The sequence below is a fragment of the Cryptomeria japonica genome, chromosome 2, assembly GCF_030272615.1.
Source record: "Cryptomeria japonica chromosome 2, Sugi_1.0, whole genome shotgun sequence".
Classification (NCBI taxonomy): domain Eukaryota; kingdom Viridiplantae; phylum Streptophyta; class Pinopsida; order Cupressales; family Cupressaceae; genus Cryptomeria; species Cryptomeria japonica.
The window spans coordinates 187,604,873-187,749,051 of NC_081406.1; the positions used below are offsets into that span (position 1 = coordinate 187,604,873).

Sequence of the window (144,179 nt, forward strand, 5' to 3'; positions counted from 1 at the left end):
TATGTGCAGCCTGATTCACATCTATTTTAAAGCCCAAATTGAGGTTTTGAATACGCATGTGCATGTCAATTTTAAACACCAAACTGAAATGTGAAGGCATGCATGTCAATTTTAACCATTGTAATTTTAAGCCCAAACTGAAGTGTTATACATGCATGTCCATTTTAACCATTGTTAATTTTAAGCCCAAACTGAAGTGTTACACATGCATGTCCATTTTAAGCCATTGTTAATTTTAAGCCCAAAAAATGAAATGTGAGAGCATGAGTGTTTATGATCTAATACTAATCCGATCATCTCTGTAAATTCACCACAGGCTGCAAACAGATGATTAGTAACCAAATAAAATCCACAGAAAACATAGAACTCAATTATGACATAAATGAATGTGTGACAATACCTGCGCGATTATGTGACCCTGTATAGGCAATTGCGTAATTTTGTCTAAGTGATTGCATGATTCTGACAAAGCAATTGTGTGATCCTAACAGATCAATTGCATGATGATAACAGGTCGATTGCGTGATCCACAGGCAGACAACACAAAAAAATAAAAAATAAAGCTAATTTTGATTTGAAACCTGCAAAACAAATTGTGATGCTCTAGCAAGGTCTCTCATCATCCATTCGATATTAATCAAATCATATTTCACCCGATATGAGAGAACTAAGCTATTGTATATGTCGATGGCTGGTTGGTCTTCTAGATCTTGGATCTTCTTTTCTGCTTTGAGGATTCGCTGATAGTATATGGCTTGTCTTCTTTGCTCCTTTGTGCTCCTGGCACCTGAAATTCTGAATTTTACCTTACGTGCCATAAAATCTCATAATAAAACATGCAATAAAAATAATTTGTGTCCAGATTTACCCAATTTCATGCAGAATTACACAGAACAGAGAACAGAAAACAAATAAGAACAAAATTAAAAGAACAACAATATCCCTAACGAATGCGTGATAATATGAGAGAGATAGCGTAATCCTATGTAGGCGATTGTGTAATCCTGTAAGGACACTTGCGTGATGGGTTCCGCACGAATGCGTAACCCTGTCTACTTGATTGCGGAACCCTATCTATGCGATTACGTGACGATGAAAACACGATTGCGTAACGATTAGATCTACTTTGAAATCCGTGCAAAACCTACAAAAAAAAAGGAAAAATCCGAACGATTTGCAAAAAATAACATAGAAAACAGAGAAGGTTAATTAGTAGTTGTTCACATCAGGTTCACCAAAATGTGCTATGCTCAAATTCATCATTGCTAAATAAGAAATAAGGAAAATCACGAATCCCTTAACTATCTAAGCAATCCAAACATAAACCAATGAAATAATACAATTAAGAAATAGGAATATAAAATATGTTAATCACAAAACTCCCTATTCCATGATCGCATATGACTTCCATTGTTCTTCTCCTACTTGTGGTATCGTGGCTCTCAAATATCGCACTGGCAACCTACAAATGACACAAAGATTCGAAGTTCGTGATTGTCGAAAATGGAGATTGAATGCTCAATTTATAGATAATTGGAGAGGACTGATTGAAAGGTGGAACAGATTGATCAAAAGGTGGAACTCGAGTGAGCTCACATGTTGATTAATAGTTGAATTGTTGATTCGGAGGTGGAACAAAATAGATTGAATAGATTAATTGAGTCAACTGATTGAGAAAAAGCTAACTGAAAGAAGAAAAAGAATGATTGAAGGAAATAAAGAAGATGAAATAGTTAACTGATTGAAAGCTGATTGAGAGCTTTATTTAGAAAAAGTTAACTAAAAGATGGAAATAGAGATTGGAGAGATAAAGATTTAATTTATTAATTGATTGAATTAATTAATTTAGCATGTGCTTGCACTTTGACGTAGATTTTCAATTTAATCTTTGCATGAGATTTTGATTCAAATATTGAATTTATTTGCCAATAGTAGCATGTTGTGATGGTTAAGTTGTTGCGTTGTTGTTCTTGCCATCAAGGTTCAAATCTCACCAGTTCATAGCTCCAGATTAAAAGCGTTTACCCATTAAAAAAAAAATTAAAAATATTGAATTTATTTTAAATTCAATTTGTTATTTGAATATATTTAGAACTTGACTTTAATTTTCAATTTGGTTTTTGAAATCATGCACATGTATTTGAAATTAGAAGAAATAGAAGAATTGGAAGAATCAGTTAATTAAATAATTTAAAGAAACTATTTAATTATTTAGAAATGAAAGAATTAGTTAATTAAATAATTTAAAGAAACTATTTAATTATTTAGGATTAAATCGGAATTAATTAAATAATAAATATTTAATTAACATTTAGAAAATGGTTAAATGATTAATTGATTAGAGATAGAAATTTGAAAATAGAATTTATTTAAATAATAAAGATTATTTAAATTGGAGGATTAAAATCAGAATTAATTAAATAATAAATATTTAATTAAAATGGTTAAAATGATTAAATGATGAAAGAATAAGAAATAGAATAATTAGTAAGATGATGAGGAAATATGAAATTAGAAGAATAAAAGTAATTAACTTAATTAAAGAATTAAAGAATTATTTAATCAATTAGAGGAATAATTAGTACATGATCAATGAGACATTTTTAGGTGTCTACACTAATCATAGACATTTCAAATTCCTTTTGCATCTCACCAGCAAACTTTTTGCACATGCCATCATTTCCTCCAAAAATTATGTCATCCACATATATAACAACGATTAGGATCTTTTTTGATTGAACTTTAAAATAAATATTATTGTCGACATGTCCCTTTTTAAATCCTTGATTCAACAAGTATTGTCCATCCCTCCATACTAAGCTCTAGGTGCTTGCTTCAACCCATACAACACCTTCTTCAATCTGCAAACAACATCCAGATCATCTGACAACTTAAATCATTCTGGTTGTTCAATGTAAACTTCTTCTTCCAACTCTCCATTCAAAAATGCTAACTTCATGTCCAACTGATAAACTTTGAAATCTTTGCATGCTGCAAAAGTCAAAAACATCCTAATAGATTCCCTTCGGGAACAGGAGCATAAGTCTCTTCAAAGTCAATGCCTTCAACCTGAGTGTAATCTTTGCATACCAATCTAGCTTTGTTTCTTGCAACATGACCATCTTCATCCAGCTTATTCTGGAACACACACTTTGTTCCAATAACATTCTTATCTACTAGTCTAGGGGCTAATTCCCAAGTCTAATTCTTCTCAATATAATTTAACTCTTCCTTCATAGCCTTTATCCAATTATGATCATTAAATGCTTCTTCAACTGTCTTAGGTTCAACTTTAGAAAGTAAACCTAGTAGAACTTGTTTTTCAGCAACTTTACTTCTTGTAATTACACCTATGTTCTTATCTTCTATGATTTGATTTTCAAAGTGATTCTTCTGAACATAACTCAGGGTTTTAGATATAGTTTCTAGAGCAACCTAAATTTATTTCTGCTCATCTTATTCTCTTCTCTTCTCTTCTTCTTTGTCTGCAGACTCATCAGATTCATGTCCTACTTGTATACTTGAGTCCTTATAAATATTTTTATAAACCTTTACATTTGCACTTTCAACAATTTTATTTAGTCACTTGTTATAACATCTAAGAGCCTTGCCATTTGTAGAATATCTTACTAACATGTCTTCATCTGCCCTACTATCAAACTTTCCAATATTTCCTTCATCTCTCCAAATATAGCATTTAATTCCAAAAACTTTGAAATACCTTATTGAGGTAATCCTTCCATGTCATAATTCATATGATGTCTTCCCATACTTCTTTTTGAATAGAACTCTATTAAGGGTATATAGAGCAGTATGTATTGCTTCTCTCTATTACACTTCTGATAGGTTTGCTTCTTTGATCATAGTTCTTGTTGCTTCTTGAATAGTGATATTCATTCTTTCCACTACACTATTATGTTGAGGTGTCCTAGGAGCAGATAAATGTCTTCTAATTCCATATTTCTCACAAAAAGTATCAAATTCATCAAAAACAAATTCTCTTCCTTTGTTTGATCTTAAGCATTTGATTCTTCTATCAACTTCATTTTCAACTCTAGCTTTGAATATCTTAAAATTTTATAATGGCGAGTTGAGTTTTCTCTTAGAAATGTAACCCATCATTCTAGAATAATCGTCAATTAACAGTGTGAAATACATCTCAACTTGTAAACTCCTTGTTCTTGTTGAACCGCATAAGTTTGTGTGAACCAAATCCAATAGTCTGGTAGAAGATTGTTCCTTTCCTTTAAATGTTCCTTTTGTTTGCTTTCCTACTTGACATTATTTGTGAACATTGTTATCTGGTTTAGTTGGCCTCAGTAAAATTCTCACAACTCTTCGAGCCCAAAATATTCCATACATCATCTTTAAAAGCACCATCGGATTCTGACCTTTATTTTTGAACTTTTCTTCCAATGTGTTGAAAATTTTACTTTTCTTTGTGCTTTCGTGCCACTGGATTCGTCAAGCTCCAACAATGGTTCAATTACCATCATCAGAGCTCGATGCTCCACATGTTGAACTACAAGACTTGAATGATTTTGAACAAAAGAATCACAAATAGAACAAAAGTTAAGTTCAAAATTATGTGCTAAATTCCAACAAAGGAGATGGAACTCAAAACTAAGTGCAAAATAAGGTGTTGATATGTGAAACAACATTTGGAACTAAGACAAAAATGATATAATTAGAATAATAAAGGGAATGGACTTATAAAGGACTAAAGTAGATGTCGAGGAATGAGGTTTAAAGTAGAAATCAACCAAGACCATTAAAATTCAAAAGAGGCTTAAGGAAAAAGGACTTAGACTAGTTCAAATGACTTGTCGGATTCCGACATTGGTTCAATAACTGACTCAAAAACCCAACAAGCTTAGAAGGGCAACTTAAATGAATTTTGGTCAACTTATAAATTACATGGTAAGACCCAGATTAAATGGAGTGAGTGAAATTTAGGCAACATGAATCACAGTCAAAGGATTATATTTCAAGCCCTTAACATAATTAACATCATCAATCTTATGATTACCATCAATTGAAATAGTACCTTTACCACAAATAGATGTAATTTCCTCACTTGCAAATTTTATAAAACCACCATCATACTTTTCAAAATCAATTAACTTTTCTTTATTACTTGTCATATGATTTGAATATTCGGAATCAATTATCCATGATTTAGGCTCTACTTCTGCATGCAGTGCAGTCTTCACATTCACTAGTTTTTCATTGTTCTTCACATATTTCGGATTAATGGACCTTTCATCATTCTTCTCCTCTATAGCTGAAAAAATTATTCTTCATTTGAGTCATCACCATCTTCTTCTTGAGACAATAGGTCTCCATTGAACATAAATTCTTCATGGGTTTGTCTTTGACATCTATTCTCTTATTTCTATTATTCTATCTATGATTATCTCTTCCCGTGTTATCATCATCGGGTCTTCTACGGTAAACTTCCCTATAAGTACATGTAGAAGCATAATGAAAAACTCTTCCACAATTGAAACACTTGAAGGGAACCTTACCTTTGTATTTTCCTAATCCTTTCTTCAGTAGTCTCACAAAGTTTCTTATATCTCATCCATGTCATTATTTGCTTCAGGTTCAGCTTTAGTCTTCTTGGTAGCTTTGAATGTTGCTTCTTTCTTCTCTTTCTGCAAATCATCTAGCTTAGCAATCTCAAAGGTAGAGAGTGAGCCATACAACTAATCTAAGGTGTACTTCTTCATATAATGACTTTCTTCAATGGCATACTTCTTAGGTTTGTAGCATTTAGGTAGTGTCAACATCACCTTTCTCACCACTTCAAATTATTCTATATTACCACTAATACCTCTAATTGCACCCACAATCTCATTTACTCGATGTAGATAGCTTTCAATGTTCAAATCATCGTACATTCTTACGTTCTCAAACTAATGCTTCAGATTTGTCAACTTGGCTTGCTTTGTCTTGTGATCACCTTCATTTACACTACTCAACTTCTCCTAGATCTCTTTAGATGACTTCAACCCTGTAACTTTAGCAAATATTGAATCACTTAAACAGCTAATAAAGACAACTTTAGGCTTCGCATTTTTCTTGTGTGCCTTAATCTCATCCAAATTCTAAGGACCATTTTCCCGAGCAATACACCCCTTCTGGATACTCTCTCATATTTTGATCTCCAAATATTCCAAATGACATTTCATTCTTTCCTTCCAATAACAGTAACATGTGTTATCAAACTTCAGTGCTTTGAACTAACTTCCTACGCCATTTTGAATCTTCCTCAAGCAGTTAAGCTTCTTTAAGAGGAACCGGACTCTGATACCAATTGTTAAACACAACACAAGACTGAGAGGGGAGGTTGAATCGGTCTAGACCTCAAATGTCTTTACTTATAATAAATTAACTTCAAACCAAAATCATCTTATTATTGTAATAATGAAACATGAAAGTACAAACCACAAAACACATGAACACTAGATTTATGTGGAAAACCTTGAACAAGAAAAACCCATGGTGAGAATCACACTCATAATATGAATAATTGATTACAAAGTTTAGGCTCAAGTACAAGTAGCTCACTGCCCCTTAAAGGACTTGCAAGACTAAGGCACACAACCTTAGGGAAAGAACACAAGACTTGTAGTACTGATACTTTTGTCTCAAGCAAGATACAAATGTAAGCACTAACTGCCAAAAGGAACATGCCTTCTTCCACAATGTGTAGAGAATCAATGAACTAAAATAAAAAATATCTCTTGGTCGTGAATTTTTCCTTGAACCACTATGTCAAGTGAGCAATATCATTGCAAACACATTTGACTTCAAACATTGTCTCAAATCTCTTCACAACTGTCTTTCACACTTCTATTATACCAAATCTACTTGTGCATCATTCATATCCACTTCACATAAATTCACATACATATCATACACAACTCACACATTTTCACTCCTCTATATACAAGATAATTCATTGAAACCCTAATTAAGGGTCAACTGTGCAAACAGAATAAATAATATTACATAAATTTGGCCACTCAAACCTATAACTGTTACACAGATCTGATACTGAGAGTAAACTAAGAGGGGAGGGATGAATCAGTTTACTATCATAAATCAGAACTTATGTATATCAAAACCAATAAACTGGAGCACAAAGAAACCAACACAATTAAGGATAGAACATGAAAGCACAGTACACACAACACCAATATTTTGACGTAGAAAACCCGGTAAAGGGAAAAACCATGGTGGGAAACCCTACCCACAATTAGATAATACTTCTGCAGCAGTATGTGAAATTACAATGGGGATTGCACATGCAATCAGGCCAACCGCCTAGAGCTCACTTCTCATCACAAAAAGAAGTCTCACTGACTTACAAAACATCGGACTACAATCCGAAAAGAATGAACTGTGAAAGTAGCATCTCCTATTGCTTGATATAGTTCTAGTTAAGCACAGATGTCTACCCTACAATACAAAAACATTCATCGAATGATATATCACTTGTTCACACATAAACCTTTCTCTGATAATGCAGACATAACCATCGATCCCATCGATATCCAAATCACATGAATAAGTCACCTATTAATACAGATCATCAACTTTATTGACAAGGTTGACTAAACCCTAAACCCATAAACCCATAATATCAAAAATTACATTACATGGTATCACCTGACCAATATTATGATTTACATTACATAGCATGTACCTAAATCAAGTAAACAAACAATTCCATCCTCCAGAAATTCCGCTAAGACCAAAATCCAACACGCTTCACCAACTAGTAGAAACCCTTAGTGAAGTAACACAGAAAGTCTAACCAGATCCAAATAGGACCACCATAATAGCACGCCAGCCAATGCAAAGTCACCAAACATTTAGAATATGATCAAGAAGCACCTTCAGCATGATAGAAACCGATTCCATAAGCCGGACCAAAATCATCTGACCAAAATATCAAATATCACTTACCGATAAAGCTAACTAGTACCGGGAAATACCAACTAGGAACATAAGCAATAGTTACCAAAGCACCAAAACATGAACCAATAGAATATGGAAAGAAAATAACCATTCAGAGTAAGCATCCAAAACTGGTTCCAGAGATCTGATCATACCGGATCAGAATCAAAGCCAAAACCAAGATGATCACCAAGACTAACCGGGATAGGTCCAACCGGGATACAATTTTGACATCAATGACAACACTTAACCAAATCCAACATATTTCCAACAATCTCCCCCTTTGGAATTTATGGCCATACTGAATGTGAAAGATATCCAAGTGCCAAGGAATGCCAACAATCTCCCTCAAAGATATGATTGATTTTCACATGAATACAACCTCTCCCCCTTTGACATCAATGACAAAGGATGGATACCAAACCAAAAATATTGAACCAAACAGTTGACTACTCCCCCTGAGTAGTAGCATCATCTCATCAACCCAGATCAAAGAAAATATTTGATAAGCTTACCGGATTGATGCACTCCTGCATCTCTAAGTCTCTTCCGAAGGGTTGTTAACCCCCAGCTGATCTCTAGGATATTCAAAAGTATCTTTAGGAAATGATTTTGTTAGAATATCTTCAATTTGCTCCTCAGTAGGCACATAAACCAATCTGACTTTCTTTGCTTCAATCTTTTCCTTCAAGAAATTGTACCTTATAGAAATGTGTTTTGATTTGGAATGAAATAAAGAATTCTTTGATATATCAATAGCAACAGTATTATCACAGTGAATAACAATAGGCTCATCATAACTTACCCTTATATCTTTTAACATTTGTTTCATCCATTAAATCTCAGTACAGTTAGTAGTAGCAGCTACATATTCTGCTTCAGCAGTAGATAATGAAGTACATGATTGTTTCTTGCTAAGCCATGAAACCAAATTATTCCCAAGAAAGAATGCATCGCCAGTAGTGCTCTTCATGTCATCCACATCTCTTGCCCAATCAAAATTTGTATAGGCACATAATCTGAAGTCATCATTCTTTGGATACCATAACCCAAGGTTTGGTGTACCTTCCAAATACCTAAATATCCTCTTGACAGCAATATCATGAGTTTATTTAGGATCTGACTGAAATATAGAAGCAATACAAACAACATTCATAATGTTAGTTCTATTCTGAGTTAAGTACAACAATCCACCAATCATTGATTTGTATCTACTTGGATTCACTTTAGGGGATTCATCATCCTTTGACAATTTGCAACCAGTTATCATAGGAGTACCGATTGGTTTGGAATTCTCAAGTCCAAATTTCTTAAGTAACTCCTTCACATACTTAGTTTGACAAATGAAAATACCTTTATTAATCTGAGTAATCTACAAGCCTAAGAAAAATTTCATCTCAACAATCATAGACATTTCAAATTCATTCTTCATATCATAAGCAAATTTCATGCATAAACTATCTTCTCCTCCAAAAATGATATCATCCACAAAGACTTCAATGATTAATATGTCATCATGCTCAATTTTGTAATATAGGTTACTATCAGCATTACCTTTGCTAAAACCAAGCTTAGAAAGATATTTGTCTAATCTAGCATACCATGCCCTAGGGGCTTGTTTTAGTCCATATAAAGTTTTCTTAAATCTGCAAACCATGTCCTTATCTTTTGATAAAGAAAATCCATTAGGTTTCTCAATGTAGACTTCCTCCTCAAGATCTCCATTTAGAAATGTGCATTTGACATTCATCTGATATACTTTGTATTTCTTGTGTGCAGCATAGGCAAGAAATAGTCTTACCGCTTCAATTCTTGCAACCGAGGCATAAGTCTCACAATAATCAATTGCTTCTTCCTGTGAATAACCTTTGCAAAATAATCTAGCCTTTTTCCTCACAATTTGACCTTGCTCATTCAATTTATTTCTGAAAAGCCATTTAGTTCCAATAATATTCTTGTCTTTAGGTCTAGGAACTAGTTCCCATGTCTTATTCTTTTCTATCCGATCTAATTCTTATTCCATTGCTTTTATCCAATTTTCATCTTTACTTACTTCAATAAACGATTCCAATTCAATTTGAGAAATCAAACAAACCTCTTCAATAGCTAGCCTTCTCCTAGTCATCACACCTTTGCTTTTATCTCCAATGATCTGATCTTCAGAATAATTTAGTTTCACATGGCTAGGAGTCTTTGAAATTTCTTGATTTACTGACTCTTTTTGTTGTTCCTATGTCACAGTTGAGTCTTCTAATGTTACCGGAGTCATTGGTTCAATTTTCAGAACAACTTCTTGTATTACCAGTTCAGGTTTGATAAATTCATCCTCTGGTTCACAGTCATATGATCTGATCTGATTACTGCCTTGTTCATCCACCTTGACATTTATGTTCTTCATTATCCTATTCAATCTTTTGTTATAACATCTATATGCTTTTCTCTTAGTAGAATAACACAAAAATATTCCTTCATCACTTCTAGGATCAAATTTTCCCAATGCATCATCTCTTTTAATATAATATTTACTTCCAAAAATTCTAAAATATCTAACAGTAGGAGTATGACCAAACCATAATTCATAAGGAGTCTTACCAGTATCACCTTTTATGTGTACTCTATTGAAAGTCTATATAGTCATATTGAAAGCTTCCCTCCAATAAATATCAGGCAATCTAGCTTTTGTCATCATAGTCCTTGCCGCATCCAATATGGTTATGTTTTTCCTTTCCACCAATCCATTCTACTATGGAGTCCTAGGTGCAGAAAGTTGTCTTCTGATTCCATTCTTCTCACAAAAGTTGTTGAATTCACTGGATGTAAACTTACCGCCTTGATCTGATCTCAAACACTTTATCTTCAGTCTTGTCTCAGTCTCAACCATAGCTTTAAAGATCTTGAATTTCTCAAAAGCTTCAAATTTTTCTTTCGTAAATGCTACCCACATCATTCTAGAATAATCATCAATAAGTAACATGAAGTATCTATCACCTTGAAAATTATTGATTTTCCCAGGTTTTATTGGATGTATTTTAATGTATATATTTGATTCAATCTGATACTTGCATTCTTGGAATTCTATGTGTTATCAAATTGAATAACATTATACTATATATATTCCTTTGGAGAGCCATGTCCTTGAACGGACATGTCTCTCCTTTAACTATAATAATTTAATCAATATTATAATGTTTCATCAATCAATTATTAATTTAGAATAATATAATAGATTAATATTGAAAATTAAATTTTATATGATTAATATTAATATAATAATATAAAATAATAATATATTATTATTAATCAACATATAATGTATGTATTCTAAATGATCATTCGACTGAAGCTACAAACATTAACACTCCCTCTTAGCTAGGGAGGATGATCAGACAAAATGTGTAGTGATCTCCCATGTCAACACTTATGGCCCTCACCATAGCTACACAAAACATAATTAACACTCCCTCTTAGCTAGGGAAGATAAAATCAATGCAAATGCATTAAGTCTAGATTAATTATGGAATAGAGAAAATATTATCTCACTATGATATCAAGAAGTATGGTATAAACAATAATATCAAGGCACATGATATTCACCATAACTCAAAAATATCATCTCATGATATTGGGAGTATTTGCATCAACCATATGATGCTCATCACAAGGGAGTATTTGCATCAACCATAGTCTCAAGGTGTGAATTTGCCTTCATCGGCGATTCTATTCACAAGCTCTTGCGTGGATTGTCTCTGTTGGCGATTCTATCCATAAGCTCTTGTGTGGATTGCCTCAGTCGACGATCCTATCCATGAGCTCTTACGTGGATTGCCTCAGTCAGCGATTCTATCCATGAGCTCTCACATGGATTGCCTCAGTCGGTGATTCTATCCACAAGCTCTTATGTGGATTGACTCAGTCAGCAATTCTATCATGAGCTCTCACATGGATTGCCTCAGTCGGTGATTCTATTCACAAGCTCTTAAGTGGATTGCCTCAGTCGGTGATTCTATCCATGAGCTCTCACATGGATTGCCTCAATCGGTGATTCAATCCACAAGCTCTTATGTGGATTGCCTCAGTCGGTGATTCTATCCACGAGCTCTCATGTGGATTGCCTCTGTCGGCGATTCTATCCACAAGCTCAAGTTATTGTAAGATCGTCACCTTCCAATAACCTCAAAAATACAAGTGGAAATCATTTGGAAGTCGTCGCTTCCTTATGATTTACATAGGGCCCATAAGGCATTAAATTATTTCATTAGTATAATAATCAATTGAATCAAGTTTTACCTCATAAGTGTTTCACCTTCAATGGTGAAAATCCCTCTCAATCACTATGATCAAAATTGTCACAAGTTGACTAAACCATTTGCTCCCTCTAAAGCTCAAGTTCTTGTATCAGCCTCTTGTCCTCTTTTGAAACGTCAGACTCCCTCTACATCTGGTCTCAATCATCAATTTGTTTATAAGCATCAATTTATTTATCCCTTTAATTCAATTTTATTGTGCTTTCGTCTTGAAGGTATGTCAAAGAGAGATTACAAATAGCTCATAAACTAAATTATCTCGAACAGAAATACCAATGATAGAAGCATACAAGATTTTACTAGCCAATATTATAGCATAAATTACAAACTCAATAATTCATGTGCCTTAATAAAACATGGAATACTTATCTTAAGTTTAAAACATTTCCTTTCATAAGGTGAGCCCATATAAGAAATATCATGCATGAATCATCTCTCATCATAACTCCCTTTGAATGATGTAGAACATTTTCATAATTTTGATCAACACTTTCATTATGATCTGCCACACACAGTCGTTAATAACTTTTGCAATTTACCAAATTTATCCAATCTCTTCAATGATATGTTATAAAATCTAATTACAAACATTTCCTCCAAGTTATAGCTAGATCCAACGGTTAAAACAAAATTTATGACATTTTTGCCAAAACTGCTAACCCTAGGTAGGGTTTCAAGTGACTTGCACCAAAGTCGTCATATCTTGCACAAAACTGAATCAAATTTGATGAGATAAACATATTTGAAAACTAAAAACACAGATCTTTCCATCCATATATTATAGTCCTCATTTTGAGGCCAACCAAGGGCCGTACAATGGCATATTTCAGACTGAAAATTCTAGAAAAAACTGAATTCTCCAACCCTCTCCAACCTCCAAATTAAACTTCACAGGCCTGAGCTCTGATACCATGTTGATTTTCCCATGTTTTATTGGATGTATTTTAATGTATATATCTGATTCAATCTGATACTTGCATTCTTGGAATTCTATGTGTTCTCAAATTGAATAACATTATACTATATATATTCCTTTGGAGAGGTATGTCCTTGAACAGACATGTCTCTCCTTTAACTATAATAATTTAATCAATATTATAATGTTTCATCAATCAATTATTAATTTAGAATAATATAATAGATTAATATTGAATATTAAATTTTATATGATTAATAATAATATAATAATATAACATAATAATATATTATTATTAATCAACATATATTATATGTATTCTAAATGATCATTCGACTGAAGCTACAAACATTAACAAAAAAATTTAGTCCTTGTCGGTCCACATAGATCAATATGAATAAGATCAATAATTTCATTATATTTATCGTGTATGCTTCTAAAAGAAGTTATGACTTACTTACCCATTTGACATTCTTTACATACCAGATTATGAGGTTTGACAATCTTGGGCAAATCTCTGATAGCCTATATTGAACTGATCTTCACTATGCAATAAAAATTTACATGACACATCCTCTTATGCCATAACCAGATTTCATCAATATGAGAAATCAAGCAAGCTTTCTCACTGGAGTTCAAATGAAAGATGTTTCCATTGGTCTGGGTTCCGGAAGCAATTTCCAATCCAGATCTATTGATGATCTTACATTTCCCATCCTTGAATTGTAAATGAAATCCTCTATCCACCATCTGAACTACACTTAAAAAATTATGCTTTAAGCCTTCAACATAATAAACATTATCAGAATTAGTCTTACCATCCAATGATATTGTTCCCTTGCCTTTGATCCTACAAGCCTTATTGTCTCCAAATCTGACTAATCCACCATCAAATTCTTGTTCTGATAGAAATTTCCTCTTGTCACCAGTCATGTGATGCAAGCATCCACTGTCTATAACCATTCATCTTTTTCTTCAATTTTAGTAGCTAAAGCCTTCTCTTCAATATGAGTTGCTTCAATGACAGGTTCTGGAGAATCATCCTTGATAGCAATAAAAACCCAGTCCTTACCAGAGCTTCCATTGCCGAATCCACTCACCGGTTCATCATCATCATCATCAGTAATACCAGGATCATCATCACCGGCATAATAGCATGATTTATCCTTGTTCCTTCTGAATCTAGGTTTGTTCTGATATTCCAGATTAGGCTTATAACTCTTCACAAATCTTTCATGATTCCTAGAAGCTCTTTCAAGGCATCTAGAAGCAAAATGACCAATTTTATTGCATGAAAAACATTCAAAGGGTACTTTTCCTTCATACTTACTTCCAACTGCTCCTTTAGGAATTTTTCTAGCAATCAGGACTTCCAGCTCTTCAAGTTCTCTTTCTTCTCTTTCAATGTCCTCCATATCTTTAGCATACATCTCTTTCCAATCTATCTTTTGCTTACTAGAGGCAGATGCTTTAAATACAGTTTCAGTTTTAGCAGCACTCTGATCTCCAAGTTCCTCAACTCAAAAGCAGTCAATTTCCCAAGCAATGTATCTCTGGTAATACGGGTACTTGACATTTTCCGGAGTTCATTGATTGCAGTAGCCTTCATCTTAGAAGTCAGACGTAGAACTCTCAAAACCTTTGACACAATCTCATCCTCGCTAACTGATCTACCACAGCATTTGATTCCCATAACAATCTCATTTACTCTATCCATGAAATAAATTATCTTCTCATCTTCTTCCATCTTCAAAGTTTCATACCTTACCCCCAAACCTTCAAGTTTTGCAATTCTCACAGCTTGGTCGCCTTCATAAAGAGTTTCAAGCTTTGTCCAAATCAACTTTGCATTGTCCATCTCTATGACATTCAATAGCTTTTCATCAGATAGGACGCTTAACAATGCTTCTTTTGCTCTAACATCATTTTCATCTTTCTTATGTTCATTAGCAGGTGTCGGTGTTCTAGAATGAGGATCATGAGGTATATACCAGACATCTGTGATGAATCTTCATTCGCTCCTTCCATATTTTGTAATTTTTACCATCAAATTTGGGACTCTCCTTCTGATAGGGATTGAATGTAGAACTAAATGCAGTTGCCATTGGATCTCCTCAAGCAGTTAATCTTCTGCAGAGAGGACCTCGCTTTGATACCAATTGTTAGACAGATTTGATACTGGGAGTAAACTAAGAGGGGGGGTGAATCAGTTTACCATCACAAATCAGAACTTATGCATATATAAACCAATAAACCAGAGCACAAAGAAACCAACACAATGAAGGATAGAACATGAAAGCACAGTACACAACACCAATATTTTGACGTAGAAAACCCAGTAAAGGGAAAAACCACAGTGGGAAACCCTACCCACAATCAGATAATGAGCTCACTTCTCATCACAAAAAGAAGTCTCACTAAGCTACAAAACATCGGACTACAATCCGAAAAGAATGAACTGTGAAAGTAGCATCTCCTAATGCTTGATACAGTTTCGGTTAAGCACAGATGTCTACCCTACAATACAAAAACCTTCACCGAATGATATATCACTTGTTTGCACATAAACCTTCCTCTGATAATGCAGATATAACCATAGACCCCATCAATATCCAAATTACATGAATAAGTCACCTATTAATACAGATCATCAATCTTATTGACAAGGTCGGCTAAACCCATAAACCCATAAACCCATAAACCCATAATAACAAAAATTACATTACACGATATCACCAGACCAATATTATGATTTACATTACATAGCATGGACCTAAATCAAGTAACCAAACAATTCCATCCACCACAAATTTCGCTAAGACCAAAATCCAACACGCTTCACCAACTGGTAGACCTTAGTGAAGTAACACGGAAAGTCTAACTGGATCCAAATAGGACCACCATAACAACACGCCAACCAATGCAAAGTCACCAAACACTCAGAATATGATCAAGAAGCACCTTCAGCATGATAGAAACTGATTCCATAAGTCGGACCAAAATCATCTGATCAAAACATCAAATATCACTTACCGGTAAAGTTAATTGGTACCAGGAAATACCAATCGGGAACATAAGTGATAGTTACCAAAGCACCAAAACATGAACCAACAGAATATGGCAAAAAAATAACCATAAGAGTAAGCATCCAAAACCGATTCCAGAGATCTGATCATACCGGATCAGAATCATAGCCAAAACCAATATGATCACCAAGACTAACCGAGATAGCCTCCAATCGGGATATAGTGTTGACATCAATGACAACACTTAATCAAATCTATTATATTGCCAATAATAACATCCATTGCAATCCTTCAAAAGATAGAGGGGACCCAAACATATCACAACACAACCTTCCAAGTTGATTCTAACTAACCACACACGCTAACACATCCTCCAAGGTCGGCATCAAATGAAACGTGTAGATAAACAATGTAGCATACCAACTATTCGACCCAAAAATAAATCTCCAATGCACAAAACACAATGCGGATCTACACACGTTGTGGTGAGACCCATATGAACATCCAAACTCAACCACCAAATCATATCTAGACCAAAAGGGCATGATCCAGATTGGATACACCACCACAGTCAACCAAAAATCAACCCAGTTGACAGCACACAACTCAAAACATCATAACTTCACTTTCCAATTAGACCATCACTATAAAATTGAACTAGAATGGTGCACAAATCAAATGAACATGTTCTCCAAGTCTCAAAACTAAAAACCTTGTATCAGAGAACCACCAAGCATTCTTTGGACTAGTTCTAACAAACCACCACTATAGAAACAACAACTAACTCTACCATCTGAGCAATAGAGGACCTGCAAACTTGATGGTGCAACATACACAAATCATAAACATTATATCCAAAACTGCACTTCATAATCTTCACATACCGAAGGAATGCAAAGCATTTTTCCACTGGGACATTAAATACTCTTTCTTACATAAATATTATTTCTTACATATTGAAACTTCCACTACACCAATCTTTCGGAAACACCTCAACAATACCATCAGACCACTCAACAACATTGGAACACTATATCCAAACCATCTGCTACATCCACATAGCGCACAATGACATCAATGACAATACAACAACTTAAGTTTCCAACATGTTTGTGATCATTTGTGCATTGGTATATTTCTTTGAGATAGGAGGTTGGATATACAGAGACTTGATTGCAGGTTTAGAGTTGATATGTTGATAGCATCAAATTTTATCTATGTTGTCTTACCTTGGTTTAAGGTATGGTTAGCTTGGATGAATTGCAATTTGTTGTGGTTGCTATTCCAGTTGGTATGAGTAAGTTGGTTACTTAGAGCCTTTGTTATCATTCGAATCTAATGCTTATGTTCATGTAGAGATTGTTGCAATTTTCACTAACAATTGACATGGTTCAGCTTGGTATGTTCCTTTTTTCTTCCATATGTGGCATGTTGGAGGATGTGAAGAGTTTGTTGCTTGATGGTGATTGTCATGGTTGATTTTGCAGGTTTCTTGTTTGAGAATGAGAGCATGGTGAAGATTTATATGGTACATGGATGGTTAAGGGATAGTTTTCCGTTGTTTGTGATTCCTATGGATGTATTTACAATGAATGATGTCAAGTGGGAGAATGTTAGGAATAAAGTGTCATCTACCTTGTAAATCCTATGACATGGTTCCAACATCCTTGGAAAGTATCCTAAGGCACTTAGGATGTATTGGGAAAATAGTTTGTAATATTTAATCCTCACCATTGTTTGTAATACATTCATAAGGGGTGATGAGTTACACTAGCAATGGTAAAAGTGGGTTGTGAACACAAATATTTAATATTGTTTTCCCCACTTATGGATGCTAAGAATAAGATATTTAATGACTTGAGAAAGTAGAAAAAGAGTGACCTGTGGGATTTTCCAAGTGGGAGTATATTAGAGGCAACATGTGTCTCTTGGTTTTCAATCATTTATTACATTTAATGTAATGTTTATCTTGTAAGTACAGATTTCCACGTTGGAGTGAAGGTATTGGAAGCTAGACCAATATATTTTAGAGCTCTGTGGAGACATTCCAAGGCTTGTGGTTGTGATTAATGAAGAGTATTATTTTGGAACCTTTATTGGTGGTTTTGGAGCACTTTTCATTCTATAAATTCAGCCTTTGGGTGTAGATTTCATGTGTAACAAAATAGAGAATATTTGAGTGTATTTTTCTCTACAAGAATGAAGCATGAATGGGAGGAATAGGGAGGTTGTTCACATGTCCATAGATGTTTCTCTAGTGGATGAAAAGATGAGAATGGAAGTGATTGTATTGTAAGCACTTTTATTGTTGTTAATACAAGCTTGTCCTCTCTTCTTGGTGGGTTTTTTTCTCACAAGGGTTTCTCCAGGTAAATCGTGAGTTATATGTGGATGTTATGTTGTTGATTTATGCCTTATTGTTGTTAACTTATGCTGATGAACTAGTCATTATTTATTGTTCTTATAGGTTCGCATAAAAAGTTTATTAAGCATGGTTAACAAACTGATTTTTTCCATCATAAAGAAGAAGGATATAATCATGTGTTTTCCACAATTAAGGAAACATAATTTTAAAATTTGCATATGAGTTTCATATTTTCATGTTCCTACTATCCAAGCCTGTAATCTCATCCTTTGATAGAGAGATTGATCTTTCACAATTTTTGGTATTGAACCTATTTATTTTCCAATAAGAATATACCCTGAGAGATTCAAATCCATTAGACTCATTCATCAACCCAAATTTGTCAAGGGAATTTGATTCTTTTTCAATTAGATCAACTTCATTAGCAGGTTTGTTCCTACTCTTGTTGTGAATATTAAGGCTATATAAAAAATGCTCAATAAAATATAATCAATTGAGTGGGCAATGGAACCAATTGAATCTTTCAAAGATATCAAAAATTTCAAAATATCAAAGGCACATTTTTTGGTAAGCCCAAATTACTCTAGGCCTTTCTAATTATTTTTATTTGCATCCTTTTTATATTATATCTTTTGTCACCCAGAATAATGAAGAGGGATATGAGTAGTTAGTGCCATTTTTTAGTACATGACTACAAGAAGATGAGATAAAATGTTTCACGGTGGAAAACCATGCATATGAATTGGTCAAAGCTATGAATAACTTTGGTTCATATCTTATAGGTGTTAAAATTATAGAATATGTCACACCCTATTGTGAAATTCATATTTGCATAACGAGAATATTTAGGTATAAGATGTCATTGGATAAACAAAATCCAAGAGTAGTATATGGTGTTATTGGCCAACGCTTTGACAAAACACAATATTGTTATTGGCCAAGGCTTGGAAAAGTTGATGGTTGTTTCCAATTTGGAGGTAACAGAGGTAAATGGGTTAAATATATAAGATATTTTTGTTAGGTGAAAGATAAGTGAAAATCTTTGGTATAAGGATAAGATTTTTTATCTTAAAAAAGATGAATTGTCCACCATCAATGCATGAGAATCAAAGGAGAACCCTTAAGCTATGATCATAGAGATGTGTGTTGATCCAAAATGAATTGATGTGGAGAAACTATGAAGGTGTGTTTTTAAAATGTCTAGAAGGTGTGTTGATGCATGTCATGGGAATTTTAAAGCTTGGACTATTACCCATAAGATCCTTAGTGATGGATTTTAATGGGCCATGTTATTTAAGGATGTAGTACAAATGATTCAAAGGTGTGATGCTTGCCAAATATTTTCAAGTAAGAAAAAATCTCTTAGTGTGCTTCCTTGGTACCTCTCATAGTTGAGGAACCTTTTCAATAGTAGGGGATTGAATTCATTAGAGAAATATAGCAATGAACATAATTGAATCCCTATAGCCATAGGCTATTTTACCACGTGGATGAGGAAAACCCAATCCACAAGGAAACATCTAAGGTGGTAGTAAATTTCCTATTCAATAACATAATAACTAGTTTTTTGTAGTAGATACTAAATTTATAGTTGATAATGTTATGTAATTCAAGTTTCAAGATATACAAAACATGTGCTCCAATTTTGGTATAAACTTGGTGCACTCTTCTTGGTACCACCCATAAAGAAGTGGACACTCTTAGTCAAGTAACAAAAAATGATGAAGACTATAAGGAGTTTGGACCAAAATAAGAAGAGGTGGGAAAACAAACTATTGTATGCTTTTGACCTGATACAATCACTTCCAAGCAATCTATTGGAAGAATTCCATTTGAATTATTATATAGGGCACAAGTTAGGATTCCTATCAGAATAGAGTTGCGTCTATATCATTTGTTGTAAGGTATGGATGATTATTAATTTAATGTGGTGTCTCTAAGGATCATGGAATTAACTAAATTAGATGAGCAACAAAGAGCTACCCAAGATAGAAACTTGCAACATAAGTACACAATGAACGATCTGCACCATACAAATACATCACCAAGAGAGTTCCAGGTTGGTGATATGGTTCTTTTATGGAACACAAATTCAAAGGATAAGAGAAAACATGGGAAATTTGACCCTTTGTGGCTGAGATGTATGAGCTTAATGTTACCATCTCAAGGATTTAGGTGGAGAGTTAATGGAGATACATATACATAGTCAACATTTGGAACATAAATTTTTGAGTGATACATCAATGCTCCAATTTTGACTAATGATTTCAATGATATATCTTCCACATTTCACTAGATATTTTTCGGGTAGTCTTGACCCTTGTTGGTCAAGATGGTGTATTATGGCCCTATTTAATCCCATATTTTATTTTGATCATCATGAAATTTTGTGATGTAATACCGTAGCCTTCTTGATTTTTACTATGCCTATTAGAGGCACACATCCCAAAGAGCCATTATTGGGATGTTAAAATTTTGAGGGAGTTGGTTGTTTTACTCTCAATTCCAAGGGCATTCTAAGTATGTAGTTTTATTTTATGTCACAAGCCCTGGCATGGACCTAGAACCTTAGGTTCGAGTTTGATTTCCATGTTCCTCCCTAATGTCTACCCTTCGTTGGTTTTCTTTGGTGCCTATCGAACATCAAGTCCTAATGTGAACCTTGCATTGGGCCTCCATTTCCATTCTACCATTCTCCTCCACCCTTTGTTCCCCACTTGTTCAAGGAGGTTAAGGTAGTGAAAATACTTCCTACACTTATCTTCAGATGACGATTATGCAAAAAAATTCAAAAATTTACAATAGTTATATAAACAAAACAAAAATAAACATAAATACCTTTCATACCATAACATAATGATCTCTCTTTTGATGGACCTAATGACAGCATTGCCTGGACTATGGTTGCTTGCAGGCGGAAGGGGAAGTCTTCTCCCCTGCCCCAAACCACCCCCCCCCCCCCCCCCTCGTTGGGGTTTGGGTGGCTCTCCCCCACCTTGAGTGGGGTCTTTTTTATTCTTCGGTTGGATAGGATTCCTTGCTTGTCTAACTGTGTTTGTTTCTAACAGCCTTTGGGTTGTTGTTCTTTTTTCCAACATCATCTCTCTTGATGTTGATTGTTGTGTGTTGATAGTTATTTACTATGTTAAGGGTCAGTGCCCTAGTTAAAGTTGCTTTACTAATAAAAAAACATAATGATTTATGTGGGAAAAATCCTTTTGAGATTAAAAACCTACACTCTAAAAGTTGCCCAATATATTATTCAAAAGATAGCAAGATTACAATATACTTGCAAAGAAAAATCTGACAGGAGCATAACCGACCAAAAAACTAGAGGCAACTCAACATCTATAAAATTGTCACACATAACCTCAATGTCAAGCACCTAATATATAGGACATATCATACATGAAATTGTCAAATTGTATTTACAAAACCATGAGCTAAAAGCATCCAAAAAGTGGTGCATAACTAATCTCCAATCAAATCTTTCCTATAATGTGTCAAAACGCACACCAACACATATAACTCTTCCTAATAGCTCTTTTTGTGTTTACACATTTTCCAATTTGGGAGACCCAATTTTTGGAGATCATAACTTTTGATTTGGGAGGTTGATTGATGAACTATTTTGAACAATTGGAAATCTCATGAAGTTCTCTATAAACCTATAACCAACTTTACAATTTATGACTACTTTTGGGCCCAAAATAGCTTCTAAGCGCCTCATACTAGACTTTGAAACTTTTAAAAACGAAAATTTTATCTTGAAATCCAAACATGATCTTGGATTGAAACTTGGCAATGATATTCATATGGAAATTCTATAGCTTAGAGGAAATTTTCAGACTCATTTGTGCTCAAATGTAAACTTTATATAGATAGTAAGGTTGTGACATCTTTTTACTAACACTTGTCTCCATTTTCACTTCCTCATTGGCCTTGGGCCTCATCGTGGACTTGAAACCTAAGGTTCCAAATCCAAATTTCCCTCCACATACCACCTTTTTCTCATAAAGACTCCTTAAGTTCATTATCAAACCTCAAGTCTTTGAAAGGAATTGGAACCTAGAACATAAGCTTCAAAGCTCCAAGCTCCTCTTAGAACCCACTTCCCACTTAGCATTGCTTCCATTCCTTGTCAAACTCCAGGCCTTGAAAGAGACTTGGAACCAAGAACCTTAATTTTTGGTTCCCCATTGCCTCCCAACTTTTTACCCTTTCCATGTGCTCATCTTTGAACCTTTTGAATCTCATGCCCCAAAAGGTACTGAGAACTAAGGAACCTTATGATATAGTTCCAAGCTCTCTTTCAATCTCAACCCACAACACATCCATATTCCCTAAACCTCAAACCTTGGACCCTAATAGGAAATTGAACCTTAGGTTCTCACTCCAACTTCATTCCTATCCCTGAATTCCATAACCCCTTTGGCCCAAATCCCTATTTCTTCCTCGCTCTTATGTCCTAACATATATTTCTCCTAGGTCCTAGTTTTGATTTCCTCTTGGGATTGATACTTTCTAATCTCTTCATGGTTCATCTTCTTTCTTTTTTGATATAAATGTCCATTGTTCACTACTAAGTTCCAAGTTCCTTATAGTACCTTAGCCCCGTTGATATAATATATACTTTTTAAGGTTCCTATTTCTAGGTCCCTCTAGAAATTGGGACCCATGTGGCACCTCCTTGGTTTCTATTTCCAATAATAAAGCACATGTTTTTAAATTGGTTTTTGTGCACCAAAACAATGACTTCAGGTTTTCTCCCAACAACTCACCATCAATGCATTTGTTTTCCCAACTACCAAGATTCAATATTCCTACCTTCTTTATATTTGAGATGCCCATTTTAGGCAAGATTCTTCCTCAGATGCAAACCTTGGCACCGCTATAGTACTATGGGTTAGGGTTTTGCCATGATGGGTATTTTGGTGGGTTTTGACTTCATTTCCAATCGGATAGTGCATGGGCACAAGTGGAGGAGAAGAATAACATAAAGATGATAATTCAAAGAGAGATTTGTTCTCGGTGTAGCTATAGGAAGGAAAAGATAACATCAAATCTGTATTGATATTATGGTGAGTTTATTTCTCAATTTCATTTCTCCATTGATGTATGTATTCATGCATAAATATATTTATTTTATGGAATATTTCATCAACACACTTGTTGTGAATATAAATGTTATTTGATGAATATGGCTAGATTCTAATCTTATCACATTCCTTATGATAGATCATTTCATGTTTATATATAAATTTGTGTAGTTCATTGATGGATTACTAAGTATGTAAAACTGATACTATAAATCATTAATGCACTTGAATGATTAGATTAGTCATTTTTCTATATTTCCTCTTGCATTTATTTCCTTGTCAATTGTGATTTTTTTGTCTTAAGATTGGCACCATTTCGATCTGTATTTGTTCTACTCGCACTAAAATTGAAATAAATTAAAAGAAAAAACTTAGTGCAACTCATTTGCCATATCAAAATAGGGTAGGAATTCCTATCAATATTCATCAATAATTTACACCATGGATTGTGTGGCTTGCCTTCCATCTTGCAATCATTGCATTAGTGCTCAAATCAGCTATGTGCAAGTCCATGAGGGAGTTAATTACTCTTGGTCCACTGACAACTTGGCTTCAAGACAATATATTGGGTTTAGTTGTCACCATATTGGTTATCTACTTGTTTATTTAAACCTTTGGGAACACCCTTCAAATTCTAAGTTAAGCTAAAAGAGGAGATAAAACATTCTCATTTTTTTTGCCTTCAACCATCCATATTATATGGATGTGCAGTTTGTACAATCATTGTGACGATACTAGCCTTGATAGTGAAGAATTCGTTCTAGGAGGTGGAGCTATGTTTTGGGACCCAACAAGCTTGATGGAGCCGAAGAAGTTCCCAAAATAGTAACTACTCAACATCATCTATGAGAATGTATAATTTATGAAAAATATAAACACCAAAATCAAAAATTATCTATAACACTATGAATCGCTCAAAAAACTAGCCCATATAAAAAAAATTGTCAAAAATATAAAACTAGTACAATCCAAAATGAAGCCTTTGAAGTTCAGTACTAAAAGAAAATTTCAATGGAGGGGTGCAAGAATAGAGGGGAAAGTGATTATGTCATGTTGATGTCATAAAAGGAATATTCCAAAAAGCCCCAAAATATTCTTTGATGTTGTAATATGTCAATACTACCATCAAAATTCGCTAAAGCAACTCTAAGCTTCCAAAATTGTTGATTTCAAATTTATAATCGGCCCTAAGCTTCCAAAATTGTTGATTTGAAATTTTTAATCGCCCTTTCCATTACAAGAAACCACTTTTGTGAGAAAATCGTGATTTTGAGATTGTAGTGGGCGGTTTTGTACCTAGAAGGGCAAAGAAGAATGGTGGTGGGTCCAAGTACAACCACCTCTATTAGTGGCTAGAGGAGGCAAGGCTTAAAGCCATATGTTTGTCATTATCAATTGTGTTGCAAATCACCACAAGCAATGATGGTGAGGTTGTAGGTAGTTATTCCCAACCACCATTACAATAGTAATACTAAGTAAATACTATGCATGTGTGAGCCTATGTAGTACTACACTAAAAAAGTACTACATAGTATCATTTATGGGGTTGTATAGCTCTTAAACCAAAAAAAAAATACTTCATTGAAAAAATTTATATGAAAATGGTGGTTCTTGAAATATATAAATGTGATAGCATGGCTGAATTTGACCCAAAGTAATCTAAGTCCCTACTAGATCTAGCAAGCACCTCTCTAATGAAACCATTTACAAATTAACCTATAGTGTCCAACTAAGATGCAACAAAGGGAAAATATGACTTCATCGACTTCTCTAAACTTGATATTGAGCCCATATTTGCTATGGGAAGCTCCTAGAATGCACTCATAATTGATAAGTTAGAAAAAGAATCCCCAAAATTAATTTATTTCTCTTAAGTTTTTCTAATTATCCAAATAATTTGATCAAGAGAAGAGAATAGTCAAATTTTCAAGAGAAACCATAATCTCTAATCCTACTTAGGACATCATCACTGCAACACCATGTTAGAACTTTTTATGAAAAAAAAAATCTACCCAAGGCCAAATGTTTGTAAGTGAATCACAAATTGAAATTAATAGAATAATTTTATTATATTCCATATTATGAGACAAGTTATAAAGAGTAACACATACATTTTATTTTCAAACAAGCAACTCACAACAAATTATCAGGTGTATTCCCGGATGTTCATCAGCCAGCAGTGAGAAGGGTAGGCATGAACCTCGTAGTTGATATTCGACCCTACTCTTCCCACCCATATATGGGCCTCATCAAATAATGAATCGAGGAGATGACATTTCCAAGAGTTATGAATTAACTCTCCATCAATAAATGAGTTAACTATATCTAATTGAGACAAATGTTGCCTTGACTAAAAAGAGGTGGAACCTAACTACTATTAATCAAGGATTGATGAGGTAGTGGTGGAACCTAACTTCTTGAATCATAAGATAATTTTAATAATGGTAACCTTGATGAGGTTTAGCTATAGAAGGCCTATTTGTTGACAATTGCAAATGTTTATATCTATAATCTTATTGTTTTACCTATTGTTGGGCATTTTATCATTTTGTTGTCTTAGGGCCTTTTATCATTAAGAAAATAATGAAATTTTACTCTTCTATTGTTGTTATACTTGAATCACATGATAGCTTGAATTTGATGTCTTCTATGAATGTCTCAACTTGAATCTTATTGTATGTCAATATAGACTCTCGTATCCTTGGCTACATGCTTGACCAAATGAAGCAAGCAATTTGTAACATGGAACCTGGATTAGAGTTCTATGATGAGCATATTAGGCTTATTTTGATAGAGATGTATAAAATCAAAATCCCACTTCATATGTTCTGAGTTCTTGTAGGGCAGTTTGTATCTTTGTGATCTCTAGTTGTGGCATTGACTAGTGGGCATTTTGGCCTCATTGATATGGTTTAAGCTTTGAAACTTTAAATCAAAGAGCAACGCTCAAGGGGAGTTATTGGAAGTCAGTCCATGAACTGGACTCATGGACATTGCTTTTATAGCTTGGTGAATCCCAGCTTATAAGTAAGAGATATTTTCCATAGCAAGTCAAATTATGATATTGCTATCAGGATTCAACTGTGCGGTTTTTTAGTCAAACTCATTGACCCATGATTCATGAGTAGTGGTTCACAAGAACCCATCTCTCATGAGAATGGTTGGCACACTTGGCACTCATTGCATCTAGGTGATGCTCACAAGGGTGAAGCATTGGTCCTTCTCGGGAGGTCACCCATCCCAGTATTATTCCAACTTGAGCGTGCTTAACCATGGAGTTTCCTCCAAGGTTAAACCTACTTAGCTTGCAACCCCATTTGCAAAACCTTCAGCAAGTGTTGTGCCTTATGAACCATCCATTATAGAGCCCCTTAAGCTCATCAAGTGATAAGTAGGAGATATTTTCCACAACAAGTCAAATTATGTTATTGCTATTAGGATTTAACTATGTAGTTTTTGAGTCATACTCATTGACCCATGATTCATGAGTAGTGGTTCACAAGAATTCATCTCTCATGAGAATGAATGGTACACTTAGCACTCATTGCATCTAGGTGATGCTCACAGGGGTGAAGCATTGGTCCTAGGATTGTTTCAATTGTGTGAATTCCAAGGATGAATCTAGGTGATGCTCACAGAGGTGAATCCTAGCTTGCTTGATGATCCTAGGGTTGTTTCGATTGTGTGAATTCCTATGTATTTGAAACCCTTGGAGACTTATGGCAGATTATGCAAATTGTGCATGTTGTTGGTTCTTGGGTACATCATTTTTTGGTTGGCAAAAGAGTATGATGTAAGGAAGCAATCTACCGAGCATGGATGACAACTTAATTCTCCATGAAGATCTCCACCCGTGGTCACATTTGGTTGACAAAATATTGCTGTTGATACACATTGCTTGGATGACATAAGTCAAAAACTAACTTTCCATTTAGATTTTGTTCAGGACTGACCCTCGATTTGAAAATCGTTGCTTTGAATGCACCTTTGCTACGAGTTTTTGGTTTGGCTTCAGCAAGCGCATCATGATCTTTGGAGACATGTTGACTTGTTATCTTAAGCTCTCATTTGTTAGAGGTAAACGTTTCTCATTTCTGCACTCGTTGCGCTCAAGAAATTGTATTTAAAAGGCAATGTTGATGCCAAGTGTATATTAAACTGATTTGGCCCAATGAGTTATTTTTTCTTATATCCTTCTGTTATTACGTTGGAACCCAATGTATTACCAACTTTGCCATTGTCGAGATCTTTAAGCATTTGACACATACATAATTAAGATTAATATACTCATTTTGGGATTTTTCGGGTATTGCAATTATTGTATATAAAAATATGAGATTTCTACCCCATTTCATCAAAATGTACATTGACCAACAGTCTTAATTTATAGAAACATTATTTTTTAACTATTGATAGCCTACAATTATATTTTATACTCGCGGGTAGTGTTAATTGAAAATCATGGAATTTTTTACCACCACAATGCCTATATTGGATAGAAAAAAATTTAAGGGAGAAATGAAGACTTGGGAACCCGAGCATACAAGCAAAATTGTAATGTATAAATAAGCAGCAACTTTGTAATTGTTAGATTGTGGAATTGGCTTTACAAAGACCATTGCCATGTCTCCTAATTGGGCACCAAGTAAAATGGAAATTATGAATTTTGACCTGATTGCTTCTTTACGATGAGGTTTGATTTCTTTTTGTTACTATAGTTGCCTAAAGTTGCACAAATGTTGGCGATGTGTGAATTGTTAGATAATATTGATGAGTGAGAATGCAATTGATGATTTCAGTTTACCAGAATATTTTGGTTTTATTTCATTGCAAATAATCTCTAACCTTCTCATACATCACAGCATGAAAATTACTATGAATTAATCACAATCCGTGATACAGTGTACCTTGCAGAAACCATTTACAGGGGTCTTCAGTCTTTAGTCCTCGATGGTTAAATCACTTTTTGGATCTTCTTGTTTGTTTTAATTGATTGCCAGGCCACACTCATTCCTGTATGTATTGACTAGTAAGATTTAAATTTCTCATATATTTTCCCATGGTGGTAAAGAATTTCATGAAAGTATCTCATAACAAATTATTAAACTATGATGCTAGCCATAAGAATGCTAAATGAGATGTAACAATATTAAACAACCAAATTAAGTTCGTTTCCATGCAGGACAATAATAATCTTTCAGAGAGATTTCTCACAGATGTGCATTACAGCGATTCATGTACCACACAGGAATTCCTAAATTAGCATAGAAATCAAAAGTGATTTTTTATACAACTCTGTAATCTGATGACAGCTACACTAGAAGCTTTATACACACTTTCCATCCAACGGTAACTACACTCAAGTAGGCATTGGTAAACATAACAATTCCATTACATCAATCCATTTACATGAAATGGAAATAAGCACTCCAGTGATTCTGGAGACAACTGTGTACATTCAAGAAGATTCAATTGTGGAAACTAATAGGCTCAACAATGATTACAAGAAGATTCAGTCCCAAACATCTGAATCTTCAAAAATAATTGGACCCCGTCAACGAACTTCTGAATCTTTGATTGCCATTAGGCTTGCATGAAAAGCAACCCACAATAGGCCGTGGCTTAAAAAGAAACTCTCTAAATTATTCTCAACAGATTCAAAAATCATAGTCTATATTTGACTCATTAAATGCTTTTGCAGGTCGAACTAGTCTCCCATTGTCATCATATAGTGCCAAATTTTCACATGGCCTTGGAAATATGTTTCCTATTGCTTTTCCCTGAATGTAAGTACACTGAAAAATATTTTTCTTCTTGTAACTCACTCCAACATTCATATCCCTAAATTCTACATTTTTTACAGGTATTTCCTCACGACCATAAATTCTGACAGGTACACGCACCTCCGTACCATGCACACCATGAAAGTATAAGTTCTCAACTGTTGGAAGAGCATTTGGGTCATATTTGTCATCTGGGTGTTCACCATAGTCAGTTTTAATTACAATTCCAACCCGAAGAGTGTCAAATTTTAAATTTCTGTAATATATATCACGCACATAACCCCCTCTTCCTGGGCTAGTTTTAATCCTCACACCACGTCTTGACTGCCACACAAGAATATTTTCAACTGTGACATTTGAGACACCTCCTGACATTTCACTCCCAATAGATACTGCTGCACTGTAATGAAATGATAAAAAATTATGAGTATAAAAATAAATAATAACTTCATGATCCTAGAAACTGCATATAGCTGCAAAATCAGTGAATATGCAGAAGGAAAATAAAAAATTAAGGGAAGAATTCTTTACAGAAATGCAAGACAAGCTATGGCTTTGCATCTCTGCAAGCCATTTTACCTTACCTTACTCTGGATCGGAGTATGAGATTCCGGATAATAATATTTGCAGATGGTCGACCATATGATATTCCATACTGATCCCAACCACTTTTAATTGCTATGCAATCATCACCAACACTTATGTAGCTATTTTCAATGATACAATTCTGACAAGAGTCTAACAGAAATAAAGACTTTAGTACCTTTTCTATCAAAAACAATTAAATGAAAAATAAAAAATGTAGTAGATATAGTTTCCTGCTAATATGCATAATCTCTTTGCCGTTTTATATGAAGAAAATTAAGGTATCAAAAAAAAAATCAGGAAAATGCAGAAATTAAAACAACTCACAATTGTTAGCATATATTGAGTTGTATTTCCTAATTTTGAAACACAAATTTAGTAAGATAAGATTTCCCAATGAAAACATTTAACAAACTATGAACTTCAGAATTAGAAACCTGTTAACTATATAATGTGAGTGAATAATAGAATAGGAAAAGAATCGTAAATTAGTTCCATATGCCTTTAAAAATTAGGATGACATCATATGGAATTGTTCTTTAATCTTTTTTTTTTAATCCCTTGCATTCCTTATCTGTCATTAAAAAACATTTAAAATCAAAATTTCTGTGAAAAAAAATTAATGTTCTAGAGTTGCATCTTCCTTTTAGATTTCATAGAGCTTGGGAAATACTTAACTGCTCAACCTTAGAAACAAATATAAACGCTTACATGATCTTTTGGAATTACAATTAAAATGTCCCAGAGCAGATTGGAATGGAAGATTAGCCTGGTGGCAGAAGAAGAGAAAATGGATATAATATTTACTGGCCTTCGACATGATCCCTACCTTGACTCAATCAATGGACGTGCATATGTTACATACATTCTCAGAATTAGGCAATCAATTATTTTAGACAAAGCAAGATAAGGGTAATAAGTTAAATACCATGATATTTCTCTCAAAGATGTAGTCTATTTGGGTTAAATTTGAAATTGAGAACATCAAACAGAGAGTATATGGGCATTGGTTAAAAATTTGTGTGCAATATACAGAAATATCCAAAGTAAAATTACAGAAATATTCTTGCATGCAAAAGATAGAATTCTAAAGAAGATTGTCTACCTGGATCAATGCCATCTGTGTTTGGAGCATCCAGAGGAGCCAAAATAGTCAAGCCACTAAGGAAAACATTTTTACAGTCATATGGGTGGAGTGTCCAGAATGGAGAATTACGTAGTGTGATATTTGTAATCTCAATGTCACTACTCCACATGAACTGCACAAGTCTTCCTCTTGTATGGTTCATCTGCTTTTGTCGAAACTTAGTCCACCAACTTTGCCCTTGGCCATCAATGGTCCCATTGTAACCTGCATTGATTTAAGGCATCTGTAATTCTCTTTGCTCAATTTGGGGACGATATAAGGCCACAATTCATGGATCAAATATAAAAGAAAAATACAGCATACATTATTACAGTGTACAATAACCAGGATGTCAAAATATAATGCCTTCCTGCTGAAATAAATATCCATTGCAAACCTGCTATGGTGAAAAAGTGAATCAACTCTGGGGGGCAAGTAATCCTGATTTAAAATGCCTGATGATAAATCAAACACAAATTCTCTGAAGTTCATAATGTTAAACACTATCAGATATATCCTATAACCTAGTTAGACATTTAACATATAACATATCAGTGTTCAATTTCAGATGGTTAATGAATTAATGAAGATGCAAAATGATATGTACTTCATTTTCCTATCATCCAAGTTGTTATGTAGACACCATGAACAACTCACAACTTATCATGTTATATGTTAATGATGGTCATCATGTGCTCTGATTATCCAACTTTTATCTCGTATGCTCATCTGCATCAAACATGTGTCCAGGGCCCAGGTATCTGTTGTTGATGATAATCAAACAGGTTGGAGGTAGAGAAACTTGAAGTTTGTATCAAGTGTTCTTACTATAACACACCAATTTAATCTAACCAATGTATCATATATATTTATAGTTATACAAATAATATCATGATGCATATGCTGTATATTAGTGGTTATGGAGTAGCTGACATATCGCACATGTTTCCCCAAGTTAGTTTGGGACACTCTGATATGTGTGTGTGTGAGTACGGCTTTAACCTGTCCTAATCTTATTACCCTAATGCTATTTAATATTTATATAGGTCTCAAGTCATATCATTATCAAGAGATGTTCGGTCATCTCTCATTTTTTATTCACTCTAGCTCTGGTAATTTGCCACCCTTGTGTCTCAAGACAGGTTCTAAGATGAGTACCCTGCTCCCTCAGATTGTCAAGGCGAGTGCCCTTAATCAATTATATCATGACTCATTTTCCTAAGTATATCATCAGAATGCATATTGGCCCTACTGTGGTGGCACATGATGATCATGATATTGTTGATTATTTTGCTTTTAGATTTGGCATAGAGGTGTGACACCACTACCCTCTAGCCTCACTCTGAGGTTATGGCTATTTGAATCTTTACTTAAATGGCATGGTTAACATTTACCAAATTGGGTTAGCTCTACTTATGATTCTATTGTTTTAGTAGTTAGTTTTTTTTTTCAGCTTAGGGTTTTTTGCCCTAATACTTTTCTATCGTGATTAGATGTATGTTTTGAGTCCAACTGACTAGTTTGGCCAATCATTTGCCTGATAAGCTGTTGTTTTGGTTCATGGTACAAAGAGATATATAAGAATAAAGACTGAACTAATAATGCATTTAAAGCGCACATATTTATCATACCAAGTTCTTTACCCCAAAGAAAGACCAATACATCTAGAAACGATACCATTACAAATTACAACATGCTTTGCCATCAATACTTGCTGTTGCCAATATTATTGCCATAACAAAAGCTTCAAAACTCCTGTTTGCTAGGTAATTGCTTATGCTGCAGGGTATTAGGGGTAACTTCTCTAGACGTGCAAGTGATCCTTATTTTGCCAAAAATGTCACAGCACTTTTATTCATCAATGTTTTAGATTGTACACTTGCACCTGCAGTTGGTCCCATTAATTTGGGCTAGAAATCTTGCCGAGTCTTGTGTATTTTCCCTCAATTGCTAGGTTGATAGTTCCTTCAGCTTAGGGTTTCAATGATATAGAGTACCTGTTCTCATCTCCATATGAGTGAATAGTGATTCCCAACTGTCTGCTGAAGTGGCTAGGCCCAGGATTTCTGAACATAGGATCCTGAGAGATAGATTTACTGAACATAATATTAGCAGGGCACTTGGGAATATGCACCTTTAAACAAAAAGCTCTCAATGGCACCAACCCATCAGGAGAGGGAAAACCTAGATCTCTAGGTCAAGCGCCCAAAGGCCCTCTCCAACAAAGGAGGAAGGACAGCTTTTAGTGCTTCTGCCATCATAAAAGAACAACTTGACAAAGTAACAAATTTTCTCAGGGTACAATGAAGGATGGTGGCTGTTGTGAATAAGTTTCCTACAAAGTGACTTATCACTTGTGTCTAGTGACTTAAGGGTGGTGACTGTTGTAATATCACCCACTTTCTGGTTCAATATTTTGTTGTAAGAAGTTTGCAGAGTTATTTTGCAAACAATGAATGTGTACAACAGGAAGAGTCGATGCAGGGGAGCAAGGTTAAGGGGTTAGAAAGTGTTCTCAAGGCCAAAACCTCTGCAACAACCTGTGAGACAGATGTGCTACTTGAAATATGGTTTGAACTTGTGGAGACAAATCCATATTGAATAATGAAGAAAGGCCTTGAATAGTGGAATTTGATTTTGGAAATTTCCCAGTTTTGTCGATGTAAGAGAAAGGCCTGGGGTATACCATTGCAAAAGATATAGCATTCAAAATTGTAACATGGACTAGAGCATCTCTCACCTGAGGTATACTCCACTGAAATATACATTGGGTGATGGGTGTGTGCAGGGTTACCTTCCTCACCTTCAACCGTGAGAGAATTATTTGCATTTATTACCTGTGGTAGAGCCATACTGTAGAATTGAGGATCATGAGATATGACTAAACTTTAGCTTTCTTTCTTCTACACTGATAAACTTTGAGGTGCTTGATTGTTAAAAATAATCAATTACAAATACAAGAAGCCCTATCATGATTCATGTGAGAGCACTCTTCCCCAGATTTCATCAGAAAGGAGGCATGTGATGATTGAAAGAAATATCACACCTGAGCCAATTGTTGCAAAGAAGGGACGTTGTGGAGGTAACCCAGGATATCATAGTTTGAGCTGCATTTGAGCATGGGGGATCCTAAATTCCTTTCAACCATACATGCACCATTAAATTATTCTTTTAAAATTAAAATTCATGAAAATTGTGTATTCTAGCAATTAAATTAGCTTGGGTTGGTTGATTTTAGTGTAGACTTGAATTAACGGTACTGTAAGTCCCTCTATAAAAAGGATGAAACACCATAGACAGTTCCTCAAAAAGGCAAGGTTTGTGATGTTGCAGAGTGGATCAAAAGGATGGGCCAATTCCACCATCTTTACCACTATTGCATCCCAAATGCTGGATCAGAATGGTTAAGCTTTTGTGCAAAGTTGGTGAGGCTTCAATTGTCATAGTTATGATAATGATAAAGGGAGAAAGGACAACTAAATAGGAAACCAGAAAAGAATGTGATGTCGAGAAAAAATTATGAGAGGAATGGGAAGTAAGGCTGGGATAGGGAACTTTGGGATGTTCTGAAATTTGGAAATTGAGTAAAATCTTAAAATAGAATAGCATTGGAGGATGGCAAATGGAAGGGGAAATAAGGTAGTAGGGTAGGAAAATAAATATAAGTAAAAAGCTTATAATTATATAAAGAAATATGGTTGGAGGGTGGGTGAAGGTGTGAAATGCAGTTTGATGAAGATAAATTATAACTTTAAAATTCAAAAATCTGATGCTAGGTGGGTTATGTTAAGAGTTAGCTTTTAAGACAATAAGGTGGTGATAATGAGGGCAATTAAAAAGGATAAGGCCAGGATATCTCAAAGGACAAAAATTCACTACCTAGAAGTGGCATATGCACACAGGACTTATTAAAATGATTTATAACTGATCCTGGCAAGGAATCAGGATATGAAAAGGCAGTGGAATCTTTGTACAAATGACTAGGACAGCATTAATATGGTGTCTGAATCATAGTTACCAAAATTGGCAAAAGACAATAGGCCTATGTTTGTGATTTTTTAATTTCTACAGTTTGACCTAGCCATTGACCAATTTTCACAGTTCTTTGGTAGAAAGTAGCAATTTTCCAAAAAACACAATTTTCCCCAAGAGATCATGATCTTTGTTTTTTCTGGATTTTCCAGGTTTTTTCTGTTTTTCTTCCTGATCTTGGCAGTAATTTTTATGTATTTGTTTATTTTTAACCCCCTCACCCAATTCTTTTTACCAATTACTAGATAATATATTTTTAACTTTTTGTTTGTCAATTTATTCCCAAGAAAGACTTTTGCTACTATAGTCTGACTAATGGCATATTTGGCCAAAAGGTCAGCCACACATTTTTTGTGTCTCTTTACACTTGCATATGCAGTACTTTGGAACTTTGTAAGAGTTGGATGGATAAACATCAGGGTGATATAGGTTTTGATTACCCTTCCAAATCAGTATGAGTAAGTTCTAACTTAGATACAATATGGACACATTTGGAAAAAAAACCATCTATTAGGAGGGGACCCTTGGAAGGTCCCTACTTGTATAAGATATAGACATCTTGGTAAAGAGCCAATAGTTAGTAGGGATCACTTGGAAGGTCCCATGTCAGAGGCATTCCCATGTGTGTCCCTTGGAATGTCCCTAGCAGACTAGCAGTCACTCTTACTCAAATCATAGATGAAGCCTCAATGAAATAAAGCTGCAGGGAGGTAGAGGAGGAGTGAAGTGACAATTTAAGGGAGACATGAACTTGAATATGGACAGTAGTCTAATAGAAGGGAGTGCTTCAATTTTACCTAGGCCAAGTTCCTGTATGTTAGAAGCAGTAGCACTGCTCTTGAGCCTAAATTTTTTGCATAAGGATAACTGTATTGTAAAAGCCTACATTGGGGAAAATTACTGATCTTAATAAATATTTGGTTACATCAGGAACTTCCTATGTAGTGTGGTTCTTCTCTTTGAGATTTTTATGCATTTGGTTATTTTGGTTCTTTTCAAGCTTTTACCAGAGCAAGAATCTTCACTTGGAACCATTTTGTAAATCCATATATAACTCAGAATCAAGGTTAATCTTACAGCCACATAAATATCTATTGGAATATCATATTGAAGCAGTGCCGGTGCCATTCAAAGGAGAATTTAACTACATTTTTCATTCTTGTTGGATTTGATGTGTGTTTGATGTCATCTCAAGATAACCTCTAGTAGTTACATTAATAAAAATTTCCCATGTATGTCGGTAACAATTACAAGGCAAGGTAACCTACTTAGCACACAAGCCCCTCAAATCATTAGTTAGTAAGGAGGAACAAAGAATTTAATATTGTTTCTACAAGGTCATAAGTGACTTCAAGAAGCATTGAACCTTTGGAAATGAATTGAGAGAACTGCCGTTTTCTCATAGGAAGCAGCATCCTATGCTGCCATGCCATTTTCTTTTTGTTAAGAGGCCAAATTGAGGACCCAAACTTTGCGATTTGGAGGAGAGTTGGATGTCATTTTTAGAAAGTGGTCATCATGAGTTTAAAGCACTTGGGATATGACTTCAACAAATTCACCTTTCATAACTCCGGGTTTATGTAGGAAATGTTGAAGTAATTAATGTATTATTTAATGGTCATTTTAGTTGTTTTATGTTATTTAGCTAGTTCCAATTGGAAGCATCTGATCTCCACATAAAATGGCATTCCATATGATTTTCAAAATGTGCAAAACACAATGGATTTGGATGAAATTTTCAGCATGAAATCTTCATGATCTTCATCCCCATTGCTGTAAAAACGCAAAAAATCGTCGTGTTTTGCACATCTGGAAATTTTTTTAATTTTTTTTCCAGTGCCATTGTATGTGGAGATTAGCCCGTTCCGTTTCTATTTCTGCTCTTTAGTTTACAATTGTTTCATTTAGAAAACATTGTTATGTAATTTATTATTTAAGGAGTCTCTTGTCTCCTTAAATCAATTACCATTTCATGGTATCAGAGCTAGATCATTTTTTGGCAATTTTTATTTTTTTTAAATTTGTGGTTATTTCCTAAACCATTCTATGCAAGTGTGTTTAGATGTTTTTTGTCGATTTTTTTCCAAAAAAAATTGTTTCTTAAAATTGCAATTTTGTTTTTTGAGGTTTTTCGCGGGCTAGAGATCTCTAAAATGCCGATTTGTTTGAGGAAATCGTGGTTCTTTTCCCATTTTTGTTGCACACAGGCGCGTGAAAGTTTTTTGGTGAAATCACACAGGTATTGTACAAATCACGAGGTATTTTTTTCATGTCTGAAAATCGAGGGCATTCTTTCCACGTCGGCTCTGCAAGATCGCGCAACAGGTCCTGCGCATAAGTGCTCTTCTTTTCACACCACGAAGTGCAGTCAGTTCAGGGGTTTCTTTATCATGCACCCAGATATCTTTTCCCCACGTGAAGAGTCCTCTTTTTGTATCCTTCATCGGTTTTTTTTTGCAGCAGCCGACCTCCATCATTTTTTTCCTCATGGATACTGTTGTTTCTCAAAGTTTTTACCTATGACTAGAGGTATTTTTTATTGTGGCTAGGGTTTTGAAACCATTTTTCTGCTCTTACCCTACAACCTAGGGTTTCCAAAATTGTGGTTCTTTCTTTCACGACCTAGGGTTTTTCAGACATTACTGGATTTTTTCTGCAAAGGTTTTTTGACTGATTTTTGTGACATAAAATCAGAGATGTTTTTTTTCTGAAGCTCATTGCCTCAAGATCTGTGATAAGGTTTTGACTGCTAATGACCAGAAAAATCAAATTTTCAAAGTTTGTTGCTGATCTCATTTTGCGTGCATTGGAAAGCAAGAGGGATGGCATCGTTGACCAATATCATGATGGAAAGAAATCAACACTTCAACGGCAAAAATTACAATACGTGGAAATAGTGCATGTTCATAATTTTCAAATACTGGTGCCTTGACCAGACTGTTCTGAGTAAAATTGCTCGTCCCTTGGTGGCAGGAAAAGACCAAGACAAGTTTGATGACTGCAATCAGGAAGCAATTATGCTCATTAAGTTGTCAATCACCGATGACATGCTTCCACAAGTGTTGTCTGGCAAGACAGCTGTAGTGATTTGGACACATCTGAAGGATCTCCATGAAACGTCAAACAAGGGCAAAGCATTCTTTTTAAAGAATATGTTGTTTTCAATCATGATGAACAATAAGATGTCCCTACAAGAGCATCTTACGAAGATTAAGGATATTTGCAATCAACTAGAGGCTATTGGTCGCAAGATGGAAGATGAGGATATGGTGGTTATCATGTTGAAAAGCTTACCACGATCCTACAAACACTTCATTGAAACGCTCAACACTACATCCACGAATGTTGACCTGAAATTTGCTAGGCTATGCAACAAGCTTTTGCGGCACGATAGATGGAAACAGCAATTTGAGAGTAGCAATAAATCATCCACTGCAGAACAAGCGTTTACTACCACAACCAAAGATAAAGGTAAAGGCAAAGGCAAGTCCTTTCCACCAAAAGGATAAGGCAAACCTGAGGACAACACTAAGAAGGTCATCACATGTCATTATTGTGGTAAGCTTGGCCATATGAAGAAACAATGCAAAAAAAGGTTGGTAGATGAGAAATCCAATCAGGGAAGGTCTCAGCAGAAGGCCCATGTTGCAAAGCATACTTTGCAGGAGTCTACCTTTATGCATTTATGGCCCCACCAGACCATGTTAAATCATCTGCCCGGTACATTGATTTTGGAGCTTCTTGGCACATACACACAAAAGAGATTGGTTCACGAAGTACAAGGCTTGCTTCGATTCTGTGATCTTTGGAGGAGGTGAAGAGTATATAGTTGTTGATAAAGGCAACATTCAAATTACATCTGGTGGGAGGAATCTCATATTTCTCAACGTATACTATGTTCTGTGCATGGAGCTCAATCTTCTTTCTATTAGTCAAATGATGCAACACTATCCAAAATTGGATGTCGTCTTCAGTGCACGCAAGTGCCACATTGTTGATAAGGAGTCCAAGAAGACAATTGCAGTTGGCCTCAAAGATCATGGATTGTACAAGCTAATTGATACTAGAGAATCTCAGGAGATTGCAATGGCTACAAAGAGTTCTTCCATAAGCAGACTTTGGCATTAGTGGTATGGGCATCTCAACCCGTCATATCTCTCTCAGTTGGCTTGGGAGAATCAAGTAGAAGGCTTATCGGAGATTCAACAGTAAACCCATGGTGTATGTAGAGCTTTCCAAGCACGAAAGCAACATCGAACTCCATTCTCAAATGGACAAACTTGGAGAGCATCCAAGGTCTTAAAGCTTGTTCATGTAGATGTTTGTGGACCAATGAATATGCCATTGATCACTAATGCCAGGTATTTTATTCTATTTGTTGATGATTTTAGTGGAAGAATGTGGTCGTTTTTTCTCAAAGCAAAATCAAATGTGTTTAATGAATTTCATAAGTTTAAAGCATTAGTTGAAAAAGTGTTAGAACATCAAATCATAACTCTTAGGTTAGATAATGGGGGTGAATTTTGTACCATTGAATTCACAAACTTCTGTGTTAAACACGATATCAAGCGTCAACTTGCCACACCCTATACCCCTCAACAGAATGGTTTTGTTGAGCAGAGGAACCAAACCATTACCATGTTTAAGGGGGACCATGGCGCTCAGGGTGCCCTGGTATAGACAAGGGTGCCCCTTGTCCTCTCAAAACAAGGCAAACAAGGTTGGATTTAGGAGGGCACAATCCTAGGATGGGGTCCACTCAACCATGCAGCTAGGTGACATCAAATTTGAGGTAAAAAGAGCCAAAACTAACCTAGGGGAGAACTAGGATAAGCCACGGTAAAGTAGGGGCACAAAAGATGGTGTAAATCGTAAAAGGTTACAATTTACAATGCTACAGCTAGAAAACAAGAATGTGCCTAAGAAGTTTTAGGCTAAGGCAATTTATACTGCAGTATATCTTTTGAATCGGTCTCCCACACAAGCTGTTAAGAAGATGACTCCCAAGGAAACTTGATCTCAGAGGAAACCAAAAATCAGCCACCTCAAGGTTTTTGGTTCGACTACATATGCTTGAATTTCAAATGCAACGAGAACAAAACTGGATTCCAAAAGTCAAAAGTTGATGCTTACAAGCTACAGTGACAATCATAAGGCATATCGACTAACTAATGTGGACACTGATTGTCTCACATTCAATAGAGATGTGGTTTTTGATTAAGAAGGTGGGCCTTTTTTGCTCTCTTCTCCCATCCAGCATCCTGAAGATCAGCCTCTGCAGACGAAGGATGTAATGTCCCTTTTTGGCTTAAGATATAATTAAATAATTAAAAGCATGTTTAATTATTTAATAAAGCCATTAGTGTAATTAATTAATATTAATCCTTTTATAAAAGTACATCATAAGGATAATATTATATAGTTACTTAAGTGACTTAATAAAGGGGGAAATCAAATTAAGTCACCTTTAATTCAAAGTGAACTAAAAGAAAAGAAAATGAAAAGGCAAGAAGAAATGGAAGGCCAAGGAACATTCAGAAAGTTATAAAAGAGCATTGAGAGGATTGTTGGAGCATGTGGGGTTTATTCATTTCTTGGTTGTAACCTTGTGAGGTTCTAGAGATTTGGACTTGGTCCATATCAGCCTTCCTAAGGACGAAATCCCTCTTGCAGAAGACTAGCTATGGAGGCGAAAGATCTATTCTGGCTGGGTGTTTGCTAAAGATATCAAACATATCTGTTGTTGGTACGTGGATTTCCAATCCTACTATACATCCTGTATCTATGATTGGGAAGTTTTTAGTACATCCAATCTTTCTATAAGTTTTGTGGCTACGATTGGAAAGATAATTTTGTTGTTTGTTTTTTGCTGGAGGTTGTAATGAACCATCTATTTTGATGACAATATTCATATAAAAATTTCAGATTGCTTTCCTAGTTTGTTAACATATGGTTTACAGTAAATTTTGTGTGCAAAGATATTGGATGAAAGGAAATTAGTTTTTCATGCAAGCTGTTTGTTTAAATACCTATGGAATGTTTGGTTAAATCTGGAGCAAATATCCATAGGGATATTTCAAAGGATATAGGTGTTAGGCTTCCATTAGCTCCACCTAACGGGAGGGATTCTGATGATTCTGAACTTGAAGTTGTGGAATCTCCAACGCATGACATTGTTCCACCAAAGTTACCTCAAGATAACCTAGATCAACATCCAAATGATTTTATTCCAAGCAGCCCAAGTCATGTTGATACACTTGATTTGGAAGTAGATGGTTCTGCTCTTCGTCCTAAGTGATGGGTAAAGCTTATTGGCGATGTTTGAGATGATGAGCTTGTCGAGAGTAGATCTTCTAGAGGCAAGAGCAAGAAGAACATAGTCATTTTTTCTCTTATGGCCAACATTTAGAGTGTTTATGAGCCCCACACTTATTCCGAGGTAAAAGGTAAACCTGAATGAAAAGGCTATGCAAGTCGAACATCATAGTCTTCTAAAGAATAACACTTGGGTTCTATCAAATCTTCCACCAGGGAAGAAACCCATTGGTTGCAAATGGGTCTATAAGAGAAGTACAAAGCTGATGGAACACTTGATAAATACAAAGCTCTATTGGTGGCTAAATGCTTCTCACAAAAAGGTGTTAATTATGGGTAAACCTTTGCTCCTATAGCAAAGATGAGCACCATCTGACTAGTTCTAGCCATTGCAGCACAATCTGGCTAGAAAGTCCATCAAATGGACGTGAAGAGTGTCTTCCTCAATGGTGATTTAGAGGAAGAGGTCTGCATGACGCAGCCTCAAGGTTTCAAGGTTGCAGGCAAAGAGCACCAGGTGTGCAGACTAGTGAAGGCTCTTTACGGCCTAAAGCAAGCCCTCAAGTTATGGTACATCAAGATTGATCAATATTTGGTTGAACAAGGCTTTCAAAGAAGTACTTTGGATCCCAACTTGTATGTCGAGTGTGTTGGTAATGACATCATTTTTCTTGTCATCTATGTGGATGATATCATCATTACTGGTAATGAAGCACAATTGCTTGAGCAAATCAAACTGAATTTATGTCAAGCATTTGATATGACAAATTTGGGACTTCTGCATTATTGTCTTGGTGTAGAGGGTTGGTAGACAGGTGGTAGTATTTTCATTTCTCAGTCGAAGTATGCTAGGAGTTTGTTAGATAAGTTCAAGATGACAGATTGCAAACCTTCATCTACACCTATGGAGAAAGCACTGAAACTATTAACCGAATCAAATTCATCTATGGTGAATGAGTCAACTTTCAAGCAACTAGTTGGCAGCCTTATCTATCTTATAGCCACTAGACCTGTTCTTAGTTATGTCGTGAGCTACATATCTCGTTTCATGACAGCCCCTAAAGCAGAACATTGGGTTGTAGTAAAGCGTGTACTGAGATATGTGAAAGGGACACCTGACTTTGGCATTATGTACAACCGAAGCAAAGATCCTCAGCTGATTGGTTTTATAGACTCAAATTGGGCAAGTTTTGTTGATGACAAGAAGTCTACTTCCGGGTATGTCTTCAGTCTTGGTACGGGTGCAGTCCCATGGATCAATAAGAAGCAACAAGTAGTAGCTCTTTCCTCAACAAAAGCAGGGTATCAAGGAACTGTTAAAGCGGCATGTGAGGTAGTATGGCTACGGAGGATGCTTTCTGACATGAAAATGTCTCAAGCAGGTCCTTCACCCTTGTTCTGTGACAATCAAGGGGTGCTGAAACTTGCCAAGAATCCAATCTTCCACGAGCGAACCAAACATGTAGAACGTCATTGTCATTTCATCAGACAACTTGTTGAAGATGGAATTGTAATCTTGCAATATGTTCCAACAATGGACCAAACTGCAGACATTCTCACCAAGTCTCTAAGCCTGGACAAGTTTGTAAAATTAGGGGGCAACTTGGTGTAGTTGATAGGAATCATAGGATGACCATTAAGGGAGGGTATCAAAGTAATTTATGTATTATTTAATGACCATTTTAGTTGTTTTATGTTATTTAGTTAGTTTCTATTTCTGCTCTTAGTTCACGATTGTTTTGTTTCGAAACATTGTTATGTAATTTATTATTTTAGGAGTCTTTTGTCTCCTTAAATCAATTACCATTTCAGGAAAGGGGTTTTCAGGAAAGGGGTGACTTCACAAACTGGAACCACATCTCCAATTATTTCGGTGCAACGTAGATACCTCAATTCTCAATCCAAATTTCCCTATCATTGCTCTTCAGATAATAACAATCAGATGCTAAATATTTCAGTATACAAGTCATACTGCTCCTTGAAACAACTTCTCATAACTGCTGGTTTCTATAGGAAAGTAATGACTGGAAGCACATATCTAATTTTGTTAGTGCAAAAACAGCTCTGAGTTAAAGCATTGGATCTTTCTCCTCTCAACTTTCATATCTAGATTTGCCATGCGAACACCTCAATTCTCAATCCAAATCTCCCTATAATTTTTCTTCAAATTGATATCATAATAGCCACCAAGATGCTCAATATTTCAAACACAAAGGTCATACTACTGCATGAAATGACCTTTTATAACTGCCAGTTTCTGTAGATGAAAAGTAACTTGACACACTAAATGCAAATATCTAATTTTGGTGATGCAAAAATGGGTCTAGAAAAAGCATTGGATCTTTCTTTTAACTTTTATGTCTAGATTTGCAATGTAAATACATCAACTCTTGATCTAAATTTCCTTCTGATTGCTCTTCAGATAATAGCCACACAGATGTTGAATATTTCAGTATAAAGTCATATTACTGCATTAAATGTCCTCTTATTACTACTCTTATGGATCCACAGCAGAGATAATACTTACAAACCATGCAATTCAATCTCAGAAACAAGGATCAACACATAATAGTCAAACACCCCTCCTGCAAAGACCAACTCAGCTAAATATGTTCACTAAGATGACATATCTCATGGCGATAAGATTTTTCAGTTTGAGCAAATAGAGAATGACACTGAAACCAAAAACTCAACCCAGTCCTTCAAAAATCTGGAGTAGGATGAGAGTTTAACAGACATTCCAAAGGCAACTCTGACTCCAGAAAAGCTCCAAATGAGTGAACACATAAGCTTTAGGGATCAATAATTGTAATCACCACTTCCAGCTAATAATGCTTTGAAGTTTGAACTTCTGCATTACTGGCTATTCCTCTGCTTATTATATTAAAAGACTAACATGCCAGTTACTCTCCCTGTGAAACACTCTTCTTCTTCAAGAAGGTGAGTTTTTTATCAGCAAATTTACCTATAACTTAATGTATAAAAAACTAAGTTACCGGTTCGGGTTCGGATTCGGGTATGGATTCGCGGATTTGGCAAAAAAATAAAAATCTTGGGTACGGGTGCGGGTGCGGGTACGGGTACGGGTTCGTCTGTACATATATATATATATATATATATATATATTTTTTAATTATATATATATACCCATATACTATATATATGGTCAATATATGCAATCCATACAAAAATAAAATATACAATGTGACTTTCCATACATAAATGATGAATGATAAATAATAAATCCATAATTATTAATTGCCAATGCCAATAAATATTCATCTATTGCAAATGTAATCAGTAAACTAATAACTAAAGTCTAATATCATATTCATAATTTGCAAAAAAGATAATATTCAAGTTTCAAGTCTTTTTTAAAAAGTCATAAAGGGGCGAATTAGAGTTTTCTTATAAAAAAACTATTTTAAAAAGTCTTTTTTATTGTTTTTTATTGTTTTTTTGACCCGTGGGCCCCGTTTTTGGGAAACCACGGGCCTGGGTTCATGCGGGTCCTCCTGGGTTCACCCGGGTCCACCTGGGTTCGACTTGGGTTCCACCCAGGTGGCCGGGTTCCCTGTGGGTCCTGCGATGACGCACAGAGAACCCGGCCACCTGGGAAGGACCCGAGAGGAACCCAAGGAGAACCCGGGGAGAACCAGGACCGAGCAAGAACCAGAACCGGAACTCAGGCCAAAAGGGGAAGAACCGGTAACTTAGATAAAAAACAAGCATCAATTGAATCATCTCACCAAGCCAATCAAACAACCCACAATTTCACAGAAGATATCAGTCATACCAAATTGACTCTTTCAGACAAACTACTAGAAGAGAAAACTTGTTGATTATAATTAGGGATGGCGGATTCCAATTGCCATGGGCAACATTGGAATCCGCCCAAGGGGGCCAGCCCCTTCCCCAACGTGTAGGGCTGGGCCCTATACCTCACGGCATCAAATGAAAGATCCCACGCTACACTCAAGCCAACACGCCACCATGTATTGGGCCAACCCTATCCTAATGCTTTCGGTTAAATAAATAAATTAAAGTCATTAAATCATAATGCAAGCCGACATGATTAAGATTATTATTCCCCATATAAATAAACTCCAACTTCACTCTATCATTCACTCATATTCAGTTTTTCCATCCATGCGAAATATATGTGCCTACCAATGTGAATTCAAGAGGAAGACTACATCTGCAATTAAAGGGATTTATCCCTGTCATATCAGCGAACTACACATGCCAGTTGAGGTGCGTAATTCATTAATGAAGAGAGCGAGCTAAGGGATAAGGTTGCTGTCCATCAATGAGCAGACTTCATACATTACCAACCTAGGGTTTGGACCTGATTGCTGTTGGAAGGGTTAAAGGTGCAGATGTGACTACTTGATGCTTGTGAAAGTGCAGTTTTGTGGAAGACATTATCAGTCCTCAGTACAAACACCTTCAAGTACTTGAGATAAGTGTTGTAACCCTCATATGAACATAATTCATAATCAGATCTGAGGATCTTTTCTGGCTGGGTTTTTCCTCCTAGGAGGTTTTCCTAGGGTAACTGTGTCTTGTTCTTATTTTGTTCATTTCTTTGTTATGCCTAAATCTGGAAAACTATAAATCTTTCATCTAATCAATTTAGTTAGAAACTAAATTCTGGTTTTCTGAGTTTATATTAATCTGAAAGTGTTAAAACTAACAAAACTGTCATCATATAATGAGTTTAAATTCGGTAAAATGAAGCACAGCTTTGCCATAGAAGGAAAAGATCAATGGGATAAAGAAACAAACCAGTAATCACCACATCCTGAAGATGTTGACCATGAATGAGACTGCCATAACGTGGCCCATGATGCTCCCTACCGTATCCATATGAAGGTAATGCGGGCATCAATGGCCAATATTTTTCATCCTACAAAAACAAATGTTGCAATTCGGAATTGTTTATTAAAATGCTCATTGATACCAGAAACACAAAAAATAATAATAATCATCAAAAAATCTACAATAATCTGTAAATCCTTGATAAGGTTATTCTAGAAAGCTAATGTTTCATGTATTTATTTAAATTTAAAATGTTTAAGTTTTTCTCATTTTTGAGAACAGCCCTTCTCATCTGAGTGAAGTTCAAATCCTTTGCCTGCTAAGGCTGCAACAGGGAGACTATCTTTTCCACTAAAACCACCTAAGATAAAACATTGTCCACTTTGGTACTTAAGTACACTCACGAAGGATAGAAACTACACAATTAACTTTCAATAGCACTCAAACTTATCAGTAGGTCACAGCCTGGCAAAGGTTTAAAAAAGTATCAACATAATATCCAAATGATTTCACCTGCGTTTTGTATATATTTGATTCCCAAAATACATAATTTTAACAAATCCACCAATCCTAATAGCATTAACATTTGCAACTCCCACACTGTGTTTCTAGTAAACTGTAATTTTGATTAGAAATTAGTGATATAAAAATATCCATCTACCTACTCAATAATGGGTTTGGTGGTAATAGAAGGAAAAAAGCTTAAAGATGTGAGAAATAAACATCTGGAGATGGGGTTAAGCACAATTGTGATGGAACTGCATAAAGGAAATCCAAAAGAGCATGAGGAGAAATTTCAAGAGATGATGATATACAACCTTTGTTAATGTTTTAATTAGTCCAGATGGGACATACAAATAATAAGGCAGAAAAAAACTGTTAGAATGAATAAAACTAATTAAGATAAATAGATGACAGAAACTTTTGATGCAAAGGAACTCAATGCTAATTGTTGAAACAATAAAAAAGAGAGTGTGCAATGAGTCATAAATAAAAAGTATCATTCAGGAAATTACAACGCTTATTTGGAATTTGAGATTTCATAATAGCATATCAGGACAGGAAATACAGGGGCAGATCTAGCAACAAATTGTGGGGTAGAAAAGTTGGTCAAGATAGTATATACTCATACTTTTCCATGGCATTAAATCTAGCATCAGAATACTACACCAAAGCAGAAGAGCCTGCTCTTTGTTAAACATTGTTTGAACTCAGGAGAAAAATGATGAAAAGCTTCTGATTATAAAAAAAAGTGTCTTTAGTTGCATCCAATAACATCTTTTCATGTTTGAATCAAAAGAGGAGAATGACAAAAGAAGAAAGAGTGTGACGGATAAATGATGAACAATAATAGATTTTATTTTTGCAATTTTTTTTGCAGTTGAAATATATGCTTGGAGCTGATGAAGTGAGATTTCTCTATAGATGAATGAGCAGAAGCTTAAATTTAATTTTTAAAGTTCGTGTCATGTTTTTTATTTTCACAGTAATTGAGTTAAAAACCAACTAGAAATTTAAATCTCAGCCAACAATATTTCCGGCCTTGAGTCCTTGAACCTAGGTGCCTTAAACAAAATAAATATAAATCTGCCAAATACCTTAAAAACCTAGAACTTTAAAATGAGAACAACTGTTTGAAATGAGACTGGCTAATGTAATGCATGAAATCACAATTTTAACTAACCTAGTAAAACTTGCTAACAGCTGAGCTTCTTATTTTGCTTATATAATTAAATGCTTTCGATGGCACATTTGAATCCGTAGTGTGATCTGCCCTAAATGGATATGCACTTGACAGCCCCCAAAAAATTTGAACTAAAACCTTCCTTTTGGTCATTATAAGTCTATGACCATCCCCCACTACATCACAGTCCTCGTGTTTGCATGGAAAGCCAGCTTTTTCACAAGGTGAAATATCAATAAGTCAATAATGGATTGCAATATTGAACACTGATGAGAGAAACTTTTAACCATTTCACTCCCTTAATATGCAGCTTAATAATCTTCTGATTTGTTACATCCCACTTGTGCCCTAGTTGTTAATATGCAATGTTTACGGCATGATACATGTTTGCCCTAGTGCATTTATGCAATACTTGCAAGATGTTTAATGTGCCCTAGTTTTCATGTTTAATTTGAATGAATGTGCCCTAGTTTTTCATGCTTTAATTGAATGAATGTGCTCAGATGTCATGCATATTTGAAGGATGTCAACTATGCTTATGATGATTTGATGAATCTTAATTGGTAAATTGATAAATTGATAGTTAACATTATGACATGATGTTTTACCTTTGCCAATGAATTATGAAATGTCAGAATAAGACAAGATTTTGGATCTAACTGATTTAATTGGCCAAGTGTGTGCAGGAGATCATCGTCCTCCGCGAAGGGAGGGAAAGTATCATCAGGTCGGGAGGTAAAGGAAAGAAAGAACTCATGCCATCTAAAACCCTAACCTGAACCAGGTAGACTGATGTTTGACCTTGTCAAACCTTGTTGGTCGTCACATCAGGTAACCCTAGATGGTCAGTGCAAAGACTTTTAGGGTTCATAACCCTAGGGCTTTGTTTACGTTTCGAGGTAACTCATTATTATTTTAAGGAATTTTTAATTAATTATTAATATTTAAATCTCGCAGAGGCTCATGTTTTATCATGTAAATATAGCAATATATACATCTTAGGCATAGCATGAATATGAGAGTACGTATACAAACAGTATACGTGCTCCCATAAGCATGCATACCTAAGGCGTATATATTCATATATGTAAATATATGAATATATTATGCAAACTTCTTGAAAGGTTAACCTAAAAAAAAAGGAAAGGGTAAATACTATGTTATTTATTTAATTATAAAGTAAACCATCCTCTAAGTCGCTAGAGGTATAAGTGGCGTGAGAAAATAAGTATTAAACATTCACCCCCCCCCCTTCTTGGCGCAATTCATTGAACTTCTAATACTCCTTGGTAATGATATTTTATTGGCCAAATAAAGGGCGTTTGCTTTAAAGAAAAATGTAATGCTTATTTATCAATTATTATCACGTAACCTTAATATATTTTGAGGTATAAACGAAATTGAAGATATTCATTATTTTTATGAATATAGAAGGAAAGATATTTGTGTTCGAGCATTTTTGGTGTGAGTCGAGAACATTCATTTGGCGTGATATACCGAACCTTCCCCAGAAAGCTTGAGACAAGAAAATAACGTGAGAATGTAATGATTTCCACGTAACTCTTGGGGGCAGATTTTGGAATCAGCCCGGTATTAGGGTGAAAGGAGGATGAAAACATGTTGGGGAAATATATTTGGGGTTTTGCGCATTGAACGGGAGATTTTTTTTCATTACTTCTGGCTGCAAAGGGAGGAGGCATTGCTCTGCATTTTATCATTCTTCTTGCTCACGACTTGCAATTTCTGCTCTGCGTTTTACCAAAGCTGAGGGTTACTAGAAGAAGGGTGCTGGAAAATAACCTTCAAACGTTTCTCATCATTTTTCAAGTCATGTTTAAGCTCAAACCCTAACGCCTAGGTATAATTTTTCTATTTATTCATCATTTAGGAAATGGAAAATGAGGTATTCAAAAATATATAATGCAGTTGATGTTATTTCAATTTACTATTTACAGCTAAAAGTAGGAAGTTATTCTTGTTCTTCCTAAACTGTTCTTAATCGAACCTAGAGATAACTATGGCTACAGGCAGAAGGAATTAATGGGTCGGCCATTCAACCAGTAATTAACTGTCGTAGACAGTGACACGAAGAAAGTACCGAGGAAGAGGCACGAGAGGATCAGTTGATGGTAGACTTGGTAGAGTTGTGGGACGTGTCGGTCACGTAGTACGTGCAAAGGGAGGCTCAAGAGAGAGTTGTCTCTGAAGGCACGATACATGGTGAACTCACCGTCAACACTCCCGTCTTTGATCTGCTCGGAAGCATTCCAAGGTTGCTCGGCAGAAATTTGATTGCACTCCAAGACCGAAGAGAGGAAACTGCACGGGAACTCCGTCAACAACAAGTACTCCAAAGGTACGAAGAGCGGAACCATAGGGAGGAAGAGGAAAGGGATACAAGTTGACGCCGTACCCCTGGCACTTGATGCCCCTACGGCCAAACAAAGACAGACGTACCATTACCACCGAGGGAGTAGACGAGGGAACCGTACAGAGATCCCTTCGCATGAAAGAATAGGTTGAGCGGAGATGACGGCTAAGGGAAGTTGCTGACTTAAGGAGCCCTGAGGAATGTAGCAGAAGTCAAAGAGTGAGTCGGAGTCGTAGTCGGGAGAGACAGACTATGTACGTGGAAGGAGTTGGAGGAGGTCGCTAGGAACTTGCCAATTCCAAACGTAGCGGAAGAGGATCTTGCTGACCAGGCCCCACACTCGATGTCGAGTGAAGAAGACTCAGGAACCAAGTCGCAGAGCAGTCTGTCGGAGTATTCTGAACAAGGAGAGGAGGCACAACGGGATCTGCAAGAAGAAATCGCCAATATTTTTGAAATGACATTATCCCGCATCCGGAATTTGTCCTTGACAAAGGAAACCAAAATAGGAGGGTTAGACCCAGAAACCCCGGGAAGGAGGGACTATAGGAGCGAGGGTGACCAAAGCCCTGCGGACAGGGGTCCAACCAAGTCAAACGCGTACGGTACCTTCCAAACACGTCATACCTTCCAGGCATATAATAACTTCCAGGCGCTACATAAAACCCTCCAGAGAAACAGAAGCTTCCAAAATTCATGGGTGACAGGTTGGAGGATCCCATACAACATTGTAAGACATGAGTGACCATTTGGGAGGCAAATGGCCAAGACGAACAGGATTACTGGTTGAAGGCATTTCCGGCCACTCTGCGAGGAATAGCAATTGACTGGTATACGGACCTAGATGCCCAGTATAAAACATCATGGAACAACCTGAAGAAGGCTTTCCAAAAGGAGTTTAAACTCCTACGGGATGACAATGAAATCGTGGCAGAGATTTACAATACCAAGAAGAGAAAAAGTGAAAGTGTGCGGGCCTACAACAGAAGGTTGAGGGAACTAGTCAACAAAATGGAGAACCAGCCGACTGATGGCCTGAAGAAGAGATGGTTTGTCGAAGGATTGGTACCGTCCCTCAAATAGAAGATGAAGGTGGTCCCTCCGCCCTCGTATGATGAAGCATACAACCGCATGATGGATATTGAGAGTGAAAATAAGACATCCCGAGGGAAGTGCCAGGTGCGTGATGGTGATAGTACGGACGAAGACAACGACAGGGAATCTAAGACCGTACAAGCACTCCGAAGGGATATGATGTGGATGATGAAAGAATTGAAGGCTCACAAAGAAAATGGCAAGGAAGGAAAGGAACTATGGTGCACCGACTTAAGACAGAAGGGCACACTAAGGGGAGTTGCCCTCGAAAAGCCTTCTGTGATATCTGCCAAGTAATGGGACATCCATCAAGGAATGCTCGTACAACTTGAAAACACGGAGCACCCAAGTGCTCTACGCCCAACCCGACCAAGTCACACCGCCAGCGACACCTCCGAAGCCGGCAGCAAACTGGGACGCCTCTCTTGTAGGGTACCAAAACAACTGACGGGGTAACAACGCCGAGGAGTAGAATTCAATACGACGCAAAAGGACGACCCATGATCCAATGTCGAAAATGCAACGAATGGGGTCACTTTGCGCAGGAATGTCAAAATGGAGATAGTGCGGGGAATTTGTTGAGCAAATGGTGTGGTTCGGGAAATCACGAGGACACAGAGTGTCCAAAGCAAGAAGGGGTGAATATGCTGGAGGTAAAGGAACCGGAGGAGGGTGTACTGGCAATCACAAGATTGCAAAGTAAGAAAGCCACGTACCCTGACCCTTGCACGGAGAAGGAAATACTCCAGGAGGCCAGGGTAGACATTGAACGCGCGATGGTAGAAGAACGGAGGGCCTCGCACCCCACTGCCAGTACTCCACTTCGGTCGAGACCGGAAAAAACTATCATTAAGCAGATGTTACAAACCACTATACCCGTACAGGTATCCGACCTCCTACAGACCATGCCGCAGTTGAGGATGGCCTTGACAAATGCAGCCCATGACACCACTACCAACCAAGAACACCAAATGACAATAGAACCACCTAGTACGGTTCCAGTGACGGAACCTGGTACGGATGCCACAAACCCTATGTTGCTCACACTAAGCATTGGACGGAAACCTGTCATGGTGGAGATGGAGATAATGGGGCAGAAGCTTACAAACACCATGGTGGATGGCGGGTCTAATGTCAACGTACTATCAGAAGAAACTTGGAAGGGTCTTGGTAAGCCTACCCTCTGGCCACCAACATTCCACCTCGTCGGCGCGGATCAACACGACATCAAACCCCTCGGTACTCTCATGGCACAAAAGGTGGTGATTGGGACACAGCAATTCCTTCTGGACTTCGTAGTCATTCCACTGGAGAGGAAAGCGTACGATGCCCTCCTCGGAAGGGGATGGCTGATCATGGCCAGAGCCAATCATAACTATAAGAAGAATACACACTCAATTGAGAGTGAAGGCCATAAGTATGTGATTGACCTGAGGAACCAGGCCATCAGTGAGGAGCTTGCGTCGTCTGACTTCGACTCGGAGGACTCAAACAGATGGGAGTGGGGTTCCGAAGGAGACAGAGGAGGGATGGAACCCAACGAGAAAGGAGTGCTGGAATTGGACGGATGCTCTGAAGATGGAACTAGTTCATTGGCTGGACTCTTCCATTGGCAGATGGAGGACTACAAGGTCTTCCACCCGAAGTGCCACATGCTACAAATATGCAAGATTGGGGAATCAAGTGGCAGTGCGGAAGAGCAGTCATTTCCCTTGGAGTACAGTAGGTACCAGGAAGGGATGGCACAGGTGGATGACACACCAGCCCACCGGTTTGAACGAGATAAACCTATCAAGTACGAGGAAACGGATGTGAAAAAAGTCAATCTAGGCAAGGACGAGGACCCGCAGGTGATACTCGTAGGGGATGATTGGAACCTCATACTGAAGGCGGCGGCCTTCAGGATATTCCTGGAGTACAAGGACGTCTTTTCCTGGACCTACAAGGACTTGAAGGGGGTACCTCCGGAACCGTGCGTACACCACATATCCCTCGTACCAAGAGCCCAACCTGTACAGAGGAGACCATACAGAATGAACAAGAACTATGCGGCCAAGGTGAATGAGGAAATCAACAAAATGTTGGAGGCTGGGATCATATTTAAGGTGGAGACAAGTGATTGGGTCTCCCCAATAGTCATTTCTCTCAAGGAGGCTAATCGGATAAGGATATGCGTAGACTTCAAGTACCTAAACGCAGTAACAATCAAAGATCCATTTCCAATCCCATTCACGGACAGCATCTTGGAAGAAGTAGTTGGGCACGAGATATACACGTTTCTAGATGGGTTCTCCAGATACAATCAGATAAGTATTGCGGAAGAAGATAAGCTAAAGAATACATTCGTGGTGGAAGAGGGGGTGTACGCATACAATTGCATGCCCTTCGAGCTATGTAATGCACCGACAACCTTCCAGAGAATAATTTTGCACATCTTTGACAAAATGTGCATAGGGAACTTCGGGGCGTTCTTGGATGACTGGTCTATTTTCAATGATCAGGACACTCATCTGATGGCACTCGGAGAATGTATGGAGAGGTGTCTGAAAGCCAGGCTAGCTCTTAACCCGAAGAAGTGCAAGTTTATGGTACCGCAAGGAAAGCTCCTTGGCCACATTGTTTGTAAAGGACTAAAGACAAACCCAGACAAGATAGGGGTGATTATCAATATGGAGAATCCAATGAATGTAACAGGGGTGAAGTCATTTTTAGGCCACGTTGGCTACTATCGGAGATTCATCAAAGGCTTTGCACAAGTCTCCTGGCCCCTAGACAAGCTGACAAGGAAGGGAGAGTCGTTCGTATGGGGTACAAAGCAAGAAGGAGCCTTCAAGGAACTGAAGGATCGGCTGGTGAGTGCGTCGATCCTAGTGTACTCGGATTGGAATAAAGAGTTTCATGTACATGTCGATACCTCCAACTTCGCCATTGGTGCTACCCTCGCGCGGGACTTCATGCCCCTCTTTCCCTCTTAGCCGCAAGAGCTATTTGAACGATGGGGTCTAGACTTTGTGGGACCCTTGAAGCCAAGCAGTATGCATAGGTCCAAATATATTGTAGTGGCTACAGAGTACCTCACTAAGTGGGCAGAAGCGAGATCCCTACCAGATAACACGGCTCTAAGTACGGCATGGTTCTTGTATGAACAGATCGTCACTAGGTACAAGATACCCCTTCAAATCACAAGTGATCGGGGAGTGCATTTTGTCAACCAAGTAATCCATACCATGACCATGGAGTTCAAAATCTTTCACAATCTCTCTAGCCTGTACTACCCCCGAGCGAACGAACAAGCAGAAGCAACCAACAAGGTATTGGTGTCAATAATTTATAAGTCGTGCGGGGTGGAGCAGGAGGATTGGGAAGAAAGGCTACCAGCGGTGCTGTGGGCTTACCGCACGACCTACAAGGTCACTACAGGGCATACCCCGTTTCAGCTCATGTACGGACAGGAGGCAGTGGTACCTGCTGAGTACACTGTACCAAGCCTGCGGTTGGCGGTGGATAATAGACTCGGTGATGAAGAGAGCTTGAGTGCAAGGCTTGACAACCTAGTGAAACTGCACGAACGAAGGGTAATGGCACAATGGGCAACGGAGGTAGCGCAACGACGGCGGAAGTGTTGGCATGACAAGCACCTACGGCAGGTCAACTTCCGACCAGGGCAGTTGGTTTTGAAGTATAACAACCGGAACGAACTCCGACCGGAGAAGTTTAAAGTTTGTTGGCTTGGACCCTATAAGATCAGAGAGGTCGGCAAGAACAGGGCGGTGAAGCTATCCACCTTGGATAACAATCCAATCAGGGACCCAGTGAATGGTTCGAAACTGAAAGTCTACAAAGAACGAAACAAACCTGTGATAGGAATCAACATGCTGGGATACGCCACAAAAGGAAACTGGACCATAGGCCAAAGTAGGGAAGTGGAAGAAGACCCGGTGGTGAAAGCAGAGCCCTATCGAAGGGATGAATATTGGGCTAAGCCGCTTACATTCATGGAAGAACAATTTGTGCCGAAGCGGGTGGAAGGTGTTGTGGTTCCCAGGATCCATAAACACCTGACAAATGCATTTTTGGGGACCCAGCTGTGTGGGTATGGATTTCAAGTCATTGGAAGAAGTGGGCCCCATATGAGGGTCTTCGAGAGGGGTACGTCGCATATGATATCGACGAAGAAGCTGAAGGCAAAAGGAATGCCGAGAATGCAAATAAAGAGGAACCTGTAGACCTGGAGGAAGAACTTGACCTAGAAGAGTATGGGGCAACTCTAGGTCCCAGTTTAAAGATAATGTTGAAAACGGAGGACTTGTTCATCATTGCCTCCCAGCCAAGCGAATTGGAAGCCGGACCAAACTCATTATATCGGGTGATCCCTAACCCCGCAGGGCCCCCTGAGGTTGACGAAGAAAAAGTAACATGGCACCAACAGTACGAAGGCCGCTACATAGGTGGGCAATATAAGGGGGTGGGACCCACTCCGTTAGTCGACAAGATATGGGACCTGGAGTACGTGGGGACGTGTTGTACACAAGAATGCTACAGGAGGATGTCACACGTATGTATGTGGTTGCACGATTCGAAGATAAAGTTAAAGACTCAGGACAACCCCTCAGGAATGAAGAGGAACATAGAAGACGAGGATGCTAACCAAGGACCAAATAAAAGGTGGAAGAAAATCAGAACAAGTGGCAAGGGAAGAGCAAGGAAAAAATCAAGTACCCATACAACAAAGAGGAAACTAAGGGGGCGAAAAGATCATTCAGAAGTGTCTACAAAGGCGATAAGCTACCCTGTAGATCACAAAGGGCAAACTGAACAATGTAACCTGACCATGGGACACCTTGGTAAACTGAAGGTACGAAAAGTTGCATTTAAAAATATTGTCAAGTGAAGTTTAAAACAATTGATAAGAAGGGGGTATTAAAAGTTGGAAAAGAAAAGTATATGGAAGAAATAAAAAGGCCAGGGTTAGTGAGTATTAAAAAATTAAAGTGTAAGGCAAAAGTGATGGAAATAAGTAAGGAAAAAAAATTAATAAGGCAATTATTTAATAAAAAGTTAATAAAGTATTTATGCCTAACCCTAACCCTAAAAAAAGCAATTGACTATAAAAACCCCTGAAGAGCCTATTTGTACACAACACACGAGCAAAATTACGCTTGTGGAAGCAGAACGGGCAAAGGAGAGAAGGCAAGTGCAGGAAAGGTCATACGGCCAACACACACAGCAAGGAAGTGGAGTCCGTACGGCGCACAGATTGCACGAACGGACAGGAAGAAAACACAGCGTGCACATCTTAAACCTTACAGCATACGGATTGGAAGTACGATAGTAGAAGTCAGGGCGCAAGGAAATACCGTACGATGGTCTCAGCACAATGCACGACAATCACAAACTGGTTCGTACAGCATACGGCAATTGCAACATTGTGTACAAGTTGGTCTATACGGTGTACGATATCTACTGAACGACGTACGGCGTAGTCCGTACGAAACACATCACACTCAGGAGAAGTCGTACGGTGAACAAAGAAGCTTGTACAGCAACGTACGGTTGTAAACAGAGAGAAGGAGATCGTACAGGCAAGAGGAAGAGAGTCATACGGTACCGTACGGGTGTCGGCGCAAGGAAAAGTTGCAGAGAAAATTTGAAGGTATTTGTGGGAAAATTTGTGCCATCCGTACATAGTTATGTGTAGAGTTTGCGCGAGTTGAAGAGGTTGTACAGTCATGAGAGGGAAGGGTACGGACCAATCCATACTGTGGAGAGGCAGCAACTAGTACAATGGTTCGTACGAATTGGCGTGCCAAAATTTCAGACAGATAAAAACGGTCAAGGACTTGACAGGAAAACAGACAGGAGTGCGAGGCAAAGAAATTACAGCACAATCATGACCACTACAAACCCAACCAGCAGCAGCAAGAAGGCGAAAATCAAACCAAAAGTACAGAAGGACTCGAAAGGAGTTACTGCAGAAAATGTGGCCTTCGAGAGTGTGACCGACAGTGAATGTCGTGCTTGGTGGGAGGAAACCCCTCCCGACCATGTGATAAAAGATTCTCTCAGAGAAGCACGGGTGGACCATGCCATTCAAATGCCAACATTCAATATCAAGGATTTTGAACCAGTGCTGCAGACCATGGTGTCTGGATACAACTGCCAGGAAAGAGCCTCCATCATTCAGTTCTAGGGTTGCACGGTACAGGTTTCCTTCAAAACTAAGGGCTTTAGGAGGGTATTTGGTATACTCGAGAAGGGAGCATCTGCAGGAAAACCGGCCAAGAAGCTCACCAAAGAGAAAAAGAAATGGAAGTTGGACTTGGTGTGCAGAGATGACCTGACGGAAGAACAATGGAAGAGTGTCTGGTCTAACAGTAGGGGATTGAAGCGTGCTTTTATTGCACCGGGAGAGTAGAGGATGTTGATGGACTTGGTGAAAAGTCGACTCACAAGGGCCAGCCGTGGATCTGATATAGCTATCTGGATGATAGGGTTGATGAATGGCATCAAGTGTGGCAAAGTTTACAACTGGGGACAACTTTTAGCTGAGAGGATTCATGATTTCCTCAAACGGGAGCACAAAACAATTTATATGTGCCACCATGCCATTAGTCTATTCCTGGATGCAATATGTTTACAAGTACCTCCAGAGATGTGGGGTACTTTTGAACCACGCGGTAGGGTGGAGCCCAACAAACCATCCATGTACTATTATGCCCACCTGGACACTCTTGGTGATACCATATAGCCAGCAAAGAGGGACAAGTTGGATGTAGCAGTCAAGGTTGAAGAAGATAGTAGCATGGAAGATTCCGATGAGGCCGATGAGGAGGCCGAGGAAACGGAGGAACAGGAGAGTGGAGATGAAGGATTCTGAATGGCACCACACACTGTCGGAGAAGAAGAGTAAGCGGAATCACAGCAACAGGAAGGGGAGGAGAAAGAGCAACATGGAGAACTACGAGCACAGTGGAAAAGCACGCAGGTGAAATTTACACCCCCCAAATTACCTCCTTCAGCGCACCTGGTACCGCAAGAAGCACTCACAGTGGCTAGCCTAGTAGGCGACATAAGACCAGTAGGAGTGTTGTTCAAGAGAGTTGATGAAGGGGAGCCTCCAACACAACAACGAGTGTCGTTGCCGCAAATTGGTCTGGCCGTACTCGAATCACAAGTCGTACCAACAGCAGAGCGTACTAGTAGGCCAGCAAACCGTACGGGTAGTGACCTAGGCGGAGTAGGAATGATGGACCGTACGGTGGCAAAGGACGTGCAACACAGTCCGAAGGTAGCAGTACAGGAGGCAACCGTACCAGAGGAAGCTACACCAAAGACAGTCGTGCAGGAAGTAGTCGTACAAGAGATAGGTACTAGTACGACATGTACTAGTACGGAGGGGACCGTAGCAATTGAGGACAGTACGCTACCAGCAGGGGGAAATGAGTCTGGGGATGTACCAATGGCAGGAGGAGATGGTTTGGAGGAGTTCGCGGTACTGGACACACTGGCTGACGAGGATATAGATGCATCTTTGGACGGGTGGCTGGGACAGTTTGCACTCACACCTCACCTTCCCACTTCGCCCTCACCGCACGCCATGGCAGTTGGACGGAGCCAGACACAGCATAGGACCACTCTTATCATAGATCAGGATGAGATGATGTCTGCAGAGGAGCAGAACAAAGCGACTGGAGGTGGTAGACATGACCTGAAGATCATTGATGTCCAGGAGAGCAGGTCCGGAGGACCACCGGCAGGTCTTCACCTCACCCCACCAGACCCTTGCGATCAAGCAGGCTCGCTCTAGCGGTTCCTTGGGGAGCTAGAGGGGATCTCAAATATAGCACGAGGTATGGCACAGTTGACTGGACAGATGGATGCCAGCAACTCAACTAACGTTGAGAAGTTGTTCCACTTCATGGCTTCGAGATGTGAGGAGTTTGCACGCCACTTTGAGCAGCGAGGGTGGCCAGACAGTAGTACGTCGGAGATGGTACAGGAGTGGATGCACATGCGACTAGTGGAGGGAGTGGGCACCCTAGGAGCCACCTTGCGCAGTATGGAGGGATTGTTCTGAAATCTACCTATAGATGCGACAGAGTCAGATAGAGCAACAGACCCAACGGCTATACATAGCAAAATTGGAGAAGAAAAGGGAGAACCGTGCGCAGTTGGCCGTAGTAGAGAAGAACCTAAGGGTTGAGCTGGGGACAAAGGTGACCACTTATGAGGCCCATTGCAGCATGCAGGAGAAGGAAGCACAGGCGCTGGCAACACAGGTGGCTGACCTCACTCTGCAAATGGAGCAGAAGGACAAAAAACTATTGGAGGCTGCACACATGGTCAAGAAGGCACGTGAGCGGCATCTGATTGCGGAGAAGAACCTCAGACTCCACACAAGGCGACAACCTTCTTCTTCGACCACGACAGGGACGCCTCCTCCCCCTCCTCAGTCTTAGTCTTTTGTTTTGTTGTTCCAGCTCATGTTGTCTTAGTCGTCTAGAAGACGACTACTTTTGGGGGGGAGGGGGGGCGGCTGATGTTAGGGGTCGATAACACATGTTAGTTTATAGTTGGTTTGGGTGCTTTATGTTTTGTTATGTATGAGTTGCCGAGAGGTTCTCGTGGGGTAGTTGGTAGTTAGTGACGGTTGGCAACTTGGCCAACTGTCAAGTCTATATAATGTATGGATGGAACCTCGGCAAGTTAGTATTGTACTGGCATATTTGGGAATCCAATAAAGATATCATTATTCTGCCATAGTTGTTCTGTAATTGTTATCTATGCTTTAGTATACGTTAATGTTCTTGTTATATGAATTATTGGTACGTGTGAAATATCTCTGTTTATCCGTGAGTTTACCAACCTCACCGTAAGGACTAAACAGTTTACTTACTTGTTAATGTATTTTATCATGCCTTGATAGATGAAATATTTATATATATATATATTTGTATATATAAACATATATATAAATATGTATGTATAAATAAGTATACATCGGAGGTCATCTATTCTGTCTTTGTGATTCTGAAACTTGATTGAGAGAAAAGACATTTAAGTTCCGGCACTTCTGATTTTGGAAAAGGGGTTTTGAATAGTTTGCAAATTATAAAGAAATTTACATCTTAATTTCTGTTATGGCTCTGCTATTAGCTCCTTGAACAGCAGAACCTTTGTTTCCTTCATAAAAATTTGTGGGCAATCTGTAGTCATCTGAGTTCCTTAATAGAACTTTTGATTCAACATTTATATCTATGCCTGGTTGTAAAATATACTCACTGTTATAAACCTTAAACTGTAGCAGCAGTCTTCTTGAAATTTGAGTAAATTTATTCAGAAACCCTTGAATAAGAGCAATTTGTTACGTTTGCTTTAAGTAAATTTAGCCTAAAATCTAAAGTATCTGATAATACTTAACGTGTATGTGAAGGTATGGGTACTTGTGTATACTTGTACATGTACATTGACATATACCGGTAAGTATATATCAGTATGGTTTATAGTTGGTAATACTTAACGTGTATGTGAAGGTATTTGTACATGTGTATCCTTGTATATGTACATTAACATGTATTGGTAAGCATATATCAGCATGGTTTATAACTGATAATGAGCAGAGTAAACTAGTAAAGATTTATAACCTTACCTCTCAATTTAAAGAGGATGCTCTTCCTAAGACCTGAAATAAGAAGATTTCTTATCTTTTAAATGAGCATTTCAGATTTGTCTAAGTCTGAAATAACATAAAAACAGCCGAATCAAACAATCTATCTAATTGAGATTATCATCTCTAGTTTATGAAATAAACTAATACCCTAGCCTAGGAAGGTAGAGGGTAAAAGGGCACCGTTGTACTTCGATGCAGATAGCATCACCATTGAGAGATTACTCTCCGGATGCCAAGACAGCAGAGACATGTCAAGCATGGTTTATATTCCATACTTATGAGTTGGATGTACAACTAGTGGCTCTTATGCCTCCGACTTTCCCATTCCAGGGATTTAGTTGTATCACTACAACCTTTGCAAACTAAATGAGAAGAAATAAACGGTAACTTTTAAGAGTACTAAAACTGATAACAAATGAACGCTAAATGTATGTTTGGTCTTAGTTCCTTTATGAGTTCGGTTGAACCCAATTGGCCCAAGACCTATGCCGAGAAGGGTGGTGATCATTGATAGCGCGTTAATTCGTGCTTGCAGTGTTTAAACCTTGGCCAAGGTGGTGCTACGTAATGCATGCAATCGTCAGATCATTAGTACCAAATACACCTCTAGTCAGGAGCATCATACTAGTTGGGGGTATACCCATAGCGTATGGCCGACTAGCATGTGTAGGTCCTAAACACCAAGTCTCAAATGGCATTGAGTTCCACTTCCCGTTACCTCCCTGCGAAGGGTTGGGCCAATCCAGTCGGATATGGCATGGGGGACTAGTAAGTCCGTGGTTGGGCAGAAAAGCACCCTGATGATACTTTCCCTCCTCACTGGTATCTTGATAAAGTTATGAAGTTCAGAATGTTAGCATCAGATGAAATGTACTTTCTAAACCCTCTCTCTTTCAATTAATGCAATGTTATTTATTTTCTTATCTTGCGTTTATGTTTGGTTTAGATCAATGTAATTACTTTCAGTTATTGTTATCTCAAAAAGAAAAATCTCTTCCTTTTTATGTTAAGTTGTAATGATCATGTTAACGGCTATATTTGTTAATGGTTATATTCGTTTCGGCATGTTACTTTATGTTTAAATGCTTTATTTCATTTTAGCATGTTATCTCGTTTTAGTGTGTTACATGATTCTCCTCCACCCAATCCTCTGTCATGACCCCTCCTTGATCATTATATAGATATAGATAGATAGAAACAACACTATATACCATGATTATACAAGGACAGTGAAGACGTTGCAGACCAAAATGTCCGTCATAGCTTATTGGTTGAAGACAATACAGCCCGATTCCTCTTTATTGCCATTGTGAAGATGTTATGATGAGATCAGAAAACTAAATGATAATATGCAACAAGTATCGAAGAGACTAGGTAAAACATATCAAAGAAACTTAAAACCATAATGGACCGATACTTATAAAACAATTCATCACATCCGATAGTCATTAACTAATCGGTGGTATTAAGTTGTTATTTCACATATCTGTATTTTGTCTAACTAATAGTCATTAGTAATCGGCAGTACTAAATCGCTTTATAATTGACACAGCGATATTTAGTCTAACCGATAGTTATTAACTAATCGGTAGTATTCAATGATTGGGTTTGAATCGGTTGACCACGATAATTAAAATATGAAGCACATGACCATTCACGTACGGGTGTGATACGTGAACAATGCAAAGAGATGTGGCCCTTCCACGTAAGGGTAGGAAATAATATATATATGTCATTTAAGATAGAAATACTAAGGGGGGGGCATTAAAAAAAGTAATAAGTCTGATAATGTTTTATGCAGAATTTAATACTAATATTAATATAGATTGCAATAAGTATGTCAGTCATTCCTAATTTCCTATGCAGTGGCAGACCATATCTGACGTATGTCAGATCTGTCTGGCCTCACAAGCTTTAAATATAACTAATGCTTTTAGGCAATGGGGCATTAATAATCTATATAATAGGAAGAGAATTATGTGAAGACAGAAATAAATCAGAATATATATATATATATATATATATATCACAGACTGAAGACTAATCAGATTATACGTGACAACAAATTGTAACATTAAGGCATATATGTTAGGTATACAAATCAGAGGAAGTTATCCAGATAAATTTTGTCTTCCAAACTAGTTTTAGAATCTTAAGTTAAATATTATAATGAATAGTATTCAGTTATGATAAAATTATATTTATTAATAAGTATGCTTAATATATGAAGCCCAATAATGTTCTTATGCAGAATTAATAGTAATACTAATATGGACTGCAATATGTATGACAGTCATACTTAATTTCATATATATATTCATAATACATAAGAAATATATATACTTATAGTCTGAATCATGTTATTGCTTTTGGTATTTAAGAAGATGGAATTGAGATGTTCCAAAGAAGGGCAGACAAAATCCAAGCAATAGGTTAAGTCTCAAGATAGGGTGGGGATCAGCGACCCATAAGCCTTGAGGGTATAGACCCAAGATAGGTAAGGGCTTGGATCTATAAACTTTGAGGGAACCTATTGTAGTTGGTCTCTAAGCGCTTTGGTAACATATGTAAACTTTCTCCCTTAAAATTGAAATAGTAGCAGGGTTTGATATCTATATTAAGAACTATGAATAATGAAATTAATCAGCTAGTGAGGAAAATAGACAAGCACTTGTTAATAACTTATTGAAGAAAATTTATCAATTTTAGTATATTTAATTAGATTAGTTAGGGGACATTACAAATGGTATCAGAGCTATGATCCTGCCATCTTGCGGGAGTTAGTTAATGCTTAGAAAAGGAAACAAAATGAGTAAACAGTTGGGCAATAAATTGCCATACAAAGCTATTAGAGGTATGCTTCAACAGCAAGTCCAACTGGAATAAATAGTAATTTATGAATAAATAATGAGATAAATAAATAATTGATAAACAGAATATCTTTAAATTGTCCTAAAAATCAGTTCCGTATTTCTCCACATCCCCAAGGGAGATAGGGGTTGCTAGAGGGGCGGAGTAAATCCATCCGATTGGATGCCCCAAGGGTGAAAGACTCCTAAAATTTGGGATGCAAACCCCAAGGGTGAATGGAATGAGTTCAGTAATCTAGGCTAATTGAGAGTTGGTGTCAAGCGCCCTAGATAGCCAAAGTCCTCTTCTGGGAAAAGGGACAAAAGCGTGGAGATTAGGGATAATTTTAAGAAGTTATATTACAAAGTTAGTTAGCTACGCTTAATTGCGGTAGTAACATAGATGTTGCCTTTGATAATTGACAGTGTAATTGTCCCAAAACTATAATCAGTCCCGTATTTCTCCACATCCCCAAGGGAGATGGGGGCTGCTAGGGAGGGGCGGAGTAAATCCATCCAATAGAAATCCCCGAGGGTGAAAGACTCCTCCTAAAATATGGGTTGCATAGCCCAAGGGTGAATGGACTGAGTCCGGTAATCTGGGCTACATTAAAGAGGTGGAGTCAAGCGCCCTAGGCAGCAAAACCCTCTTCTGGGAAAAGGGACGGATTGGTTTAAGTTTAGGCATGGTTTTAATGGCATCACAAGTTATATTATGATAATTGCATATGAAAATGCTGATTTATGATTATGTATTTACTATTTGCCTTATATGTCTTCAACCGATTGCTCCATTGTATATGTATGTTTGGTATAAATGCTTATGAGATTGCTTAATGTTGTCATGTTTTCAGCATGATTACATCATGCACCTTTATAATGTATGTTTCTTGTATTCTTTGTATATATATACTATGTGTATTCATAGATTGCTTCATGTCTAATGCGTTTTTCAACATGTATACCTTGTGTCTTTATGTGTTGCTTCGTGATCGATATGTCTTCAACATGTATGCTTCAAGTACTCTTTGCTTATATACTATGTATATTCGTGTGTTTGCTTCATGCCTGATACACCTCAGCATGTATACCTTGCATCTTTATGTGTGCCTTATGACGGATGTGTCTTTAGAGTGTTCACTCCATGAGTGCCTTCCTTATACATACTTGGTACTTGTGTGCATTGCTTCAAGCCTTTTATGTATTATGTGCATACTTCGTGCCTTAGTGTATTTGTATATTAGTTTGTATTTTATGCAAATGTATCGTCTATGCTCCATGCCTTATGTATATTACTTCATGTTTACATGTGTGCTATTTCATACTCCATGTATAAACTTATGGGTTTGTGCTACATGTCTGATATGTATTTAAGTGAAATTGCTTCATGCTGTAAGTGTATTCACATGCCTTTTGCATGTCACTCTTAAATGTATGTATACTTCATAATTTGTGGATATTTATGTGTCTTTTGTGTCTTCCATATGATTGCTCCATTGTATGTTTTATATGTGTACATGTATACCTGTATTGTATAATTATATGATTGCCTGGATGATTGTCTCATCTTCAGCATGATTGTGTCACACATGCCTTCCTTAGGTATGCTCATGTCTTGAATATGCTTGCATCATGAATGATATGTTTTCAATGTTATTCCGTGTGCATTTTATATTTCTTTCTCAAATGCTTCATATCTTAAGGACTGATGTGTTTTCAGAATGCTGACCTCTTGTGCATTTTGTAAGTGTAGATATCATGTATGCTTTACACGCAATTGCTTCCTATTTAGCGAATGCTTGTTCTACATAAGCGTCTCTCACATAACCACAAACACCCACATATATACTTAGTGACTTAAGAAAATTTGCTTGTTCTACATAAGCGTCTCTCACATAACCACAAACACTCACATATATACTTAGTGACTTAAGAAAATTTATGTGCATGCTTCATACTTTATGTGCTTCATAACTTATGTGAACTCCTGCTTATGCACTACAAGATTCATGCGTTACATGTATTTTACTTGTTACATGCCCTAATTGTATTCACTGTGCTTCACACCTTGTGTGTATACTGTATTCAAGTGTATACTCCATACTTTATGTAATACATGTGTTTCGCATGTATATCGCATGCCTTAATTGTATTCATGTGTATTTGTTAGAATATTTAATCTTTACTTAGCTTAGGTTTATTTTTATTTAGTTTAGGATATTCCTTTGGAATTCCTACATGTAATTTGTCCTCTAGTACATGTGTGAGGACAAGTCATTTCTTTTATTTTCCTTTATTAAGGAATATTAGATTTCCTCCATAAGAGGATGTGGACACATGGCACACACATTTTATGAATGGTGGCATTCATAGATTTGGGAGTTACTTTGTAACTCCTCTCCTCATCTCTATTTAAGAGATGCCTCCTCTCTCATTTCTTCTTAATGACAATATTGTAAAGAGCTTCTTGCTCTCTCTCTCTCTCTCACATTTTTAGGCATTGCCTCATTCATAATATCACAAGGGGTTTTTCTTTGCTTTTCCCCTTTCAAAAGTTCTTGTGCCTCCTTCTTCACATTTGGGTGATGCTCCAAGTTTATTGCTTTTCTCTTGGTAACAATTACTTCATCATAAACTTTCTTGGATTAATTTTCCTTTCCTTGCTCTTTTATTTCCTTTCATGGTATCAGAGCAGGTTTCTAATCCTTGTTTTAAGTTGACATTGATGAAGGTTACCATTCTGTGGAGTTCACCTTGTTGGAGGCATTCTTGAGAGGAGAAGAAGTTCTTTTCTAATATTTTCTATTGTGCAGGTTTTGGTTTCAAATTTTAACTTTTTTTTTCAAACTTGTTAACAAGTTTGCCTGCAGGTTTAATCTTCTATTCTAGTTTTTTTTATTAAAAAAGGGCTTTGGAAGGCTTGCCGCCAAAGTTCCTTCTTTCTAGTTTAAATTTAATTATTTTTAAAGTTTTGGAAGGCTTGCCGCCAAAACTCCGGTGCTAACTTCTTTTCCTGCATACTTTAGATTTCATATTCATTTGTTTTGGAAGGCTTGCCGCCAAAACAGTTTCATTATAAAGTTGTTTCTCTGATTCATATTGCAGGTTCTCACATTTTGTTTACTTGCAAGCTTTTTTGATTAAAAAAAAGAAATTTAAGCTTCCTTGCAGGATTTTGTTATCAAATTTTCTCAGTTTCTAACCTCATTCTCAGAATACTAACTCTTTTTTAATATCTATTGATCTATTTCAATCTTTGTTTGTGCTTATTTCAGCCTGGTTTACTTTACATAATAAATCTTACATTTTTTGTGTATCTAGAAACCATTTCGTTTTCAGTAGCTCTTGAGTGCGTCTATAAGTCCTGTCTGCAATTCTGGGTAAGCTTGGCTTACATTCTTGTGTGGGTTAAGTTTGCATTCACTGCTGGAATTTGCAGCGTATTGATAATCAACACCAAAAATTGTTTACCCCTGCACAAGTTCTGTTTTTGCATGTATTTATTGTGACAACTCGAATGCTTGTCTGCAAAGTTATTATAAAAAAAAAAAAAAAAACAATCCTTGTTCTATTTGTCAAAGTTTTGTATTCTGAAAGAAATTTTTTTTAAAGTTAGTTACCTTAATACGATACAATTTTTATTTTAGGGGCTCATCGTATGATTCCTTGACATTTTTATTTTATGGTATAGTTTGAAGGGGCTCATCGTCCTAGCTTATATGGTGCAGAAAAACTTATCTGACCAAATAACATACTAACGTCAACTCTTCCCCAAAACCAACCTTTTTGGAAAGCCACGACCCCCACACTCTGACCTTGTGGAATCAACAACGACCCCATTTTCAGTTCGTGTTGTGCAGTGGAATAGAATCTGGTCTCCCTCTTGAGGATGTGCTGAACCACCACCGGGTCTAATTACAGCTTTCATCACGCTGCCTGGCGCGATCTTTTTTTTTCCTTCTCTCACTGGCTTTTGCCATCAGTTTCAATTCCCTCTACAGCTACCTCAAATAACCAGCGTTTACAAGCGTTTACAAGCAGATAACCATTGTCACTAAACTTCCACCTCTCTGTAATCTCCCACTGCTGGCGATTGAGTTCATCGATCTCCTTGTGGAGTTCCTCCGCAGTCTTCTCCACCTTTTAAAAACTTTCTTCTTCTTCCTAGACATTGTAAGTTGTTCGAAGCTTCTCGATCTGAGAACTCTGAGTGCCTACTGTAACTCCGCCGCTGCTTCTTCCTTCCAGCGTTGAACTTTCTTTGTCTTTCCCAGCTGTTTTACCGAGTTCCTCAGCAAACTATCTTTGTCTCTGTAACTCTGCACCTGCGTCTTGCATTCAACGTCTCTCAAACCTGCGTTTTGTATTCATTGTGAAACGGTTCTCAGTCTCTGTTTGCAGTCTGTTCTCAGTCTGTGTCCCAATTATTCTTTGTGAAACGGTTCTCCATCATAACGTTTCTGCATTTATAATATCAGTTTCTGCATTTATAGTAAGTTTCTTCTGTTTTGTATCTGCTTCCATTTGTATATTGTTTATTTTGCCACGAATCCCTAGCATAAAGGGTTTCATCTCGCACAGTTTTTTACATTAAATCCTCGATTCATTTCTAGGAAGTTATCGTTTTTGGTCTAGTAATCTTGTTCTATGAAATAGCTTCGTTTCTAAGGAATATTCATGCTATTGTATAGTTTTGTTATTTGAAAATAACACTAGATTTATTATCATAGAATGTACAGGGTTTAGCAGTATTTCCATAAAACCTTAGCTTTCATTTCGTGGATTCCTTGTGGTTATAATAAACCCTAATTTCTTTTTAACATATTTTGTGTGGCTTGGCATGCGTCTTCTTTGTTTTAGGTTGTAGTCGTCAAATCTTACTTTCATTTTCAAAGTGTGAATCAAAGTTTTACAAAAGAAGTTCTTTTTAATATAATTTTTTTTTACAATTTTATTTTGTTAAATGAAAATAGTTTTAAATATTTTTTTGTTTAAATAAAATTAAAATGTTTTAATAAAATTTTATACTTCCATAAATCAGTTTTTTTTTTTTAAAAAAAGGTTATTATTTGAAATTTGCTTAGTTTAATCAAGGAGGTTAAAAAAAAAAATTATTTCTATCCAAGAGGGCATTTTTTTTTTTTCAATATTAAGCATAATTTGTTCATTATTTTGCTATCATGTCTACATTAATTCCGGAAATTAAATTAAATAGTTCCAATTATCATTCATGGAAAACACATATCTCGTTTATTTTTCGTTTCAAACACCTTTTGGATGTTGCGACTGATAAAACATTTGAACCCGCTACATCTGCTCCTCAAGCCGATCTAGATATATGGAAGGCTCAAAATGAGGAAGCACTTGGTTTAATTGGTATTTCAATGGTTCCTGATTTGTATGTTTTAATTGGAAATTGTACAAAAGCGCATGAAGCTTGGGAAATTTTAAAAACTACTTATGATAGCTCAAATGAATCCCGAAAAATTCAACTTCAAGATCAACTTGAAGATCTAAGGTATACGGACTTTAAAACTATGGATGAATTCTTATTAAAGTTTGATTCTGTTAATAGTCAATTAACTGGTTTAGGAGTTACTCTTGCTGATTTACGTTTAATTCATCTTATTCTTAAAAAATGTCTTCCTCGTCAATTTCAACAATTTATTACGAATATTCATGCTCAACTTGCTATTCCTAGCTTAGCTACTCAATTAACATATGATATTTTTCGTAATTTATTGCGTCAAGAGGAAGCTAAATTAATTCAATTTGGTACTCTTAAAAGTAGTGAACATGCTTTTATGTCTAAAAATCAAAATCATAATAATAATTTTAGATCCAATAATAATAAACATAATCATAATCATAATAATAATCATAATAATAATCACAAATCTCCTAATTATCAATCTCATTCTAAATCCTATCATAATAATTCTCATAATAATAATCATAATAATAATCACAATAATCAAAGGAATAATTCTCAAACAAGACCCCATTGCACATATTGTGGGAAAGATGGACATATTACTAATAATTGTTTTAAGAAACAAAATGGTAAAAAGCCCATGAATCAAAATAATCAAAATAATCAACATAAACCTCATTATAAGAAGGGTAATAATAATGGCAATTCATCTCGTCATGCATTTACATGTACTTATAATGTTTCTCAACCACTTGAGTGGATTATTGATTCTGGTGCATCTCAACATGTTACTTCTCATAAAGAATGTTTTGAATCTTTGCATCCCGATACTTCTAATATTCCTGTTCAATTAGCTAATAATCATAGTTGTAAAGTTGAAGCTATTGGTGATGTGAATGTTCCTAATGGGAAATTACATGATGTTCTTTATGTTCCTGAATTAAAATCAAATTTGATTTCAGTTCCTAAACTTTGTCAAGATTATAAGATTAACTTTTATAGGGGCATATGTTATATCATTGATCCAAACACTAATCATGTTATTGCTACTGCTAAAATGGATAGTGATAACTTATTCAAGTTCTATGAATTTGCTCCTCCAAAGTATTCTTTGCTTACTACTGTTGATTTTACTATATGGCATGAAAGACTTGGCCATCTCAATTCTGATTATATTTCATTGATGCAAAAAGCAAATATGGTTAATGGATTGCCTAGTATTGTTCCTTCTCAAATTGTTTGCAATGGTTGCATGAGTGGTAAAATGCATAGGGAGCCCTTTCCTCATGGTCAATCTTGGAGGGCATACACTAAATTGCACCTCGTTCATAGTGATCTCTTGGGTCCCATGGAGAATCCCTCCATCCAAGGTTCAAGGTATGCACTTACCTTTGTTGATGATTTTTCCAGGAGAACATGGATATATTTCCTTCATAGTAAGGATCAAGTGCTTGATGTTTTTACTGAATTTCATATGTTTGTAGAAAGGCAATCTGGTTCTAAAATTAAGATTCTTCGTACTGACAATGGAAGAGAATATGTCAATAATGCATTTAATGCTTATTTGAAATCTTTTGGAATTAAACATGAGCTTACCGTTCCTTATACACCACAACAAAATGGTGTGGCAGAACGGAAGCATAGGACAATTGTTGAAATGGCTAGATGTTTATTGCATGCTAAAAATATGGATTACAAGTTTTGGGCTGAAGCTATGGCTTGTGCAACTTATTTAATTAATAGAACACCTACCAAAGCCTTAAAGGATAAAACTCCTGAAGAAGCTTGGTCTGGTAGAAAGCCTAATTTGCAAAATTTAAGAATTTTTGGTTCCATAGCTTATGTTCACAAACCTAAGGCGAAAAGAAAAAAATTAGATGCTAAATCTTCTCCTTTTATTTTTGTTGGTTATGATGAAAATACTAAAGGTTATAGAGTTTACAATCCTATTACTAACAAGGTAAAAGTTGCAAGAGATGTTTGTATTGCAGAAAAGGGCATTCATGATTGTTCTAAAGTGGAGGATGATGAACTTGGTCAAACCAAAGTTGTGCTTGTGGAGGACCAACCTCCTTCTCTTAACCCTACTCCTAATGCATCTCTTTCTATTCCTTATAGTGATAGTGATAATGATAATAATAACTCTACTCCTCATGACTCTTCTTCTAGTGATGAATCCATTACTTCTAAAAGAAGACCTAAATGGTTTAAATCTTTAATTCAAGATAGTGATGAATACTTAGCTAGAATGGATAAACTTCAAGCTAGGAGAGTTAATTATTGTAATTATGCTTTAATGACTACTATTATGAATTCTAATGATCCTAAAACATTTGATCAAGCTAAAAATCAACCGCATTGGCAAAAAGCAATGAAGGAAGAATATGATACTTTAACTTCTAACCAAACTTGGGATTTAGTTCCCTTGCCTCATGGTAAAAATCTTGTTTCTTGCAAGTGGCTTTATAAAACCAAATTGAATGCTAATAATCAAGTTAGTAAATTTAAAGCTAGATTAGTTGCTAGAGGTTTTTCTCAAATTGAAGGCTTAGATTATACTGAAACTTTTGCTCCTGTTGCTAAAATGCCTACAATTAAACTTGTGCTTGCTTTAGCTTCTAGAATGAATTGGCCTATTCACCAAATGGATGTTAAAAGTGCTTTTCTTAATGGTGATTTACATGAGGAAATTTATATGTCTCAACCTCCTGGTTTTATTAAAGAAGGTAATGCACACTTAGTTTATAAATTAAAGAAATCAATTTATGAATTCTTTCTTTCTCAAGGCTTTATTAGAAGTAAAAATGATCCTAACTTGTATATTAAACATAGTGAAGATGATATTATAATTATTATCTTGTATGTAGATGATTTGATTCTTACCTCAAGCTCCAATACTTTGATTTCTGATATTAAGTTTCAACTTAATCAAAAATTTCAAATGACTGATTTAGGTCTTTTACATTATTTCTTAGGAATGCAAATTTGGCAAACCTCTAAAGGAATTTTCTTATCTCAAAGTAAATATGCTCAAGATCTCATAGATAAGTTTAAAATGAATGATGCTCATCATGTTTCAATTCCTATTGAATTAGGCACTAAGTTAATGCTTGATATGCAAACTCCTCTTGTTGATCCTACCTTGTATAGACAATTAGTTGGAAGTTTGAACTATTTAACTCTTACTAGGCCAGATATTGCTTATAGTGTTGGTTTGGTTTCTAGATTCATGTCTAAACCTCAACAAACACACTTTAAAGTTGCTAAAAGAATTTTAAGATATATTAAAGGAACAATTAATGTAGGTTTGTTTTATGATGCAAATTCTGATTTTACTTTAAAAGGTTTTACTGATTCCGATCTAGGTGGAGATCCCAATGATGGGAAATCTACTTGTGGTTATTGTTTTTTTGTTGGTTCAGGAGCAATTTCTTGGAATAGTAAAAAGCAACAATCTACCTCTCTTGGATCCACTAAAGCTGAGTACAAAGGATGCACTAATGCTTCCAAAGAAGTCTTGTGGCTTAGAAGACTACTAGAAGATTTGGGTCTACCTCAACACGAACCAACTCCATTGTATTGTGACAACCAAAGTGCCATTGCCTTGGCTAAAAATCCAGTTTTCCATGCAAGGACAAAACACATTGCTCTCCAACACCACTTTATTAGAGAACAAATTGAAGACAAGCAAGTTTCACTCCTCTATTGCAAGGGGGAAGACCAAGTTGCAGATATTTTGACCAAGCCACTTTGTAAAGAAAAATTCCAATTTCATTGTAAAAATCTTGGATTACAACCCATTGAAGGGTTTGATGTAAGCTCCCCAAGTAAAGCTTAAGGGGGGGTGTTAGAATATTTAATCTTTACTTAGCTTAGGTTTATTTTTATTTAGTTTAGGATATTCCTTTGGAATTCCTACATGTAATTTGTCCTCTAGTACATGTGTGAGGACAAGTCATTTCTTTTATTTTCCTTTATTAAGGAATATTAGATTTCCTCCATAAGAGGATGTGGACACATGGCACACACATTTTATGAATGGTGGCATTCATAGATTTGGGAGTTACTTTGTAACTCCTCTCCTCATCTCTATTTAAGAGATGCCTCCTCTCTCATTTCTTCTTAATGACAATATTGTAAAGAGCTTCTTGCTCTCTCTCTCTCTCTCTCTCTCTCTCTCATTTTTAAGCATTGCCTCATTCATAATATCACAAGGGGTTTTTCTTTGCTTTTCCCCTTTCAAAAGTTCTTGTGCCTCCTTCTTCACATTTGGGTGATGCTCCAAGTTTATTGCTTTTCTCTTGGTAACAATTACTTCATCATAAACTTTCTTGGATTAATTTTCCTTTCCTTGCTCTTTTATTTCCTTTCAGTATTACATATGTTGCATACTTTGAATGTATTCATATGTATGATTCGTGTGTATTTCTGTGAATGATTAATACATGTATCGTGTATATACTTCAGATATGCTTCATGCCTTTACATATGTATACCTTGTGTTTTATTGGGATATGACTCAGTTTAAGGAAAATATCAATTGCTTGAGGATATGCAATTTCGGGAAGAGTGGACTGTCATGACCCCTCCTTGATCATTATATATTTATATAGATAGATAGAAACAACACTATATACTATGATTATACAAGGACAGTGAAGACGTTGCAGACCAAAACGTCCGTCATAGCTTATTGGTTGAAGACAATACAGCCCGATTCCTCTTTATTGCCATTGTGAAGATGTTATGATGAGATCAGAAAACTAAATGATAATATGTAACAAGTATTGAAGAGACTAGGTAACACGTATCAAAGAAACTTAAAACCATAATGGACCGATACTTATAAAACAATTCATCACATCCGATAGTCATTAACTAATCGGTGGTATTAAGTTGTTATTTCACATATCTGTATTTTGTCCAACTAATAGTCATTAGCAATCAGCAGTATTAAATCGCTTTATAATTGACACAGCGATATTTAGTCTAACCGATAGTTATTAAGTTATTAACTAATCGGTAGTATTCAATGATTGGGTTTGAATCGGTTGACCAATGCCAATCAATATTTACAATATGAAGCACATGACCATTCACGTATGGGTGTGATACGTGAACAATGCAAAGAGATGTGGCCCTTCCACGTAAGGGTAGGAAATAATATATATATATGTCATTTAAGACAGAAATACTAGGGGGGGCGTTAAAAAAAAGTAATAAGTCTGATAATGTTTTATGCAGAATTTAATACTAATATTAATATAGATTGCAGTAAGTATATCAGTCATTCCTAATTTCCTATGCAGTGGCAGACCATATCTGACGTATTTCAGATCTGCCTGGCCTCACAACCTTTAAATATAACTAATGCTTTTAGGCAAGGGGGAATTAATAATCTATATAATAGGAAGAGAATTATGTGAAGACAGAGAAATAAATCAGAATATATATATATATATCACAGACTGAAGAAATAATCAGATTATATGTGACGACAAATTGTAACATTAAGGCATATACGTCAGGTATACAAATCGGAGGAAGTTATCCAGATAAGTTATGTCTTCCAAACTAGTTTTAGAATCTTAAGTTAAATATTATAATGAATAGCATTCAGTTATGATAAAATTATATTTATTAATAAGTATGCTTAATATATGAAGCCCAATAATGTTCTTATGCAGAATTAATAGTAACACTAATATGGACTGCAATATGTATGACAGTCATACTTAATTTCATATATATATTCATAATACATAAGAAATATATATACTTATAGTCTGAATCATGTTATTGCTTTCGGTATTTAAAAAGATGGAATTGAGATGTTCCAAAGAAGGGCAGTCTAAATCCAAGCAATAGGTTAAGTCTTAAGATAAGGTGGGGATCAGCGACCCATAAGCCTTAGGGGTATAGACCCAAGATAGGTAAGGGCTTGGATCAATAAACTTTGAGGGAACCTATTGTAGTTGGTCTCTAAGCGCTTTGGTAACATATGTAAACTTTCTCCCTTAAAATTGAAATAGTAGCAAGGTTTGAGATCTATATTAAGAACTATGAATAATGAAATTAATCAGCTAGTGAGGAAAATAGACAAGCACTTGTTAATAACTTATTGAAGAAAATCTATCAATTTTCGTACATTTAATTAGATCAGGTAGGGGACATTACATCCTCTTCTAACTATTTGTCATAGGCAGAAATTTTCCTTTCATCACAATAAGTAAAGAATTTTAGTTTAAGGTTTTGTTAAGGCTATTCTATGTATATTCCACTTGTAAGGAATAAAAATTCCCCTGCTAGGCTTTACTGGCTGACATGATGCAGCAACAACTTCTGCTTTCTCCCATAATGACAAATTTTCTGAGAATGACAAATTTATTTTTGACAAATCTGTAAATAATATCCGAATAGTCTGCTCATTGAAGTCAAAGTTGGACTGACCAAGACATTTAAAGAAAAAAAAATTTGGACCACATATTTAATGATGCAGATCTAGAGATTCGAGAATTGGCTCAATTAACAATGAAGAATTTAGTTAATGATATGTGATGATTGAATTGCATTAGTTGGATTGTCTTGAATTAGGCCTATGATGGAGTGACTAAATATTGGAATCTTTATGCTTTTCTTCAGGTTGACAGAGACCATTCTTGAGATCCTATTGTTGGTGTGCAGTCTGAGAAGAAATTTGCAGGCTGACGTATTTACGTTTGTTAATTTTCCTGTTTATGCCGAATCTGGTATGATTTAAAAGTACTGCTAAGAAATTTAAGTATTTGGCTTTTAAAAATGAAGATGCTATGTTTTGTTGAGCTATGGTTTATGTCATATTCAGCCTTAAGCCTTTGTAGTCATACCTTCACATGAAATTGTTATTCTATGACTAGCAGTCAAGCTTCATCATTATAAATTATCATTATGGCTCACAAGCATGTCTTCTTATTATAATGGATGATTGTTCCAAAGCCTTGTATTGTTATAGAAATTAAATGACACTGGTCGCCAAATACTCATAGCATTGACAGTATGGTTGTAACTTTGATAGCCTTACTCACTGGTGAGGTAGTATTAATTAGAATCCTTGCAGTCATGTTTGACATTAGCATTTGAAATTTTGAATAGTAGGGTAAAGCCCTTGCGGCCAGACCTTCTCGTTGTAATTAGCAGCCATGTCATTATAAGGGGTATTTGTGTTTGGCGCATAGTTCCAAGGAGTCTCCTGACAAAGGGACGGAGGGGGGAGTTTCAGGGATGAGGGGACCATGGGCCTAAGTTTAGGGAGGGTGGAGGGACAACGAGGCAGGGGTGGCAGGGCAGCGGTCTGGTGGTGCAAATACATATACTACTTGAAAAAATAGTATAAAAAAATGTGTTAGGTATAAGTATAAGAATTACAAATGAGACTTTGGCATACTAAGTGAAATTTAAACTACTAGACATTACAAACGTGGCAATAATTACAATGAACATTAACAATGGTGGGTGGAGGTTCGGAAGCAAATCCCCCAATAGGGTGGAAGGGCAATGCCCCTCACAAGGGTCTAGGGGCAATGCCCCTCATGGGGTTCTAAGGGTAGAACCCCCAACAAAGTTGACAACTATTGCTATACAAGGCAAGGTTGTAATGTCCCCATTTTCATGAGGATCAGTTCGCAGAGGGGTTTGACCTATCACTTGACCCTCGTAGGCCAAGGAGTTGATAAGAGGGGCGCTTGGGAAGTTGCTTGTGGCTTAACAATTTATTTTAATATGATTTTTCATGAGATAATGTCTTCTCACGTATGGTGTCACGTGTGAAGTCAATTGCACTTTATATTATAATGATATTTTAATATTATCTAAAGTGCAGTTAAATATTATTTTAAGGTACAATTAAATATTATTTTATTAAATTAGAATGTTTTAGAAGGAGACCAATCCACGTGAGGAAAATAATAATTAGGGGATGTGGCTCATTGTTTTGGCATCAAATGTTTTGACACCACCTTTGTTTGATAGCTTGTGGAGCCAAGGGTTTCTGCAGTTTATCTTCAGCCATTGGGAACGGAAACTCTCAATTGGTAATGCGATTTTGAGGTTGTGAAATATCTTTTGAATTATCGCTGGTTGTGAACTCTACCTCAGGAGTTCAACTTGGAGCTTATTGTGATTTGCATCAACATTCATGGAAGTCGAATTGGGAGAATGCTTCAGCTATAGGGTTAATTGACATCCATGTTATAACTGCACTACAAGGGAAGATAGGCGATCATCTTGGAGGTGATTTGGTGGTGTTTAGGGGTGTTTGAAGGCACATTCTGAGGTCATTTCCAGGTCTGTCCTGAGGGTCGATCAGACCTACTTATCCTCACATTTTCACTCATTACTCATTGCTGGTTGCTCAAAATTTTGAGGGCACTTGATCATTCAACTCGGCTGACCTTGGCAATCATTCCATCAATCATTTGGAGGGGAGGAAGGGCTGCAATTATTTATTATTACATCTGCAACTTAGGGCATTAGGCGGTCAGCTCCTAGTGGGGCGATTTCATGCTTGGAGCCTTCAAAAAATTGTAGTGACAACATCATACATGATCGCTGGGGTTCATCTTCCATTTGACATCATTAAACCAGGTTCTTGATCAGTATTTGCTAATGTAATGTCTAAATTTCTGAGGACTAGTATGCAGAAATTGGAAGTCAACCATTAGAGTTCTTCAATAACATCTTGTACCTGCATCAATAATAGTTATTGTTTACTTATGAAGTCTGAAATAAGATCAGAAATTAGTTGTAGCAGTAGTATACTTCAGACTCATTATTTCTGAAGTTTGCATGTCAAGTGTTTGTGAAAATGTCTCTAGGCTGTAGGTACACATTTGTCTTTTGAAATTCATATATATGCCTTGGAAAGATCAAAAGAAGTCATTTATGCATTGAGTCTATAGTTTAGATATTCTAGAATCGTTTGCAAGCATTTCTTGTGCCTTGGTGTCAATAACACACAATCATATCAGACTGATAACTCAGACCAGCAAGCTAGAAGATTATATGTGAATTGTTTGACAATATTCCTCAAGCCATAAACAGTGAGTTTAACATCAGATTAGGCAAGGGATATTAAAGTGGTATCAAAGCGGTGTCCTGCCATCGTGTGTGAGAAATATGGCTTTTAAATTTGTTGATGAAGTAATGATTGCTTATGAGTATAGAGCACTTCCAGATAAGACCAAAAGTCTTCTAGACTTCGACTGCTATATGGAGTATCGGATGGATTGTGGCAACCAAAAAAGAGAATCAAAGAATAGAGATACTTCACCCATGATAGGCAGAAATTTATATGATGACTTTGTTAGACATGCTGATTTAACTCAAGAGGATATGAGGGCAGCCATGGGGAATGAGTTGTCTACATCATCTTTGCAAAAAGTTTCACTTGAGACTTCTACATTGGAGGCTAGTTAATAATATGGGTAGCAATGGTATGGATTCGTTGGATGATCATGATGCTTCTTCACCTTCACATAATAAAAAATCAGACTATGGCAGCCAAGGACAGTTGGAACAAAGGCCCTTGGTTTGGGAAGATCTGCAAGCTCAAACGTTGGTGAAGGAAGATGGAATAATTTATGCATTGTCAAGAATGGGCAACACTCACAAACATCTAGAGGACCTCATTTGGACAGATCAAAGAGAGGAAAGACAAAAAGGAATGGGACATGGCATTCCTCATACACATATGCATCCTTTCAAAGACACTTTGGAGTTGATAAAAGAAGATTATCTACAAATGTGGGACAGGGCTGTCCAATTGGTAAAAGATCAAGATAGAGAGAGATTGCTGACCTTTGTCTACTTCTAAGTGGGCATAATCACTATTTTCATAATTCAGAAAATCAGTCCTTTGTAGCAGCTATTCCTAGAAAAGAAGAAGAGACAAATCAAGACTTGATGGCTTTTGATGACTACAATGTAAGATTAAAAGATCTGAATTGAGACAGCGATATTCCTCCTCATTCTAATATGAGATTGCTGCTCTTACACATGGGAGAACTTGTAAAGATGAATCTACAAGTGTTTGTTCACTAAGTGCTAGTGTTGTGAATGAAAATTCCAATAGAAATGCACTTGTGAAGCTTGAAGAATATGACAGGTATACTGATGACAGCAAACACATTTCTTCACTTCATCATGAGAATGATGATACCTTGGAATCATCTCTAAAAGGCACTCAAGAATTGGGTATTAAAGATGGGTTTGGTGGGATGAATTCAAATCATGAGCATTCTGATTTTTTATATCAGACTTGGGAGGATGTGGAAAGGACACACAAGTTGTGTGATATATGGTCACAAAGGGCCAAGGAGGCTAGACTAGTGGCTGCCTATGCGAGACAGCATCTCCAAAACATAAAGGGAAGGGTCAATCTCTCCAACATGGCTAGGCAAAAGGGGATAGATTGCATTAGGAGATTCCTCATTCAAATGATGGATGAATCTGAAAATATACTTGGTTCTCCTAAGAACTATGATGGTCAACCATTGACGGAGGTTGGTGCCTTTTACCATGACTACATAGTGAGGAGAGTTCATCACCTTTTGAGCCCACATGTTGAGGATTGGTTGATGCGTCGATGTGGGATGACAGAGGGCTTGTACCATCCATTGTGGGATGAAGAGTGGCCATCTTCAGAAGATGGGACTAGAGGTTGCAAGTACCCGACTCAGTTGTGTGTGGGGATTTACTTGCAGGAACAGTAGTTAGCTATCCATCATGTTGTTGTGTATCCGCCAGGGGTTGCTACTTCCATGTCACAGAGATTTCATATGGATACATAGCTACAATGATTATGGTGTTAGTAGGCATGATGTCTTGATTTGTTATCACATCCAGGAAGGTTTAGCCAGTGCTTCTGGTGCAATCACTGATTAGGAGGGACCTCAGAGAGATCAATCCGGACCGGTCAGCAAGAGTAAACACAAGGATATGATGGAAGCAATGCAGAACTGAATGAATTATATCATGAAAACTGATTACATTCAACCGGTAACAACCGGGTTACAGAAACCGGCTCACTAGCCTACTAAAACATGCTTAATTACAAAACAGGTCGCAACCGGGACCTCAAATCTTAAGATTTGTCTTTTATGTTCTATTTATTAACTGATCTCTTTTCTAATGCTCAATTACAATGATTTATACGACCCAAGGGGATCCGGACGGCCCAAAAAGGGATCAAAAGTCGAAGACCAAGATCTAACGTGTAAAAACAACAAGGTCGACCTCTGCCAAAGAAATTCCTCCGGAAAATCCAAAGGATGAAGTGTAGATCCAAGGGAAGGTCAGCCACACACCAAGGAACATCGGAATCAACGCTCAAGGCTCCGCAATATATGGAAGGGATCCGGTAGATTTCGGTAGATTACAAATGCAAATAGGTCCAGACAATCGGTACCAGAAAACTGTCTCTGAAACCGGTAGCGATAACTTGCTAGAAAATGATCCAAATGCTCCGCGGTTTGGGAATAAGGTAGATGATCAAGTCTTCAAGCAAAAATCCAACTTCTCGAGATCCGATGAGCCAATGCCAGAAAATACAGAATGAAATGTTGAAACTACAAAACAGAAAGGAAATATTTTTGGTTGATGCAAGATTGCCACGAACCGGGGATGCTCCTGCATCAGCTTCCAGATGTCCTTATTTACACATGACGGATGGGTGTGAATTCAGATTGTATTGGGATCCAAGGATCATTTTGTTTGATAGACTACTCGGCATACATGGTTCAGTATCTTTCCAGGCACTCTACAGAGTCATTTGGGATACAAGCGGAGTAGAGTTTTTCTTTGCAGCTGAGATTGCTTGGGGACAAGCAATTTCAGAAGGGCAGATTGTAATGTCCCCATTTTCATAAGGATCAGTTTGCAGAGGGGTTTGGCCTATCACTTGACCCTTGTAGGCGAAGGAGTTGATAAGAGGGGTACTTGGGCAGTTGCTTGTGGCTTAACAATTTATTTTAATATGATTTTTCACAAGATAATGTATTCTCACGTATGGTGTCACGTGTGAAGTCAATTGCACTTTATATTATAATGATATTTTAATATTATCTAAAGTGCAATTAAATATTATTTTAAGGTACAATTAAATATTATTTTATTAAAAGACAATCTTCTAGGAGGAGACCGATCCATGTGAGGAAAAGAATAAATAGGGAATGTGGCTCATTGTTTTGGCATCGAATGTTTTGAGACCACCTTTGTTTGATAGCTTGTGGAGCCAAGGGTTTCTGCAGATTATCTTCAGCCATTGGGAACGGAAACTCTCAATTGGTAATGCGATTTTGACGTTGTGAAAGATCTTTCGAATTATCGCTGGTTTTGAGCTCTACCTCAGAAGTTCAAGTTGGACCTTATTGTGTTTTGCATCAGCATTCATGGAGGTCGAATTGGGAGAATGCTTCAGTTATAGGGTTAATTGACATCCATGTTATAACTACACTACAAGGGAAGATAGGCGATCATCTTGGAGGTGATTTGGTGGTATTTAGGGGTGTTTGAAGACACATTTTGAGGTCATTTCCAAGTCTGTCCTGAGGGTCGATCAGACCTACTTATCCTCACATTTTCACTCATTACTCATTGTTGGTTGCTCAGAATTTTGTGGGCACTTGATCATTCAATTCGGCTGACCTTGGCAATCATTCCATCAATCATTTGGAGGGGAGGAAGGGCTGCAATTATTTATTATTACATCTGTAACTTAGGGCATTGGGCAGCCAGCTCCAAGTGGGGCAAATTAATGCTTGGAGCCTTCAAAAAATTGTTGTGACAACATCATGCATGGTCACTGGGGTTCATCTTCCATTTGGCATCATCAAACCAGGTTCTTGATCAGTATTTGCTAATGTAATGTCTAAATTTCTGAGGACTAGTATGCAGAAATTGGAAGTCAGCCATTAGAGTTCTTCAATAACATCTTGTACCTGCATCAATAATAGTTATTGTTTATTTACGAAGTCTGAAATAAGATAATTAGTTGCAGCAGTAGTATACTTCAGACTCATTATTTCTGAAGTTTGCATGTCAAGTGTTTGTGAAAATGTCTCTTGGCTGTAGGTACACATTTGTCTTTTGAAATTCATATAAATGCCTTGGAAAGATCAAAAGAAGTCATTTATGCATTGAGTCTATGGTGTAGATATTATAGAAATTGTTTGCAAGCATTTCCTGTGCCTTGGTGTCACTAACACACAGTTATATCAGACTGATAACTCACACCAGCAAGCTAGAAGATTATATCTGAATTGTTTGACAATATTCCTCAAGCCATAAAGAGCGAATTTAACATCAGATTAGGCAAGGGATATTATAGAGGTTGAGGGGCAGAGCCCCCACCACCAAGCACAAATTAAGCCCTTCAAAACAACAATGGTGAATGTCATTTCACAATTCTATCACTTATTTTTTGCAACACCATGTCCTTACTATTTTGAAACTTAGAAGTGATTTGAAATGAGGTTAGAAGGAAAATATATGGTGTTTGATGTTTGGGTGGGGCCCATAGGCCATTAGGATTTAGGCTTGTGTACGAGTTTCAAAAAAAAACTTAAAGAATGCACTTTTTTCATTGCCTAGACACAAGAAACACTTGGATGTCCCTGAGACATTTGGGAGACTCCCATGTCCTTATTTTTTTGAAACTTAGAAGTGATTTGAAATGAAATTAGAAGGAAAATTTATGGTGTTTGTGTTGATGTATGTAGCTAGGTCGGAGCCCTTCTAGGGCCGACCTAGCACACCTAGCACGTTTGGATTAGTCATGTCCTATCTTGCTTGTATAACGTGTGGGGCTATTTCAGTTTGGCACCACCCTTAAGTTTTGCATTGTAATTAATTTGCCTAAATTGTAAAGCCGGCCTAAGGTAAATTGGAAGGCTAGAGTCTCATATATATGTAATGTCAACCTCATTGTAATCATACACATATTCAGCAATTACATCCCTATTCGGTATCCTTCAGCGAATTACCTCTGTGATCAGCGAATCATATACAAAAGACAGCGAACATCATTGGAAGCACAGGGAACATTATAGGAAGTACAGCGAACACCTTTGGAAGGTCAGCGAACACCATTTGAAGGACAGTGAACCATCCATTGAGGGCAGTGAACTTCACCCTAGGTGCAGCAACTGTTCTTTCTGACAGTAGTCATCATTTGAAGGTCAGCGAACTATCCTTGAATGCTGCAAACATCATCCTAAGATCAGCGAACTTCATCTTTGTGGCAGCAATATCTGTATTGCAGATAAGTTCATCATTGCAGTTTGCCCTAGGTTGAAGATATTACCGTGCATAGTCTACTGATTGCTTCAAGTGTTGAAGCTCATTGCAAAGATACATTTGGTTATGCTTAATAAAGATCTGAGATTAGTTGTTGGGTTTTTCACCTCCAAGAGGGAGGTTTTCCCAAGGTATATTGGTATTTATTGTGCACATTGATTTGGTTCTCTTATTTCTGATTATTTTGCTCCAATCTAATACAAAACTAACATGGTATCAGATCTAAGTTTGTCTCAGTTGTGATCAGACCTTGTAGCAGTGCTCCTACTTCACATTCTTCACACCATTTCCAGCATTCAAGATAGTGTATGGTCTGAAAGTTGAGGACAGACTTGAAGGAGCATCGAATTTCACCTCATGGAAATTAAGAATCCTTGTCACCCTAGAAGAAAATGATCTTTTGGAGTTTGTGCAAGGAAAAGAGCAATTTGAACCTGAAGATCAAGATGAGAAGCTTGAATTCAAGAAGAATGCAGTCAAAGCCAAGAAGATCCTTATTGACTCCGTGAAAGATCATCTTGTTCCCATCATCTCCAAGATGTCTTCAGCCAGAGACATGTTCAAGACATTGGAGGGGATGTATGAGATCAACAACACAAGTAGAGCACTTGCATTGCGTCAACAACTTCATCAAGTCAAGATGGCAAAGGGAGATTCAGTCATCACCTACTTCATGAAGATTTCAGAATTGAGAGATCAGCTCAGCGCCATTGGAGATGAAGTTGTGGACAAGGACCTAGTCATGCTTGCATTGAATGGTCTTCCTCACTCATGGGAGCCATTTATCCAAGGCATAAGTGGGAGATCCAAATTTCCCAAGTTTGACCGCCTCAATGCTGATTGCATTCAAGAGGTATCATCAAGAGCTCTCATGGTGAAGACTCTCATGTTCTTGCTACCCAATCCATCAAGAAGAAAGGAGGAAATTGGAAGAAAGGCAACTTCAAGAGAATCAAAGATCAAGGATCAGCATTTGCACCTGATTCTAAGAAGAAGAAGAAGAAAGATCTATCCTGTATTCAGTGTTTCAGATGTGACAAGTTTGGTCACTATGCAAGAGACTGCCAGTCAAGACTAATGCAACAAGGGGTCAACATCAATGAAGTTTCAAATCAGAATGAAGCAGAAGACAACTCCAATGAATTCCTCTTCATTTCAGCCCTGTCAAACAATGTTCCCACAGATAGTGATACCTGGCTGATTGACAGTGAAGCTTCTAGACACATCACAGGCTATCGGGAGCATCTTTCAGATTTGGTTGAGAGGGAGTCTAATCTCCAAGTCATCATTGAAGATGATGCGCGCTATTTTGTGAGAGGGTTTGGTGCTACTTCCCTCAACCTTGATTCAGGAATCTCTCTTCATCTCAGCGATGTCCTGTTCGTGCCAGGAATCAGAAGGAACCTTATCTCCATCTCCGCCTTGGAGGATAAAGGTTATCAAGTGGTGTTCTCAGAAGGAAGAGTCCTCACATGGCCAAAGAAATCCAACATCAAATCTGCTTGTGTGATTGGGAAGCAGTATGAGAGCTTGTACAAGCTTTCCACTCGTCCAGTCCAAGCTCTCCTTCATGACTCCTCCAGTTCAAGCGAGCTGTGGCATAGAAGACTTGGACATCTTCACTTCCGGGCTCTTCCAAGTTTAGAGAAGATGGTCAAAGGTATGCCTAAACTCATCCATGTTCATAATGATACTTGTAAAGGTTGTGCTATGGGTAAAAACACTAAGAGTCCATTTCATAGTAGTGAGAGTAGGTCAAAAGAAATATTAACTCTTGTGCATTCTGATTTATGCGGACCTATGTCAGTAGCATCTCCTAGTGGATTCTTGTATTATGTAGCCTTCATAGATGACTACTCTAGGAAGACTTGGATTTATTTCTTAAAGTCTAAAGAGCTTGATGAAGTCCTAGGAAGATTCAAAGAGTTCAAGGCCTTAGTAGAAAACTTATTTGGGAAAAGAATTAAAGTGTTAAGGTCTGACAATGGAGGTGAATACACCTCGGGTAGCTTTCATGATTTTTGTATTGAGGCGGGGATCAAGAGGGAATTATGTGTTCCCCACAACCCTTAGCAAAACGGGGTTGCAGAAAGACAGAACAGATCTATAGTTGAAGCTGCAAAAGATATGATTCTTGATCAGGATCTTCAGACTTTTCTATGGGCAGAAGCTTCTAGAACAGCTGTATACATTCAAAACAGATGCCCTCATCGGATATTGCAGAATATGACTCCAGAAGAAGCCTTTTTAGGGATCAAGCCTGATATCAGTCACTTGAGGACCTTTGGATGTCCAATATATGTACATGTGCCTAAAGACAAGAGGACCAAGTTGGAACCTTCTGGCCAGAGAGGAATATTTGTGGGCTACAGCGAATCTTCCAAGGCCTACAAAATCTACATTCCAAGCCAAAGGTACATTGAGGTCAGCAGAGATGTTACATTTGAGGAAGACGTTGCATTCAAGAAATCCAAGGGTTCATGTGTGGAAGATGAAGCTCATCCTCAAGACATGAATACTGATCATGATCCTGAGATTCGGAGGGAGCCTTCAGATCCTGAGATCCAGAGGGAGCCTTCAGAACTTGGGATGCACAATGATCCAGTTGAGCCTATGGATCCTGCTAATGGGCCTAGAGATATTGTTATAACTCGGAAGAGACCTCTTTAGGCAAGGAACACTATGCAGGAGGCAGAACAGTTCGCGACTCCTAGAGGTACATTCTGAGAAACTAAGAGACCTCAGAAATTCTCTTGTTATGTTGCTTCGATGTGTAATCTCATTGAGACTAAGCCTACCAGTGTTGAGGAAGCCGCAAATCAGCAAGTATGGAAAGATGCCATGGACGAAAAATATCAATCCATCCTTAGGAATGATGTTTGGGATATTGTGTCGAGACCTAAGGGCAAGTCAATTGTATCTTCCAAGTGGCTATTCAAGATCAAGCAAGCAGTTGATGGTAGCATTGAGAAATACAAGGCTAGATTCGTGGCTCGTGGTTTCTCTCAGAAAGAAGGGATAGATTATGAAGAAACTTTCGCTCCGGTTGCTCGATATACTTCCATCAGGACCATTATTGCGATTGCAGCAACTAAGGGATGGAAGCTACATCAGATGGATGTGAAGACAACCTTTCTCAATGGTGTGATTGAGGAAGAGGTCTACATTGAGCAATCTGAGGGTTTCGTGATTCATGGGAAGGAGTCTCACGTATGCAAGCTGAAGAAAGCTTTATATGGCCTTAAGCAAGCTCCTTGTTCATGGTATGAGAGGATTGATAGATAATTAACAGGCTTGGGCTTCTGCAAGAATGATGCTGATCCGAACCTCTACTTCAAGGTATTTAATGGTGAAATGTTGATCCTGGTATTTTATGTCACAGGGGAAGATCATCTCATTCACAGGTGCAAGAAGGAGTTGACTTCAAAATTTGAGATGAAGGACTTAGGGCTCATGCACTTCTTTCTAGGGTTAGAAGTATGGCAGAGGCCTAATGAGATCATCCTAAGTCAAGGCAAATACACCATTGACATCTTGAAGAGGTTTGGATTGTTAGACTGCAAGTCCATGCCTACTCTGATGGAAACTAACTTGAAGAAATTGAGGGAAGTTGCAGCTAGTTCAGATCTTGTGGATCCTACCATGTACAAGCAGTTGATTGGATCCTTGATGTATCTAGTTAACACTAGACCAGATATTTGCTATACAATGAGTGCACTTAGCTAGTTCATGAGTGAACCAAGACAGATACATCTAGTTGCAGCCAAGCATATCTTGAGGTACTTGCGTCGCACAGTTGTCTATGGACTGAAGTACTCCTCCAACATTGCTCTAAACTTGGAGGGTTACTCGGATTCTAATTGGGCAGGAAGTGTCACTAATCGCAAGAGCACTTTTGGAGTTTTCTTCAGCTTGGGATCCGCCATGATTTACTAGTGTAGCACGAAACAGTCTTCAGTGGCATTGAGTACTGCAGAAGCAGAATACATTGCATCTTGTGTGGCATCTCGCGAAGCAGTGTGGCTTTGGAAGCTCATTGCAGGATTGTTCGGTCAATCGTTGGAGCCTACTATCATTCATTGCGATAACCAAAATTGTGTGAAGCTTTTAATTAATCCAGTATTCCATGACAGATCAAAACATGTTGAGATTCAGTACCACTACATCGGGGATATGGTACAGGTGAATGCTGTTCAACTAAGACATCTACACTGAGGAGCAAACGATCGACATTCTCACCAAGCCCCTTGCCAAAGTGAAGTTTGTGCATTTTTGGGACAAGCTTGGAGTCGTGGAGAATGAAGCCCTTGCTGAGAGGGAGTCTCAGCATCAATGATACATTGAGATGTATCTTCCACCCTCTACAAGTAGGCATGGTGGAACCACCCTCTGTGAGTAGGCATGGTGGTAATGCACTCTTCTCTGGGAGAAGTTTGAGGTGAAAGCCCTCTTCCACCCTCTGTGAGTAGGCATGGTGGATCCACCCTCTGCAAGTAGCCATGGTGGATGTCATGGAAGAAATTCCATGATTTACTTGTGTTTTCCACCGTCTGCGAGTAGGTATGGTGGACCCACCCTCTGCGAGTAGGCATGGTGGATGATTTAGCACTTGTGCTTGTTCACCCTCTAGGAGTAGCTATGGTGAACATCATCCATGGGAGTAGCCATGGTGGTTGTATTCATTTGCATTTTCTCATGGGAGCAGCTATGTATCTCGGATCTTGAGAAGGTCTCCTCCCTAGCTAAGAGGGAGTGTAGATGTATGTAGCTAGGTCGGAGCCCTTCTAGGACCGACCTAGCACACCTAGCAAGTTTGGATTAGTCATGTCCTATCTTGCTTGTATAACGTGTGGGGCTATTTCGGTTTGGCGCCAACCTTAAGTTTTGCATTGTAATTAATTTGCCTAAATTGTAAAGCCGACCTAAGGTAAATTGGAAGGCTAGAGTCTCATATATATGTAATGTCAACTTCATTGTAATCATAGACATATTCAGCAATTACATCCCTATTCGGTATCCTTCAGCGAATTACCTTTGTGATCAGCGAATCATATACAAAAGACAGCGAACATCATTGGAAGCACAGCGAATATTATTGGAAGCACAGCGAACACCATTTGAAGGACAGTGAACCATCATTGAGGGCAGCGAACTTCACCCTAGGTGCAGCAACTGTTCTTTCTGACAGTAGTCATCATTTGAAGGTCAGCGAACTATCCTTGAGGGCTGCAAACATCATCCTAAGATCAGCGAACTTCATCTTTGTGGCAGCAATATCTGTATTGCAGATAAGTTCATCATTGCAGTTTGCCCTATGTTGAAGATATTACTGTGCATAGTCTACCAATTGCTTCAAGTGTTGAAGCTCATTGTAAAGATACATTTGGTTATTGCTTAATAAAGATCTGAGATTAGTTGCTGGGTTTTTCACCTCCAAGAGGGAGGTTTTCCCAGGGTATATTGGTGTTTATTGTGCACATTGATTTGGTTCTGTTATTTCTGATTATTTTGCTATAGTCTGATACAAAACTAACAGTTTGGGGTTTGGGTGGGGCCCATAGGCCATTAGGATTTGGGCTTGGGTACGAATTTCAAAAAAAAAAGTTAAAAAATGCACTTTTTTCATTGCCTAGACACAAGAGACACTTGGATGTCCCTGAAGCATTTAATGGACTCTAGGGAGTTCCCCAAATGTCTAAGGGACATCCCGATATCCCAGAAATGTTCTTGAAACAGCAAATTGTGGGACAGCAAGGGTATGTCCCCTCCAAGTCTTCACATCCCAGAGATGTCCCCATCCCAAAGACGTGGGGATTTTGGGGGGGACATGGTTCACTGGTTTGGTGGCCAAGCTTGTTATTGGATTTGGTTATTGTGGTGTATTTTTGCAGTCATGTACAGCATATAATGTTATTGTTGTAGTTGCAACCAAGCCACATTATTATAATGGATGTTGTAGCTGTGCTTTGCAGCCAATCTAGTTATGTGAATTAGTATTGTGCTTGAAAGGCTATGTTTAAAATTTGAACTAAATTGGCGAGTTTGTTTGACCATTTTTTAGTGTTAATTTAACTGTCAGAGATGTTCCGCCAAAGTTAGTAATCTTGGAGATGGTAGAACCTTGCAGCCATCCTAAGCAAATGTGATTGCGTCATACTCTTGCAGTTATGCTTATATTGAAAGAGTGACTGTTATTTCATGGCCTTGCTATAATAATGGATTTTATTGCTCTTGTTATGGTTGAAATGTTGTTGTTAAAGACCAAATGGTTGTTGCTCTTGTTGCTGATTTTGTTATGTGACATTGACAGACTTGTTGAATGGGGTTGTAAATGAACCCTAGACCATTATAATTCCATTTAAGGCAAGATATTTAGTTGTTACTACCATTGTATGCTTTAAGTCTGGGAATGTTGATTACTAAGCCATTAGTGGACAGTATGATAACCAGCACGTATGAAAGATGCCTAAATGCCAAGATTATTAGCATTCTGAAGCTATAACTTGGGTTCAGGCTAAGTGGCATTAATTGATTGCTTCAAACTTGAAGTATTGACTTCATAGTCTTTGAACTAGAAACCCAGAATGACATTTTGATTTGTGCATTAGCCTAGTTCTTATGATTTGGTCCTTTATAATTGAAATGATAATTCGATGTTGTTTACAAAGGAGATGAAAACTCCTTAAATAGAGATTACAAGAGGACCATTCCATAATGAAAACAATCGAGAATAGAAATACAAAAGACAAAAAGGGAACTTCTTAAAACTAACTAAATACGAAAGACATAAAAGGAAGTTTCTAATACTAACTAAATGACTAAGATGAGCATTATATCAATATTACAATATTAATTTAATACCCTCCCTTAATGGTCATCCAACTAACTACCCTACAGAAGACATAATTTGTAGGTCTTTTGGTTACGAATGCAAAAAGGCTGCCCCCTTCTCCTCAAAACACTCTGCGACATGAGCCTATTGCTAAGACCCTCCCTGGTTCTACAGAACTTCTGGATATGACCAAGTTTACCATAATCCTTCTACCACAATCCTTCCAACCTGATGTTGGGTAACAAAGCTATCCTTCCTATTATCTAGAGACACTGAAATCAACTTTTCAAGAAACTTCAAAAAATCAACAAAAAATTGAAACCACGATTTTGTGGAAAAATCGACAAACCCTCCACCATGATCTTTTTTGGAAAAAATAAAAAAACCCACCACATCGATTTTTTAAGGAAAAAACCGACAACTATGATTTTTTATGGAAAAAAATCAGAAAACCCAAAAAACAGCAACACCCTTCATGATTTTTTGTGGAAAAAATCAAAAAACCGAAGAAAAAGCAACAACCTTCATGATTTTTTGTGGAAAAAATCTGAAAATAGCAACACCCTTCGTGATTTTTTGCAGATCATGCAAAAAACAAACAAAGAAACCACAATTTTTAAAGAGAAAATCGTGCAAAACCCTCCATGATTTTTTGTGGAGAAAAATCTGAAAACCCATCCATGATTTTTGAGGAGAAAATTGTACAAGACCCCTAGTCTATTCAAAATATTTACTCGCGGCCATCACGAAGAGTAAATAGAAATAAAACTCCTTGATTTTTTGTGGAAAAAAAACAGAAAACCCACAAAGTTCTTTACTAAAAAAATTTGCCAAAAAAGAACATAAGCTCTGATACCATGAAATGATAATTTGACGTTGTTTATAAAGGAGATGAAAACTCCTTAAATAGAGATTACAAGAGGACCTTTCCATGATGAAAACGATTGAGAATAGAAATACGAAAGACAGAAAGGAAACTTCCTAAAATTAACTAAAGACGAAAGACATACAAGAAAGTTTCTAAATACTAACTAAATGACTAAGATGACCATTATATCAATAATACAATATTATTTTAATAATAATAATGGAGTAGATTTAGAACCACAAATGTGATTCTAGTTTCTTATAATAGTCAACTTTGCATACATGGAAAAATGACAAGTCTTTTGACAAGTAATAAGGTTATGGAGGACCGATCTTATTTCAATTATGAATATTATAATAAGACTAAATCTAAGATATAGTTTTGAGGTAGATTGCTTTGTGTTAACAGGATTTATGGCCATTATTAGGTGAGGCAGTGATACTAGCAGAACTGCAATCAGCATTATACTTCCACATAGCATTCTCATGTGCAATAGAGACCATAGCAGTACAGCACAAGGGAATAAAGCATTCAACAAAGACACAGAGGGGGTTGCATGGTACTGCATGCAACATAGAGGTCTATTTTGGACCTAGAATGACTTGTAAAGCATTTAAATAGCCCTAAATCACCCCTTATATGCCTAAATAAGCCATAAAAAGTGAGAATGCCATTAAAAAATGAGAGACTCACATGGGAAGAAGATAATTAAGAGTTATTATGGAGAGCTCCTATGGAAAGAAACTATGAAAAGGCATAAAAGAGCTGTATAAGGAAGAGAAAAATGTGAGTTAAGAAACGGTGGGCTAAAAGAGCAATATCTAAGCATGAGGCATATAAATAGAATAAAGTACATGGAAGAAGATTGATAGCTATATATATCAATAAAAGAATATAATATTGCAAAGAGAATATGTGCCTTATGTAAATCTATGAAATGATGTAATCATTATAGAATTATATTATACACACATGCACAAAAAAACCATAAATTTTCTCCAGTGATTGCATTAAGCCAAGATTTTGTCAATTATTAACAAGATCTAATCAGCCCATTGACCTGATTCTCTTGTCAACATTTGGCGGTGCAGCCCCAGGATTGGTTTCTACTGTTCAGGAGAGAGAGAAACAGAAAAGTTTCTAGGTCCTCGCCCCCTTGGGGGCTAGGCATCAAGGATCTGGCATAGAGGAGGGATGTAAATCTGAAAAGAAATGACTGCTGAAACAAATCAGGTGAGATGCATGGTGAGTAATAAGAGATATCGAAAGAATAAAGTAGAGGACACAATCAGAAATCGAGAAATAAAATTAGAGGAAGAAAGAAATGAGAGACAATAATGTAATTAGCAGAAATGTCGAAATATCACCATTTAACAGAATCACTGAGGCCATGGTACAGTGACATGTAGAAGTAGAAATAAAAAATAGTTGAAAAAGATAATGTGTCCAAGAGGATAAGGGTGGTTGGGCAAAGGGAAGGGTAGCCAATACCAGACATTTGACGATGACGAGAAGTACAAAGTAGAGAAAAGGCAAGGTCCCTGGAATCAATAGATCAAGAGGAAACTATAGAGAAACTCTAAAGAGAGGCAACACCTTATATACTGAGACATGAATTCATGAGATTGATGGTAGGAAGAGAAAGAAAATTTCAGAAGATGAAGACAATGTAAGGAAAGTTATAAGTTAGGAGAGGAAGATGGTGTATAAGAAGGTAACTACTAAGACACTAAAAGACAAATAATTTAGTAAAGTAATACCAAAGAATGTGATGTCCCGCATTAAAAGACCTGATGAGGAGATCATGCCCCTCAATCACACACCATCCCCCACAACCATTATGGAACATTAGAGGAGGAGATAAATATATTGATAAGGACTTAAGAAGATAATTTGTGAGGGAAAGAAGAAAAGGAAGAAACATGAACGAAATTTCCAAAAGTTGACACTGCAACCATTCATGCAGTACCACACCAAAAATTTATAGAAAGAATTAGGTAAACTATCAAAAATGCACACTACAAAATGGAAAAGGAAACCTTTCGTAAACTTAATGAAGCATAACCAATCAATACTACCCAGATATACTAGAAATGGGGATGTTGAGGATAACTTGGGGGAAATGAAGAAGATATTTAAACATGAGGAGTTGTTGAAGGAAACCCTAATTTATACGTTAACAATGAGTGTTGCACAGTGGTAGAACACCCATAAGTTGGCCAACCATAATGGAGGGCACTAGAGAGTTTCATAAAATGTAGATATGTCAAGCGGTGTGGACATTTTAGCAACATATTTGTTTATAAAGAATCTTCCAATCCAAAGAGACATATAGAAGAGAGCAGCAATTGACTAAATTGGAGTAACATGTAAATGACTAGAGGTCCAGTTCTTTTATTGGACTTTGGAATCATTTCCCCACTCTTGGTATTTGAATCAAGAAGAACAAGGAAAGACAAATAACTAGGAGAAGTTAAAAGAGGACTTTTGTACTACTTTCAACTTATGTGAGCCAAATAAAAGGACACAAAGTAATATAAAGGGACTCATCCTTCATTGAATTCCCAAATGAAAATAAAAGGAGAATTGGAAGTAGCAGAATAGCAGCATGCAGAGGCATGGACAGAAAAGGGAAGAAATAAAAGAACCCAAACAAAGAATAGGAAGATTTAAGAATGTGAGGAAACAAATTGTTCAATACTTAAATGGTGAAAACTTCAAAAGGGAAGAGGAAGATTTAAGAATGTGAGGAAACAAATTGTTCAATACTTAAATGGTGAAAACTTCACAAGGGAAGCCATATTAACAAGAGTTGGAACAAAAAGCAGAAAAGGAACAAAAGAGAGACACAAAAAGATGTGAAGGAAGAGAAACAAAGAAAAAGCATAGGAAATGTCAGTGGTATCACCCACAAGTAGCCACCACATACACAAAGAAACAATAAAGCCAAAATGAGTAGAAATGAAACCCATGACCAAAAAAGTGGAAGATGAAGAAGAAAAGGTTTCACTTAATAAATATATAAATCCTCAAAGAAGAAGACCATACCAACTAAGGTCTATTGAGAAGTTGAAAGTTGAAAGTTGAAACTACTTGAAAGTTCTAGAACGTGATGTTACTTTTGAGAAGTTGAAAGGAATTACAATTAAGTTTAATATCCATCAAATTAAGGCCAAATGACCTCATGATAGAGTCTAACAATACGAGATTATGGTCCTGTCACTCATGGTTTCATAGCAATTCCTTTCTTTTTTTTCAGTTTTCTCCATTATTTTCCTCATCGTTTTTCATTTCTTCTTACCATTTTCTGTTCTTTGTTCACCTTCTCATCCTTTTGCTATCTTCTCTTTTACTCTCTTTCCTGAAAAATTTTAATCCTCCATTCATGTGGTAATCTCCTCCCTTAACTTTTGCGTACTTCTCTTATTTATTTATTATAATTTTCTTACTTGTTTCCCCTTCTTGCATCATGATCGCTCTTTCATCTTAATATTTATTGCTTCATTCCTTGCTTTTTTTTTTTTCTTTCTAATTTTCTTCTCTCTCTCATTGCACTCTTCACTTTTTATTTTCTTGCATCTTCTTATTAATTTATTTATTTTATTTTTCTTTTTTCCTTGCTTATTCATCTTTTACCAACTATCTTTCTCTCCCATTATTTAAGCTTCCTTTTTAATCCTTCTCTCTTATTAATAATTTCCTTGTTATCTATTATTTATTATTTTAATTTTCTAGTTATTTTCCTTGACCTTCTTAATAATTGGTGGGAGAATATTTAGGTTCTTTTTTCTTTTTCTTTTTCTTTTTTCTTTTTCTTTTTCTTGATTCCATCTCTTTTTCCATGCATCCTCTTCACTTTCCTGCCATTGCAACCTATTTATGGAGTTACACTGTGATCCCTCATTTCACTCCTCATCCTAATGATGGATCATTAAGTGTGATCTGATATGTCATCGATGCAAAAATATTACACGATTAAATCCAAAATCTCTTATTGTTATCTTCATGGGCTGTGGAGAACTCATTCCTACAATGATTTAATCTGTCAATCGATCCCAAAAGAGCAAGAAGGATATTCGCCTTACAAATAAGACCAATATGGGAAAGAAAAATCATTTCACTTGTAAATGTAGATCAACACCAAAAGACAAAGAGACCTGGAAACTATGGAAAGACTTAGACTTTTAAAATATTACACGACTGCACCATGTTTATCATGCACCACCTCTGTCAGGAATAAGAAAGAATCAGATGAGAGTCACGTGATATATTCAAGAAAGTACATATTAAGCAACAGATGTACTGGTCAAACTACGTGAACGAGAGAACATTGCTCTGGGAACAGCCAGTATGATCAACTTGTTGTCAACCCTTTCAGAGCATTGCAGTAGACTCACAAAGCAAAGATTAGATTTTAACTAATAACCAATATGGCCACCTCGAAACAACGTATGGGATAGACATCAACACTTCCAGAGTTAATGCAATAACTATTTGGTGTATTAGATCAACTTTATCTCAGCAAATCTTCATTGATACGATAATTGCATTTATGAAGGAAGCACATGCATTTGGCAAAGTCAACAAGAGAAGATGCAGTGCATTGTGTGGTTGTGCGTGCTGCTATGTAGTGACATAGATGTGTTTGGAAGTCAAATCAGGTTTTATGATAATGGTGGTTGTAGTGAGTAAACGGGGAGATAAATTGAAAAATTGACATTGGCAGAACACATAGTTTGAGGCATGTTTGACTTTTTTGGTCAGAAAATATTTATGTGTATATTTTTTAAAGTACATAGAGATTTATTTGGTAATATACAGATTTTGTTTTTTGATTTTTATATTCTCTTAAAGTTGTATTTTAAGTGCATGATCGGTGGTACCTGACACTCCCATGGTTTATAGAAGAGAAGTTCACATCAGGGGAGATTCTCAAACTAAGTCCAGTTGCCAAATTGCTAAGTAGCAAACCTCCTAGAGGACAGAGGCACAAGAGGTTGGAGGACATTCAACATCTTCTCATCAGTCACTAGTGATGGGGTCGTAAAATTTTAGTGACAAAACTATTTGTACCAAAATACTAAAGCTAAGATCAGTTCCTATGTAGTAGCGGTAACCATCTCATATCCTTTGTGTGGCAAAGATCTACAATGATGGTTACATACATGATGACAAGGACTTAATACTCAAATTTTTTGTTTGTGATTGGATGTGTTTGTCCCAGTCACAGAAGTTTATAATTATGATTGGATGTGTGTTCCCAATCATAATTGTTGTAAGCAAATGTGTGTGTCCCTATTCAAAACTTTAATATTGGATAGATGTGTCATCCCTATCTAAATTTGTTGACCTCAGATGGAAGTGTTTGTCCCTATTCAAAACTTTAATATTGGATAGATGTGTCATCCCTATCTAAATTTGTTGTATGACCTCAGGTGGAAGTGTTTGTCCCTATCCTTGGTTCCATAGATAGATCTGTTTGTCCCTATTCTTGGATAAAAGTCCAATATGGTCAATCCTATTGAACAAGCCTAGGGAGGTTAGTTCCACTATTGCTTGTCATGAGTAGATGTGTATGTCCCTACTCTTATCTTATGTTTTGCAATGAACTACTCAATGTGGTCATCGAGTGTTGTTAGTTCACCTATCCCCATTTGGAGAATGATGTAGGGGGGATGTTAGGAATATTACATCATTAGATGTCTTAGTTATGGTTTCTTAGTTTGTTTAGGTTTGTCAAGAGTTTGCTTATTTCCATGTGTATTTGTTATAGTTTGGTTATACCCGTAATTATTTTGTTATATCATGATTATCTAGGTAAGGGAGTTATTACAGGAAGTTTCCTATAATATAGGATATGAAAAATCCTATAAATATGTAATATCTTATTGAATGTATATATGAAATAGAAGCATAGTATTATCGTGTTATTTAATTGCAGAACTTAGAATTCTCAGTAACCAGAAGTTATGGGGACGAAAATCTTCAACAACTATCATTGTTACAGAGCAACAGTAGTCAGTGCAGTACATTAGGAGCTACTGGTGATCTGCTAGCATATTGGCAGATTTCTGAAAGCTCAAGGAATCAATCAAGTGTGCTGGGTACACCCAGTAAGTAGTTTGAATTTATATCACCTCTATTATATGTATGCACTAATAAGTCAAATACAAAAACAAAACAAAGGGATTATTGCGAGATATTTCTGTATATATTTTTAGGATCCTCTCTAGGCATATTCTGAGTACTTCGATTACTTCAGATTTCTGCGTGATATTTTCTAGGGTTGTTATAAAATGTGTAGGTTATCTGTTATCCACTCTAATTTTTACATTTGTCAAGAACTAAATTTCACGATTGGTAAGATTTGTTTATAACATAAGCCAATTATTTAATCAAATGCTGCCAAAAAAATATTTGAAAAAAATTACAGTTAGCAAATTCTATGATGTATCTCAAGTAGAAACATAAGATACTTCAATTTTTTTATGAAAGAACTTTTTAATTTAGGAAAAAATAAGGTAAGCGTCCTACCTGAACTGCAAGGATAACAGCCTCTTCTGCAAGGAACAAAGTCATGTGACTCGTAAGATTGAAGGGTGCAGTGAGCCACAGTCCAGCCTGTACATTAAGTTGTCCTCCTCCTTCATTCCCCAGCGCTGCAATGGTTGCAACCGCATCCTCAAACGCCTTTGTATTGATTGTCAAACCATCCCCCACAGCCCCAAAATCAGTGAGATTAAACACATGGGGCCTTAATCTGGGAATGGGCCTTGGCGGCTTCTTGAAGAAACTAATACTTTCCACTATATTCTTCTGCCAGAGAAAAACTGAAAAAAATGCCAGAATCCATACTAAAAGAAACCAGTTTTTGTAGGATGATAACCGCCCCGCTGACACCCATCTCCTCAAGGATGACTTTTGGTGTTGTAATCTGTTCGCCATCCCTGAGTTCTCAACCATTTCTGCACTAGACCTATTTAATGCAGATGCTCTGGGAGAACAAGTATTCAATGCTCTGGGAGAACATGTATTCATTGAAACTGAGTAAAATACAGGCTCTTAATCGAATTTAGGACCTACTGAGCTCTCTAGTACACGTCCAAGATCTAATTATTGTGATACCTACACTGGACACAGGTACTTGGCAATGCTAAGTAAGCAAGTTTTTGGGCTTTACTGAAATCCCACTGCAATAATTACGTTGCTCGTATCATAACCACCGTTTGCAGCACAGGCTCATTCTGTGAAACTCTTTACCGACACTACCGAAGTGACAAAAAGGAAATATCTGAGATCTAATTTGGGGGACCCACAGCTGAACAATGTCTTAAGAAGTTTTAGGTTTCAGGAAAAAATAACTATGTAACAATGTCTTAAGAAGTTTTAGGTTTCAGGAAAAAATAACTATGTTCTTCATATAGCATTCAATTTCAGAGCGGAATTTAAACAAAACACCTCTGCAAATTTAAAAATATGGACCGGTTCCATGAAAGAAAAAAAATACAACTCTGATTTATTCAGATCAAATACTTATACGGGTGCCTTAGGGGTTCAACATATGTCCCAAAGACAAATGGCAAAAAAAATTCATGGATTGGTAGGTGGGTACCAACTGGAGGTTTGTTTGATCACACTACTCCACCAAATCTCTGCCAAACTTTGATGATTTTCTTCACTCCGAAGGCGCTTGTCTAGATTTCGAGAGTACCAAGAATGGCACAAATCATTGTCGAAATCATTGTCGAAGTTGTGATTTCTCCATCAATTCATAGGTGAGAGCTTCCCTCCATATTGTTTGGAGCAGAAAAGTGGGTGGATTCAATCGTTGGAACTGAAATTAAGGTTTTGAGCAACCTAAAATATTAAATCCCTATTTCTAGGTGTTTAGCGTTTACTTGCTTTAGTTTATACAATTAATTATTATTGAGCAAGGGCGTACTATTTGAATGCGGTTTATATTTTTGTCTTGATTGAGGCTTCCTTAAATTTTAGGCAAACTCAATGGACGATAAAGTATTTTACAATTTAAAAATGGTAAGAGGCAAATCTGCATTGATAGTTGGCTTGAAATTATCCCTTAACAAAATAATCATTAGTTCATATCGTTGCATGGAACTATATTTGTAATGCAGTATATAATTAGCTGTAAAAAATAATTATTAGTTCATGTCATTGCATGGAATTATATTTATAATGCATATTTAATTAGTTGTAATTTGTCTAGAATTATATGTGAGACTTTATTTTAAAGGGTGAATAAACTTGTAAATTGCAATTAATAAAAATTAGATTAAATTATATGATATTATAAAATTTAATTGTATTATATTATATTATATTTATATTATTCATTGTACTAAATTAAATTATTTTAATTTTATAATTTAATTCTAATTAAATTATATTCTATGTTATGTTTCTATTATATTATATTATATCATATAATTAATTACAATTAATAAAAATTATATTATATTATATTATATTATAAATAAAAATTGTATTATATTATACTATATTTATATTATTCATTGTATTAAATTAAATTACTTTAATTTTACAATTTAATTCTAACTAAACTATATTCTATATTATGTTTCTATTATATTATACTAGTATACTTTAACTAGCATACCTATATTAAAAAAAAAAAAAATTAAGATACGCCCAGAGATAAAGGTATTATTAGTAGTGAGGTTGAAGTGAAATGGTTGAATAGATCATTTAGACTATTTGAAAGAAATTGTAGAATGTAATGCACAACATAGATAAACAAAATCAATATATCAATGGTTGTACATTTTGATAATTATAGTAATATATAATTGTGTTGTTTTACGGCAATTATGACTTTAAAAATTTGAAGCGGGCATAGGTAAAGAATAAGATGCTATGCAGAAAACTAACAATATACTTGTCATTTGTATGTATTAAACAATTAGACATTACAAAAAATAGAAGATTTTTAAACAAAATTTGAATTATGTATTAATAAATAGATACATAAAACTATAAATAGCATTCAATTGCATTTTGTTTGGATAATATTGAATAAATGATAAAAAAATAGAATGACTTTGATCAAATTATTTGTCACAATATAAGTCATTAATAAAAGTAAAAATTGGGGAAAATAGAAGATATTGGAACAAAATTTCAATTGTGTTTTATAATAAATAAGCAACAAAACAAGGTTGTTGTTCCTATAAACAACAGCCCAAATGATGTAAAGTTAACAGCAAAACAATAGCAGCAAAAAGATATATTACACCAATTATCTTCTAGAAACTTTAATCTATTTTCTTCTTTTTTTAACGCGCATGTGTGAATGTTGGCATTATTTTGAAGCCTTCTAGATATTTTACTCAAGAGACTACCACAAATGTCAATCTTGTTCTTTTTGTTGGTTCTATATCAATTGTGGCTTTTGATAGAGTCAACCCCTGATATTTATATATGGTCAATGCCCATTCTAATCTCAATGGTAATTGAAATGTCATGTCCCTTTGTATTGGTGTTATTGGAATTATATTTGGATGTTGATCTTCAAATAGTATTCTTGTATAATTGTCAAATTCAACCATGACATATGATTGTGGTTCAGGTGGAGAACTTCTTAGTTTATAGATAATCTTTCGAACATATCCTAGAGCTCCATTTACAAGTTTTGCTTGTATCCAAAGATTTGAAGTCAACATCACCCTTGAATTCTTGTTGATCAATATCTCTAGATCAAGTTCATCATTTGTAAAATCTTTTTCTTAATGTACACTTCCTACATTTGTTGTGAGACTACGTGCAACAGGTTGTTTCAATGTATATAACATTTTTGTTGTTGTGATTGTGAGAATTTTCATTTGTGGAGAACAAATGGACAATATTGTCAAACTCAACATTAGTTGTAGCATCTATGTTAATAAAGGTTCTTGTCATAAGTAATCTCCAGCCATCAATTTGTGGGTTTGCATCTCTTAGATTTGTCAAAAATTAACGAAACCTTTGTTGTTGATTGTTTTGTCAATCTTGTCTAAATATTTTATCTAATGTAACCACAGTTTTGAATTCTTGTCATAATAACTTTGCCTATCTGTTGATGTTATATGTTGATCTATCATTGACCAGAGGCAATTGGCCCAAATCTCCAACCAAAATCATAGATATACCTGAAAGAAGACCGACAAAAAATATTTTAAAATTATGTAATAAAATTATAAAAAATTCATAGATGTGAATTATAATAAATATAATATAAAATAGTTGTCTTTGTTAGTCATAATGAAAGATCTACCTGCAAAGCTTATGTGTGCATTTTATGGGAATGCTTGTCGGAGCCAAGAATCTATATTTTCCAACATGTTATGACCAATGAAGCTCGTTATCAAACAAAATGTATTTGATATGTGTTATATCTTCTTGAAAGCTTGTAAGTCTTGGTCCTTCTAGCTAGGAAAAGTCTCGTATTGGGATTCTCAGTTTTGAATGAACTATAGAGGCTCCTATATTGAATGTTGCAACTCCTATTGGTGCAAGTAATAGAAGGGGAGAATGACCTGACATTGCCTCATTTTCAAGGGCTTGACTAATGGCACCAATCAAATACGAATTTCATGTTCAATTGTTCCTTGTATTATCATGAATAATGGCTCTCCATTTTGATTTCTACAGTAAGGGGCCATAATTATGTTGATTGTCTTTCTTTGTTTATTGTTGAGGGTTGTGTACTTGATGTGTTGCAATATATCATCATGTATGATAGATTCGTGATCTTTCCTATTGCTTATGAAATTGATTGTTTGAGCTATGTACTCTTCACCTTGATATTCATGAAGCCAATCTATATGTCTATCAGTGTCTCTTCTTCCCAACATATCTATTTCAAAAACTTGTATATTTGGACCTTGATGCAGTGTAGATAAAATTTATCATTCATGCTCTATGGTATTTGCAGTGCCCACCAAAATACCCTAGAGAAATAAACCTAAATTGTCTACAATGGAGACATTTTTTTAATTAAAATACACACTTCTAAACAACATATGCAACTATAGCATCCATCTAATGCATATCAAATACAACATCTACTAAATGCATCAATTATAATCACATCATAATCTTAATTACTACATTTCATAACACATCTTAGCATAATTTACGCAAGCATAATAACATATCATATCATCTTTTCCCTAGGGTGTCTCAACATCACTACTTGAGAGTAACATCCTATAGACTAGATTCATTTTAAGCACCAATACCAAATGTTCCTAATTTCATATAATACATTCATTCTAACATCATGATACTAATCTCATAACCAATCCATTACTTCCATTAAGACTAACTTAGATCTAGGAATCTTATGTGTAACATTAGGATTACTTTCATATGCAATTACATTAACATACATCCATGATATCTAATCAAGGTACGTATTTCCATCTAAGAGTCATACATTAATTTCTTTAAACATACAATAGGACAACTCATATCATGTTCCAATAATACCATTTTATTACATACAATTCTTAGTCTTACAATGTCACGTTACATAGATTTACTTTTACAAGGTACATGATCCTTTCCTTAATACAATACCATTGTGAATACATGAGTAATACAATACATAGAATCAGTTGCAAGTCTTCTAACATAAAGGAGAACAATAGAATCCACATCCACGCACGCAAGTCCAATGAAGAATATCCCAATGGGAGAAGTCATCAAACCACCCGACTATGTGGAACCAAATAGGAACCACCCCCTATGATAGGAGATGACATGGGATTCCAACACTCACTCAAGACCTAGGTTGACACCTAACAGTCATGGGACTCAACATAGCGCATAATGAACTCAACATAACAATAATCGCATAACATCACAAGGTTGAAATCAACAATAAACTCTTCCAAAGGCGTACAATAAATCATGGCATGTGGATATGGTCACATGTAGGAATGGAGTGTCATCACATGTTGTCCTTGTATAGAAGGGGATGTGGCTATCCTTACTAGTCATGCTCCTACATGCTAGCCTCACAAAGAAGGTAAATAAGCACCCATAGTAGACATGTATGCTATCCTCACAAAGAAGAGCAATCCATACTCCTAGTAGACATACAAGCTACCCTCACAAAAGAAGGGTGAAAACAATCCCTTAACAGACATGTGGAGCCATCTCAACCTATGTGAGTACAAGGGAGATTAGCTTGTCATCTCATATGGCCTCAACCAAATAGAATTATCTTATTAGGTGAAACCCAAGCCTAATAAATTATTAAATGATCACTAAATTACAAAAAGGAAAAGTCCCAATGTGCCCTAGCGGTCTAGGTGTCAAACAACCTAACTCACGTGACCCCAATCATCACAAGGAAGCCCACTCCCATAATCGTATACCAAGCCATAGGGTAACACATAAAATGACATCACAACACATAAATAATGCTCAAAAAAGATTTCCAAGAACATACATCACATAGAGCATATATATGAACCATTACAAGCATAGAGCCTTCACCAATGCCTCATAGGCATAGTACCAATGCAAGAACATGAAAAATAAGCACATCATAAACTTTTAAAAATCCTCAACAACGAGGTATAAAAATCCCACTGGAGTCATAGAAACAATCCTCAAACAACAAGGCAACAACCTCTTGTTGGAGCAACTTTTGCATAAGGAAACTCCTCAACGGCAGGGCATGAACCCACTTACCGAAGCACAAAATACATCATGAGACATCATAGAACATCATGAACCAGTTAAAATTACTCAACACAAACTTCACATGCCTCTAGGAAATTCACACAATCCAACTAGAACTTTACAACACTAAAATTGACCTCTCTAGGTCTCCCAAACCAGTTCAGCTCACTTGGTATGCAGGTTAGCGCCCTTGGTATGTAGGGTAGCATTCTATAAATATAGAATAGTATTCTTGGATGATGGCACAGTGTTTTGGGTTCACTGTTCAACGTTTTGGGCTTTTAGGTTAGCTTTCTCAATATGTAGGTTAGCTCTCTTAGTCGGTTTGCCAGCACTCTAGGTCTGAACTATGGCATTCTTGGTTGATATGGTGGCATTTATGGTAGTTCTGATGGCATTTTGGGTTGCAAAATTGTAAGTTTAAGAGATCCTAATGATGAAGTGGTTGCCCAGATCAACTGAGGAGACAAAAACAACATCAAGGACATGATCAAGAGGTTGGATAAGCATAAAAAAGGGTGTACACATGGTTTACGCATCAAATGCAACTCACAAGAATGATTTTTCAACTCAGTGGATAAGCAATTTGTCTAAAACTGCATTTTAGGATTAAAGAGCAAAGGAGAGAAACCTATCTTTGCATAGGCCAAAAGAACTATACCAAACACTAAAATACTCTAACAACAAGACTAAAAATGTCTGAAACATGACATGGACACTCACTATGAGATTCATGAGCTCTTACAATGCTACCGACACACTCAAACCAAGGAAAACAACTCCTATCACAACATGGAATTATCAAGAGGAGCAATACTCAAACAAATATTTAATGCCACCAAGAACACACTAAAAACATATAGGAAACATCAAATACATATGCACGGGATCCATTATCCATTACATGGATCAACAACTCAAAAATTCCTGTAACAAGGAATTCAAAATTGCATTATTTTCCCCCCTATTCATTCATTCATTCATTATTGCCTAAGAATCAAACTGCATTCTTTCTTTTCCCCAAATCATCCAACTATCTTAGACAACACAATTTAACAAAATTATAGGAATAAAACATTTCTGAAAACACACTCAAAGAGAAATTCACAAAGAAAATCCACCATGACAATTCACATAAGAGGATTCAATCAATCTTTCCTTGCAAAGCTAACCATCCCCAAATCTAAACCAAAATAGACTAATCCCCATAAAATCTTTAAGTTGCAGACACGACAAACAGATTCTCTCGTGGAGAAAACATTCTCTGAAACATAAATGTAAAAATTAAAAATCCACCGATCTTCAAATCGCAATCCAAAAGAGTCAAATCAAAGAGGAAGAAATGTTGAATCCAAAACCACTCCAAAATCTTCAATCCAAACCAGAAACACAAATCCAAATTCCAAAATGTCGACGACTGGTAAAACCCAAACAGCTACAGGAAGCCAATATAAAATTTACCAAGCCAAAAACTCTTGACCAATCAAAATAATTCATAAAATAATATTTCTTACCTACCATGTATAGTTCCAAGGTAGGAATATTCTATTATATTTTCTACCAACAAATTTAAATTCACCCAATTACCAAATAGGGTAGGTAGAATATATTATATTTTATTTTACCCCATCCCATGCATAATAAAAACAAAGTAGTAATATTATATTATTTTTAGGGGTGTAGAAATAGAAATAGGTTTTACATCTTTTATATTAATATTATAATAAAATCAACTTTGAAACTATATCTAAAATAAATTAAATAAATAGATTAACAATAAATAAAATCAAAATGATAAAATTAATTAAATAAAAAATAGTCAATAAATCAATTAAATCCAAAATAAAACCAACTAATTAATAAATCAAACATTAATAAATTCAATAATAATAAATCAAATATCCATTAATTAATTGATTAATTATAACTTTAATAACTATTACTCAAAAATTTAAGAGTAAATGGCGTCACGAAGGAGACTGGGCTTGCAACCCAGGGAGTTCAGGGATTTCAGACAGAACGATAGGCCATGATTCTTCACGAATCTAGGCTTCGGAGCTTGGTCAAAACCTAAGTGGGCCTGGGAGGATTAGAATCGTCAGCATTTGGTCCCGATGCCAGAATTCATGGTCGGTGGAGAAGAGATTTCCCTCAACCTAGAGGGGATCAACCCCCTAACCCTAGCGAACATAATACCATCACAGTGGGTGCCAAGATGGACTGGAAGAGGGTCCGTGACAAAGAGTGGAAACCTAAGAAGATTCTAAGATCTAAGTCATCTAAAAAGTTCAAACCCAAACCTATCGACACCCATAAGTAGTTGTTCTTCCTGGATTGTAAAAGCTGAAGTGATTATGTGGCTTTTTTTAGAGATAGGGGTTTTTTTCTTGAAATGCTTTAGGGACTGGCCAACTGTCTATCGTGTTAAGAAGTGGTGTGAGGAGATGTGGCCCTGTAGTGTGGAGAATAAGATTATGCCAAATGGTTTTTTTCTTGTCATAACAAAAAACAATAAAGACAAGAACTGAGTTTTACACAATGGGCCCTTTTTCTTGGGAGGCAGAGGGATCTACATTAGAGACTTGGAACCAAATTTTAACCCTGTTAAAGCTTATGTGGATGAGGTTCTTGTTTGGTTGTGCCTTTATAACCTCCCTAGGGAATACTGGAATAAGGAAGTTTTCCAAATGATTGGAAACAAATTAGGGTTTTACCTCAAATCGGATGAAGCCATTGCAAAGGAAGACTTTAGCTCGTATGCGAGGATTTGTGTTAGTTGGAAACCCCTTTTCCATCTTCCGACATGGATTGAGATTAATATAAACGTAGGGAGTTGGCTGCAACAGATTGAAGTTGAGGAGCACTTGGAGAAATGCTCGGTTTGTAACAAGGATGACCATTCAAAGGAGGTTTGCTTGATCGGCCCTAAAGGCGAGCTAGTTGAGGACCCACTAGAAGCTAGAGTGGAACACTTTGCTGAGTTTCAGATGGCGACTGGACAATCACACTCTCAGGATGTTAGGGTTTTGCCCTCTTTGGGGCCCGATTTGGTGAATGATGGACCTTCTGTAGAAGACTCAAGATTAGACGACAAGTCTGGAGGGACAACCTTAACAACCCATTTGGATGCCACACAACTTGTGGAGGAAGCACTCAATAAGTTGGAAGCTACAATTAATGTAATTGATGTGAGTATTGTGGGCTCCCAAATGGTTTGTCCTTTAGATGGTGAGGAGACACGCGTTCAAGAGCAGTGTAATAAATTGGGCATTGATATAGGGGCGAGGTCTGGTGATGGTGGTGATGATAGTCCTTAGGAGGAAGAGGAGGAAGATTGGGGTGCTTTTGATGAAGAGGACATTTTGGAGTGTTGAACTATTCAACAATCTAACTCTCAAACTGACAAAGCTACTATTGGAGAAAAGAAATCCAGAGGTCGTAAACCCAATAGAATTCAGATTGCAATGACAAGGAATGCCAAAGGTCAATCTAAATTATCAGTAGGGAAGGGAGGCCCCCTTCTTGAAGGAAAATGAAACTCCTTAGTTGGAATGTTAGGGGTTATAGTGCCCTTGATAAGCATCGTCTGATCAAGCGAGGGCTGGATCAGAAGAAGCTGAATATTGTTTGTCTGCAAGAAACTAAAATCAGTTTGGAGGAGGTTGCAGGTTGGCTGGGAGGTTGGAGGTTTTGGGAAGGGATTTTTTCAAGTGCAGTGGGGTTTTCAGGTGGGATGGGGATAATCTAGAACCCCACTCTCATCAAGGTTGAAGAAATTCTCAATTCGCAATCATGACAGGTGTGTAAGGTTCACTCTTTTGGTATTAACTGTGATTTCTTTATGGTTAATGTTTAAGGACCCTCGAGAGGCAACTTACAATTGGAAACTTGGAAACAACTCTTGATCATTTTGAGTAATCTCACCTAGGACTTGGTTGTGCTTGGGGGGGATTTAAATGTCATTCTGGACTCTAGAGATAAGAAAAGTGGTAAAGTTGGTGTCACTATATCCCAACTAGGCTTCCAAAACTTTATCTCAGATAATGGTTTGCGGGAAGTCAAGACCAACAAAGGGACTTTTACTTGGTCAAATCAAAGGGTTGGCAGGGAGCACATTGCAGAAAAGTTGGACAGATTCTTCTTGGGGGGTAATTGAGCTTCTAAACCCCTTTTGTTTGAAGCTGAGGTCTTATCGTTGGCGGCTTTTGACCATTTTCCCATAGATCTTCTGATATGTTTGGATAGTGCTCCGATCCAATGCCCTTTTAAATTGGAAAAAATGTGGTTGCGAGACCCATCTTTGAAGGAGCTTGTTTCTTTTGCATGGCGCGAGGCTCCTATGAGAACTAGTTCGTGGGCCTTTAAGTTTTTTTAAAAACTGCAGTACCTCAAAGGTAAACTAAAGGAATGAAACAGGGTCAAGTTTGGAAACATTTTTGTGAATAGAAGAATGGTTGAAGCTGAACTCAAGGAACTGGAGTTGTCTATTTTGGACCATGGTATGACTTTGGATGCCTATAACAAGGAGAAGGCTCTTAAATCTAGACTTATAAATAAAAATCCAGAGAAGGCTGGCTAAAGGAAGGTGATTGAAACACAAAGTTTTTTCATAATTCAGTTAAAGTTAGGCGGTCTTAGAATAAGGCGATGGTCATCAAGAACAAGACTAACGTTGTCTTGGATAAGTTAGAGGATGTTAACAAAGAAGTTGTGGATTTCTTCACAGAGTTGTTTTCCAAGAGCTAGAGCTTATACTCTCTACACTAGGATACTCTTTTGAGTAGTATTCCGAAGGTAATTTCAAAAAATCATAATCATGTGTTGTGTAAACCTATTTCAGTGGATGAAGTGAAGCAAGTTGTTTTCTTTATGATGGGTGAAAAGGCTCCGAGACCATATGGTTTTCCGACACTTTTCTACCAATAGTTTTGGGATGTTGTGGGTCCTGAGGTCTGGCAAGTGGTGGAAGAAGTGAGAGTCAATCTCAAGGTGGAGAAATAACTAAATTGCACCTTTCTTACATTAATCCCTAAAGTAGAGAAGCCCTCTTCTTTTGGGGATTTTAGACCCATTTCTTTGTGTAACGTGCTATATAAGGTGATTTCCAAAGTCATTATGAACAGATTGAAACCTTTGCTCAAACTAATAATCTCGAAGGACCAAAGTGGCTTTGTGCTGGGTAGATCAATTTTTGAAGGACATTAGGAAAGCATATGACATGGTGGACCATTTTTTTTTGTTTCGTGTCCTTGGCAAGTTTGGGTTTTCTGCCCATTGGATTAATTGGGTGAAAGGGTGCATAGATGGGTCGTGGTTCTCTGAGTTAGTCAATGGAAGCCCACAAGGATTTTTCCAAGCTTCTCGTGGTCTAAGATAGGGGGACCCTCTTTCCCCTTTTCTATTTATCATTTTGGCGGAGGTTCTAGGAAGATACATTCAAAAGATGAAAGTTGTAGGTAGATGGAAAGGTATTCTGGTTGTAGATGGTGTGGATGCAGTCACTCATCAATAGTTTATAGATGACATGCTCTTGTTTGGGGATGCCTCTCTAAAGGAAGCTTGACTTATAAAAAGAAACCTCAATATTTTTTGTGAATCGTCTAGGCAGCAGGCTAATTGGAAGAAATCAGACATTTTCTTCTTCAACACTGACACTAGAAAGCAATGAGAAATTGTTAGGATACTGGGTGTCAAAGTTGGCTCTCTCGCAGGGAGATTTTGGGCAACACCTTTGTTTGGGGGGGCTAATAGGACACAGTTGTGGAAGAGATTATTTGATAGTTGTGTGAATAAGTTAGAAGGTTGGAAATGCAAATGGCTCACCTTTGTTGGTAGGCTATTACTGTTGAAATCAATATTATCGGTGATGCCAATTTACTCCATGACGTGTTTTAAAGTTCCAAACAAGATTTCTAGAAGTACCAATCAGTTTATGAGGAAATTTTTTTGGAGCAGCAAGGGTGATCGGGATAAAATTCCATTGGTTTCATGGGATAAGGTGTTTCAACCTTGCCTGGTGGGAGGGGTTGGGCTCAGAAAGTGGTGCTTTCTAAATGAAGCAATGTGAGCAAAACTTATATGGCAGATGCATGTAAAGCCCAAACACAAATGGGTTCAAATTTTGAAACACAAATATTTGGATTCGTTAGATGAGGAGAGGATTTTTATTGTTCGTGAACCTCCTAGAGGATCTACAATTTGGAATTTTTTATTGTCTTGCAAGAAAGTGATCACATAGAACATTACTTGGCAATTGGGGAATGGGGAGAAAGCCAATTTTTGGACAGATTCCTAGGATGGTAAACCGACCTTATACTTGAGGGAGAATATAGATTTTATCAAACATGCTTCTAAGGGTATTTGGGGCAAAAAAGTTAATGACTACTTATATGTAGAGTGTTCCAATGGAGTTGGTGTTTGGCAATGGAAAGATATTGAAGAGCTGCCATTATCTCCACAGCAAAAGAGGTGCTTCAGAAATATTTTAGAAGAGTACTCCCCAATTCTTAGTCCAAAGGAGGATGTTATCAAATGGTGTGGTTCAAAATCAGGTGCTTATTCAGTTAAAATCAACTACAATATTATTGAGAATGTAGATCTCCAACCGGATTGGCCTTCTAAATTATGCTAGAGCTCTAAGTGTCTTCCAAAGGCTGGAGTTTTCACCTGGTTGGTAATAAAGAGGAGGATCATGAAGGGAGATAGAGTGATGTGTCTGGGATTCAATGATCCTTTCCAATGTGTTATGTGTAAAGAACAAGAGGAATCATTAGACTATTTGCTTTTAAATTGTGACTTGGCTTAGGGTGCTTGGAGGTTCGTCCTAGGTAAGCTAGGATGGTCAATTCCCCTCCTAGATAATATTACTGATCTTCTTAAGAGTTGGTTTTCGGAGAAGTGACAGTTTTGTCGAGTGTATGGACGGTCTCTCCTTCCATTGTTATATGGGAGTTGTGGAAATAAAAGAATAGGAGAATCTTTCAGGATAAATGGGAAGGGCTTGACAAAGTGTGTGGTAGGGTGGAGCAGTCTATCTTTGAAGTAGTCTCTTCAATGATGGTTAATCAAAATTATGTGAAATATCCGTACAGTTTGGTTGACAGTTGCATTCTCGCAAAGTGGCCCCTCATCAAACTTAGACCTGTTCATGGGTTCCCCATGGTTAATCCTTTGCGTGTTTCTCTCGATTAGGAGGTTGTGAAGTGGTCAAAGTCAGAGGGGGGGTGGGTGAAAATAAATTTCGATGGGGCCTCAAAAGGTAATCTGGGTACTTCAGGTGCGAGATGCATGGCCTGTGATGATGAAGGGAAGATCCTTTTCACAAGAGCAAGAAGGATTGAATATGGAACCAATAATGAGGCAGAGGCTCAATCGACCTTACTTGCGGCTGATTTGGCAGTAAAAATGAAGGCAACGAAGGTACACTTGGAGGGCGATTCCCAGGTTGTGATCAATGCCTCGATCAAAAGCGATACCCCATGTTGGAAGTTGAATAAATTTATACACTTAATTAGTAAAAAGCTAAAATATGTCCAAGATTTTTGTATCTCCCATGTGAAAAGAGGAGGGAATGTCATTGTTGATGACCTTTCAAATGTGGTGTGTGAGCTTGCTATAGGGGAAGTGAGGTGGCATGATTATAAAGATGGTATCGTGCGATGGAGTTAAGGTACCCTGACAAGATTGTATGCTTGCAAATTTCAATTACATGTCTTTCGATCGCCCTTTCAAAGTAGTAAGTCTAGCGTGTTAATGAGCATTTATTGCAGAATGTCCTCTAAAATGGTAGTAGCGGTGGAGCGTGCCATCTTTACTTCTAATTTTGGTATTCTTGCGCATTTAATGAGATTGGTTTGTGAGTTGGTGAAGGAAACTAGTTTTTGGTAGACTTCGTCGGGTTTTCTTTTGTAGTGTATATTTCCTATGGATGCCCAGTATGGAAGCAAATTTTACCTTGCAGTCTTCCAAGTTGATGCCAACTTTTTGGGGTCGTGTCCCACAAAAAAAGCTTGAGAAAATGTTTCTAGCAAAAGACTCGTTGTTCTTGAAAGTGGTTTAGCTGGTCTTGGGGGAGGAGGTGGTGGTTATCGGCAACACGTATAGATGCAATGCTGATATATACTCCCTAATCATGGCTTGGGGACTGGAATTGGGATATACATGCGCGAATGTGAGGAAGGTTTTGAAGAAGATTATTCCATAAGAATACTTGTTAAATTTGGAGTCTTGCTGGAATGGGTCGTTTCGAGTTGGGGCTTCAACCTCTCTAAAGGAATCCTAGAGGAAAATGTTGAAATGTGTTGCATTTCAGCATTCTTGAATTCAATTTCTTCATCATCAAGAGGAAGTTAGAGCTCATTTCAGGGACAATGTGAGACGAGGTTGGGAAGGTCTAGTGGTTTACGTCTAGATAATGGAGCTTGAAGATGTAATTCGACAGGCAAGTGTGGTGGAGAGGATGGTTGATGAGATGAGAAGTAGGAGACCGATTACGAGACAACTATCGGCAGAATTGGCAAGGCAGGTTGAACTGGGTGGTGTGGTCGGCGACGTTGGTGGAGTGGTGGAAGGACCAAATTCTCAAGGGGCTACTGTCGAAGGAATAGGGAGGACCAATGGAGGTTCATATGCCTTGGTCATAGGAGCTATGAAGAAAGAAATATGAGGTGTTCTATGGGCTAGGGTACTTTTGGGTGCCATTTTTGTTTGTTTAGTTAAAATTTTATTTGAAAAATTTGAACTTTTTGCTTCTATTATAAACTATTTGAACAGTTTCGGCCATAATTTTGATTCGCATGATGTAATATGTGAACTTCCATTCTTGAAGCCGTGGGTGTGGGGTAGTATTTGAGCAGGCCACTGGTTTTGGAAATCGTGGTTTTAGATGGGTGATTTGGATGGCTTTTGTGGGTGGTTTGGGGAAGTGGTTTGATATTGGAAAATTTTGATGAAGTTGTACTGTTTAGTTTTAAATAATAAAATATAAATATTATCGAAAAAAAATAATAATTACTCAACATTAATTAATTTAATTAAATAAACATTATCCAACCATAGGACAATTAATCCAATCAATGATAAATCATACACACACACATAACCAACCGCACATAGATAGAATGAGATACCAACTCGAGACTGGATAACACTTACGCCCGACAAGACTGACAAGGTGAGCATACAAGACAATGAGTGGGTGAGGGAAAACCAAGTCATCTCCAACAACTACCATTGGGATTAGGATACGCTCAAACCTGTAAGACCAGGTGGAGTTGATGTTTGGTACCTGCAATCCTGCATCCATCGATAAACACAAAATAACATATATACAATATCATAGTAACAGGCAAGTGAAAGAGAATTGTAACACCTTATCATGCTCGTGATGAATGATAAGATATCGTCCCTTTCACGAAGATAGTCACCCAATACAAACACGTCTTATAAAATCATCATCATGAAGTAGGGTTAGTATCAGCATCATATATCATGAAATCATATAAAACACATAAGAATCTCGAATACATATAAGTACATCAAGAAATACCATCCATCGAATAATCATAACATATCACCGATCACATAGACCATCAAAAGTCATCAATATAGCACATGTCCATATAGCATCATAAATGTCTACAAATAGGAATAAAGCCATAATCACCATCAAAATATCATCACAAGTCTAGATAAGTCTATCAAAGCATAAATCAAAATATGAGTCTAGGAGGGACACTACAGTATTTCTTTGAACAGGTTCATTGTCTAAAAAATCAAAGGAGAAAAACCAAATATGAGTGTTTTTCATCTTACCAAATTGAACGCACCTAAATTTTGTTATTAACCCCATCTATGTTTAATTTTCTAAATTTACCCCAAAAAATTACAATTTGATATATGTGTATTATACCTACTCATGACAATTGCTTGAAATAACGACACATTTCATGAATTTTTTTAAACGATTTGAAAAAAGAAGAGAGAGGTAGATCCACATACCAACTCGCCTTTAGATCTATTGGAAGCACCAAATCAAGCTGCTCACACCCAAGCTGCCCAAATCAAGTTACTCTCTATACCCAACGAAACATTCCAAACTCTTTATCTATTCACTGTTTTACAAAAATTTCCTATTATTGTCCTATATAATCTTAGTAAGATGTGCTGTCAAAAGAAGTTTAATTCCATTTTATAGAGATAGGGCTACTATTTTTGGATGATAAGACTATAGTTTTTAATTTTACTTTATTTGCTTGAATTTTTGTTTCATATAATAAAATAAAAGTATAACTTTATTTTTTTAGTTCATTCAATATAAAATAGATTTTTCTATTTTCTTTTAAAAACAGATTTCTTCTTGAAAGATATTATATATAGTATTTCAAGTTAGTTTTTAGTTCTATTATTAAATATATAAACTTAACTTTAGTTTCTTCCTTTTCTTAAAAAAGATAAAGAAAACTATTTTATTTAATTTAATTTAAGTTGTTTTATTTGATTTCTTAATTCTTATACAATACTTAAATTTTAATTAGCTTAAATTTTGCTGTTTAAATTATTTAATTTTAATTAATTTTAATTATTTAATTTTAATTAATTTTAATTATTTAATTTTAATTAATTTAAATGATGCGTGTAAAGAAACTTAACTTTAGTTTCTGTCTTTTTTTTTTTGATCGGTAATGTGATTTTATTTATTTATTAAGAACAATTTTTAATTGGAGCTACGAACCGGTGGGGGTCACAATGAGGGACCCCTTCCTGGAGGGATTACATGATGAGGTATTAACACCTCCTCGATGATATGAATGCCACACTTACATATATTTTGTTATATCTATCTTTCCTTATCACTCCATGTGCCTCATCTCTTCAAACATCTCCTTATCACTCTGTTACCATTCTCCTTATCTCTCCACTCCATACGCCTTATCTCTCCAAACATCTCCTTATCACTCCATTATAATTCTCCTTATCTCTCCAACACGGGCTTTTTTTGTCGCTCCTTAAATTGGCAAAGGAGCATCATGATCTTGGCAGGGCACAACGAACACGAGGAGACATCAACGCCTTAGGCAACAACGAACACGAAGAGACATCAGCGCCTCACCAATGAGAATACCAATTGCAAGTCATGGGAGCAGCATGGACACCAATCACAGGAGGAGACCAGGTCAACCGTCAAATACCGCTACAACACAAAAATAGTGGTATGAACACCACCAAGAGAAAGTGTATCTACACAAGACGAAGGGACTCGAACATGGGACTGCCCTCTCAATAGAGCTCATGACAACCGTCACGCTACATGGTCATCCCCTTAGTTTATTCTTTTTTAAAGAAAGAAAACTATTTCATTTAATTTCACTTTAGTTATTTAATTTAATTTATTCAAATTATGTAATTTTTTAATTTAAGTTACTTTATTTTATTTTAATTAATTTTAATTTGATTAATTTAATTTAAGTTGTTTTATTTGATTTTTTTAATTCTTATACAATTTTGAAATTTTAATTAGCTTAAATTTTACTATGTTTAAATTACTTAATTTAATTTAAGTTACTTAATTTTAATTATTTAAATTATTTTATTAATTTAAGTGATGTGTGAAAAAACTTAACTTTAGTTTCTTCTTTTTCTAAAGAAAGAAAACTATTTAATTTAATTTATTTAAGTTAAGTTGTTTTATTTGATTTATTTTTATTTTTATACAATTCTTAAATTTAACAACGTTTAAATTATTTAATTTAATTTAAGTTGTTTTGTTTTAATTTATTTAAGTTAATTAATTTAATTTAAGTTATTGCATTTAATTTTTTAATTCCTAGACAATTCTTAAATTTTATTAGGTTATAGTTTTCATTTTAATTTTTAGTTATTTAATTTAATTTAATTAACTACATCAAGTTTAAAGTTATTTAATTTAATTTTAGTTATTTGTTTTAGTAAGTTAATTAATTTAATTTAAGTTATTGTATTTAATTATTATTGTTTTTTATTGGTAATAGTTATATTTTATTAGTTAAGACTAAAAGGTACATCTGCATCAAAATTTCCAAAAACAAACCGCTTCCCCAAACCACCCACAGAAACCATCCAAACATCCCATCTAAAACCATAGTTTCCCAAAACAGTATACCGCTCAAACCCTACCCCACTCCCACACCATCAAGAATAGAAGTTCATAATTACATCATGGCAATAAAAAATATGGCCGAATTGTTCAAATCATTTATAACAGAAAATAGAAATTCAAGTTTTTTAAATAAACTATTATCTAAACAAACAGAGGCGCCCAAAAGTACCCTGGTCCGGAGAATTCCTCATCTCTCTTTCTTCGCAGTTGCTCCAGTCGAGGCATGTGAATCTCCAGTTGCCCTTTCTGCACCTTTAGCCGCTAGCCCACGTGAATTCGGTCCTTCTGTCACGTCACCAAACCCACCAGCCACACCACCCACTACACCCTGCCTTACCAATTTCGCTGATAGTTTTCTCGTAATCAGCCTCCTGCATCTCATCTCATCTCATCCACCATCCTCACCTCCCCACCCTCCTAACGGATTACATATTTGATTTCCATTATCTAGACATAGACCATCAGCCCTTCCCAACCTCGCCTTGCGTCATCCCTAAAACGGACGTGAGCTTCCTCGCAACGGTGAAGGAAATGGATTCAAGAGTGTCTCGCCCGCAAATCCACAATTTCCTCTGGGATTCTGTCAAAGAGATTGAAACCCCATCCCAACATGACCCATTCCAACAAGAACTCCATATTTAACAGATACTCCTGTGGAATGATCTTCTTAAGAACTTTTCTCACATCCTCACACGAGTAGCCCAACTCCAGTCCCCAAGCCATGATGAGAGAATAAATGTCTTCTCTGCATCTATATTTGTGGCCGATAACCACACCTCCTCACCCAAGACCAACTGGATTGCCTTAAAAAATAATGGGTCTTTTACAAGAAACATCTTCTAGAGCTTTTTCAATGGGACGGGACCCCGAAAAGCTTGCATTAGCTTGGAGGACTATAGAGTAAAATTTGCTTCCATTCTGGTGCTCGTAGAAAAAAAAATTACAAAGAAAATTCCGATGAGGTCTGTCAAAACCATTTACCTTCACCAACTTACATACTATTCTCATTAAATGCACAAGAATACCAAAATTAGAATTAAAAGTAACACACTCCACCACCGCCACCATTTCAGAAAGCATTCCACCATAAATGCGCATTAACACGCGACCTTACTCATATGAAATGTCGGCTGATTGAAATGAAATTTGAAATTGCAGGCATACCAACTTGGCAGGAAACCTTAAATCCATCTCACTATGTCTTCTTTACAATCGTGCCACCTCACTTCCCCTATCGTGAGCTCACACGCTTCATTTGAAAGGTCGTCAGGAATGACATTTCCTCCTCTTTTCACATGAGAGATACAAAAGTCTTGGAAATATTTAAGCTTTCCACTAATAATGTGTATGTATTTATTCAACTTTCAACACGGTGTATTGCTTTTGATCAAAGCATTGACTACAATTTGGGAGTCACCCTGCAGATGTACCTTTGTTACCTTCATGTTTACTGCCAGATCAGCTGCAAGTAAAGCTGCTTGAGCCTCTGCCTCATTATTGGTTCCATCTTGAAGCCTTCTTGCACCTATGAAGAGGATCTTCCCTTCATCATCATGGGCCACACATCCCACACCTGAAGTTCCTAGATTACCTTTTGAGGCCCCGACGAAATTTATTTTCACCCACCACTTCTTCGGTTTTGACCATTTCACCATCTCCCCATCAAGGGAAGCACAAAAAGGATTAACCCTGGGAAACCCATGAATGGGTCTATTTAATTTTTTAATTCCTAAACAATTCTTAAATTTTATTATAGTTTTATTTTAATTTTTTAGTTATTTAATTTAATTTAATTGATTGCATTAAGTTTAAGTTATTTATTTTAACTATTTAATTTAATTACATGACACTAATATGCACGTCAATTTAAATGGTTTTAGTTTTTATTAACACATATTTGTGCATCCATTATGTGAGTGTAATACGCTTCTCGACGTAAAGATATATAGATAAACTACGTTGAAATATATATATATTTGTAATTAATGTTGAATTATTATTATATTATTAGATTTTTATATTTCTATTAAACTCTTGATTAAAAATTAAAACAAATATTATATTATTATAATAATATTAAATTATCATATCAGAAGACATAATTGATATATTCGTTAGTGGTAGTTGAGAGGTGAAAGTGAAGATATAATTAGCATTAAACAATTAAAAATAATATAAAAAATACTTTTATGTATCTAAGTGTCACAAACACGTCAAATTAAATGCTTCTAGTTTGATTGATCAATTAAACTCAGAGTGAACAGTAGTTAAAAGGCGAAAGTGAAGATATAACTAGCATACCTATATTTGATAAATAAAATTCATGTAAGGGATGTCGAGAGATATCAATTTTAAAAATCTTTAGCATGCATAAATATAAACAAATGACAAAATTTACTATTTAAAATAATTAAAACAAATATAAGAACCATATTGCTTTGATCAATTGATGAGACACTAAAGCCTTATTCACAAGATATATATATGTGCAATAAATTGAATGTAATAAAACCTACAACTTAGCAATAGAATTTTTTTAACATTTGCTTTCAAATGAATAATTAATCAAATAAATAATTTAATATTACTTAATTGAATTTGACAATGACTCTATTCATTCATCCAACATCGGAGTAGATTTCAGAAATTAGAATACTTTAAACCTCAGAGTAGATAAGCTTGATGATGATGGCTTTAAGATTTAGCATTATAGTTCAATTTAATGTTCAATTCGGTTCAAGGTTACTGTTTAATAAAAGTTAAGGTTTTATAAGTATAAGAGTGTCATTTAGGTTTGGGTTTAGAGTTAGACTTCAATTTGGCTTAGTATTAAGGTTCAATTTGGTTTAAGATTTGTGATGGATTAGATTATATTAGTTTAAAAATATGCAATGTGGACATATTACTGAGAAATGAGACTATTTGATAAGACACTAATCGGGGTTGTCATTTAATTAAAAAATCATTAAAATAGGGTTAGTATAAGGCTCAATTTAGGGTTTAGGGTTAAGGTTCAATTTGGTTAAGTTTTAAGATTAGGGTTCAATCTGGTTTAATGTTTAATTTGGTTTTCAAGATTGATTGTTTCTATATCTTCAATAGGATTCTCTATGACCTAAAGATTTGGGTTTAATTTGATTTAGGGTTTGGGCTCAATTTGGTATAGGTTAAGTTTGACTGTGATTTTGAATAGAGTTTGGCTTAGGGTTCCATTTGGCTTAGTGCCAGAGTTCATTTTGGTTTAGTGTTAGGGTTAGGATTCAATTTGGTTTAATTAGGATTAGGGTTGGGGTTGGGGTTAAATTTGATTTATTATTTAGTTAGGTTTAGGGTTAGGCTTCAATTTGGTTTGGTGTTAGGTTTATGGTAGATTTTGATTCATGGTTACGATTAAAGTTTTATTAGGTTTAATATTTAATTAAGATTAGGGTTTGAGTTCAATTGAGGGTTAGGGTTCAATTTGGTTTAGTGTTAGAGTTACATATTAATTTAGTTTAGGATTTGGGTTCGATTTGGTTTAGGGTAATATTTCAAGGGACCTCTTGGTCTATTTTTCTTTCTTTTTATAATTTATAATGTGATTCAAAACATTAGTTCAAAAAATTATCACCCAATTAAATTTGAAAAAAATAAAATAATAATTATATCATAGTTTATGAATTAATATTTCTAGAATTTTCATGACCCATTTTTAAAAATGATAGACTATAGTATGTAAATGCGAAGATCAATAAATTTCACCATCTTTTGTCACATGTGAAGCCTTAGTTATTAAATTATTTTTATTGTTCATAAATATAAATGTGTTTGCCCACTTTCTTGCTAATCATATTGGTGTTGGTTCACATTCAAAGAACTCTTAAAAGATTATATATTATAAGAAGAAGTAAACCTTTTATAGATTTTTTAAAGATCATAATTTTTTTACTATATTCATATTTATAGATATGGAAAAATAATTTTAATATAATCTTAATTAATTTTTAGTAATTAAATTATAGAAACATCATGGAATTGAGAATTGAATGTAAAGACGAGTAATAGATATTTAAAAATAACAGTTTTATTATTATATTGATATTTATAAATATGGAAAAATATTCTTGATATAATCTTAATTTATTTAAGTACTTAAATTTAGAAACATCATGGAATTGAAAGTTAAGGTTTAGGTAGAGGTCAATTTGGTTTAGGTTTAAAGTTTAATTTCATTTATAATCTTAATTTATTTTAAGTAATTAAATTATAGAAATATTATGGAATTGAGAATTGAATCTAAAGGCAACAAATAGATAATTTTAAAAAATAACATTTTTTTTTATTTTTTTAATAAAAGTGGCTGAAGTCACTAAAATTTTTTATTCATATTAAAAAAGATTTACAAACAACCATCTTGATAGATAGTGTAGTCACACAAATCTGTCCATTCTACTTAAATGAATATTTGCTATTTATTTAATTAAAAATCCACTGGCCATCAGTTAATTAAATCAATATTTAATTAATTCATCTTCAAACATTCTCCTATTAATTAAATAAATTATTCAATTTATTTTAATTAATTCATTCAACCAAAAATCACAAATCAATTAAATGAATAAATCATATTTATTTCATTTAATCCCCCTTTTCCTCTTTTAAATGAATTAAATAAAATATTTATTTAAATCACTATCCCCCCCACTTGCATTTTCTTACAAATGCAACTTGCACACATTTATTGAAATAAATGAATTTTTATTTTAATAAAATCCTATTTTCCCTCACCCACCAAACCCACTTGCAATCCTAACCCCCTTCTAGATTCTTCTAACCCCCTTCCTAATTAGCCTAATCCATTCCCTAATTATTGTCACATTCCTAAGCAACTTTAAGTCACTTCTCAAAGACTCCAAAGTCTTTGAAAAGCATTTAATGCTTTGTGTGTTCAACAATTTAACCTCCAAAGTCTTCCAAAACCACTAATGGCTCTTACATGACCATTAATGGCTCTTACATAACCATTTATGGTTATTTCAACTTGCACTCATGGGTCTCCTCAAACATTTATTGTTTTGACCATGTTTATCCTTTTTGCCTTTGCACAAGAGTTTATCCATTGGATAAAAACTTTTATTCTTTGAATAAAGAGTTTATTCATTCAACTAACCTTGACCTTAACTCCCAAGGTCATGTCAAGCATTTAATGCTTATTCCCTCTCCTCTCAACCTATCTCACATTGACACTTGTCATCCTGGGATTGGGTTGAAAGCCCTCAAATGGATTTGAAATCATTCAATCCTGACCTTTGTTGAGATTACTCAATCTCAACCATCCATTGCTCCATTTTCCCTATAAATAGAGCCCATTTCTTCATAATCCAGATCCTGAAAACTTGTATGCATTTAAGCTATAGGCATTTTAGCATAATCAACTAATATCTTGTCATTTTGGATAAAATAAATCATTTTAGTATCAATAGAATAGTATTAGCTTTTTATTCATATTTAGAGCAAATACTTCAATCTCAAACCTCCATAAGCATCCATAGTGCAAAAAGCTGCTGAGAGCTACACTATTTTGGAACTTGGAGAGGAGAGGAACAAAGGAGAAAAAACCAAGAGCATGTTAGGAGGCATTTGGAGATGCCTCATCATATTTACCTTCTTAGTTAGATATTTTATCATGCTTTTGACATCTCTTTTGATATGCTTATGTAGGAAAGTATTTTGTTTGTGATTTATGACACTAACAGTTTGGCTCTTCTTCTTGTTTGTGTTTTGTTATCATTGACTAACCTTCCCTTTTTTGCACAGGCTGCATATAATTATACTGTAAATCACCTGTATGATGTCAGTGAACAAATTGCAACTATAACCATCAAAAATCCCAACTCCAATTGCAATGTTATTACGCGTCGCGACAAGGTTACCATAAAGGCAGGGCCACAAGGCACCACCTCCATACCCAAGCAGTACAATCTTGTGGAACAATTAGACAAAATGCCTAGGCTTATATCCATTTTAGAGCTATTGCGCCTATCTCCATCTCATAAAACAATCTTGGATTAAGCTCTCCAAGAGGCGTCAGTCCCTGCAAACCTGAATACAGACCAATTTCAAGCCATGGTTGGAAGCCTAAAGTCATCACCTTGTCTCACTTTTTTCTGAAAGTGACAACTCTTCCTTCCAACAACCTCATAACGCTTCGCTACACATTGAAGGCTTTATCAACCAACATAGGATCAAGCGAGTCTTGATCGACAATGGTGCAGGTTTAAATATTTGTACACTACAGTTGGTCACAGCATTGGGATATGCCATAGAATTAGTGGATCCCCATAAGAAGATCACAATCAAAGCCTATGATGATGCAGAGCATTCATCCAAAGGAGCTGTGGTACTACCAATCCGAGTGGGCCCTGTGGTAAAACACATCATCTATCAAGTTCTGGACCTTCCTCTGCCATACAATCTATTGTTAGGAAGACCTTGGATACATGCCATGCAAGCCGTTCCATCTACCTACCATCAATATATCAAGTTCCCACATAATAGTGTAGAGATCACAATCCTGGGTGATGCAAATCCCTTTGCATATTGTCATAATATCAGCCATCAACTAGAGATTACTGTTCCTAATAATAGAGAAGCCATCTCCTCCACATCATATATAAGTCCAGCCTCTCTTGCTAGTTCGAACACCACTATACCCAAGCAAGAAAAGCTTAAGATGAAAATGTGTGGGAGAAAAAGCGAGACTAGGTTATCATGCCCTAATCCTACCTTTTGACACACATTACGGAATACGAAAGAGCCTAGAGGTATCACACAATTGGCTACTTCTTTTTGTGAAAGAGAGAGCCACGGGCTACCTATTAGGATTTCTATTCCTTTGTTGTAATTGAAAGGTAAGATTATGCAAGTTCAATTCCTAACCTTAAAATGCAAGTATGAACTAATAACAAGATTGCAGAATTGAACTTAAACAATGGAAAGCTGCAAACACAAGGACAAGACAAGAATGCAGATGCGTACCCGGAGTCAAAATTTGATTGAAAATGTTTGGGACGGGGGGCGCGGGCACCACTATCCTGATTCTATCCCAGAAACTGCACCTGAAACTGCTGTTTTGCACTCTGGAAAACTGTCGGAAATGTTGTCTGTCAGGAGGACCAGGGCGCCCAGCGCCTCTGTCCCAGGGACCAAGGCGCCCAGCGCCCCTGTCCTGGCAAGACTAGGGCGCCTCACGCCCCTGTCCTGGTCTTTTGCTCTGCAATTTGGTGTGGAGTGTTGTCTCGACCTGCTTTTCCCGGATCTGTAACCTGCGACGTCGTCTGAGTCCCGAAACCTGCACTTATATCTGAAAAGGGTGTTTGGGTGGCTATATAGGGTTTTGCCTTAGTCAAACCCCCACTTCGGTGATTTCCACCTCCACGAATAGCCAAGTTGTATTGTAAAAGTAATGTGTGTGCAGACCTTGTGTGTGTGCAAGATCTAAAATGCAAGTAAGCAAACTAGAGCAACCTAGAAAGTAAACCCTAATTGCTTGTAAATGATAATGTAAATGCTCTAAATCAAGATGCAAAGTGATCTAAAGCATGAATAATTGATATATTGAAGCTTATGCAAAGACATGAAAACAACATGAAATCATACCCAACCCCCAAGGGAGGGGTACAAGCCAATCTTCAGTCGGTAATCTCCTATTGTTCTTCAATGTCTTCCAAGCCCTAAATGGATGAATGGAATTGATAAATGATTGATAGAGGGATGTTGAATGTTGTTGAAGTCTCCAAAGATCTGCTCTTTCGCTGCATATGAGGTTCCTGAAAACAAAATTCGGATCCTTTCAAATGAAGAAAGAGAGCTCTTATGTATGAAACCCTAGGTCGTAATTTCGTCTTTTGGCCGACCTAGAGATTGAATATCCCGCCAATTTCTTGGGGTTAAGCTTTATTTTATGAGTGGATCGTGCTCCTAAAATTTCAGGAAAAATGTCCGGGACCGTGTGCACTCCAGGCGCCACGGTCCCGACAACTTTTCACCAAATTTTCAGGGCCGTCGGATATGATGATTTTAGAGAGAATCCCAAAGTTACAGGTGATTTCGAGATGTTTTGACCCCCGAAATCAAGCCCCCAAGTTCAAAATAGGACTTAATTAGGGTTTTTTATTAGATGATGTATTGGAGGAATAACATGAAAAGGGGCACACTTTAATGAAAGGGCCCGACTTTATGATGTGAAGGATGATGAAATAGGACCTTAGACCTAATTAATTTGATTAATTAAGTGCTAAAGGAGAAATGCAATGCAAAATGTAAAATGCACCAAGGCGGGTGCTAAACTAGGTGTGAAATTGTACCACCCTAGCAAGTGCGTACAATTTACGATGCTACAGAAAATAGCAGAGGAAGGTCCTGGGGAATACAATTTGAGTCAACTCTTTTGTGTGGGACAAATGCCCACTTCTCCTAAAACACATGGCAAACCGCAGCAGTTACTTCAGAACCACTGATCACGCCAGCATGTGCTTTGACACCTTTCATCCTTGGAAAGAGTCAAGAAGAAGAAATCCAAGATGTGGACTTAGCGGAATGGATCTATAAAGATCCCATCACCACTGATATACCACAAGCCATACTTCCCACGAATCAATATGGCAAAGGCCTACTCATTATGCAAAGAATGGGTTATGATGGTCAGAGTGCTTTGGGATCTTGCAAACAAGGAAGACATGAACCACTACTGTCGGAATTAAAACCTAAAGGTAATATAGGCCTAGGCTTTGAAAAGGAGATCTTTCCTAAGCTCCGATTCAAAGGAAAACCCAACAAACCACTATATCAGCCTATTACAAATAGGACACCTTTTATTATCAAAGCAGTATCAAACACCATCACAACTACCCCACCGAGGCTCAAAATCCCAACACAACCATCTACAATGCCAGTCATCCCACCAATCAAACCAATAATCCCATCAGCAGCAACAATACCATCAATAACACCATTAGCAGCAACAACTGTATCTGAACCCGCAGCAACATCTACAACACCAACAGTTCCAGCAGAAGCAACTGAGTCAACACTACCGATACTCCCCATATCAGATTCATTAATCCCCATCATCCTTCCTACATCACCAATCACTTCATCTATGAAGGTACATCAATCGATCACACCCATAGTGTTTAACACAAAGGACGTCCCAGTATGGTATAGTAATTGGATGTTGGAAAGTGATTCAGAGACCGACTCACATGAATGGGAATTTGATTCCATGCCGCTAAACACTTCAAATGAGGAAGACACATCACTACCTCCACCCCGCAAAGACATCCCTATTTATGGAGAAGCACAGATAAAGACTTCTTGGGTTCCTGAGTTGGAAACATCTTCCACAGACCCTACGTCTCATCCTACGCCTGATTCTGACAGGGAGAGTACCATAAATGATCTTCACCATAACATCTTAACCCTCACTGATACATCTAACGAACTTAACCTAATCAATGAAGTAATGCCCATTATCTATCCTAAACTCATTGAATGGAACCAACCAAATCCACCATGTCTTGACCTCTTCTGAAATGATGAGGCCATCATTGACTTTTTGGAATTAAGGGATAACCTGCCAAGCGGGGATCACAAAGCTAGATTCGCCATAGAACTTAATAGCGCAACATACTTCGGGGCAGATGCCAAACTTTTTAGCTGCAAAAATATAACAATAAAACATGGATCTTCCAGTGAAAACCACACCGTGACACTGTTTGATTCAAAAAAAGTAAAAAGAAAGAGCATATCCAATGGTGAAAACCTCTTAGAGGCGCCTGAGGATGAAAGGTTTGACATCCTTCCCTGTAGCACACAGTGGGAATGATCAACGATTCTCATTGAAAAAACCAAAGAATACAATGTGGGGACTCTTGAAACTCCTCACCTCATACATCTGGCATCTCTTCTCACTTCTGAGGAACAACCTAAATTTGTAGAGTTCTTTCAAAAGCGTAAGATCAACTTTGCATGGTCATATACAGACATGCTTGGACTTGATCTTGATTTAGTCATGCATCACCTCACTGTAGCAGAAGGAGCCAAACCTGTCAAATAGAAGTGTCGCAAGATGCATCCTCAGATTGCAGTACTAGTCAAAACAGAACTCAAGAAACTCCTAGATGTTGGTTTCATTAGACCAATTGACTATGCAGATTGGATATCCAACATTGTGCCTGTCGGCAAACCAAAAGGGGGCATCTGCATTTGTACTGACTTCAGAGATCTGAATAAGGCATGTCCTAAGGATGACTTCCCCCTACCAAATATCGACATCATAGTAGATCTGACAGTAGGACATGCCATGCTTTCACTCATGGATGGCTTTTCAGGATACAATCAGATAAAAATCGCACCAGAGGATCAACATAAGACAACCTTCACATGTCCATGGGGCACATACTATTGGAATGTAATGCCTTTCGGTCTAAAGAATACAGGAGCAACCCATCAACGAGCAATGACCACCATCTTCCATGACATGATGCATACTATGATGGAAGATTATGTTGATGACTTACTAGCAAAATCACTCACTCGAGAAGGTCATCTTGACATATTAGATAAAATCTTTGATAGACTGGAACAATATCATGTTCAACTCAACCCAAAGAAATGTGTCTTTGGAGTAACCTCCGGGAAGCTTCTAGGATACATTGTCTCAAGAAAAGGTATTGAGGTCGACCCAACAAAGGTAAAAGCCATCATGGACATGCCACCACCAAGAATATCAGTCAGCTAAGAACATTACAAGGATGGCTACATTCCATCCGAAGATTCATTCCACAATTTGCAGATAAGTGTCATCCTTTTACACACCTGTTACACAAAAATATCCACTTTCAGTGGGATGCTAGATGCCAGCAAGCATTCCAGATGCTTAAAGACTATCTCATGAATACACCATTGTTGATCCCACTAGATCCAAGTAGACCTTTGTTACTCTATATCTCAGCAACAAGTACAACATTGGGTGTACTACTGGCACAACATAATGTAGAAGAGAAAGAGTGTGTTGTTTACTACATCTCTCATACACTGGTAGGCTATGAACTCAATTACACACCTATTGAGTGAGCTTGCCTAGCAGTAATCCTAGCAGCAACTAAACTCAGGCACTATCTGTTAACACACAAGGTACAACTCATTGCAAAGATTGATCCACCAAGTATTTACTCAGCAAAGCAGCATTGACGGGCCGCTTGGCCAAATGGGTGATGATTCTAAGTGAATTTGACATCGAGTATGTAGACCATAAGGCCATCAAAGGGCAAGTTATTGCAGATCAATTGGCTGAAGCACCACTCATAGGTGATCATCCTCTCATTTCCAATTTTCCAGATGAAGAGATATTCATGATCACAACAACACAACCATGGAAACTATACTTTGATGGTTCATACACTAGGCATGGCTCGAGGGCAGGCATTATGTTTATCACACCTCAAGGTGACAGCATCCTGAAGTCTTACAGGCTCACATTTCCATGCACCAACAACATAGCAGAGTATGAGGCCTTGATCATAGGACTTAGGGTAGCCGTACAATGGAAATTACAAGAACTACAAGTCTATGGCGACTCCCAACTGGTCATTCGACAAGCAACAGATGAATATTAGACCAAGGATGATAAATTCATGCCATACAAGCAAATGGTGGATAGTCTAAAGGCATCATTTACTACTATCACCTTTGAGCAAATACCCAGAGATCAGAATCGAGCTGCTAATGCTATGGCTACTATTGCATCTCTCCTAGATCTTCCACAGAATTCAACACGCTACGAGTTCTTGGTCAAACAACTTTGGATCCCTGCTTATGATATCCCCAAAACTGAGATGATATGTCACCTTATTGGTTTCGAATCCCCATGGTACGGTGAGTTCTACACCTATCTCCGCGATCACACCCTTCCTCCTAACCAATCAAATAACCAACGTAAAACCTTCATTCGCCAAACTACTCGATATACCATTATTGCTGAAACCCTATATCGACGCAGTCTTGATGGTACTCTCCTTCGATGTCTGGAACAAGATGAGATAACAAAGGCCTTGGAAGAGGTACATGAAGGAATTTGTGGAATGCATGCAAGCGGCCCGTCACTAGCCAAGAAACTCCTGCGCAATGGATACTATTGGCCATCTATGGAAAAAGACTCCTACTACTTTGTCAGGAAGTGCAAGAAATGCCAAGTTCATGGAGACCTGATACATGCACCAGCACAGGAATTGCAACCAATCACGACACCATGGCCTTTTTATCAATGGGGCCTTGACCTTGTGGGTAAAATCCATCCATCTTCATCCAATGGCTATAAATTCATTATTACCGCCACCGAATACTTCACAAAGTGGATCAAAGTTGTTCCACTTACCCAAGTTACCGGCAAGCAGATTGTCTCATTCATCCTCAATTATATCATCTGTCGGTATGGTGTACCCATGTCCATCATCATAGATAACGGTCTTCCTTTCAAAAATCAAGCTGTCCATGAACTCTGTGAGAAATTTCACATCCAACACCGCTTTTCCACTCCCTATTACCCACAAGGCAATGGTCAGGCCAAAGCATCAAACAAGAACATATTAAGAATCCTAAAGAAGATAGTCAATGATGTTGGTCGTGATTGGCACATTCAATTGAATCCAACACTATGGGCATATCGAACTAGCATTTGAACCCCTACAGGCGCAACTCCATACTCATTGGTCTATGGTGCAAAAGCTATTCTACCTATTGAGGTCGAGATACCATCCCTACGGGTTTCCTTGCACAATCTCATTGATGATGAAGCATACAGAGTATCCCGTCTTCAAGACTTAGAGCTACTTGATGAAAAGCGACAAGCTGCATACAACCACCTCAAAGCCTATCAACAACGCATGAGAAGAAGTTATAATCATCGAGTTAGGCCTCGTACATTCGAGGTAGGTGATCTTGTTCTTTGAGAAAATCCTCGTAACCAACCCAACCGAGAACATCAAGGAAAGTTTGAATCAAATTGGTTGGGCCCATATGTAGTCACTGCTGTATTTGGGTCCGGGACATATCAGTTGGCTACATCAGAAGGAGAACCACTAGAAGATCCGATCAACAACATGCACCTCAAACGGTTTTACACATAAGTTGCATAGAGCATCAGGCTCCCATATATATTGGCAAAAATACCAAAAACATTTAGATAAAAGGTCCTGAAGAAAAATACAAAAACATCAAAATAGTAAAGAAAAATCATGCATCCAAACAGTGAACAACCACTCTGATGGCACCTTGGGTAAGTACGATGGTGAAAACCTGGCAAACAGGCGCCACTCATAAAAGCTATGGCTCCATTGTCTTTCAGACTTGTTGCAATCACATTCACTTCATGCATACATCCATCCATCCACCACCATGGCTTGTTATAAATCTGCAGTTAAGAAAGTACTGCATGCGTCTTGCATCCCACTTTTTCATAGTCATGACTAAACTAGGGGCAATGCCCTTAACCTATTGATGGAAGTGGATTCTACATTGTCTTGTGATTCATTAAAGTTATTCATTCAAAACTATCTCACAAAATACCAAAAACATTCAAAACTATCTCACAAAAATCCAAAAACATTCAAAACAAGCATCAAAATCCAAAAACATTCAAAACAATTCAAAATCCAAACATCAAAAATCAAACAAACACATGGCAACAGCTTGTACATACTCATCCGCACAGATATCAAACAAGCATTGAAAAATCCTCGCACGATGATCACTTCTCAAAATTGACCAAAACAATCAACATCAACAATCAAATTGTCTTCAACAAGGATGCATCCTTCCTTACCAAAACAAAGACAAAATGACGTTTTCTTTGACAAGAAAATTGTGTTAAGCTATCAAATACTTGGTTGATTAGTGAAGTAATTCATTCGTTTATATGTATCAGGTTCTTACAACATTGTTTGTGTATCTTCGGTGCATTATTCCAATGAAGTTCTGGGGCATGTACTAATGGTGTCTACGTGGGAAGTTCACTAAGCCACATGATCTTATGCAAAATGCAGTCATAGATCACTATGGCTTGCTGACTACAACGTATACCTTGACCATATGAGCATGAACCATTACCAAGGATCCATATTCTTTATTATTTATGTGCATACTGTTTGCTTACGAGATCCATGCTCCTTCTTTGGTTCCTCCTCATCCAATTTGGATAAAGGTTTTTGTCTTTTATTAAGGTATGAACTTGTCTCAGGATATGATCAATTCAAGATCAAGGAGGACAATCCAAGTCATGCCTAAACAAGGATGATCCTTGTCTGTTCCGCAAGCAATACTCAGGTCGACTTGACCCTTATATCAAGTCATTTGTATTAACTCGTTATATCAGAATCCATGTAAGAATTCCTCAGGTCATCTTGAATCATTATGTCAAGTTGCTTGTATATTCTTACAACATTTTAAAGTTCAATGATGAAAATAGAGCATTATGGATCGTCATTTCATCCCATCTATTTATATATTGCATTCCATTGCATATCACCCATCCATTCACTCGGTCATATGTATGATTTATATGCAAATATGAACAAGGTTCATATGAACAATTATGTGAAAATTGAGCTGGTCTTGGATACAATCACGACCAAGTACTCTGATACATCATCAATACATCATGCAAAATCTCAAAAACCTTGCATTCCTCATGGTCATATCATCATTACATTTAGTTACATTTTGCATTAATTACATTCATGTCATTTTTAATTAAAGTTGCATATAGTTCATTTAGTTTATTGACATTAATCTTCATTAAATCATTTGCATCATTGCATAATTCGATTCATATGATCAAATTATCCTTGATTGTATTAAACCATTTACTATGCATTCATCTAGTGTCAGATATCAATTATCAGTTTATCATGATTAATTATCCTTTATCCTTTATCATTGCATACATTCATTTATCTATTCATTAGTTAAAAGGTGCACTCATTCATCCATTATTAAGTGTCTTATTATGCTCATTTTAGGATTCATTTACATTGCATTCATTATCCTTTTTTTAATTGCATTAAGGTGTAGTTATTAAACCATAAGTCGTAGTATCATCACATTATCATTTTTACTTAATCACATTAAGGCATTTAGAATCATAAAACCACTTGTTTCCAAACATTGGTTCATACCATTTTATATATCCATTATACATATGCATTCATTTAGACATTATCATATAAACATTTGTACTTTACATTTTGTTTATCCATGTTACATTCATCTAACAAACCATCTAGATGCATATCCATACATAACATCATTTATTTAAACATTGCATTAACATCACTGCATATCATTATCTCATCATTATATCAAAATAGGAAACACCAAAATCCTGTTCGTAAATCATCATAAGCATAAATCATCATCATGGCATTACATACATAAAGCATTACATCAAAATAAAACATGCACACATGTATAAACCTGCATTCATATGTCAGTATCCAACATCATAAATCATCATAAAACCATACATATAGGAATCATCTCATAAAATGCATACATGTACACATATCCATCTAAGCATAAACTCACAAAACACCATCCTGCATAGCATCCATACATCACAAAATGCATATAAATAAAAAAATGGGATATCCTCATATATATCATCTCACGTATCAGAGTACAAAGAAGTCTACAAAATCGGCTACCAAGAGCCATCCAAGATACAGTCCAAAATATAAAATACATATATACAAAATGCTCTCTCAGATGCCACTATGACCAGATGCTGCACCACCATCGCCACCTGCTCTCCCACTGGTCCCTGCACCACCTGATCTATCTCTCCGTGGAGACCCCATCAATCCCCCACTAGCTCCTGCACCCCCTGACCTGTCTCTCTGTAGAGGACCCATCACTCCCCCACTAATCTGCATCCTCTGCAACCGCTCTGACCTGGTCTATCGCATCTGTGTATAGCTCAGTGCTCTCTGACTAGCTGGCACCACCTGCTCATATAATCCCCGCCAATACTCTATCTCAGCCTATGCTCATCCAAATTGTTTCATCACCTCCCCAGTAGGACCCTGTTCTCCTACTCCAACTCGGACTCTCTCCTGTAGCTCCGCTAGTCTCTCCACTGCACTATCCCTCTCCCGCAACACTACAGTCAGCTCCGCCTCTCATGCAAATAGCTGCACATCTCTAGCTGCAACCTCCACCTCCAAATCTTCCACCCGTGTCTCAGATGCCTCAAGTCGAGACTACAAATGTACTATCAGTCGCTCCCGCATATCTCCACCTGATCCCTCTCCTGTCTCCATGGCTGCCTCACCGGTATATCCCTCTCTAGTGGCTCCCTCCCCTCTATCCATTGGTATCTCCCTCTCCATACCTCTCCCACCCAATCTAACTCCTCCCTGCATCAACGGTCCCTGCGATATCCATAGTGGCAATTCGCCTCTCCCTCTCCGCTGGATCCGACTGCCCAACCCACCACCTCCTCCATCCCCTCCTCCTCCATCTCCACCATCTTCTCTCCCTCCTCCACCTACTATCGGTCCTCGACCTCTTTCCCTCCTCCGTCTCCGTCCCCTCTCAACCTCAAAATAGGGCACCGGCTTTGCTGGATCAGATATCCATAGAATCTGTGTGGGGGAAAAAGTGACACTAAGCAAACAGGCCCTAATCTCACTTTCAATCACACACTTGTGGAATACGAAAGAGCCTAGAGGTATCACACAATTGGCTACTTCTTTCTATTGAAGAGAGAGCCACGGGCTACCTATTAGGATTTCTATTCCTTTGTTGCAAATGATAGATAAAATGATGCAAGTTCAACTACTAGCCCTAGAGTGCAAGTATGAACTAGTAACAAGATTGCAGAATTGAACTTAAACAATGAAAAGTTATAAACACAAGGACAAAACAAGAATGCAAATGCGTACCCAGAGTTAAAATCTGAGTGAAAATGTTCGAGACGGGGGCGCGGGCGCCACTGTCCTGATTCTGCCCCTGAAACTGTTGTTTTGCAACCTGAAAAGCTGTCAAAAAGTTGCTGAAAGTTGCTGTTTGACAGAAGGACCAGGGCGCCCAGCACCCCTGTCCCAGGGACCAGGGCACCCAGCACCCCTATCCCAGGGACCAGGGCGCCCAGCGCCCCTGTCCTAGCAGGACCAGGGCGCCCCACGCCCCTGTCCTGGTCTTTTGCTCTTAAATTTGGTGTGTAGTTCTGTCTCAGTCTGCTTCTCCCGGATCTGCGACCTGCGGCGTCGTCCGAGTCCCGAAACCTGCACTTATATCTGAAAAGGGTATGGTGGGCGGCTATATAGGGTTTTGCCTTAGTCAAACCCCCGCTTCGATGATTTCCACCTCCACGAATAGCCAAGTTGTATTGTAAAAGTAGTGTGTGTGCAGACCTTGTGTGTGTGCAAGATCCTAAAATGCAAGTAAGCAAACTAGAGCAACCTAGAAAGTAAATCCTAATTGCTTGTAAATGATAATGTAAGTGCTCCAAATCAAGATGCAAAGTGATCTAAAGCATGAATACAAATGATATAATGAGGCTTATGCAAAGACATGAAAACAACATGAAATCATACCCAACCCCAAGGGAGGGGTACAAGCCAATCTTCAGTCGGTGATCCCTTATTGTTCTTCAATGCCTTCAAAGCCCTAAATGGATGAATGAAATTGATAGATGCTTGATGGATGGATGTTGAATGTTGTTGAAGTCTTCAAAGATTTGCTCTTTCGCTGCATAGAAGGTCCTTGAAACCAAATTCCTGAATCCTTTCAAATGAAGAAAGAGAGCTCTTATATATGAAACCCTAGGTCTTAATTTCAACTTTTGGCCGACCTAGAGATTGAATCTCCCACCAATTTCTTGGGGTTAAGCTTTATTTTATGATTGGATCGTGCTCCTAAAATTTCGGGAAAAATGTCCGGGACCATGTGCACGTCGGGCGCCATGGTCCCGACAACTTTTCACCAAATTTTCAGGGTCGTCGGATATGATGATTTTAAAGCGAATCCCGAAGTTACAACTGATTTCGAGATGTTTTGACCCCCGAAATCAAGCCCCCAAGTTCAAAATAGGACCTAATTAGGGTTTTTGATTAAATGATGTATTGGAAGAATAAAATGAAAGGGGCACACTTTAATGAAAGGGCCCAACTTTATGATATGGGAGATGATAAAATAAGACCTTAGACCTAATTAATTTAATTAATTAAGTGCTAAAGGGGAAATGCAATGCAAAATGCAAAATGCGCCAAGGCGGGTGCTAAACTAGGTGTGAAATTGTACCACCCTAGCAAGTGCGTACAATTTACGATGCTACAGAATCGGATGAGCCTCCAGGTACTGCGTGTACTCATCTGATACCCCTGCATCCACAACCCTCAGTCGTATGTCCCAAGGTCTCGCATGCAGCATCTGAAACTTTTCCAGTGCCTGGTCATACGAAAGTACTGGCCCCCATACATATCTCTCTCGTATCACCCGTGCATACTCTCCCGAACCACTAGGTAACCCCTGTCGCCACCCAAACTGTCTCAACACTCTACCGAGCACCTATCTCTCTACATGATACGAGGTCCTCCCAATGAGGAATCGGGTCATAAACACATATGGCAGTGCCTCAGCATCATCATCCCAGGGCTCGCACTCCAGGTAGGGTCTCCATATCACTGCATCAAGATCATCCAATGCCCGTCGCCACCACTCTAACTTCCCCAGGTGGGGCAGACTCATCATACCGCTATACATAAACATATACAGCTAATCCACTGCTCAGAACCTGAGAATCACTGGTCGAGTCACTGGTAAGTGCTCCCATGCCCAAATATGTAGTAGCGTCACTCCCACTACTAATGAGCCCCTCCCACGGTATACCACCTCATGCAGCTCCTGATAGAGGTGCATCAGCATGCACGGTCCCCAGGCAAATCGGGTCCCCTCTGTAATCATCTACTCTATCACCTGTCTCCATCTGACGGCCAGACAATGCGAGCACCTATCAGGACATAGTAATCCTCCCACAATGTTGGACAAAACTGCTGGTAAAGACTCGTATAAGGTAGCAATCTCCTCCCAGGCAATGGAGTCATCATCAATGAATACATCCTCATCAAAGAGCCTCTGTACTGCTAGAGTCCCCCAGGATCTATCATATGTAACCAGCTCCCCTCAATCGGAATACACAAGATGTGCCACACATCCTCCAGGGTCACTGTCATCTCCCCCTGCGCAAGGTGAAATGTGCACGTCTCACTGTGCCAGCACTCTGCTAACACTATAATCAATCCGTGATTCATTCGAATCATGGGCATGTGCATCACATCGTATAAACCAGTTGCGGCAATACAATCGATCTCAGCCTCTGTCAGTCGATCCTGCAACCCCTGTGTCGCCGGATGTCTCTCACATAACTGCAACACGCATAGATCCTCCTGCACACGGACAACAATCAATCCTCATCAGTTGTTTTATTTTCAAACTTTCTTAAAGTTTAAACCTAAGATTATCAACAGATACTTTGATCAAGTATCTCCGGGTCTCAACAGGTAAGCAATCATGGCACACCTAGACTTCAAGATGCATTTATCCATAAATGACCTAAGTCTTATCAGGCCGTTATGGTTCAAAACAACTCCCACTTCGCCTCCCTATCCATCCATCTTTGGCATCGGGAGATTTTTCACACAAACTGGGGCATCCATTATCTTGCGAACAAAAGTGCTATTTTGCACACAAAAGCGCTACTTCTCTACAATAGCGATAAACCCCTAACAAAAGCACTTAATCAGCTATCCAAAAGCACTAAAACTACAAACGCACTACAACAACTATACAATAACACTGATTAACAACAAAAGTGCTCAATTAACCACTCAATAGTGCTCATCCATCAATAGCGCCTAAACAAGCCTACAATAGCGCTAAAAGTTTTAAAAGCACTCAAAAAGCACCTCAATAATGCCATTGCGACACAATAGCACAAGTTAATTGGACAATAGCGCCAAAACGTAGTTTCAGCGCTATTGTCCCGACTCAACTTCGACTCAGTAGAAAGCGTATCAAAAATGCATAAAAATTGAAATTTCAAATTTGCGTAATGTTGGTCCGTAGTCGTCTGGCCGTTGGAACCGACGGACTCACTCAAATCGGTGCTCTGCTACTGGTACCAACATCCTGACTACTACTCGCTCCTCTCAAAAGTCAATCTCAGAGCTATAGTTTCACACTGGTCACGGTAACAAATGATCCTGTTTTCACCCCTTTCTCCCCATATAAACCCTTCGCCGTCACCGTAACTTTTCCCCCGCTCGCCGCCGTGGTCCTCGTGAACTTCCCGAGCCTCCCATTTCTCCATTTTACCCTTGATTTCTTCTTTTTTTCACCTGCATTGCTAACTTCTTCTCTTCTACCACCCTGCCAATTTTCATTCTTTTTCGAGAGATCGCCCGATTTTTCAAAAATTCTCGATCCATCTCTCAAGGGGGCATACCACCCATTAAATTTGCATTTTATGGGGCATTTCTTCAAACCTATTTTTCTTTCTTTGAAACGACGTGATAAGCCGCACCGTCTCAAAGAGGGGCAAATGTAGTCACACAAATCTGTCCATTCTACTTAAATGAATATTTGCTATTTATTTAATTAAAAATCCACTGGCCATCAGTTAATTAAATCAATATTTAATTAATTCATCTTCAAACATTCTCCTATTAATTAAATAAATTATTCAATTTATTTTAATTAATTCATTCAACCAAAAATCACAAATCAATTAAATGAATAAATCATATTTATTTCATTTAATCCCCCTTTTCCTCTTTTAAATGAATTAAATAAAATATTTATTTAAATCACTATCCCCCCCACTTGCATTTTCCTACAAATGCAACTTGAACACATTTATTGAAATAAATGAATTTTTATTTTAATAAAATCCTATTTTCCCTCACCCACCAAACCCACTTGCAATCCTAACCCCCTTCTAGATTCTTCTAACCCCCTTCCTAATTAGCCTAATCCATTCCCTAATTATTGTCACATTCCTAAGCAACTTTAAGTCACTTCTCAAAGACTCCAAAGTCTTTGAAAAGCATTTAATGCTTTGTGTGTTCAACAATTTAACCTCCAAAGTCTTCCAAAACCACTAATGGCTCTTACATGACCATTAATGGCTCTTACATAACCATTTATGGTTATTTCAACTTGCACTCATGGGTCTCCTCAAACATTTATTGTTTTGACCATGTTTATCCTTTTTGCCTTTGCACAAGAGTTTATCCATTGGATAAAAACTTTTATTCTTTGAATAAAGAGTTTATTCATTCAACTAACCTTGACCTTAACTCCCAAGGTCATGTCAAGCATTTAATGCTTATTCCCTCTCCTCTCAACCTATCTCACATTGACACTTGTCATCCTGGGATTGGGTTGAAAGCCCGCACATGGATTTGAAATCATTCAATCCTGACCTTATTTGAGATTACTCAATCTCAACCATCCATTGCTCCATTTTCCCTATAAATAGAGCCCATTTCTTCATAATCCAGATCCTGAAAACTTGTATGCATTTAAGCTATAGGCATTTTAGCATAATCAACTAATATCTTGTCATTTTGGATAAAATAAATCATTTTAGTATCAATAGCATAGTATTAGCTTTTTATTCATATTTAGAGCAAATACTTCAATCTCAAACCTCCATAAGCATCCATAGTGCAAAAAGCTGCTGAGAGCTACACTATTTTGGAACTTGGAGAGGAGAGGAACAAAGGAGAAAAAACCAAGAGCATGTTAGGAGGCATTTGGAGATGCCTCATCATATTTACCTTCTTAGTTAGATATTTTATCATGCTTTTGATATCTCTTTTCATATGCTTGTGTAGGAAAGTATTTTGTTTGTGATTTCTGACACTAACAGTTTGGCTCTTTTTCCTGTTTGTGTTTTGTTATCATTGACTAACCTTCCCTTTTTTGCAGAGCATCAGATAGTACTACTTATAAGGATATATAAAATGTGTATGAAGCCCAACCAAGAGATGCAAAAACCCAAAATGATAGAGTTCTAAACCACCCACCAACCCCATGTTGACAAAGCTAGCAAAATACACATTGTCAACAAACAAAAGTTGGCTAAATACAACAAAAGCCCAAAGAGAGAAGTTGAGATGCAGACAAAAATAAAGGCTAAAGGAGCCCATTCATGAACTAGGACCAAATTCAATAGAGGAAGAAAAGATTGAACTTTCTTCCATAGGATCCAGAGAGCTAACACTATGATCCCCAACACTAATCAAATCCATCTCCAAACAGGAATACTCATTACCCAAACTCGAAGGAGGAAGAACAATGTAAGGACCTCCATAATTTCAAATAATATAGTTCAAATAATTCATAAAAAAATTAATAAAGTAAAACATTAAATATTTCACACGTCCAAATATACATGAGAATGGAGACTTAAAATTACATTTCAACATAAATATGTAATACACAACTTATACAAAGGTTGAACATAAGGAAGCATGATCCCTTACAATAGACCTAAAGGTCAATTATAATAAATAAATAAAGAGCAAATCATGAAGACCATCTTGACAAGAGCTCCCAATATCTATCTAACATGGCAAGAACATTACCAGAGCACGTATCCACCCTACCACGAAGTATTTACACCTCCTTGAATTCTTGCATATGATACAAAAGATACCCAACCTAGCATGAGGTAGACTAACAATGTGAATCTAACAAGAGTAGTGGAATTTTGTGTGATATGACATGTCTACATTTAATGCTTATGCAATGCTATCATCAAGACACGAGATGCATTAACATACATAAGTAAATAGAAGCATCACCCTTTCTAAAATCTGACATTAATTCATCTAATTGATTTTCTTTCCATTCACAAGTATTTCATTAATATAACACAATTTCACCTCATACATAGAGAAAACAAAAAAATGCCTCCACACATACATAATCATATAGAATCTTCCTGGGAAATAAGAGAATATAGGAGAACATGTTGGCATACCAATGCATTGGCCTATGCCTAAACATGCATCTCCTATCAATATCGAATACATCTTCATACATAGTCAATTTACAATGATATGCATGTGACAACATTTAAGAGTCCATTATAAGGTGATGATAACGCAAATCTTATCAATACTTAAGTAGATTTGTATATAATGATCCATAAATGATATCTACTCTTGAAGTCATTAAGCCCTTCAAATAAACTGCACGATTATTAAACAAAGATAATCCTCTAGGTCATGACCTTATCTTATGATATTCATAGAGACAAGCTGCTACCATATGTCTAAGATGATAAGTCTTCTATAATTCCTTAAGGAGGTATTATAGATTATAATAACTTTAGAATAAGGAATCTTCAACTCAAACTTAACTCTATTTCTAGGGCTAAATCACTATATCAATCATATTCCACTTTCTTTTATCCTCTCAACAATTTAATAAGATAAAACTCTCATGTTTATCATTAATAACAAGTCAACATTTTATCTTGCTAAGTAATTAATCATTGCTCTATTCTTATCAGTTGATAATATAGAATATTCAAATATTACATATCATAAATTATTATTCTCTTTAATCAAAAAACCTTTTATAATTATTACCATTCTTTATTACTGTTACCCAATTTAGCTTTTACGTCTAAATCAAGTACCTAAGGTCTACACCTTTCATTTCATGTCTTAGTTGGTTATATTCCAAGCATACTTTGTGGGTTAAGTTGAAAATTTTTGTTAGAAGGTTTCATTTATATAAGCCTGCCATAAAAGTGTCAAAATGGCTCACAATATTAAAAGGATGAAATGGGGGGTGTTTTATTTTAATTCCTTTTATGTATTCTAGATAGCATTAGGTTATAAGTTTCACGTGGTTTTGAGTCAGCAGTTGTAATCATTTTGGAGGGAGTTTCAAATGAATATGTGTTATGTAAATCTTAACTAAGGCAGTGAAACTCAAGCTAAACTCAAAGTAAAGGACATAAATATCGGGTTTTGTGAAGGAGGACTTCCCCTTTGTAATTGAAAAAAGCTTTAGTTTATTCAACTTGCAAACTTCATTTTAGAGTTGCAATGGACGTCAAAATCGCCTGACGATTGAAGGGAACAAATAGTTAGAGCAATATTGATTCACCCAGATTTCTAGTGTGGAGTTGTCTCTAAGTTAAGGGAAGAACAAAATAATAGTTGGGAAACACATCAAGGCCTTGACTAAGCAATAAGAGGTAGGGTTTATGTGAAAGGCTTTAACCCAACTCCCACTTTGAATGATCCTCTCTTGTTTCAAAGAACTTTTGTATATAAATGAAGTATCCATGTCATTCATTGTTTTGTTTTAAGAAGATTCATTATCATATTTGAAGAAACTAAAGTTGTTTTTCATTTTGATACCCTTCACTCTACTTCCATGCTTTCATTTTATGTCAAAAGTTTATTCACTCTTCCTTAGAGAGTATGCATTCATTGGTTATTACAAAGAGACAATAGAAAGTTTTATAAGTAAGGAAGATGATTCAAAGAATGAGGATCATCAACATAGTCTATGTACAGATCACCCTGTCACGTTCTCAAGTAGCTTAGAGAATCCTTCAAAAGACATTATCCCATAATACCGAGACCACTAACAAAGTCACAACTACAATCATGCATAGTCATAAGATACAGTGAGGTTAAGACTACATAATATGCAAAAAAGGGGTTTGTGCCATCATAAAAGAATAGTGAATGTTCAGATTTCCATCACAGTCATATCACTGTCAAAAAGGGCCTAAAGCAGTGATTACAATACGTAGTTTGTCAAAAATGCCATATATGTTTAACAAGGAGCACACACAGGTTCAATATGATCAACAAAATAACTTGGTATTAAATATCAAACACAATGAATAAGAGAGTCTCTTCATTCTCATTCCTTGGCACACAAGTTGATAGTCATTATAAGTACAGAGATAACTTAGAGGACAATGACCTTAGCAGCTAAATGAAGTGGTTACAATCAAAAGAATGTCTTTGCAATCATGAGTAGATTCTTAGGGATAATGAAACCCATACAAGTGCATGGATAGATCAAGGTTTTGAATAATCTTTTAGAGGAATCATAGATCAAACATGGGTGATATGTTGACATGCTTTGAGGATAATCCTAGAGCCTCTAAAAACAAAAAAAATACAGTGATTCTACTCATTGTGAAACATAGAACTTGTATCAATACTTTTGGTAATAGACAATCTTTATGATTTTAGTAGGAGGTGTTCACTGTTAAACAGACTTACAACAGTAAGTTGAGAACCTTATCATGTGATTTTAAGAGTCAACTATCAAGCATATGGATGAATAGAAAATGGGAACAACTCACTTTCCTAAAAGCAGCAGGTGTTAATATAATCACAATTTGAAAATAGAGGCATCATGACTATGAGACAATACACAAGACACATAAAAGGAAAATGTAACGATATCTCATTCAACATCACATCAAAGATTAAAATCAAACCATGAAATGATGGAGGAGGACAATGGTCTTATTTCCCTATAAAGAATATCATCCAGAGCACTTGCAAGGCTAGACAAAGAGGAGTCATGAAGAATATTAAGGTTTATTTCACTATCAAAATATGAATGCCAAGGTCTTAAGGGTCTACAACAATGAACTCAGTATGAGGATAGTCATGGCATGTTTTGAAAATAATTTGATTTTAGTTAGGTTAATGGTAATCCAAAAACCATATCACAGAGTTTGTATAGTCTTCTTGGCAATCATCAAAACACCATGGACAAGTCTACAACAATGATATAAGACAGTCATAGAGCTTGAAAGTGCAACCTTACTCATAGTCAAGGAGCAGTGACAGTATGGTAAAGAACAAAGATAATAGCAAACACTAGAAGACAATGTCCAAAGTTTGATGATAAGGGCATTTAAAGCATTATCACAGCAAGTGAAGTAGTCATGAACAGAGGATACAAGAAGAATGAGAAAGAGTACAATCATGAGCTTAAGGTCCTTGAAAAAAATTAAATCTTCAAACAACAAAAACAACAATATTAGAGACAATGAACACAATCCTTAATCTCACAGTGATAGCAAGTATAGTCAAATTTGACTCAAAATCTTCTTGAAGAATACAGTCACAATGAAATCATGAATCAGCGTCTGTTCAGATAGGGAAAAGTCAAGAGTAGTGATGGGGAGGATATAAAAGGTGATAGTCTCATAAAAGCCTTTCAAGGTTTCAAACTCATAGGAGAATCATTGTCTGCTAAATGTGTACCCCATTCTAGATGGCAATAAACATATTATAAATTACCATTCATATAAAGAGGATGTTGCAAGTCCAAAGCTATGAATCATAGTGGAGGAAATGACTGATACAAGTAGTCAATGATAGTCTTTAGTTTGATAGTGAACAAGGAGTAGAAGATAATAGAGATAAAATGTCATTTTGATGTCTTTTGCAACTGAATACCTTATTCACAATCTTTAAAAGATACATAAATAAAGAATTCAAGTCTCTCAATAATAAGAGTATATGGTTATAAAAGGAAGATTACAAAGACAATGGCATCAAATTTGAATTTCAAGTTCAAATTTGTCATAAATGCAAGATATAATCATCAAAGTGAGCAATAATTGAAATTCAAAATTCAAACTCATCATTAAGGTATTCATTTTTTTCAAATTTCAAAATGAGTCAAGGGGTTAGACAAATTAAATTCCACCATTTGAGGAGCTTTTTGAGGACAAATGTGCAGTCCTACTCCTGATTTGAAGTATTCAAGCTATGAGTCATCAACCAAGAGGTAGTTTGGAGGCCAAATAAACTCAAAATCTTCAGTTTTGTCCCTGATTTTGGGGAATTGTCAAGTCAACTCGCCCAACACAAACTAATTTTCAAAGTCATGATTAGCCAGTCATCTGATTTTAAGGAAGGAGCATCCAACACACTCAATAATCAAGCTGAGTCAGCAAGTCAAAGGGAGCCATTATTTTGAAATTCAAAATTCAGGAACAAGTTTAATTAAAAGACTTTTTCTCGTTCATTTGAATCAGATCTTTCCTTTCTCTATGTAATCAACAGTGTATTGAGCATTGTAACTCATATTTTCTAAAAGTTTTCTTTGTTCTTTTCTGATATCTCTTTTCATTCAGTTGTGTTACAGCTTGTAACTTGCCTTTGAATGGAAAGTAGAGTTGTAACTACACTTTGTATGAACCTTTGTTGCAGAAATCAATAAAGATTCTTGTTGCTCTTGCTTATTTACTTGTCTTTTAATTGTGTTCATATATTCATTCTAAAAATTCATTGAGGTTTACTTTAATCCTTTGATTTCTTGCATATGTATGCAATGTTAGATAAATATCCTTTGATAAGATCAGGGCATATGTTGTGTTAGATTTGTATTTTCAGTTAAATGTTATTGTATGGTAATTTCCATCTTCTTGAAAACTGAAAAAATAAAGACCTTCAAATGTATTGTTTATGATCGTCCTAGGAGGTGATAATTTGTGAAAGCAGTCAATCAGTTGAGTCTTTTATGATTAATCATTTCAAAATAAATAAAAATAAAAATTTGGTGCATAATTGTTTGAATAGATTAGATTTTTTTTTTCCAAAGCATTTCTTCTACCCTTTTCTTGTCAAGAATTAGTAGTTTTAGGAGATTTCAAAAGGGAACCAACCCTCTCTAGAGGTCTACTTCCACAATAGGGTACCCACAACCTGGAGGTAGTTTCATGTGTCATAGGTTAGCTAAGTCTAGGCTTAG

At 36.7% G+C, this 144,179-nt stretch overlaps 1 protein-coding gene and 1 long non-coding RNA gene across 2 annotated transcripts; one reads left to right on the forward strand and one right to left on the reverse strand.

Annotated features, from left to right (window-relative positions):
• Positions 1 to 28,916: 28,916 nt before the first annotated feature.
• Positions 28,917 to 98,869, reverse strand: LOC131029043 (probable polygalacturonase). Its single transcript, XM_057959442.2, has 5 exons — positions 98,009 to 98,869; positions 46,308 to 46,428; positions 31,152 to 31,397; positions 30,046 to 30,199; positions 28,917 to 29,861 (listed from the first exon to the last, which is right to left on the reverse strand). The coding sequence occupies exons 1-5, from the start codon at positions 98,510 to 98,512 to the stop codon at positions 29,336 to 29,338; spliced, it is 1,551 nt and encodes a 516-aa protein (XP_057815425.1). The 5' UTR covers positions 98,513 to 98,869; the 3' UTR covers positions 28,917 to 29,335.
• Positions 98,749 to 98,964, forward strand: LOC131029045 (uncharacterized). Its single transcript, XR_009102677.2, has 2 exons — positions 98,749 to 98,818; positions 98,865 to 98,964. It is a non-coding gene; the product is annotated as an uncharacterized LOC131029045 (long non-coding RNA).
• Positions 98,965 to 144,179: the final 45,215 nt, after the last annotated feature.

Coding starts and splice junctions, on each gene's coding strand:
- LOC131029043 (XM_057959442.2), bottom strand. CDS start 98,512: ATGAATACATGTTCTCCCAGAGCATTGAATACTTGTTCTCCCAGAGCA. Junction 31,398..46,307: donor TCAGGATGTGGTGATTACTG/GTTTGTTTCTTT, acceptor AAATCAATGCAG/GTTACAATGGGACCATTGAT. Junction 29,862..30,045: donor ATACTCCGATCCAGAGTAAG/GTAAGGTAAAAT, acceptor ATTTCATTACAG/TGCAGCAGTATCTATTGGGA.